Genomic DNA, 144,179 nt, shown 5'->3' with positions numbered 1-144,179 from the left:
CTGCATCTGCCCCTTTTTTTCTTAGATATCAATGTTTTATTATTCGAGGGAAATATTTCCTAGGACTTAAGTAAAAATAAGAGTGAGGAAGATAGCTGGTAAATCATGACTAGAGAGTATTTTAGTTAAAACTACTACCATTCTGACAATTGTAAATCTTTTACTTCTTGATCTCAGTCTGTAGGGTCACTTAATGTGGTATAACTTATTTCTGGGTGTGGTTGCATATGCTTAATTCCCAGCACTTCAGAGACCAAGTCAGTAATATTAAGAATTTCAGGCCAGCCTAGGCTACATAGCCAGACCTCATCTCAAAGAAACAAAATAAAACAAGAAAACTTGTATACTTAACTTATTGAGGTAATATGGCAAGGAAAGTACCAATATTAACTTGGAATGGGTGTTGTAGAGTAGGTGCTTTGTTTCTGGCTTCATAGATATGTTCCTACGTTGTCCTGCATTGTCAGCAAATTGATTTCCTCATTATGTGAGTTCAAGTATGATAGATCACACTGTTTTTCACAAATACTTCTTTTCTTGATAGAAATGAGGAGAAAATATCCCAATTTTGAACTGATTATATGGGTATTATTTGCATGTTGTTTCTTTGGGATTTTACAGCTATGTCTAGGTAAAAAAATTCCTAATTTTTATTGTACCTAGTGTAGAAGTGCAGTTTTCCACATGTATAATCAGAAGTGCATTTAAATGGCTTACTTCACACGGCAGGGATACTGTTTTAGCCTGGCTATTTACGCTTGCTGAGTTTGTTCATAAAACGCAGCATGCTTGCTGTGTGCTGTTGTGCTCCTGCATATACAACTGATGTCACAACTCAAGCAGACAGGAAAGGAAAAAACTTGAATCACTTCCCTCTTCCACTCCCGGTGGACAGTTTGCAGAGCTCTATGTGTCTCTTAACATTAGAAAGAAAATAATTTCTGTTCTTCCTCTCTCTCTCTATCTCTCTGTCTCTCTGTCTGTCTGTTTTTCATGTTTTGGTGGTGAGTATTGAATCAAGTCTTCAGGTACTTGCTTGCCAAGTACTTTCCCACTGAGTTATATATATACTCCTACTCTCCGTCCTCCTTGTTTTTTTTCTCTCTCATTCTTCCTTCCTTTTTCTCTCTCTCTCTTTCTTTTTGAGACAGGGTTTCTCTGTGTATCAGCTCTAGCTGCCCTGGAACTTGCTCTGTAGACCAGGTTGGCCTCGAACTCAAAGAGACCCACCTGCTTCTGTCTCCCGAGTGTTGGGATTAAGGGCTTTCTTTTTTTTTTTAATAAGAATTTAAATTTTATTTACTTATGTGTGTATATATTTATTTACATGTATGTAGTGCTAGGAATTGCACATCCTACACAAAAGCCCTACCACTGAGCTATATCCCCAGCCCTACTTTGTTATTTTTGAGACAGTCTCACTATGTAACCTCAGCTGGCTTGACAGTCACTATACAGCCCTGACTGGCCGTGAACGTCTAATCCTTTTTCCTCAGCTTCCCACATACTAAGATAAAAGGCCTGAGTCACCAAGAAAGCCAAGTTCTGCTTTCTTGGGCTTTTGTCCTATATGTGCTACATCCCGCTCGGGAGAAAGAAAAATGGAAAGGGCTTCTATTAAGGCCTGAAAAACCATCAAAAAAGGTCAGAACAGAGAAAAATAACTGAAAAGTCAACAACCCCCTCTAAAATACAGAACTCTGTAGGAGAAATTTGTAGTCACTGGTGTGATAAAGTTTCTTAAAAGTGGCTGCTCAGGGGTTTGGATGTAGGTCAGTCATAGAGCATGTGCCTAACATGTGAGAATCCCAGCTTTCAATCCTTGGCACATGGAAGCGTTGGCCTTACAGCTAACCAATAGTTACAAAGAGCTCGGTTGTTAAGAGTTGCAAGTGTCTGTGATCTCCTTTGAGGTGGCATAATGAAAGGTATCTAACATCGTTTTGAGACAGGATCTCATTAACTGGTCTGGATGGTCCTGCAGCTCACTGTGTAACCCTGGCTGACCTCTAATTTGAGATCCTCCTGTACTTGCCTCCTGATTGCTGGAATTATGGGCACGCACCACCACTACAATGCCTGGCTTGTCTAACTTTTCTGTTGATAAAATCATTTGCTCTAAAGATTATGGCAATGTTGATTCTTTTTCTTCTTTTTTGTGAAGCTAATATATAGCCTACTTTATGCTAGACAAACACTCTTCCTCTGAACTCCAACTCTAATAGAACTCCTATTAATAATAATTAGAATTGATTCAATTCTATATTAATATTAATTATTTTTAGTGTATTAGTAAACATAATAGCAAGTTTAGGGTATAATTATTAATAAATATAGTACTAAAATATTAATATTAGTGTCATTTGAATTGACACTAATATTAATATTAGTTTAGCTTGTTTAAAATTAAATTAAACAATTAAAATTAGCTTGTTTCATTTTTACAAAAATGTTCTTTCCTTTCTTTCATGTTTTGGTGGTGAGTATTGTATTCTTTGTTTTTTTGATTTTTCGAGATAGGATTTCTCTGTGTAACAGCCTAGCTGTCCTGGAACAATCTCTGTAGTCCAGGCTGGCCTCAAACTCACAGAGATCCGCCTGCCTCTGCCTCCCAAGTACTGGGATTAAAGGTGTGTGCACCACCACTGCCTGGCTATTTCACTTTTCTTTAAAATTATTTTTGGTTTAATTTATGTGTTTGTGTGTTTTCGCACACATGTGTGTACGCTGTATGTGTTTAGATAGTTGTGAAGTCTAGAGGGCATAGGATTCCCTGGAACTGGAGTTATGGAGAGTTCAAAGCTTGCTGATATGAATACTTGGGACCAAATTTTGGTCCTCTGCAAGAGTTACCGGTACTTTTAATTGCCGAGCTATCTCTTTTGGCATCTCTTTAAAATATATATATATATATATATTTGCCAGGTGGTGGTGGCTCACACCTTTAATTCCAACATTTGGAAGGCAAAGGCAGGCAGATCTCTGTGAGTTTGATGCCAGCCTGGTCTACAGAGCAAGTTCCAGGACAACCTAGGCTTTATAGAGAAACTGTCTCAAAAAATGTAAAGAAATCATTTTATTTTTATGTCTGTGTATATGTACACATGTATGCAGGTTCCTGAGGAGGTTCAGAGAAGGCATGGGATCCTATGGAGCTAGATTTACAGGCGGTTGTGAGCCTCCAGATTTGGGTGCTGGGAACTGAGCCTTGGGCCTCTGTAAGAGCTGTATAAGCTCTGAACTACGTAGCTCTTTTTTCCCCTTTTGAGAAAGGGTTTTATTCCAAACCAATGTTTTCTGGAACTTACTATGTAGCCTGTTTCAGCTCCCAAGTGTTGGGACTGCAGGTGTGAGTTGCCATGCCTAAATTTTGTTTCTAGATTGGTTCTCTTGTAGTCCAAGCTGGTTTGAGTTCAGTGGTAACCAAGGATGACTTTGAACTCCTAATCCTCCTGCCCCTACCTCCCAACGCTGGGATTACAGGCCTGAATCATCACTCCTAGCTTCCTATTTTTTTTTCTTTTTTTGGTTTTTCGAGACAGGGTTTCTCTGTGGTTTTGGAGCCTGTCCTGGAACTAGCTCTTGTAGACCAGGGTGGTCTCGAACTCACAGAGATCTGCCTGCCTCTGCCTCCCAAGTGCTGGGATTAAAGCCGTGCGCCACCACTGCCTGGCTTTCCTAGCATCCTATTTTAAAGTTAATTCAGCTATTAAGTTTTAGTTTCAATTTATAGCCACAATATCTTTTTTTCCCCAGAGGCAGGGTTACTCTGTGTACATCTGGCTATAGCCACAATATCTTGATAGTAGTTTTAAATCACAAGTATAAATACCTTATGTATCAATCCTATATCTTCAAATATTGTGTCTTTTGAGCACATATATTTCTAGCTGGGTCTTTTAATTTGGGCTATGGGAACCATGTAGTCTTCAGGTATTTTTTCTTTTTGATTTTTTGATAATGAGTTTCCCTTTGTAGTCCATGGTGCTTAGAACTCACTGTGTACTCAGAATGGCCTTGAATTCAGTGGCATCTTCCTGCTTTTGTGCTTTCATTATACTTAGACTTAGCTTTTTTTTCTTTACAAATTTATTTATTTATTTATTTATTTATTTAATATTTATTTATTTATTATGTATACAATATTCTTTCTGTGTGTATGTCTGCAGGCCAGAAGAGGGCACCAGACCTCATTACAGATGGTTGTGAGCCACCATGTGGTTGCTGGGAATTGAACTCAGGACCTTTGGTAGAGCAGGCAATGCTCTTAACCACTGAGCCATCTCTCCAGCCCCAAATTTATTTATTTTTATTTTATATGCATTGGTGTTTTGTCATGGGTGTCAGGTCCCCTGGAACTGAAGTTGCAGACAGTTGTGAGCTGCCATGTGGGTGCTAGGAATTGAACCTGGATCCTCTGGAAGAGCAGTCAGTGCTCTTAACCACTGAGCCATCGCTCCAGCCCAGATCTAGCTTTTTAAATGTTTTTAAATCTTTAATCTACTGAGTGATGATTGCTAACAGATTATTTTTTTCTAAAGCATTTATTTATTTATTTATTTAATGCACATTGAGCTTTTGTCTGCCTGCATGTTTGTGTGAGCATTTTGGATCCACCAGAACTGGAGTTACAGGCATTTGCTTGTTGCCATGTGGGTGCTGGTAATCAAACCTGGGTTCTCTGGAAGGACAGTCAGTGCTCTTAACAGCTGAGCCATCTCTCCAGCCCCCATAGATTTATTTTCTACATTGTATAATTTGACATTTAGTGCAAAAGTCTGATTAGAATTGTCTTAAGAGTTTGTCCACGGTGATTATTAAAAATATAACCCACAAATTCCCATATCTTAACTCTAGAACATGTGCTAAGGCACAGGATCTTAAATCTTTTTATGTAGGTTTGGAGACAGAGTTTCAGTGTGTAGGCTGGGTTGGCCTTGAACTTGGAATTCTGCTACCTTAACCTCCCCAGTGCTGCAATCATAGGCATGTGCCCCCATGCCCTTGCAGTGCTGCAATCATAGGCATGTGCCCCCATGCCCTTGCAGTGCTGCAATCATAGGCATGTGCCCCATGCCCTTGCAGTGCTGCAATCATAGGCATGTGCCCCCATGCCCTTGCAGTGCTGCAATCATAGGCGTGTGCCCCCATGCCCTTGCAGTGCTGCAATCATAGGCATGTGCCCCCATGCCCTTGCAGTGCTGCAATCATAGGCATGTGCCCCCATGCCCTTGCAGTACTTATTTTTATGCATATAAATGATAGGGACCAGAACAGTTTGGTCCAAAAAAGAAATCTCACACTTTGTCTATTGTTTGTACTTTGGTAGGGGTAATATTTTTAGGTTCTGAGGATGAATCGTGGGCTTTGTACATGCCAGGCAAGCTCTGTGCCCTGGACTGAATCTCCAGCCCAAGACTAGCTATATGTCATAAGAGCAGATTCTGTTCCCAGACATAGTATGTGGATAAATTAGGGTTTCAAAACACTCAATCTTGGCTTCAAAGTCTATGCCCTTATTTAACATAGGGGAATTGTAATTTTGTTGTCATTGTTATTTTGAGACAATAGTTTTGCTGTGTTGCTTTGGCTTGTCCCAAACTTCTCAGTTCAAGCAATTTTCCCACTTTAGCCTCTCAAGTAATTGTGATGGTACCCTCCACCGTGCCCAGTTAAGATGTATCTATCTATAGTCTGTCTGTCTGTCTGTCTGTCTGTCTGTCTGTCTGTCTATCTATCTATCTGTGCATATATAGTCTTACTATATAGGCTAGGCAGATTTACAGGCAGGAAGTATGATTTGAAAGCACACAGGTAAACCAAGAGTGCTTGCGCATTACTATAATACTAGCATTGGGAGGTAGAAGCAAGAGGATCAAGAGTTCAGTTCCATGTTGTAGGAAGTTGGAGGTCAGTGTATGTATGGATATGAGAGTCTATCTCAAAAAAAAACAAAACAGAGATAAAAAATCCCAAGCAAAAAACTCCACATAGACAAGAACTGGACGTGGCAGCTCACATTTATAATCCTAGCATTTAGAGAGCCAAAGCAGGAGAATTGCCTGAATTTGGGGCAAGCAAACTTGGACTAAATAATGAATTCCAGGCTTCCCTAAGCTACAGTGAAAGACTGTGCAGGAAAAATTGTAATAGCTCATTTCCTTGTTACCTTCATCTAATTTCAAAAGAAAGGACCCGGAGTTTCCTTTTTCTTTTCTTTTTCTTTTTTTTGTCAGAATCTCACAGTGTCTATAAGGCTGGCCTTGAATTCACAGATATCCTCTTGACTCTGCAGGGATTAAAGGAGTGTGCCAGTACTGCTGACATGTTTTCCTATCTTTATAGTAAACTTGGCCACACTTCACTATTATCATATAATAATGTATAGAATTGAACTGTTCTGAAAGAAAGTACAGTAGAACTTAATAAGCAAGTACAGGTCATAACATTCCCAGTTACATTTCTTGGATCCAGTGGATATATTCTCTTGCTACTTTAAGCCCCTTAAGTCACTATTGTATTACAATGTTGTGTTGTTAGAGGGAGACACTATAACATCATGTTAGAAGTGGGGACTCTGGCCTCAAACTTTCTGGGTTGGAATCCTTGTTCCTCTGCTCACTGTAAAGTGGGGACAATAACAGTACTTACCTCTTAGGATTGGTAATGAGTTAACACTTAGAATGCTTTAAGAACAGTGCCAGGTGGCGGTGGCGCACACCTTTAATCCCAGCACTCAGGAGACAGAGGCAGACGGATCTCTGAGTTTGAGACCATCCTGGTCTGCAGGATTCCAGGACATAGCCAGGGCTACATAGAAACCCTGTCTCAGAAAAACCAAAACCAAAATAAAAAAAGTGTTCGGCAAATAGTAAAAACATGCAATAAATTTCAGTTACCACTATTATTATTTTAATGTGTTATTCATTGTAAAAGTAATTTTAGCAACTTATGTAATAAAATTATAAATTATAGTTCTTCTCCACTATCAATTTAGTAGACTGTAAGAGCTATATTAATCAATACCCACAAGCAATAATTAGTTTCTACATTATGCCACAGAAAAGGGAAAACTGGACTTGGGAGGGTCCAGAAGCCACCAGTACACCTACTATTTGAACATGTGACGTGCATCCTGGAACTCTTGCTAACCAGCAGATAAATCACCATGATGCAGTCATTCTAGTTCCCTACCATGAAAACCTGGAACAATTGCTTATGTAATCAGCAAGCCACAAACTCCAGGGCATCGAGATTTTCCAGATACTTTCCTAAATTGCCAAATGCTCGATCACAGTTCTGCTAAATGAGTTTTGAAATGGAAAATGTCAGCAAGCAAAGAGGCCTGGACATCTCTAACATGGTGAACAAAAATAACTTGTCTCATGAAGTTGGTGTAGATGGGATTCTCATGCAGTTCATCTGTATGCTAGGAAGTGTTTATGGTGCGCTTCCTGTGTATCCAATTTTTCTTATACCTTGTGAGATACGCAGAGATTTGCAAGGTGTCTGGTCTCTGGTGGAGCCTTGCCAGGGAAAGAAGTCAAATGCAGGGAAATTAGGTATTAGGCTGTAATACTGGTTCCAAGGTTTTTGACATTACAAAAGAAAGTGAGTAGGAGTGTTTGGCATTCCTGTTCATAGTGGAGGTGGGACTTCAGTTCCTTTACTTACTCAATAGTGATTTACTAAGTTGCCACCCTGCTCACAAGGGATATATGCTAGTGAACACAGTGGATAGTCCTATCTATCTGAATTAGTCAGTGATAGGATTTAAATATGAGAAAGACAACATTCTAGATGAAGGGATAGAAAAGAATGAAATCAAGTAGTGTGTGGCTTTCAATGAAGGACTTGCCAGCCTTGTAATAGAGATTTTATGTCGATGCAAAACATTGAAAGTGAAGGCTTTGGGGACTGTTTAAGTCTGTGAGTCTGGTGGTTCAGAGGGGGCAAGAAGTGTGGGCTTTGGAGTCATATTGCTTTGGTTTGGTTCTTTTTTTTTTAAACATTTTATTTATTTATTATGTATACAATATTCTGTCTGTGTGTATGTCTGCAGGCCAGAAGAGGGCACCAGACCTCATTACGGATGGTTGTGAGCCACCATGTGGTTGCTGGGAATTGAACTCAGAACCTTTGGAAGAGCAGGCAATGCTCTTAACCACTGAGCCATCTCTCCAGCCCCTTTGGTTTGGTTCTTATCTCTGAGTTTTTCCAGTTTAGAATTTTGTTGTAAGATTTCTCAAGAATACAACTTCATAGACATGATACTTGTATCAAATGACTGGGGTCATTAACCCTAGGAACAAGTGGCAATAGAAAGGCTAATTAATATGTACATGGAGTGCCAGTGAGGTGTCTTAGAGATCAGGATAAACAGAAGGAAGTTAGTCATGGAAAGAGAAAGATCTGTACCGTGTGATAGTTGTTAGGGTGCCCAACCTCTTCAAGCAAAACAGTACATTTAATTAGTCTGTTTGCCTGCCTTCTTTCTTTCCTTTCTCTTTTTGGAGACAGGGTGTCCTAAATTCATGCTGCTTTCAAACTAGCTTTGTACTTGAAGATGACAGTGAACTCTTGGTCCTTCCGCCTCCACTACCTGAGTGCGGAAGAGCAGATGTGTATCACCATGTCTGGCTTATACACTGGTAGAAATTAAACCCAGGGCTAGGCAAGGACAATACCAAGTCTGTATTGCTAGCCCTAGCTTTTTTTTCTTTTTTCTGAGGCAGGATCTCTTTATATAGCTGAGGCTGACCTCATATTCCCTGTATAGTTTAGGGTGGCCTCAAACTTTACTTGTAGCCCAATCTGGCCTTGAATTTGCTCTGCTCTGGTCTCAGCCTCCTAAATGCTAGGATTGCAGGTGTGTGTCACTGTACCCAGCCCTAGCTTTTGTTTCTGACTGTGATTCTGCAATAGTGTTTCCCCTTCCCAAATATGAAGACAATCAACTACAACTACTACTTGACCCATCCGTTTGAGACTTACCAGTAGTTGTTTTAGCTTGTACATTTTTTGTGAGTCCAGGATGGAGCCCAGACACTCCCTCAAGCTAGAGCAGCTGTCTGCCACTGAGATGCACCCACAGCTCTGGAAATGCAGATTATGTTCTGCATCTGAAGCATGTGCTCAGATTTAGATTATCTTTCATAATTGAAGCAACTGGCCAGACCAGTTGTGTCTTGGTTTTCTGTTGTTCCTAAGCACAGCTTGGGTAGAGGTTTCTGAAGCAAGAACTACTTGTAACATAGGTTTGTTTCCCCTTAGGTTAGCTTGCAGCCTGGGTGGATTGCCACATGAATGCCTGCTATGACCTGTCTTTTCTCTCTTTTTGCCTTTGGATTTGATGTGTTATCGTGTTCTAGAAAGGTTTGATATTACTGTCCTGGCATTTTTCAGTTCTTTTCCTCCCTCACTAAACAGGCAGAAATAATCACATAAGATCACCTTGTCACATCCAATCTTTTGTTATGATGATCTCTATGTTTAACATTTTGCTTCTTTGATATGTAGACCAGACTAACCAAGAACTCATAGCAATCTTCCTGCCTCAGTCTCCTGAGTGCTGGGATCATAGTTGTCATCCCCCTATAATATAAGGAGGAGCTACTTCTTTGTTTATATTTCTTAAAAGCAGAATAAGCATAGGTTTATTAAGAAAACGTAAGGAAGCCCTTCTGAAAGGAGGAGGGATTACCAGGAAGAAAAGCTCAATTTATTTAAAAAATTTTTTAAAAATATTTGTGTGTGTATACACCATGTTGTGTATGTGAAGGTCAGAGAATAGCTGAGAATTGGTTCTGACCTGTGGGATGGCGGGATCAAATTCAGGTCATGAGGCTTGGTGAGAAGTGCTTTTACTTGAGAACCTTCTTGGTAGCCCAGCCTAGCTTCTTTTAATTTTGACATCCTGAGGTCAGGGCAGGTTCAGCTAGTGTAGTCCTGAGACGGACTTGCTTGCTTCCCTATTTTATCTCACTGAGAATCTCATCTTGGCCATATGACAGGAAGGGGTAGATGCATGAAGAGGAGAAGACATTCTGAAACTAGTTTGGGGTGTCAGGGAGTAGAGCTTTCTAGATGTGCCTGTAGATCCTGATCTGCAAGTTTGAGACACCCTACTTCATTTCATCTCAGGTTGTTGTGCTACATGAACTCACAGGCCATGGGATTATGCAATGGGGGACCTGAACACTGCCCAAGCCATTCTTCTCCCTTCAGTCAGTTTACCTACTGTGTACAGACAATGAGTCCTGCCAAGTTCGCAGTTTGAATCTTTTCGTTTCCCATCTTAAGGTTTTATTTATTTATTTATTTATTTTTTATTGAGACAGTGTTTCTCTGTTTAACAGTCCTGGTTGCCCTAGAACCAAATTTGTAGTTCAGATTCCTTTTTAACCCAACAAATAAACTTTAGGTGTTTCCGTATTTCAGGAAATTATGCCAATATTTTTCTCTATTTAGTGTGTACTCATTAGTAAAATGACAGTGCCTGCTCTGTCTAACATATAGGCTATGAATAGTAAGTAAAATAATTGTATGTGAGACCCTTTGTAGATGGATGACTGTGTGGTGCAAGCGTGAACTAATGTACACTTTGGATATGTTGTGTAGTAGTGCAAAGTGCACTGAAGTTCAACTGAGTCTGGAGTTTGTCAGTTCTGCTACTAACACCCCGTGGCCTTGGGCAAATTAGGTGGCATTTCCTAGCCTTTGCTTATCTGTAAGTTAAAGTTAATAACGCCACCTCACCTGTCTAGAAAGTCGCAGGGTTTATAAAAATTACTTATTCTTCTCTCATACAATATATCCCCACCCGAAGCTTCCCTCCCTCCACTCCTTGCAGTTTCCTGACTCCTCTCCGGCAGCTCCACCTCCTCTTCCATTTCCCTTCAGAAAAGGACAGGCCTCCCAGTGATATCAGCCAAACACAGTAGCATAACAGGGTACAATAAAGACCAGGCACAGACCCTCATATCAAGGCTAGATGAGGCAACCCAGTAGGAGGCAAGGGGTCCCCAAAGCATCAAAGACTCAGAGACACCCTCACGCCCACTGTTAGACCCACGAGAACAACCAGCTATGAAAACCACAGCATGTAAGCAGAGGGCCTTGTGCAAACCCATGCATGCTTCGCTATTGCCGCTCAGCATCTGTGAACCTCTGTGAGCTCTACTTTGTTGATTCTGTGGACCATGATCTCCCACATCCTCGGACCCTCTGGCTCCTACAATTCCTCCTTCCCCTCTTCCTTGGGGTTTCCTGAGAGTTCCAAGGGGAGGGACCTGATGGAGCTCTCCAGCCTGGGCTTTCTCTCCACCTAATATTTGGCTGTGGGTCTCTTTATCTGCTTCAATTAGCTGCTGGAGGTAGCCTCTCTAGTGACATCGAGACTAGGCACCTATCTATAATTATAGCAGAACCTCGTTCGGAAACATTTCATTGGTTTTTTTTTTTTATGCTTCTACCCTAGGACTCTGTATTTTGGTTTTATTTTTTGTTTTTCTAGACCAGGTTTTTGTATATATTCCTGGCTGTCCTGGAACTTGTTTTGTAGACCAGGCTGGTCTAGAACAGAGAGATTCTCCTGCCTCTGACTACTAAATCTTGAGATTAAAGGCACACACCATTACTACCTGGCAAAAACCCCATTTTTATTATATTTGCATGTGTGTGTGTGAGAGAGGTGTATATATACTTAAATAGAGCAAGAAAATTGATAGAACTTTTTAAAATACTCATGCCCACATTCAGTCAATCACCAAGTCTGTTGTCTAGTCCTTACCGTTTCTCAGATCTATCTACTTTTCCTTATCTTCATTTAGTCCATGATCTGTTTTTTATTTTCTGAGCAATAGCAGTTTTTTTTGTTTTATTTTTTGATATCTGAGACAGGGTTTCTCTGTGTGGCCTTGGCTGTCCTGGAACTCACTCTGTACACCAGGCTGGAGATCCACCTGCCTCTGCCTCACGAATACTAGGATTAAAGGCATGTGCCACCACCCCCCAGCCTGAGCAAAATAGCATTTTAAGAAAAAACTGGCATGTGTGTGCGTGTGTGAGTGTGCATATATGTGTGAAAGTGAAATGTACTCTTATAACCATTGCTTGAATCTTTAATCTTTGAGACCGGACCTCTCACTCTTTGCATTCTGCCCTCCACCTCTGTGTGGGTTGGGGCATTGAACTCTGGTGTTCAGGCTTGTGCAGTAAGCACTTTACCTGGGAGCCATCAAGCAGTCCTTATTTTACATAAATAAGAACCCAAAGTTCAAGAGTGGCAAATGTGTTTGTGCTGAGAGAAAGCTGTAAGTGCATTCTTTAATAGGAAAGGTGAAAACTCAGCTTGTCAAGGAAAAGAAAATAATGAGCTTGTTGAAAGCTATATTGAGGGGCTGAAGAAGAGTGCTCAGTGGTTCACAGTACTGGCTGTTCCTTTGAAGGATCTGAGTTTGATTCCCAGCACCTGCACAGTAACTCATAACCATCTGTAGCACCAGCTCTAGGGGATCTGATGCTCATATAAAGAAAAATAAATAAAATTCTTAACATTAAAAGTACATTAGGAGATTTTTTTTGGTCTGTGAAACTGTAAAGACAAAAAACCCAGCTCCTTTTCCTGTTACATTTTATTTAGTTTTTAAAGAATAAATTGTGTATTTTATTTATATAAATGCTTTGTCTGCATGCATCTCTGCACACCAGAAAGAGGGCATTAGATCTCATGAGACTACAGTTATAGATGGTTGTGAGCCACCTTGTGGGTGCTGGTTATTGAACTCAGGACCTCTGGAAGAGCAGCCTGTACACTTAACCATGAAGCCATCTCCCCCACAGTGCATGATAAATGTTTACTTAAGCTGGGAAAGCCATTAAATTTGTGTCTGTATGAAAAAAAAGCATGGTATACTCAGGGTTCATTATGGTCTTTGCCTTCAGGCATCCACAGGCGATTTTGAGATGAGAGACTCTTGGGTGTGGAGGGCGGCTAATTTTATACTTACTCATTCTATGTTTGGATTGGTTTATCTTTCTCTGTGCCTATATGTCCGAATTGAATTTCTTTTTGTTTTTTTTTAATGTTTTTTTTTTGAGACTGAATTTCTTTGTTTAAGTGGCTGGATAGAAGATTAACTTGAAAAGATCAGTAGTAGCCCTCCTATATATAAGCGACAAATGGATTGAGGAAGAAATCACCCTTCACAATAGCCACAAATAATATAAAATATCTTGTGGTAATTCTAATCAAACAAATGGAAGACCTGTATGACAATAATTTTACATCACTTTCAAAGTGAAATGTTAGCAATGAGAAAACATTATACAGAATTAGTTTTTAATAGTAAGTTGTTAGTTTAGCCTGTCTATATGTGTATATTTGTCTCTGTCTACATATGCATGTACATGTGTTGTAGTATTCATGAAAGATGGAAATAAAAGTCACAGTACTTTATTTATTTATTTATTTCAATCCAGGCTTTGTAGGACATGTCCTATGTAGTGTCCCAGCACTATGAAGGCTGAGGTGGGGGAATTATGACTTCTAGTCCTATCTGGGCTACAGAATGTGACCAGTCTCAAATCAAAACAAATACTTCAAATATTTTTTATGATTTATTTTTATTTTATGCGCATTGGTGTATATTGCCTGTATGTATGTCTGTGTGAGGGTGTCAGATTCCCTGGAACAGACAGTTGTGAGCGACCATGTAGGGAATTGAAACCTGGTCCTCTGGAAGAACAGCCAGTGCTCTTCACTGCTTAACCATCTCTCTAGCCCCAATACTTCAGATATTCAACATTTGAAATTTAGTTGTAGCTTTATTCCCCACAGGGTTTTAGAATTCAGAATGTCCATACTAGGGCAGGCTCTGGATCAGATTGCCTGCACAACAAAAAGGTGGTTTTTAAAAGGTGACAACTCATCCTTTAAAGCGTACTGACTACAGGCAGGAAATGACCTTGTGAAAGCTGCTTCTCCAACAGGGGGGCACAGTTTTCTTGTAGGCCAGGCACATCTTTACTCTACCAAGGCTACTGTAAGAAAGATGTCAGCTGATTTAAGTAGAAGTAGTTTTGTGAGATGATAAAATTCATGCTGGTACTTTCTGAATGGAAATAAATCAAAAGAAAAAGAAAGAACATGACTGCTACGTGACTGCACCTAGGTATGGTGTAGGAGGTTAATTGTAGATAAAAGGCAGAGCGCAGGGTAGAGGCAGGGATGTCTGGGAGAGTCCAGAGTGGTCATGACCTTCTGAGGATGGGGGTGGGGGCTGGGAACGATAGGGAGAAGGTGGAGCGGGGAACCAGGTGCAGCAGCCAGGAGGCCCAAAATACAAAGAGAGTGGGTAACTGAAATGTCTGGATTATATAGGGAAGAGCCCAACCTCCTGGGCTTGAGAGTTTGAGATAGGGGTTGGGGTATGCCCGCCAGGAGGGTCCTGTTACAGGTAGTGGCTGAGGTGTGCAGGGAGAACCTGGTGGCCAGTTCTGCTTTGATATACTAAATAGGCATCTTAGCCATTTGACGCAGGTTTAAAGCCAAGCTAATACTTTCAATATGCCAAACCACGGAATTTAGTAGTACATTCTGGATAGAACATTCTCTCTGTAAATCATGATGAATTTGTACTTTATTCTGTTTTCAGTGTTAGAGGTTGGATACCATGCACATACTGGGCTTTTCCACCCTGAATATGCATTTGAAATACCCAAAATATTAAACACTATTGTCCTTGACAATTTGGCTTGATTCATCCCACCCAGGGTTTCTCTAACTGTCCTGGAACTTCTAGACCAGGCTAGCGTTGAACACAAAGGTTGTCCTGCCTCTGTCTACCAAGTGCTGGCTTATTTCACTTGATAAGTCCTCCTACCTCATGAATGGCATGGAAAATGGTGAGCTCTTTTTTTTAAATAAAGCTTAATCTTCCATTGTATACATATTCTATATATTATTTTTTGCCTTTTATGTTTATTAGCATATATTTATTATACATAAGGGTTTCATTATGACAATTTCAAACTGTATTGTAGTGCATTTGATTAGATCCTCTCCCATTATTCCTTTTTGTCCCCTTCACACTATTGCAGATCCCTTTCCCCTTTCCAATTAGTTCCCTCCCTACTTTCATGTTATGTGATCCAATGAGTTTCATTAGTGTTTACTTATGGGAAGGGAGGAGTTGTTTATAGGATCATGTGCATGTTGTCCCTGTAATCACAACTGAAGATAGTCTCTCTATATAGGCATATTTGCCTTGAGTTCTCTTTAGCAAGTATACATTTGAGGTATTGCAGAATTTATTTTGTTCTTAGCAGTTCAGTAAATTTTAGATGGCTGTATTAGCACTTCTGCTTGTTTGTGATAACAAATCACTTAAAACTTGCTAATTAAAAGCCATAAAGGGGGGAAGGCTGAGAGAGATGGCTTAGAAGTTAAGAGCACTGCCTACTCTTGTAGAGGACCCAGGTTTGATTCCCAGCATCCACATCACCGCTCACAACCCTCAGGAACTCCAATTCTAGGGGATCTATCGCCCTTCTGGGGCATCTTTGGGCACTACATGCACATGGTGCACAAGCATACATGCAGACAAAATATCAAATGCAAAGGAAAAATAAATAGATTGCCAGACAGTGGTGGCACATATCTTTAATACTAGCACTCAGGAAGCAAAGGCAGGAGGATCTCTGTGAGTTTGAGGCCATGCTGGTCTACAAAGCAAGTTTCAGAACACCAGAGCTGTTACACAGATAAACCCTGTCTCTAAAAAACATATGCAACATAGATATTAAGAAAATAATGGGGCTGGAGAGATGACTCAGGGGTTAAGAGCACTAATTGCTCTTCCAGAGAACCCAGGTTCAATTCCTAGCACCCACATGGCAGCTCACAACTGTCTGTAATTCCAGTTCCAGTAACCTGACACCATGGCAAAAATATCAACACACATAAAATACAAATAAATAAATTAAAAAAGGAAAATAAAACCATAATGGTAGTTGATAATGGGAGAGATTATATATATGATAGGAGGCAAATGGGAAATTTCTGTATTCTCTGGTCAGTTTTATTATGGCCCTAAAAATATCCTAAGAATAAAGTTCCTTTAAAAAACACAAGTTACATTATTAGATTGTGTAAAATGCGAAACAAAATTGGCAGTGATGCAGAACTACTAGAACATTCATTGCTGGTGGGTTGGAGAGAAAAAGCAAGATTTCCACTGAGCAGAACACCTTTTGGCAGTTTCTTATGCACTTACCTGCATATGTGACTCATCAGTCTTTCTTCTAGGTATCTGCCAAGAGAAATGACAGCTTAGGCTCACCAAAAGGCTATACTTGGTTGCTAGGACTGTAGCTCATAGTAAACACACTTATCCATGCTTTTGAGCCCCTGCTTTAGAAACTTAATAAAACAACCCAGTACACAAATGTTGATAGCACCATTATTTAGCAGTAGTCACTAAAATTGGAAAGAAGCCACTTCTTTCAGCTGGAACTAGATAAGTGGATTGTTGTACTCCATGTCATGGTATGCTACTCTTTGATAAAAAAAGGAGCTACCTGTTGATTGTGCAATTATGTCATTGATTTCTAACATCGCAGTTTCCTGAATGAGCGGAGCCAGCTTCAAAAGGCTATGTTGTACAAAATTTCATTTATATGACAATCCCAGAAAAGCAAAACTAAGGAGGAAATCACTGGGTGCTGTGGTTTCAGGGTATTGGTTATAAAGTAAAGGAATAACATGGGGAAATTTTGGTGGTCCCCCTCCCTCCTCTTCCTGGTTTCCCTCCTTTTCTCCCTGTCTCCTATCCCCTTCTTAGTCTTACACCCTTTTTCCCTCTTGTCTCTCATTAGAAAACAAGATGACATCTAAAGGATAATAATAAAAATATAATAAAAGATAAAACAAATGCTATCATATAGAGTTGAACAAGGCAAACCAATAGAAGGAAAAAATCCTAAGAGAAGGCACAAGAATCAGAGACCCACTCGTTTCCACACTTTGGAATCCCGTAAAAGCACTAAACTGGAAGCCATGATATATATACAGATGACCTGGTGCAGACCCGAGCAGGCTCTGTGCATGCTGTTTCAGTCTCTGTCTCATAATAACTTTGATCATGTTGACTTGGAGGGTTTTGTTTTCTTGGTGTCCTCCATCTCTTCTGACTCTTACATTCTTTTTTTAAAATATTTATTTATTTATTATGTATACAATATTCTGTCTGTGTGTATGTCTGCAGGCCAGAAGAGAGCACCAGACCTCATTTCAGATGGTTGTGAGCCACCATGTGGTTGCTGGGAATTGAACTCAGGACCTTTGGAAGAGCAGGCAATGCTCTTAACCACTGAACCATCTCTCCAGCCCCTCTTACATTCTTTATTATTATTATTATTATTATTATTATTATTATTATTATTATTAGTTTTTTTGAGACAGGGTTTCTCTGTAGCTTTGGAGCCTGTCCTGGAACTAGCTCTTGTAGACCAGGCTGACCTCGAACTCACAGAGATCCTCCCACCTCTGCTTCCAGAGAGAGAGAGAGAGAGAGAGAGAGAGAGAGAGAGAGAGAGGTAAACTGAACATGACCAGCAGACTTGACTTAGCTATGAGAGGAGGGAAGAAGAGAAAAGTGGAAAACAGACAGGAGAGAAGCCCAAGAGAGCATGTGGTCAAAATGGCAGGGGAATCTAGGGGAAGGGAAGTCCAAGAGCTGGTGAAGATCAGGTTAGGCTGAGAAGAGCTAGGCGCATGGGCTCTGTAATAGGCATTTGTGATGGTGAGAGAGCTTGGAGGCCAGCCTGCACTTTGGTTTGCTAGTAGGTACCACAGATTTGTCCCTAGTCATTTTGTCATTTGTCCCTAGTTTTTTGGGGCCTGATACTCTGGAACTAGAGTTGCAGGCTGTTGAGAGCCACTTGATGTGGGTGCTGGGAATTGAACCCTGGTGTACTGGAAGGCTAATATATGTTCTTAACCACTGAGCCATCTGTCCAGCTGCAAAGACACAGCCAAATAGACCTCATTATAAATGAGAATTTAGCATATATGCAATAGTGAAATCATTTCAGATAGGGAGAAAAAAACCTATTTCACTTAGCAAATGACTGGGATAACCAATTAATGATGTGAAATGGGAAAAGTTACCTATGTTATGTACCTAAACTAAATCAAATTTTAGACAAGTTTAGTATTTAAGTGTAAAGTACAAAAGGAACTAGAAGAAAATATAAGCAAATTATTAATATAGGTTTAGGGTAGGAACAACCTTTCTAATTACACCAGAGTCATGATATAACTTAAAAGCTGCATAAGAGAAAAGAACCCAGAACGAGATAAAAAGATAAACAACAAACTGTTCAGAGCATGAGGAATATATGTGACAAAGGCATTTTCCATATGTATATCAGGCAAACATAAGAACAGTGTAGCAGGGGCTGGAGAGAGGGCTTGGTAGTTAAGAGCACTAACTGCTCATCCAAAGGATCCAGGTTCAATTCCCAGAACCCAAATAGCAGCTCAAAACTGTCTTTAACTCCAGTTCCAAGGGATTTGATGCCCTCATACAGATATACTTGCAGGCAAAAAAAACCAGTGCAGATGAAATAAAAATAAATAATTTATTTTAAAAAAAAGAACAGTGTAGCAGTAAACATGGATGAGCAAGTATCTCTGGTAGGATTTAGAGTCCTTTGGATATTTGCGCAAGAATGCTGTAACTGGCTCATATGGTAGCTCTATTTTTAATTTTCGAGAACCTTTCACTGATAGGAACTAGAATTAGCCTAGATGTCCATCAACAGATGAATATGGGACATATGCACAATAGAAGTCTATTCAGTTAGAAAAAGAATTGAAATCACGAAGCTTGCAGCAAAATGGACGGATCTGGAAATTGTATTATTCAGTGAGGTTATGTAGGTTCCAAAAGACAAACACCACATGTGCCCTCATACAGTCTCTAATTTTAAGTATTTATGTGATGTGATATACACGGGGTGTATGTGAGTATGGGTCATGGGACTAGAAAAGGGAAAGAGAGAGGCAATAACAGCATCCATGTGACATGAAAGTGGAGAGACTCCTCTCAGTGGAAGTGGGAGCAAGGGGAATGGTGGGGGAGGGGTACAAGGGAGGAGGCTCAACAACAAAGTGTATATAAAAATTCTAGAATGAAATCCATTGCTTTGTATGCTAATTTTACAAAAGGGCTAAAAGTTCATGGTGGAGGACAGATATGGTGGAATACACCTTTAATTATAGTACTTAGGGCCGGGCGATGGTGGCGCACGCCTTTAATCCCAGCACTCGGGAGGCAGAGGCAGGCAGATCTCTGTGAGTTCGAGACCAGCCTGGTCTACAGAGCTAGTTCCAGGACAGGCTCCAAAGCCACAGAGAAACCCTGTCTCGAAAAATCAAAAAAAAAAAAATTATAGTACTTAGGGCAGAGGCAAGTGAGAGCTCTGTGAATTTCAGGCTAGCTTGGTCATGTAGCAAGTTCTAAAACAACAAAAAGTGCATAATGGTAATAACCAGGCAGTGCATAGCAGAAATTGAGATTGTCAGAAAGTCTTATTACCAGAGGTAAAGATCACTAGGTGGACATTTTTCATATAACAGACTGACAAGCCTTAAAAATAATTAAATAAAAACATATTTTGCCTTGTCCATAATAGTCGTGATACAGTACTAGGTTTCTTCTATTTTTCCTCCCGAGACAGGGTTTCTCTGTGTAACAGCTCTAGCTGTCCTGGAACTCGCTTTGTAGATCAGGCTGTCTTTGAACTCACAGAGATCTGCCGAAGCCTGACTTCCAAGTGCTGGGAGTCACCAGGCCAAAACATTGATATTAATGTGAGAAAATAGGTACTGTTCCTAAACTGCTAGCGGCTGTGATGCCTCTTTCTGGAGGATGGTTTGGTAGCAGTAACAAAAGCTTTAAAAAGTACTAATCTGGGCTGGGTATAGTGGCACACAGCTTTAAACCCGGTACCAGGGCCACAGAGGGAGGTAAATCTCAGTGAGTTCAAGGCCAGCATGGTCTATACAGTAAGACCTTGTCTTAAAAACAACAAAAACCTCTGTGTGTGTGTGTGTGTGTGTGTGTGTGTGTGTGTGTGTGTAAGTGTAATGATCACTGTTTTTGAGGCAGGATCTCATTATGTTGCTGCAGCTGCTTTCAGACTTGTGATCGTCCTTCCTTGCTCTCCCATTGTTAGGATTATGGGCATGCTTCCCTGCCTGAATTCCATCCTCTTGTTTTTAAGACCGGGTGTTACTGTGTAGCTCAGACTGCCAGTTAATTTGCACTAATCCTCAGGCTTCAACCTCTCAAGTGCTAGGATTCTAGGCATGTACCACATCTGGCTCTAACCACTTTTATGAGAGGTTAGTGGGAATATAAATTGGTATACTTTTTCTAAGGTCAGTTGGACACTGTTTATCAACATTTGTATTGTAGGTACTCTGTGGCCTAGCAGTTCTACTTCTAGAATTTTTATCTAAAATAAAGACTGTATACAAGGATATTCTCTGAAACAATGTTTGGAATAGGACTGAGCTGAAAATAACCTAAATGTAAGTCAAAAAGGAATATAAAATATGGCATACACAATGGACTACCATGATGTAATAATTCTTTTCAGTACTGGAAATTGAACTCTGGGCCTTGCACATGCTAGCCCAGTGCTCTAACTTTGAGCTGTGTTCCCAGCCTTCATATAAGAACTTTATAAAATGGTAGGTCAGTATTTCTTCTTTTGAGACAAAGTTGTTTTGTTTTTGTGGTATTGGAGATGAAACCTGAGGCCTTACTAGATAGGCACTCCTCTACTGAGCTGCATCTCTATTCCTCCTTTGGTTTGATACTTGTTGCCAAGTCTGATGACCTGAGTTTTGTCCCAGAACTGACTTGGCACACCTATGCCATGTCATGCTTGCTCACAGGCCCATTCACATAAAATAAGTAAATAAAAATATAAAAGAATTTTTAAAATTCATTTATATCTTTAGAATACACTTTAGGAATGGATTCTTTTCTGTCTTTTTCTTGTATTCAAGTTCTTTTGAATGATAAAACATGCTAAGTAGGCTACATATAAAATATCTTTATAATGAGGATGAGGATATAGCTATGTTTATTTTGTTTACTAAAAAGAATACTCTCCCAACTCCAAACCATCATATTCTAATTCATATATTCATTTAACATATGAGCCTCCATGATTGCTAATGTGCAGGGTTTCATATAACTTTTTTTTAAAACAAACTGGGTACTGGTGGTGCATACCTATTTTGAAAAGAATTTATTTAACTTTATTTTGTGTGCATTGGTGTGAAGATCCTCTGGAACAGACAGCTGTGAGCTGCCGTGTGGGTACTGGGAATTGTACCCAGGTCCTCTGGAAGAGCAGCCAGTGCTGTTAACCACCGATTCATCTCCCTAGCCCTCATATAACTTCTTTATGCTTTGTTTTCCATTTTATAGATTGTATGCATTCCTTGTTTGGGAGATTATTTAACTCTTAGTTACACGTTTCTTTGCCAAAGTCAAAGTAGAATATGAGGTATGTTCTGATCTGTAAGATTCTCAATCAGACATCTGATAATCTGGCTTCTTCTTGCTTCTCATTACAGCTGGATTTTCATTGGCTTTGAAAAGTAATTGTAATCTTTGTTGCATCTTCTTATTTTAAATTTTCCTATAATTAAAGAAAACAACTCTTCAATTTTTCTTTTGTTCTTGTGTTAGAAATTGAAGGTTAAAGAACCTTACATAGGGTGGGGATGTAGCTCAGTTGGTAGTGTGCTTGCCTAGGTTGATGTATTAGGCCCTAGGTTGACTCCGTGGCAGCACAGAAACTGGAGTTGTAGAGGACTTTGTAATCACAGCACTATGAAGGTAGAGAAAGAAAGATCAGGATGTTCTCAGATGTGTAGGTCATTTGTAGTCTGCTTGGGCTACATCAGATCCTGCTTCTAAAAATGTTATACATTTAAAGATTATTAAGTAACTTTCTGTTCATTATTTTAGTGCTCAGCACTGTTTAGTCTAGCACTATTAGAATTTTTTTTATTAGCCCTCTCTCTCTTTTTAAAAGATTTTTGATTTTTAATTATATATACTTGAATCTGTATGGGTATGCATGTGAGTACAGGTACCCATAGAGGTGAGAAAAGGATATCAGATCCTCTGGACTGTGGGCCTCCTGACAGGTGTTGTGAACTGAACTTGGGTCCTCTGAAAATGCAGTGTGTACCCTTTTAAATTGCTGAGTCATCTCCAGCCCTAATCAGTCCTCTCCCCTCTTTCTTTTTCCTTTTATGTGTGTGCATGTATCCCTATGTGCACAAAGAGACTAGAATTGATGTAGATTATTATCTTCAGTTCTCCTTTTTATTTTTATTTTTTGACAGAATCTCTCTGGAGCTCCCCAAAGTAGTGAGTCCCACAATCCTTTGTTTCTGTCTCCTTAGCACTGAATTACAGATACATGCTGCTGTTGGGTGTGACTTTTTAATGTAGGTGCTGGGCATCAGACTCAGACATTCATGCTTGTGTGGTAAGCACTTTACTGACTGAACCATCTCCTCATCCCTCTTTGGTTTCCTTGAAACAAGGTTTCATGTAGCTTAGGCTGCCCTTGAGCCGCTGTTTAGAGAACTGGTTTTCTTGTTAGCTTTTTTTTTTAAAGACAGAGTTTCTCTGTGTTTCTGCCCTGGCTCTCCTAGAACTTACTCTGTAGACCAGGCTGGCCTCAAACTCACAAAGATCTGCTTGTCACTGTCTCTCAAGTGCTGGGATTATATGTGTGTACCACCACACATGGCTTTCTCTGCCTCTGTGTGTGTGAGTGTGCATGTGTGCGTGCTTAATGATCAACGTTCAAAGAGCCTGCAGCTCACTCTTCTCTTCTCTTCTGAGACAGGGTCTCCCTATATAGTCCACGGTGGGTTAAAGTTGTGATCTTCATGCCTGGAATTACAAGTGTGGGCTACCATGCCTAACTACTTTCCAAGTTTTAACTATCTTAAATGCGCTTATCCCTATTGCTTTTATACATCTACGGAAGTAGTTTTGTATGTTAGATTCTTTTTAGTAAAGTTGCTGAGTCATGTACATATCCTGTGTTTGTCTTACAAAATTCCCTTGTCAAAAAGGCCATAGTGATTTAGACTTGGTTAACAGTATGATAAAATATTTTTCTATATCCTAACATTAGTGTTCTTTTAATTTCTTGCTAATGCAGTAAGCAAAGAAACATGATATCTGCAGTGGTTTGAATAAGAACGGCTCCCATGGGCTCATAGATTTGAATGCTTAGTCATCAGTGAGTGGCACTTTTTGAAAAGGATTAGGAAATGTGACTTTACTGGAGGGAGTGTATCATTAATGGTGTGCTTTGGGGTTTCAAATGTGCCTGCCAGGCCCGGTCTCTCTATGTCCCTCTGTCTCTGTCTGTCTCTTTCTCTCTCTGCTTGCAAGTTGGGATGTAGCTCTCAGTTACTGTTCCAACATCATGGCTTGCCACCATGCTTCTTGCCATAATGATAATGGATTGACCCTCTGAAAGTGTAAGCAAGTCCTCAGTTAAATACTTTCTTTTATAGTGTTGCCATGGTCATGGTGTCTCTGCATAGCAATGGAACAGTGATTAAGTCAATGTCATTGTTTTAGTTTATAGTTTGTTTACATAGTCTATTTAAAAAATCTCACTATGCAATTAACATTACCTTGAAATTATGATTCCTCTGTATTATCCTGTTACATGCTGGGATTACAGCAGGGTTTTTTTTTTTTTTGATCTATTACCTGTCTGTTGGTGGAAGCGGGACATTGAAGTCACACACTTTACTGTGTTGTGGTCAATCTGTGCATTTTTATCTAGTAGCGTTTGTTTTTATGAAATTGGGTGTGCCAGTATTTGATGTGAATATATTTAGAATCATTACCTCCTCTTGGTAAATTGTCTTCTTGATAATATGACCTTTTAAATTTAATTTATTTCTTACTAATTTTGGTTTGAGGTCTTCCTTGACAGATTTAGTGTAGTTGTTGGAACTCGATTTGTTTGGAGTATCATTTCAGTCTTTTTTTTAAAAAACTATTTTATTTATTTATTATTTTTGTGTGTATTTGTGTTTTGTCTGTATGTATGTTTGTGTGAGGGTGTCAGATGTGAGTGCTGGGAATTGAACCCAAGTCCTCTGGAAGAGCAGTCTTGTTTATCATGAAGCTGTTTCTCCAGACAGTGTTTCTCTGTGAAGTCCTGGTAGTCCTGGAATTTGTTTTGTTATGTAGCCCTGGCTGTCCTGGAGCTCTCTACGTAGACCAGACTGTCCTATAACTTCTGCCTCTAGTGCTGGGATTAAAGGCGTGTGCTACCACACCTAGCCAATCATGAAAGCTTTTTAGTTCTCCTTCATTAGGATACTTCTGCTAAGTATAATAATCTGCTTTTCTTTCTGAGCTATTCCTGGATTTTAGTTTCTGTTAATAAACCTGCTGTTATTCTAATGGGTTTGGCTTCGTTTGTGCATTGCTGCTTGTAGCAGAGAGCAGGTTGCTAAGGGTGCTAAGTTAATTGTTTGTAGATTCTAGATATTGTCCATATCATCTTAACTAGTCTGTCTACATTGCTGTACTCACAGTCAATATGGCTTCATTATTACTTCACTATTAGTTCCTAGTGCTGAAAGCACAATATTGTATTTACTACTTTGTGTTACTTTTAGAAGAAATTTTAGAGAAATGCTTTTATCTAAATGCAAGCCAGACATTTGAAGAACTAGTAGAAAGAATATTCACAACATTTCTGTTTCTTATATCCACTGATAATAAGTACAAAGCTGGAGCCAGTCACTAATGGCCATTGGTTTGTCTTTTTATCCTGATCCTCTTGACCTCATTCCAAATTATTGGACTAATTCATTAAACTAATCATTTATGAACTAGAGTTCAAGGCTATTATTATATTTCATGTTTAACCTATAATAAGGTGTTTGTGGTGGTACACACCTATAATTCCAGCTTTATAGAGGCTGAGGCAGGAGGATTACAAATTTAAGGCTATTTTGGGACTATGTAACAAGTTCCAGATTAGCCCAAGCTATATAGTCCATATTTCAGATAAACCAAAAATTATCAAGAAAAATTATAAACTATATTATAAATGAAGTAATGTTTATATTTATGTTATATAAGCAAGGAAATGACTGATAATCAAATATTCTTTTGTGTTTTATTCATATTTTAGTTATTTTTTTAACACAGGGTTTCTCTGTATCGACCTGGCTGGCCTGGAACTCACTGTGTAAACTAGGCTAGACTAGCTTTGAACTCAGAGTTCCAGAGTGTTAGGATTAAAGGCATGCACCACCACACCTGGTCATATTTTAGTTTTTATTATTCATTTTTCTTTGACATTTCAGGAATGTAAAACCAAAGCATGTTACATGGCATCCAGGATATAATAAGCATGGATGAGGATATGGAGATGCCAGAACCCCTGTGCATTTTTGGTAACTTGTAATATGGCCCAGTCATGGTGGAAAACAGTGTGGGAGATCCTTAAAAACTAAACACAGTTACCACAAGAGTCACCAGTTCTCATCTGGACATACCCCAGACAGTGGAAAAACAGACTTGAGCAGATATTTATATGCAACTATCTATTACAGCATTATTCACAATAGTTTAAAGGTGGGAGGAGCACACGGTTTTGACTCATTCAACCCAATTAGTTTTGACTCACCAGAATTTATTGGTAGGCTATTAGATTGCTTATAGAACTTGCAGGAAGTATCGTCAGCCAGATTTAGAAAATGAGCAATAACCCAAAGAAGATAAAACAGAGCAAACAAGGTCACACCTTAAATAATTTGATGAGGACTTCAGTGGTACAGACTTTCTCAGATTAATGGATAATGTAGTGTGTATATACAGTGGAGTGGTGTACATGTGCATGAACTGTGTGCGTGTGTGTGTGTGTGTGTGTGTGTGTGTGTGTGTGTGTATTTTCAGTTCTAAAAAGAAACTACTTTTTTTGGTTTTTCAAGACAGGGTTTTTCTGTGTAGCTTTGGAGCCTGTCCTGGAACTCACTCTGTAGAACATACTGGCCTCAGACTCACAGAGATCCTCCTGTCTCTGCCTCCTGAGTACTGGATTAAAGGCCTGTCCTACCAGTACCCGGCATGGGAAATAGAATTTTTACTACAACTTATAAATATTTTTAGAGAAAGATCAGATATCATTGAAACCTGTATTTGAGGAAAGTCATTTTACTTTTGAGTATTTTGAATGACTACAACTTGAAAATCAGTAGTATAACATACTGATTGTTGTTGTTCATAGGAGGCTATTTCAGTTCATGACTTTATAGAACAAAAATGAAGTGAAATTCTATGATGAGAAGAACAAAATGAAAAGTTGTTTATTTGTATTTATGTGTGAATCTGTATGACATTTTGTGCACCATGTGTGTGCAGGAGCCCTTGGAGATTAAGAAGAAGGCATAAGATGCCCAGGAACTAGAGTTACAGATGGTTTTGAGCAATCATGTGGGTGCTGAGAACTGAACCAGGGTTCTCTGCAAGAGCAGTAGTAAATGCTTTTAACTGCTGAGTTGTCTCTCTAGCACCAAGATTTTCTTATTTTGAAATATAATGTAGCCAAGACTGGCTTGGAACATACTGTATAGCTCTGATTAACCTTGGATTCTTGATCCTTCTTCTTTTACCTTTCAAGTGTAGGAATTATAGGCATATGCCAAAATGCCTAGCTAAGTCTAGTCATTTTTTTAAAAACCTAAAACATTCATTCATTTATTTAACAATATTTATGTATAGGTCCAAGTTCCTTTCTTTGTATATGGATACTTTAGAAATTTAATTTATCTTTTAAAAATATTTTAGTTATTTTAATTTTACTTATTTTATTTTTTGTGTTTTGCCTGCATATATGTCTATGTGCCATGTTTGTCCCTGGTGTCTAAGCAAGCCAGAAGAGGGCATCATATCTCTTAGGTCTGGAGCTATTGAAGTTTATGAGCCATCATGTAGGTGCTGGAACTGACCGTGGATCCTCTAGAAGAGCACCACTCTGTGGTGTGGGGCAGTTGTCTATATTTTGTCAATTATGTTTTAAATAAATGCTGATTGGCCAGTAGTCAGGCAGGAAGTATAGGCAGGACAAGCAGACAGGAAGCAGAGGCGGATCAATGAGAACAGGAGGATTCTGGGAGAAGGGAAGCTCCCTTTGCAGTCCTGTCCAGATACCAAAGAAGCAAGATAGGACTCACCACTGAAAAAGGTACTGAGCCATGTGGCTAACACAGATAAGAATTAATATAAGTTGTAAGAGTTAATAAGAAGCCTCAGCTAATGGGCCAATCAGTTTATCATTAATGTAGACCTCTGTGTGATTTCTTTGGGACTTAACAACTGCAGGAACTGGGCAGGACGGAAAACACCACCAACAACTCTGAGCCATCTCTGCAGCACCCATCTTTTTCTTTTTTGTATAAACCATACTGATTGTTTCATTCCAGACTGTCTGTTTTTAGTTTGATTGTATTAAAACAGTGGTTGGCAACCTTCCTAATGTCGTGACTCTTCAATACAGTTCATCATGTTATGGTGACCCCAACCATAACATTTTTTTCATTGCTGTTTCATACCTGTAATTTTGCTACTGTTATGAATCAAAATATAAATATTTTTGGAGATAGAGGTTTGCCTAAGGGGTCAAAAACCACAGGTTGAGAACTGCTGTATTAAAAGGAAGCAAATTAAAGATGTCAGACTTATTTCAGATTGTAAAGTTTGTCTTTATACAGATATTTAGGCAGTAACTTTACGCTTCACCTTTATGAACTGATTCTAAAGCATTCACCTTTATTTTCATAGGGAAAAATCTTTTATGTTCTTATTTTAACAGTTTACATAATATTTAATTAAATTGTACAATTATGAGATCAGTGGACACAAAGAGCTTGAAGGTCAAGCACAACTGATTGTTAGCATGCTGACAGTTGTGATAGAGTGAGGACTGTGCGTTCAAGTGACAGCTTCTAGAAGTTAAGCACACTATGGGAGCCTGCAATGATGGAAGCCAGACCATGCACTAAACTGCTAGAGGTTGCTTAAGAGAACTTTTAACAGAGTGAAATTTGCTTTTTCTCGTTTTAATTTTCCTTGCATGAGAGTAGACCTACATCCTTGTGTGTAATGGCCACCTGCTATTTATTGCTTGTGTATTAGGCTTGGTTCTTGTTTGCAGCAACATAAAGTAGTGCTCACTCACCTAACCAGAAAAGGAATGTATTGGTGGGTGATTAGATTGCTTACAAAATAAACATAGAGGATAGTCATCTTACCTTGCTTGAGAACCCAATGAAGCTAGAAGAGAACAAAGTCATACCCTGGGAAGAGAGTGGTAAGGACCCTTTCACTAGCATTGGATTTCTTGGGACTTCTGCCACTGCTGCTGCTGGAGTGTTATAACATTAGTTATAATTGGGAAATTTTGTGGTTGTTATAACAAAAGTTATATTTTTTCTCTTCTTAAGGCAGGTTCATGTAGTTCAGGCTGGCCTCAAATTCATTATGTACTCAAGGATGACCTTGGGCTTCCACTTCCCTAGTGCTGGAGTTAAGGGCATGCTTCACCATGCCTGGTTGGTCTATGCACTGCTAGGAATCCAGTGCTTCATGTGGAGTGCTTTCTGTTTTGTTTCATTTTTAAGACAGGGTTTCTCTGTGTAGCCCAGATTGTCCTGGAATTCACTCTGTAGACCATGCTGGCCTCAAACTCAGAGATCTCTGTAACTGGGAGGTTTCTCTCCTGCCTGCCAGTTCCCAAATAACAACTCAGAGGCTTAATATTAATTATAAACCCTTTGGCCTATTAGCTCAGACTTAGTATTAACTAGCTCTTAAATCTTAAATTAACCCATTTCTGTTATTCTATATTTTACCATGATGCCTGTGGCTTGTTATCTCACATCTTGCTTCCCCAGTGGCTGCTGGCATCTCCCCTGACTCCACTTTCTTTCTCCCTGGGTTTAGCTTGGCTTTCCCACCTAGCTATATCCAGCTCTCCCATAAGCCAAAGCAGCTTTATTAATCAACCAATAAAAGCAGCACTTATTTGCAGTGGACAGAAAGGCATCCCACATCAGATCTCTGCCTCCTGAGTGCTAGGATTAAAGGCATATGCACCACTACCGCCCAGCTAGGTAGAGTGCTTTCTGTACATATAAAAGCCAGGCAGTATGTTTTGTAATCCCAGTGCTATGGGGCAGAAACAGGTATATCCCTGGAACTCATTGGCTAGACAGCCTACCTAGCTGAATCATTGAACTTTCTGGTCAAGTGAAAAACCCTGTCACAAAAATATAAGGTGCAAAGAGATTGAGGAAGACAAGTGATGCCAGCCTCTGTTCTCCACACATACACATACATGTACTCACCCACACCGACACAATACCTCTCTTTCCCTCACACACCCACATATCCATATCTCCCTAATTCTAGAAAAAAATGCAATCATGCCAAGAGCAGACAAGAGGGCTATCACAGGCTGTGATACACCAAAGAGATGAGAAGTAAAATTGATTTTATACTGTATGTGTTTAAGTAGGGAATTTTTTTTGGTAAGCTAAGCATACCAGTCTACAGGTGTCTTAAGAACTCTCTAAGGCTACTTTATGTTCCATGTAACTTTTGGTTTTTCATTTCTCCTTTGTTTCAGGTCCCCATCTAGTTCTCTTTCTGTCTGTCTGTCTGTTTTCCTCCTTCTACCCCTTCTCCTCCCCCTCCTCCTCTTCCTCCTCCTTCTTCTCTTCCTCCTCCCCCTCCTCCTCCCCCTCCTCCTCTTCCTCCTCTTTTTCTCTTCCTCCTCTTCCCTCCTCCTCCTCCTTCTCCTTTTTTGAATTTGAACTTCCATCTTGGTTGTTAAAAAGTGTGGCAAGTTGGTTTGAGTTCCACTTTGCAGCCTGTCCTGTCCTCTTTTGAAGGCCTGACTTAACAATATTTTTTGGTTAAACAACATGTAAATCTATCATTTTCTTCAAAATATTGAATTAGCTCTTTCCACCAACTTTCATAAATGAGTACTGCACACTATTAGATTGGTCTTCATTCTTCAGTTCATCTTTTGTAGAATTTATTTTTCTTCATTTTGACTATCAATGTTTAGTTTTTTGTTAAAATGTTTTTTATGCAGTTCTAGGGGCTGGAGCAGTGACTCAGTGAGTAAACTATTTGCGTGGAAGCATAAAGACCTGAATTTGGATCCCAGGAACCCACAGAAATGCCAGCCATGGGGTCTTGTTCCTGTAACTTCAGTTCTGGGATGCAGAAGAGAGGATCCTGAAAGCTTGCTGACCAACTAGTCTAGCCAAGGTAGTGGTGATCAGGTTCAACAAGAGATCTTGTCTTCGAAAATTATGGTGGAGAGTGAAAGATAGTAACAAAAGTAGATTTCAGGCCTCCACTGTGCACCTACAAGAGAACACACCCATATACCTCCTACAAATATTTTATGGAATTGTTGAAATTACTCCATCTATTTAAGGGAATTCCAGAGCGGCTTGATATATAGGTATTTGCATCATCCTCTTCAGTTTTTGGTCTGTATTTTGGGAAAAAGCAAGGGTTCTGGCCTCCTACTGGTCCTAGACTTTTCATTGTCCTCTAAATTAAGGAAACAGCCAAAGTTTTTTTTTTTTTTGAGATAGGGTCTGATTATGGAGGTAAAGTTGCCTTCAAGCTCAGCATTCTCTTGCCTCAACCTCTAGAATACTAGGAAGAACATCTTTGTACATATTTATTTATCCTGTGTATATCTTTTTTTAAGGACATTGGCCCAGTTTTTTTATGTATGTCTGTGCCACCCTGTTACATGTGAGATATGGAGGTCAGACTAACTTCAACTTAGAGTGCTGTTTCTTAGGCTCCTTCTACCAGTGTCTCACTGGAACTTGGGCCTTGCTGACAAGATTAAGCTATTTGGCTAGTGAGCGTCCTCAGTGATAGGTTTATGAGTTAAATTCACTGTGCTTGTCTTCCTCCCCTATCCATTTATTTTTTGAGATGGGATCTTACAGTGTAGTCCCTAGCTGGCCTGAAACTCTATGTAGACTAGCTCTATGTAGCTGGCTTTGAATTTGCAGAGATCAGCTTGTCTCTGCCTCTGGAATCACTAGGATTAAAGGAGTGGGTTACTATGATGGCCATGCTTGCCATTTTAGCTTGGATAATCTGGATTGAATTTAGGTCTTTAAGCTTCTGCAACCAAGCACTTTACCTACTGAATCATCATCTCTCCAGTCCTATTTACCTATTTTTAAATTGTTTTTGTTTTAGTACAATACTTATCTGTTGGTTGTTTTGTTATTGTTTTAAGATAGTGTCTCAGTATGTAGACCAGGCTGTCCTCAAATTCACAGAGATTCACTTGCCTCTGCCTCCCAAGTGCTGGGATTAGATGTGTGCTGTCTGTCTGTCTGTCTGTCTGTCTGTCTGTCACTCTATCTATATGCACACTACTTGCATGTCTTGTGCCTGTGGATGCCAGAAAAGATCATCAGATTCTCTGGAACTGGACTTACAGATGGTTATCAGACGCCATGTAGATGCTGGGAATTAAACCCAGTTTCTTTGGAAGAAGAGCCATTCTCTTAACTGTTGAATCATTTCTTCAGCTCAAGACTTTTAAATAATTAGCACCATTAAGGCTGGGGCGATAGCTCAGTTGTAGAATAACACTTGCCTATCATGCACAAAGCCCTGGGTTCAAAAATGCTCTAAAATGTTTTTTATTATTTGAGATTATAATATAATTAATTACATCACTCCTCTTTCTTTTTATTCCTTCTAGTCCTTTCCATGTGCCCCTTTGTTCTCATTTAAATCATGGCCTCTTTGATTTTTTTTGTGTTACTAGTTATATAAATACAACCTGCTCAGTCTATATAATGTTACTTGTATGTATGTTTTCAGGGCCGACTATTTGGTGTTGCATAACCAACTGGTGTGTTCTTCCCTGGGATGATGATTTCCCCCACTCTCAGCATTCTTTAGTTGCCTGGAATTCTTTGTATAGGCTTGAGACCTCCTGGGCCTTCCCCTCTTCACTTTGGCATGTTGATTGGTGTCATCCTTTTTCAGTTGTTTAAGCAGTCATGTTGGTGAGACTTGGGTATAGCTTCTCTGACACTTCTAGGAGATACAATTTCACTGCAAACTTCCTGTTCCTCTGGCCTTTACAGTCTTTCCATTACCATCTTCTGCAATCATCTCTGAGCCTTAGGACCAAAAAAACTCCTTTTTTTTTCTTTTGGTTTTTTTGAGACAGGGTTCCCTGGCTGTCCTAGAACTTGCTCTATAGAATGGGCTGTCCTTGAACTCAGAGATCCACCTGCCTCTGCTTCCCAAGTGCTGGGATTAAAGGTATACACCACCACACTTGGCTCTATTATATTTTTATACTTTACTTTTTGCCAACCAACCAACAAATATGAAATAGGTTTTTTCAACTTTATATGGATAGTTAAATTTGACAGTATTAATTTTCATATGTATTTAATTTTTTGCATGTATGATTTGGAATACTTTCTTGCCTTAGAACTAAAGTTTTAAAGTAGATGTTTCCCCCTTGAAGAAATCTATATTGGGGACTAGTTGTGTTGATTAATGATGAGGTACTCAGAACTGAAAAACAATGAAAAAAAATCTATTATTATAGGAAGTCTTTATAATTTGCCAGCAAGTTGTATTTGGCAAGCTTGACTCTGATGATTATTTTGATAGGGGCATACATTCCAACCACCTCTTTTCTTAGAATCTAAGACTGCTGCATTAAGTCCACATTTAAGGGTTGGAAAGTGATTGATTCTTTCATGTTGTTAAGCAGTTCAATCTGATTTCCTCCACCTTTGAGGATGATAGCTGCCCTGGCTAAAGCCCTGTCACACTCACTGGAAACATTCACTCTCCTTCTAGTCTTATGGCATGGCAGCAGTTGTTTAGCTTGTGATAGAAATGTTCTTGGAGACCTGAAGAATGCTTATCAATTTCTGGGGAACCTGTCTTCGTCTGTTTTCTTTGCAGGGTACTAATGTTTTTCAAGCATTCTTCCATATTGCTTCATTTTTGTCTGGCTTTGCTTTATGGCTTTTGCAAACATTGCCCTATTAAGTTAATCATTTTCATGCTATGATTAACCCTGGATTCCTTCCTGATCTGGTCTGTGTGAGTACATCTGAGCTTTAGCTCCTTTATTCTAAAGGAGTTTGCCACTTTGCTTATTATATATTAGGATTGTTGAGATATGTATGTGAAAGTTTTCAGCTATGAGGAACTATAGGAATCTGAGGTACACATATTGCTGTTGTATGACTGATTATTTGCAGATGCTCTGACTAGTGTAAGAGTCATAAAATAGGCAGTAAAGCAAATGTTCTATGCTGTTTCGACGTTACTAATATTTCTTTTAGTATTGACTCCTAATCTTGTAAGAATGGCCACATGAAAAGAACAATTATGTATTAAAGCACACTCCTTACATACTCCACCTGTTTCATCCGGATCCTAGTCCTTCTTAATGATAGTTGTCTGATGAAAGAAAGTTAGCACTCATTATTTTGAAAACAGATTATATAGTAGGATTAATTTTCCTTTTGAAAGCATTCACAATTTAAAGTAAAGGGATGTTATATATAATAACAGAGGGTAGGGCCTTTTCTGTCTGTTTACATTGCAGTGGTAGTGATTTCCAGTGAAAGCAAATGGGTAGGAAAAATTAAGTCGATTTGGAAATATTGTGTTGCTACCCTGGAGGCAACTAGTTCAGTGTTGTTTGCACAGCTAGAAATTATCCACATGTTTAACTAAACAGACTTTTTAAAATTTAACAAAACAGGCATGTTTGTATAGCTCTGCTGTTATAGAAATGGGTTATTTGGGCTACTTATATGTTTGAATTATTTGTTAATTATCTCAATATAATTTTCAGTCTAACTAAATTATATTTCAGTTTTTGTAACTTCTAATTTCTCTACATTCCCTACATCTTCTTCAACTGTTTTCTTTTAAAATGGCCCTTTGTCTGTAAAAATTATTATAGAGCCAGGTATAGTGGTTCACCCCTTAATCCCAGCACTCAGGAGGCAGAAGCGGTAGGATCTCTGAGTTCTAGGCAGCTGGTACTATATGAAACCCTATCTTAAAAATTCATTATATTGATAGTCTGAGGCAGGAGGATCATGAGTTTGAGATCAGCCTAGGCTAAATAATAAGAGCCTGTCTCAAGAAAAAAAAATACAGTAAGGAGTCAGGCATGCTATTGCATGCTTACACCTCTAGTACTTGGGAGACAGAGACCACCTGGGAGTTGAGGCCAGCCTGGAATACATGAGACTCTGTCTCAAGAGAAAAAAAAACAGTTGGGAGTCAGGCAGAGTGCTGCATGCTTCTAGTCCCAGCATAAAGAAGAGGATATTTCTGCCGGGCAGTGGTGGTGCATGCCTTTAATCCCAGCACTTGGGAGGCAGAGGCAGGCGTATCTCTGTGAGTTCAAGGCCAGCCTGGTCTACAAGAGCTAGTTCCAGGACAGGCTCTAGAAACTACAGGGAAACCCTGTCTCGAAAAACCAAAAAAAAAAAGAGGATATTTCTCTGAATTTGAAGCCAGCCTGGGCTACATAGTGAATTTGAGGTCAGTCTGATATACATAGCAAGATCTTGTCAAAAGAAAACCACAGGAAACTATAATGAGAGGCCTGTAGAAAGAGGAGATCTTATACCATACTTACGTGTCCACTATCCAGCCTAAGAAGTCGATCATCTAAGTAGTTGAACTGCTCTTTTGCTTTCCTTTACAGTTACGCTCCTTCTCTTTTCCACCCCATTTCTTCTTATATATATGTACATGTAAACAGAACAGAAAATGTTTTATGGTTTTACATTTTTGTGTCCTAAAACATTTCTCTCTCAATTCTGGGTTTCACCTTGTTGCTCATGGCTCTAGTTCAGAGTTTTTCAGCCTGTCCTGCTGATATTTGTGGCCAGATAAATTTTTATGAGGGGCTTCCTTCTCCATCACAGGTTGCTTGATGGTATTCCTGGTCTATATTTGCTAGAGGCCAGTAATCCTCTCCCTTGACCTCAATGTCTCTAGGCACTGCAAAATGTCCCATTGTTGGTGACGTCACTTGCACTTAGAATCACTTTTCTAGTTGATTCATTTTAACTGCTGTATCATGTTCCAGCATGACATTGTAACAAATCTCTATTTCATTTATCCACTGATGGATGTTTAGGTTATTTCCAAAATGTTAATAATTAGGAAGACTTCTTCAGTGAGACTTTTTGTTCATATTCATTCTCTTTCTCAATCCCCCTTTTTATTCTTTCTGATAGGGTCTCACTAAATAGCACTAAATGTTCTGAAACTCTCTGTTTATACAGACCAGATTGGTCTCAAATTTAAGGCAGCCCTGTGTCTGCCTCCCAAGTGCTGAGATTACAGGTGTGAGCCACCTTCTTTATGCTTCCTCAGGCACATCTGTGAGACTCTCCCTGGGAGAGGGATAGAAGCAGAGGGATAGAAGAGATTGACTTCTGTTATATTCATATTTTTAACTCTACCAGATATTGCCACTTAATCTCTGTATTTGTAGAAATTTATATTAGTCAGATGAATAAAAAAAGATACTGTCGCTGGACAGTGGTGGTGCACACCTTTAATCCCAGCACTTGTGAGACAGGTGATGTGGGATTTCCCTCTGTATGCTGTGAATATGATTGGTTAATTAATAAATAAAACTGCCTTGGCCTATTGATAGGGTAGGCGGGGAAAACTAAGTGCTGGGAGGAAGAAAGGCAGAGTCAGAGAGAAGCCGTGGAGCTGCTGTGGGCGACAGACATGTTGAAACCTTGCCAGTAGGTCACGACCTTGTGGTGATGCACAGATTAATGGAGATGGGTTAAATTAAGATGTAAGAGCTAGCAAATAAGAAGAGCTAGCTAATGGGCCAAGCAGTGATTTAAATGGTATGGTTTCTGTGTGATTATCTTGGGACTGAACAGCTGGGAACCAACAAGTGGCCTCCTTGCATCACAGAGGCAGGCAGATCTCTGTGAGTTTTAGGCCAGTCTGGTCTACAAAGCAAGTTCCAGCCAGAGCTAAAACAGTGAAACCCTGTCTTGAAAAACTAAAATAAATAAACGAAAAAATACTGTCATTCTATATCAGTACCTTGTATGGTCAGATTTTGAAATTTTTGTTAGATAAATGATATTCAATTATGATTTTAGTTTATTTCCTTGATTGTCACAGGGATTTAAAAAACCTATCTGGATATAACTGTATTAAAAAAAGAATTAAATTTTTACTGTATGATAATTTATTAAGAATCCAGAAACTTTCTCCAAATTATTAGGCCTTATCTTACAGGAGTTTAAAACTATTTGCGTTTCTATGATTAACTTTAAGAAGGGGTTCTGGCCAGGCAGTGGTAGCATACGCCTTTAATCCCAGCGCTTGGGAGGCAGAAGCAGGCAGGTAGCTATGAGTTCAAGGCCAGACTAGTCTACAGAAAAATTCTAGGACAGCCAGGACTGTTACACAGAGAAACCCTGTCTCAAAAAACCAAAAAAGAAAAAAAAGGAAAGAAAGGGGAAAAAAACAGAAAAAAGAAGTGGTTCTGGACTGTGTACATTTTGGGGTTTGTATCAGAGATGATGATCTAGTTGTAATGCTACTCTTCTTGTAGGAATGGCATTACTGTCTGTTTAGGGAGTGACTAAACTATTTTAATAACTAGAAATTATTTCCCTTAGTGTTGTTGAATGCTTTTGTCTCAGAGTCACTTGCTATTAATAGCCGTGTACCAAATTTGTCTCTTTGATATTATGATCCAAAGCCTGCATTTTTTCATACCATATGAAATTTGAAATTGCTTATGCACTGTTTCCTAAGTCATTTTACTAAATGCAGTGCAAGTTTACAATACATAGTCACAGTTTTATACTTACTTTAAAGACATTTAAAAATTTTTAGATGGATATGACACAAAGTCATATTTGATATGTATTATGTCCATATGTATGTGTTATCTATCAGTAAGTGGATGATGAAATCCTCTGAAGTTTTATGTGTGTGATCTAGTTGAAATAGAATTTTGAAAAACAAATCAAAAGAAAAATATATGTATTCATAGTTTATTTGCCATACTTAAATTAAGATGTTGTGGGAAATCCAACTGTATTACTGTAATTTTCATTTATGTTCAGACATTGTATTCTGATCTCCTTAATATGTGAATCCCAAGAGAATTTTTTTATTAAAGAGGCTGTGTCAAAATACCTGACAAGAAGCAACTTGAGCCCTTGAAAAGATTCTTAATATTATGAGTAATTAGGAAATCGGGATCAAAACCATGAGATACCTTTTCCTATCTACTAGTATGGTATGAGAAAAGTCAGAGCCAGGGCATGGTGGTCCCCATCTGTAATTCCAGCTCTTAGGATGATGAAGTGGTAAGATTAAAAGTTTCAAGCCATCCAGTAAGGAAGAATAAGACCTTGTCTCAAATCACAAAGCTAACCTCACTGTACACACACAGTAAAAAGCAGATAGCAGCAAGCATCTCTGAGGAGGTAAGGAAACTGAAGTTCTCATATACTATTGGTGGGGGTTCTGCTATGGAATACCCTGGCAGTTACGCAGGCAGTTAGTTAAGCGGAGTTATGACACAGCACTCTTCAGTTTTACCTAAAGAAAATGAAAGCACAAAATTTCTACCAACATTTATAACATCAGTATTTATAAGAAGCAAAAGTGGAAATAACTCAAATGTCCATCAGCTAACAAGTAGATAGTCAAAATGTTCATTTATTCTACTGTAAGAGGAATGTGTATTAGTATGTACTACAATATACATCAAAGCTACAAACAAACAAAATGAGGCCAGGTCACAAGAGATAGCATATTATATTATTCCAGTAATATGAAATAACTAGAAGAGGAATACTATGTATACAGAAAGATTAGTGGTTGCCTGGCACTGAGGGCAGATGACCTTAGGAGTAGTGAGGGGATAAGGTTTCATTATGAGGTGATAAAAATGTTCTAAATTTAACTGTGGTTATGGCTACATTTGTGGATGCATGTGTTAAGAACCATTGAATTTTATACTTTAAATAGGTGAGATAAATGTCAACCATGTCTCAATAAAACTTTAAAATGCTTCTGAGAGAATTGCATATCTGCATGTACAAGAATGTCACCTGAAGATCAGTTGTCCTCTGAACTCTGTCATATACATGCGTACACATAAACAAACATACATTCCCCTCCCCATTTACTTATTTGACACTGAGTATTACTATATAAGTTGAACTTGGATTGAACTATTTTAAAAAATATTTTATTTTATATGAATGAGTGTTTTGCATTCATGTATATATCTGTGTACCACATGTGTGCCTGGTGTTCAAAGAGGGCAGAAGTGGGTGTAGGATCCCCTGAAACTTGAATCAAAGATGGTTGTGAGCACTATGTGAATGCTGGGAGTTAAACCCAGGCCCTCAAGAAGAGCAGCCGATGCCTAGCCTTGAATTCTTTATGATATCCTCCTGCCATAGCCTTCCAAGTCCTGAGATTACAGGTAGACACCACCACACTCATAGTCTCCAATGCCTTTAATGAGCTACTCTTAGAAATTAGCATATTGTCATGACCATCATAATTATTTATTGGAAGCATCACCAAGTCTAAGTCATACTCAGGGTGAAAAGGGTTACATTCCATTTTTGAAGGGAGCAGCAGAGTCTGTGAATGTGCTGTAAACTCACTACAGCAGTGGTCCTCAACCTTCCTGGTGCTGCGTCCTTTAATGCAGTTCCTCATGTCGTGGTGACCCCCAGCCATACAGTTATTTTCATTGCTACTCCATATCTGTAATTTTGCTACTGTTCTGAAATTGTAATATAAATATCTGTGTTTTCTGATGGTCTTAGGCGACCCCTGTGCAAGGGTCATTTGACCCCCAGAATGGTCACAACTCACAGGTTAAGAACCGCTGCACTAGAAGAAGACAGAACTTTAGTAAGCAATGAACAGAATAAATAAGCAAATTGTGGAGCTGCATGTTAGAAGATGGGGAGTTCTATAGAAAAATAGACGTAAGGGGAATAGGGATATGTTTGTATTGAAGGGCTATATAGGTTGCCATTTTAAACATGGTATCAATGTAGGCCCCATGACAAAGGTTAAAGACTTCAAATGGATGAGAAAATTAGCTAAGCAGATTTCTGAAAGTGAGGAGTCCCAAACCAAGAGAATAGCTAAACCAAAGCCCTTGAGTGACAGTCACCCAGTAGGCAGTGTGACAGGCACAAAGTCAGGTGTGCTGGGTGATTGGAGACCAGAGAGGTCAGTTTGAGGTGGGCAGACAGGGGAAATCATGTAGAACTCTATGAATAGCCTAAGGACTATTGACTGTTTTGGTTCTTCGGTCTACATCCAAATATTACATGAGATTATATGCTAAACATGTTTCATAATCAGGAAAGTAGTTTCTAAAGGCAAGTTACATTTTAAAATTTTCTTTTATTTTGCTTATTTTTATGTGTGTGCCTATATGTGGATGTCGGAAAACAACTTTAGGGATTTGTTTCTCTTCTATCATGTAGGTCCAGGGGCTTGAACTCAGGTCATTGACTAAGCCATCTTGTTGGTCCCAAAAATTTATTACTTGGAGTGTTGTATGTTTTTAAATTAGCTTAGCCATAGAAATCTACTTTCCTTTACTTCATCAAAGATTAGTTGAAAGGTTTTCCTCAGCAAGTATGAAAGAATGGTGATCACATTTTCTATTGGAGGTGTGGAGAAAAGGTGATAAAGATTATTTCCGTGGCTGAATTAATGATTTTATATTCTCTAACAGGAACATAAAGACATCAAAAAATGGAACCAAGTATGGATGTGAATTCAGTCACTATCTCTGTTGAGGGAATGACATGTATTTCCTGTGTCCGGACCATTGAACAGCAGATCGGGAAAGCGAATGGTGTCCATCACATTAAAGTAAGTTTCTCTTTGTAGATCAGTAAGATGCCATCAACAATAATTCTGGTAAGAATTACTTCTGTTACTGGGATTGAAGCCATAAAACCAACACATTGACTGAAAAATAAAATACACTGCTAAGCTGATACTAAATAATCTGTATAATAATATATAATAATAATAACTATATAATAGTTGTATAATAATAACTTATCTAGTTAATTCTGTTTTAAGAAAGAAAGTCAGGTATAATTGAGGCAGGAGGATCAGTTGAGTTCAGGAGTCTAAAGATCAGTGTGGATAACACAATCAGTCCTAGTCTTAAAAAACAGCAAAGAAAAAGAACAGTGTTCAAATATGGACTCTATTGTGGTTGCATATGTGTGCTTTTTACTACTCCTAATTTCTGTCTTTTTATTTGAAACAAGGTTTGGACGTGTAACCCCAAATGGCCTCAAACTCAGGATCCTCCTGCTTCAAGCTCCCAAATGCTAGAATTCTAAGTATATAGGGTCATGATGAGATTGAATTTACTTTTAACTTCATGCTGGGTGAAAATATATGATCTCAGAGAATGAGCTAGGAATTTTTTTTCTCTTTTTATAGCATTAGTGATTATTTTGTGATCACAGTTTATATGACATAGCTAAAGCATTATTATTATTATTTAACATTCTTTAAGCATTAGCAGATTTCTCAGTGTGCTGTGGTTGCGATTGAAGCTCAGGTCATTTACCTTTTGGGGGGTAGTACTGCAGTTTGAACTTAGGGCTTTGCCAATGTTAGGCAAGAGCTTTATCACTAAGCTATATCCCTAGCAGGTTATTTTACACTTATTTATTTTGGAGGTTTTGAAGCAAAAGTGTGCTAGGCTGGCCTGGCACTGTATGGCCTCTTCCTGTCTCAGACTACCAGTCTTCTGTCCTCAGTTTCCAGAATGCTGGTTTATAGGCTTGGGCTCTTTGTCTGCTGAAGTCCAGGCTGTTTAACATGGGCTGTTAAGCCTCCCCAACACTATAGGGGACACCTGTGGCTGTCTTTTTGGTATTATTTCTCTTTCTGGGGGTAGCTAATGGGGCAGGATCTATTTGTGTAGCTAGGCTTGCCTTGGTCTCACTATCTAGCTCAAGCTAGACTCAAATTTGTGATTCATTTGTCTCAGCCTCCTGAGTGCTAGGAGTATAGATGGGGGCCACCCTACCTGCCAGTTGCTTGAGGTTTTGTTGAATCTTTTTTCTTTGTTTTGTTTGCTTGTTTGAAACATGGTGTATATAGCTCAGATTGACCATGAATTTAATATTTAGCCAAGGCTATCCTTGAATTCCTGTTCCTCTCACTTCCAATCTCCCAAGTAATAGGATTACTTGTCTAGTAAAATATATTGAGTATTTTTTTCTGTTAAAACATCTCTATATATAACTATAAGGCTAGATTCCACTTAATAAGATATTTATGTATTTATTTTGTTTTATGTATATATGTACCTGAGCTGAGTATATGTATGCACAACACATATGAGCAGGTAATGGAAGAGAGTGAAAGAGGATGTTGGATTGACTGGAACTGGAGTTACAGACAGTTGTGAGCTACCCATGTGGGTTTTGGGCACTGCATTTGGGTCCTCTGAAAGAACAGCAAGTGCTCTTAACTTAGCTCTTCAGTCCTCTCCACACTTTTCTTAAGGCAGGGTCTCAAGTATACCAGGTCAGTCTCAAACTCACTGTGTAGCTGAGGATGTCCTTGATCTTACTCTTTCTCTCTGAAGTGCTAAAATTACAGACCACATTGTCAGGCAGCCTTTTTTTGTGGTGCTGGGGATTAAAAGTAGGACCTTGTGTATGCTGAAAATCTCTATATCCCCAGCTAGATTCTATTTTAATATTTTCAAATACATTCCTATTTTTCAAAGCACTCTACTTGTGCCCCACTTAGATATAAAACTGCTATCTCCGCTTCTAATAAAGTCTGTTTAAAGTTAGACAAATGCAATTGCCTTCTGATTAAATAGTAAAGGAAGAAGAGCAGGGCTGTAATATAAAAGCACTTTGGGTTACCAACAATGATTTATATGAATCCTAGTGATAGATACTGAAGGCTGTACTTTCCAGTGCACATTGGTAATTTGATTGCTGAGCTTGAAAGGAAACATGTCAGCTTTTTCCAGCTCTGCCTCTCCATCAAACACTTTTATGAAAGAGGATCCATTATGACCTTTCTCTTAAAAATTTTACTATTAGGCCTTTAGACTCAGAGATTTATTATGAAGTTAATAAAACTTAAGTTTCAGAGCCTCTCTATGCACTAACTTACCTCTGTGACTCTGGAAAGAATCTCAGATGTGCTCACATGGATCGGTGCTTGGTTTGCTTGCTTTGAGATTGGATCAAGCTGACTTTGAACTCACGCCCTTCTGTATGCTTGCTTTACTATGCCTGGTTTGTTTTGTTTTTATGTTGGAATTTAGCCAAAATGCTAAGAAGTGATATAGGACCTCATTGAGTAGCCAAGGCAGGATTTGAGCCTGCCTTTGTCTCCCAAGGGTGGGGATTGCAAATATCTTCTACAATGCCCACAGTCATATTTTGTACAATTTGCAAAAGCAAGATTTGAACAGTCTTTTAGTGGACTACTGTTCTTTTCATTTCACCTCTACCTCTTAACAGAGGTTCTCTTTGTGTTGAATGGTTGGAGAATATATGAGCATTTAGAAAATCTAAGTGGGAGAGTAACATTGGAGCTATGCTTACTTTAGGATTACTGGGCTATATGGCTTTGTGTGGTTGGTTCTTGATTATATCTAGTTTAGTGAAGTTTTTGCCAAGAACTATGGTATAAGAATGGCTCACAAAGTCCCTACCATTTATTGTGCTGCCTCCCCCAGGATCTTAACATGAAGATGTCAGGCCTGATAGAAAACTGGTAAAAGAATAACACCAATGTAGTGTAACTAATGTAAGACTAGTTACTGCACAGGGAATTACAAAACTCCCTGATTTTTTTTTTCAAGACAGGGTTTCTCTGTAGCTTTTGGTTCCTGTCCTGGAACTAGCTCTTGTAGACCAGGCTGGCCTCAAACTCACAGAGATCCGCCTGTCTCTGCCTCCCGAGTGCTGGGATTTAAGGCGTGAGCCACCACTGCCCGGCATCCCCTGAATTCTTATAGCTTATATATGAAAGAAATTCAGGACTTTCCTCAAATTTGCCAGCACCTATAACCCCCAGTGTTCAATTGTAATGCTGGAAGAACCGTTCTAAACTATGACTGAACAAATACTTTAGGGCTGCTGCTGCTGCTCAGGGTTACAGTATTCTAGCACCAACACTGTAGACCAGACAGACAGAGGAAGCTAGCATTCAGTCTGCAGGAAAAACTGAGTTAGCTTTTTGTACAAAAATGCTTTTATAAAATCATTAGCACTAAATAACTGTATGGTTGAAAGTATACGTAAAAACTTAGATATAGAGATAGAGAGATGTTTGGGATATCATTAAGAAAAATATAAGTTATGGGGGTTTATGACATTTATCTTTGTGTGTTTATGTGTAAGAGGGGGGAGGGAGACAGAGACAGACAAGCAGACAGATAGACAGACAGACAGACAGACACACACACAGAAAGAGAGACTCAATATAGCCTTAGCTGTTCTGGAACTCTCAATATATTCTGGCCTTCAAGTCATAGAGATCCACCTGCTTCTTCCTTCCTAGTGCTAGGATTAAAGACATGTGCCGCCATGTCTGGCTAAACATTTGTCTTTTACAAGTTTATAATTTGTGCTCTTTCTCACTCTCACTCTCTGTCACTCCCTCTCCTCTCTATCCCCCCCCCCACAGGTAGTAAAGAAAAGATTTAAAAGAAGTCTGTAACTTGTGATTTATTTGTATATGTATGTGTGTGACAGTCTTGCTTTTTAGTTCAGGCTGACCTTCAATTCTTGATGCCTCTGCTTGCAGAGTGTTGAGATTACAGACTTGTACCATAATGCCCAGACATAACTTAGAATGTTTGTTTTATATTCAGAGTACTTACTTTGTGTAGAATTTTGCTATTTGTAGTTTTATATTATTTTACTTAAATAAGCACCCTCCAATTGTCTCAGAGGCTCTAAAAGAGATTTGTCTCTAGACATCATTTATAAAATTGCTTTTGTTCAAACATTTGTAGTCAGAATGTATTTCTACTTGGAAATCTACAAATATTGATCACTTTACAAAGAATTTTAAGTTTTAATTTTCTGGGTCATAATTTTTGAAGTTATACTATGTTGTCAGTGTGTGTGTGTGTGTGTGTGTGTGTGTGTGTGTGTGTGTGATACAGGGCCTAATAACTATTGGACAAACTCTATCACTGACCTACATCCACAGCCTCTGTGAAGGCAATTTTAAAAACAGGTTTGGGAAGAACCAATATATGGCCTAAGTCAAGGCCCCTTGGTAGTGTTTGGAATGAAGTAATAAAATTGAGATATTAAAATGAGTGAGCCTACTTTATTGAATAATGCAGCAGTAGAAGAGATTAGAGCTTTAACTCAACGAGAGTGGAAAGTCAGGAAGTCTCTAAGTCTAAATAAATGCAATGTGATTATTTGCCTTTTCAGCTTTAGCAATTAAATGACTTTTGGGGATTTTGTCTGGAACTGCATTGTTATTGAGTGTAGTATTCTTATTTGTCCTGCTAGTGCTATCACAGTAGACTTTAAAGGAATTAACCTGAAGTTTAATTGAATCACCCCAGTGATCTGCTCAGAGAAAAAAATAACATGGGAAGATAATGTGAAGATCTTTCTCTGCAATTGATTGGCTCTTTTGAAGTGGGAATGTAAAATCAAATTTCATTAGATACGAGAACTGAAGGACTACAAAGGTTAATGCCTCATTAATCTGAAACTTACAATGCTTACATTTGGAGCACTTTCCCCGTTTACTCGTAAGTGCTGTAGTTTACTCTCTTTGTATAGAGTATCCTTTAACAGTCATCTCTCAGGAGTCTGGGGAGATGGCTCAGTGGATAAATTCTTTGCTGTACAATCAGGAGAACCAGAGGACCAGAGTTTGGATGCCTTGCACCCATGTAAATGCCAGGTGACCATAAAATAAAGTGGAGAGTGATTGAGGAAGGCAATGCCTGCAGCTGCCATCCACACATATGAGTACATGTACCTGCAAATGTATGCTCTCATTACTGTGGAACACACGAATACATATGAATACCCACCATGCACATAAGCATATGTCTTTCTCTCTCCTCTTAAGATTACTTAAGGTTTTGTTAAAAGGGAACACATACACAGATAGTCTTTCAAACTGATGTCCTATTACCAACACTGTATTAGGATAAAAGAGAATTTTGATTATTATAACTATTAGTGACTAGGGACTATTGTTATTCTTTTTTAAAGATAGGAAGGGTGGAGCAGCAGTGGGTCGCCAGAGGTCTCAGCAGGTCCCCTTGGCGGGTGGGAGACTGTGGTAGGTGGGAGACAGACATATATGCCATACAGAGAATTTGGGTATAGAGTTTATTTAGTGGGTTATGGAGGGGAAAGGGAAGGGGAAAGGGGAAAAGTGGGGAGAAGAGAAGAAGGGAGAGAGAGAGAGAGAGAGAGAGAGAGAGAGAAGGAGGAAGGAGGAGGGAGGGAGGGAAAGAGGGAAAGAGAAAGAGGCAGTAGCCACCTCTTCCGAAGAGGGTCTGAAAGAGAGAGAGCTCAGGCTGGAGGAGGTGAGAGATAGCTTGTCTCCTCAGAACAGGAGGGCTGAGAGTTGTCTCTTAAAGGGACAAGTTACCCAGGTGACAGGCCAGGCCAGTAGATCATAACAGCTATAGAAATAGCTCAGCAGTTAAAGAGTACCTGCTACCCAGGTGACAGGCCAGGCCAGTAGATCATAACAGCTATAGAAATAGCTCAGCAGTTAAAGAGTACCTGCTGTTCTTGTAGAGGACCAGGATTCAGTTCCCAGCGCCCACATGGCAGATCACAGTCATCTGTAATTCCAGGGGCAGGGGGTCTGATGCTGTCTTCTGGCCTCTGTAGGCATCAGACATACATATAAAGCACACACATATAATACAGGCCAACAGCCACATAAAATAAAAAATAAATAAATCTTAAAAAATAAATACTAATGAGCAAGCACACGTCATGAAGACACTGTTAGTTATTCAAAGAAGATTAGGTTTCTGAACTGTATTTCAAGGATCAAAGAAAGATGAAATCCAAGATAAAAACCTAGCAGTGGAGAAATAGTATAGAGAGGTATTTTAGTATTTCCCTTTTATACTGCTGCATTTGAATTTTATATGAATAATTATATATTGCTTGTACATTTCTGAAGCAGTTGAAATCTGTTAGAATGGGATTTGACAAAGCACTCAATTTAAAAGTAGCTTAGTTTGTGAAAAGTACTGTTAATATTTTTTTTATAAATCTATGAAATCTCTGTCTCTTTCATCTTAAACTATTTGAATATTTATACATCTTTTGGATTATTGTTGTAGTTTTAAGAACTGTCTTTTACAGTCTCATAATTGACTGAATAGTTGTAAATGGTAACCTTTCTTTTGATTGGTCTAATAGGCAAGCTGGGGATTGAATTTAGGGACTTTCATATGCTAAATATACATATACACTTCATCACAGAACTACAGCTCTGTCCCCTGGATAAATATTACTAGAGCTTTAATCTTGTTATATTTCAGTTTTCAGTGTCATATATTAAAGGACAAGCATCCAGCATTACTCTTAAATAATATACATGCTTTTCAGCAAGTCATAATATAGATTATATTGATAAATGACATTTTTTAAAAATCTATTTTTCTAAAAAAGAAAGCAAACTATCTTTTTTCATTATATATACCAATCCAAGTTTCCACTTCCTCCTCTCCTCCCTTTCTATACACCTACCCGCAACTGCATTCCCTATCCAATCCTCAGAGAGGCAAGGCACATTGCTTTGGGGAAACTCCTATTATATCAAGGCTGAGCAAGGTATCCATCCAAAGAGAATAAGTTCCCAAAAAGCCAGTATAAGCAGTAGGAATAAATCCTAGTGCCACTGCCAGTGGCCCCCTCAGTTTGCCCCAGCCATGCAACTGTCAACCACATTCAGAGGGACTAGTGTGGTCCTATGCTGTTTCCTTCCCTGTCTGTCTGGTGTTGGTGAGCTTCTATTAGCTTAGGTAGACTGTTTCAGTGGGTATATTCATCATGGTCTTGACCTTTTGCTCATATTCTCACTCCTCCCACTCGTCAAATGGACTTTGGGGACTCAGTCCAGTGCTCTGATGCAGGTCTCTGCCTCTGTTTCCATCAGTTGCTGGATGAAGGTTCTATGATGAATGATATTTAAGATATTCAGCAATCTGACTATAGGGCAAGGCCAGTTTGGGCATCCTCTCATGTTGACTGAGGTTTCTGCCCCACCCAGTCCCACAGTCGTTGAGTCCCAAAGAAATACACAGAGGCCTACATTAGTTAAAAACTGTTTGGCCTATTAGTTCAGGCTTCTTATTAACTCTTATAACTTATATTAGCCCATAATTCTTGTCTGTGTTAGCCATGTGGCTTGGTACCTTTTTTGGCGAGGCAGTCTCATCTTGCTTCTTCTATGTCTGGGTTCCTCTGTGTTGACTGCAGACTGAGTCTCTCCTCTTCCCAGAATTCTCCTGTTCTTGTTGCCCTGCCTCTCCTTCCTTCCTGGCCAATCAGTGTTTTATTAAAAATAATACAAGTGACAGGATAAAAGACCTGTGTACCACAAACAACAACAACAACAACAACAACAACAAGAACTCTGAATCGAATCTCCTTTGGTTAGCTTTTCTCCTGACCATTATCCATAGCAACTTGTAACCAACATTCTAAACAAAGGCAAACATCCTTAATCCACTTTTTGAGAATGTGGGCATAGTTTTCCAAGCTACTTCCTGCTGATTGGGGGCACTGATAATCTTATGGTGGCCTAAAGAAAATTTTCAATTATGGTCAAGTCCTGAATGGAATATTCTGTGAGGCTTGATCCTTGCAGCCAGCAGTCTTGAAACTGTTCTGGATGCAGAACTCAGAGGAAACTCCAACAGAGGTCCTCTGAAATGTTGGATCATCTAGACCATTTGCTCCTATTGGAGATTCTTCAGGGGGTCTTCCTTGATCAAACCTGATTTTTCTTAGCTCGGAATGGTTCCAAAGCCTCTCATTTTCTATGGAAACAAAAGAAAAACCTCTCCTCCAAAGTAATATACCTTTTGACTTAAATTTTGAAGTCACGGCATTTTCAAAATATATATTTTGGATTAATTCAGCAGCATTTATAATCAAATATCTTTTAGCAGCTTTTGCTTTTTCCTCAGCCATCAAACAACTTAAAGACAATACAATAACATACAGTATCCAGACTCTCTGTGTTTTTCATTTGTGCATGGCTTTATTTTAAATTCTATATCTTTTATTTTCATTTTTAATTTCTGACTTTTTGAGACTAGGTTTCTCTGTGTGTCTTTGGCTCTCCTAGCACTCACTCTGTAGACCAGGGTTGACCTTGAACTCACAGAGATCTTCCTGCCTCTGCCTTCAAAGTGCTGGGATTAAAGGTGTGTGCCACCTGCACTTTGAACTCACAGAGATCTGTCTGCCTCTGCCTCCCAAGAATTGGGATTAAAAGTGTGTGCCACCACACTCAACCACTCTCTTTCTTTTTTTATTTTAAGGACTTTATCCTTTTTTTCTTTTCTCTCCCAAGCCTACATATATTTTTAAACACACTGTAAACCATTTAGAGGTTCTCTTTGTCTTTGAATCTATCTCCAGCACTAGGAAGTAGAGGGCGGAGAATCAGGAGTTCAAGGTATCCTTAGCCACAAAGTGAGTTTAGGAACTGGTTTGGAGCTGGATGGTGGTAGCACACACCTTTAAGGGCAGCACTCTGGAGGCAGAGGGAGGCAGATCCCTGTGAGTTCGATGCCAGCCTGGTCTACAAGAGCTAGTTCCAGGACAGATTCTAAAGCTACAGAGAAACCCTGTCTCAAAAAACAAAACAAAACAAAATAACAACAACAAAAAACAAATAAACAAAAAAAAGAAAGAAAAACTGGTCTGTGCTCCATGAAACACTGTCTCAAAAACGTGATGATGTGAAATGTGAGGAGGAAAAATAGACATGTAACTAAACTTTTATTCTAACACTAGAAATATTTCATGTTTTTCAGTTGTTTATATATATAAGCCATATGTTGCTACAAATTACAAGCATAGAATTTTAGTTTTCATTAAGATGGAGCTTATGTATCTTAACCATTTGTAGATTATGGAATTATATACATTTGCATTTGAAACCTCTTTCATTTTCCCCCTAAGCATCCTGGGTGGTTGATTTAGCTTTCATGGTACTGGAACACCTTTGCCTTAGTCTGTTCAAGCTTCTATAGGAAAATACCACAAAGTGACTTATGTATAAGAAAATTATTTCATGTATCTATTCATTTTTAGACAGGGTCTCATTCTATATGCATATAGCTATATAACCCAGGTTGAACTAGAACTCAGAATCTTCCTGCCTGAGCTTCTCAGGTACTGAATTTACAGGCATGTGCCACCATGTCTTGCTGCTATTATTATTGTTGTTGTTGTTGTTTACAGGATTTCCGTATGTAGCCTAGTCTCACCACAAACTTACTATATCCTCACATGACTGACTCTTCATATGAGTTCTCTGGGTCCTTGTTTATAAGGATCCTAATCTTAATTATGATGGCTCTGCTTTTACAAACTAGTTACCTAGGACCCTTCAATTCTGGATTATTTGTTTACACTGTGAAGATGTGTTTTTGCCAAGGCACCTTCTGATTGGTTTAATAAAGAGCTGAATGGTCAATAGCTAGGCAGGACTTCCGGGAACAGAGAGGACTCTGTGAAGAAGAAAGGCAGAGTCGCCTGCCAGATGCAGAGGAAACAACATTGCCAATGTAAAGAGAACAGAATGTACATGAAAATAAATGGGTTTATGTAAGTTATAAGAGCTAGTGGAACAAGCCTAAGCTAAGGCCAAACTTTCATAGCTAACAATAAATCTCCACATATTTGTGAGCCTAAAGGAAAGTCCAACTACATCCTCCTTGTTGGCTTTGAAACATTGGAATTTTGTGGGAACACTTTTATTTATTTTATGTGATTGGGTGATTTGTCTATGTGTGCATATGCACCACATGCTTGTCTGGTGCCCAGTGAAGCCAGAAAAGAGCATCAGATCACTTGAAACTGGAGTTACAAAGAGTTGTAAGCCACCACTTGGGTTCTGGGAATCAAACCTGAGTCCTTTGCAAGAGCAGACAGTGCTCTCAACCGCTCAACCCTCTGGTCCCAGTTTTAAAGCTTTTTTAAAAATTATTTTTATTTGTATTGGTGTTTTGTCTACATGTATTTCTATGTTAGGGTATCAAGACTTTGGACTTATAGACAGTTATGAGCTGCCAGGTAAGTGCTAGGAATTGAACCCAGGTCCTTTGGAAGAGCAGCCAGTCTTCTTAACTGCTGAGCCATCTCTCCAGCTCAAATTTTTAGCTTCTTAAAGCTAGCCAGCCATCCAGTCTGCCTGCCTGGCTGCCTTCCTTCCATCCTGTGTGTGAGCGAGTGTGTGTGTGTGTGTGTGTGTGTGTGTGTGACACACATGCAAGGATATTATAGAAGATAACTTGTTGGATTTGGTTCTCTCCTTTCATAATATGGATCCTGAGACTGAAACTCAGGTTGTTAGACTTGGTGGTAAGAGCCTTTATCCACTAATCCATCTTGCTGGCACAATTTTAAACTCTTACAGAAAAGTAGAGCTAAAAAGGAATATTTTCTCTGGTCTTCTCAGGAAACTGAGAGGTGGGATGATTCTTCCAAGGTTTTCACATTTTATATTGTCTAAGAATAGAAGATACAAACCACATATTTATACATTTTACATAGATGTTTTATGTAGAGAAATATGCTACATCTGGGTTGTCTCCTCCCTTTTTGAATGGAGTTTCACTGTGTAAAACCGAGATTGACCTGGACCTGGGACTCACTGTGTATTCCAGGTTAGACTCAAACCTGCATTGATCCTTCTTCTTTAGCCTCTCAAGTGTCTGGATTTCATGTTTAACATTTCAAGAGACACAGAAAATTATAAGCACTAATATAAATTATGTGAACAGCTAGCAACCTCTCTACATTATGGTTGTGGTGGTGGAGGTGTGTTTGTGTAGCATGTATTTTAAGATGGCCTTGGAGCTCTGACCTTCCTGTTGGCAAACACTTCCTGAGTGCTCAGATTATAGGTGGGCGCTGGCACACCTGCTGTTGCTAAGATCACAGGGTGCCATTAGTTTACTTCCTGTTCTTCTCTCCCACTGCCGTCTTCTGCTAACTAGTTTATACTCTTCTGTCTTCAGTGCTTCCTGCGCTCATGATCTGTAGGCTGTTCTGATTACGTTCAGAGGGACTCTTGAAATAATGGAAAATGGTTTCTCTAAGAATAAAATGACAGCATTGATTCCTAATGAAAAATGATGTAGAAACGTTGGAACAGTGTGGGGAGTTGGAGGTGATGATTTAGGGATGAGGGGAGCATGTGAAAGGAGAGCTGCTCAGACAAAGAATCACACTGCTACCAGCAATTTCCATCTCTGCACAGCCTTGCCTGGCTTGCCTCACTATTGTATCTCTAACAGCCAGTACAATGCCAGGCACATAATGGACACTCAGTAAATATTTGTTAGGTAAATAAATACCAGCTTAGCTTCCTACCCAAGGTTTTGGCACTCAGTACTGTCCTTGATGATTCTGAGCTCCACGTGGCTTTCTTCTTAAAAGAAAATAAGGGGTTGTGAGTTTTGTTTCCTTTGATACTTGAGGTTTCTAAAGTCTTTTCATTATAAGTTGAGTGCTCATACCCCAAAGTGATTTGTGCTAAGCATGCTCATCTAGCTTTAAAATATAGAAATAGAAGTAACTAAATAAGAGCATGTCTTCCTCATCTGCAGAATGAATAATATGGGGAAATACCACTTTTTTGAAATACTACTTTTTATTTATTATTGTTATTTGAGACACGGTTTTATGAAGTCCAGGGTGGCCTCAAACTCACTATTTAGACCCCCTGACCCATAAGCAAAAAATGTAACAAAACATTTAAAAGGATATATTAGCTATGATGTAATGAAACTTATATGCAGTAGTCCCCACAATAGGGCTGTGCCAGAATCTTCATCAGTGATAGAAATGTTTTATATATGATATCATAGGCACTACCCATTGTAAGCATTTCAGTTATAGGGAGGGAAGCTGAGTTACTGAATTTTTAACCTTATTTGAATTTTTGATTTTAAGAAATTTTCACGTAGAACCAGATGTGGAGGCACATACCTGTAATTCCTGCATTCAGAAGGCTGAGGAGGGAACATTTGGAGCTTGAAATGGGTGTGAGCCATAGATATACCCTGCCTAAAAAATTGTCATTTAACAACATTGGTCCTTTTTAGGTGTATAATAATTAGAATTTTTCTTATTTTTTGCATTAAAATCAGAGTTTTGCACTTGCTAGGCATTTTTACTTTTGTGAGTGTTATTGATTGTGAATGTTAAAACATGTTATTTTTGTAAATGTACATTTACATTTTGTGACTGTAATCAAATAGACTAGGTTCCCATTTGCTTGGGTACAAAAGCTAAAACAAGCACAGCTAAATATAAAGGAGTGAGGAAAGATTTATTACCTACAGCAGGGAAGGTGATGGGGTAATTATTTCCAAAGTAGTGCTTACCAAGGAAGCGTGAGGCTTTTTATTCAGGAAGCCTGCATATTTTCATTCAGGGGTTGGCCCATTGTTAAGCATGCTCAGCTAAGTAGTACAATCCTGATTATGATGAGTTTAAGGTCAATTTAAAAAGGATATATAATAGGCAAAGTTTGGGGCATGATTAGCCTAAAGTAGTGGAGCACATGTTCTAAAAATCAGGAGAAGGAATGCTTCTGGGCGTGTTCAATTTGTATCGTAAAGTTTTAGCTGAAAAGAACGAGAAAGAAAAAAAAAAAGAACGAGAAAGAACTGTTGGAAGGGGTGTTAATATAGCAGTTTACCCCTGAAGGTTTCTGCCCCATGTAGCAGCTAGCAGAAATACATGTGCAGATTCATTCACCACAACCACCCCCACCCCCCACCCCTGAAAACTACCTGTACTGCCTAAGGCTTTTGTATAGGCCCTGACAACCAGTGATCTATTTTCCCTCTTCTCCTTTAGCCTTTTCTTTGCAACACTCAGGATTATCCTAGGTCCTTGCAGACTAAGCAAATATACTACTATGGAACTGCAGTCACATCTGTTTCCTCAATCAGAATGCCATGGACCTCAGGCAAGTGAGATTAAAAGCAGCACAGACATTAAGGGCAACATTGAATAAATGGGACCTCCTGAAACTGAGAAGCTTCTGTAAAGCAAAGGACACTGTCACTAAGACAAAAAGGCAACCCACTGACTGGGAGAAGATCTTCACCAACCCCGCAACAGACAAAGGTCTGATCTCCAAAATATATAGAGAACTCAAGAAACTAGACTTTCTTTTAGATTTTTTTTTAATTGAGAAAAGGAGTAAAAAAAAAAAAACACAAGTTTCCACCTCCTCCCAGCCTCCCATTTCCCTCCCCCTCCTCCCACCCTTCTCCCCCTCCTCCCACCTTTCTCCCCCTCCCCCACTCCTTTCCCCCTCCCTCTCCAGTCCAAAGAGCAGTCAGGGTTTTCTGCCCTGTGGTAAGTCCTAGGTCCTCCCCCCTCCGTCCATATCTAGGAAGGTGAACCTCCAAACTGGCTAGGCTCCCACAAATCCAGCACATTAAGCAGGATCAAAACTCCGTGCCATTGTCCTTTGCGTCTCATCAGCCCTCATTGTTCGCCATGTTCAGAGAGTCCAGTTTTATCCGATGCTTTTTCAGTCACAGTCCAGCTGGCCTTGGTGAGCTCCCAATAGATCAGCTCCACTGTCTCAGTGGGTGGGTGCACCCCTCGTGGTCCCGACTTCTTTGCTCATGTTCTCCCTCCTTCTGCTCCTCATTGGGACCTTGGGAGCTCAGTCCAGTGCTCCAGTGTGGGTCTCTGTCTGATCTCCAAAATATATAGAGAACTCAAGAAACTAGACTTTAAAATGCTAATTAACCCAATTAAAAAATGGGGCACTGAACTGAACAGAGAATTCTCAACAGAAGAAGTTCAAGTGGCCAAAAGACACTTAAGGTCGTGCTCAACTTCCTTAGCAATCAGGGAAATGCAAATCAAAACAACTTTGAGATATCATCTTACACCTGTCAGAATGACTAAAGTCAAAAACACCAAGGATAGCCTTTGCTGGAGAGGCTGTGGAGGAAGGGGTACCCTCATCCATTGCTGGTGGGAATGCAATCTTGTGCAACCACTGTGGAAGTCAGTGTTTTGGTTTCTCAGGAAATTCGGGATCAACCTACCCCTGAACCCAGCAATACCACTCTTGGGAATATACCCAAGAGATGCCCTATCATATGACAAAAGCATTTGTTCAACTATGTTCATAGCAGTATTATTTGTAATAGCCAGAACCTGGAAACAACCTAGATGCCCTTCAATGGAAGAATGGATGAAGAAAGTATGGAATATATACACATTAGAGTACTACGCAGCGGTAAAAAACAATGACTTCTCGAATTTTGCATGCAAATGGATGGAAATAGAAAACACTATCCTGAGTGAGGTATCCCAGACCCAAAAAGATGAACATGGGATGTACTCACTCATAATTGGTTTCTAGCCATAAATAAGGGTCACGGAGTCTACAATAGGTGAATTCTTTTAGATTTTTATAAATGTGTATGGGTGTTTTGGCCATGTGAATGTTAGCTATCATTTTGGTTCTGGGTATCAAACCCAGATCTTCTGAGAGAGCAGACAGTGCTTTTAACCACTAAGATGCCCCCTTTTGCTTATTTTAATGAACTTCATTTTTTATTTCTTCCTTTAGCTTTGTAACTGACAACAATAAGTTTGATAAAAACTTGAAATATGATCATGGCATGGAGGTTTTAAGGCTCAGATAACTCTAGCCAGGTAGCTTTTTGTGGAAGAGAGCACTAGCATAAATGATCAACAGAAATGGGAAAATAATTTATATTGGTTTTAGATTATGCCATATAGTATTTTCCATGAGAAGAAGAAAAATTAAAGCCACACAACGAGATGCACTCCTATACTTCCTGCATTCAGGGTATGAGGTGGGAAGATTGTGAGGTCAAGGTCAGCCTATAGTCGTGTTATATTTCAAGGCATAGCACAAATTATAGTACAGCCTGGATGACATAATTCTCTTTCAGAGAACTAGGGTTCAATTCCCAGCACCTATACTATAGTTAACAGCCATCTATAACTTTAGTTCCAGGGGACCCAACATCATCTTCTGGCCTCCATGGACACTAAGCATACACATGGTGCACAGATATACATGTAGGAAAAAACACATATACACAAATAAAAATAAAGTGTGAAGCTGGAAAAATGAATCAGTAAGAGTATCTGCTACTCTTGTAGAGGACCCTGGTTCAATTTGTTGCTGGGTCTCCCTGTGATAAGCATGTCTTGGAGCAGCTTCTGTTCCCTTTTTTCTCATGCACATGCCTTAATTCAGAGCCTGTGTTATGTTGTTGTTGCAATTGGAGTAGTTTCTTAATTGGTATCTCTCCAACCAGCCCATCATCTTCTATGCACTGATTGTTTAAGATAGAGATCTCATGACGTTCCCCTGTGTAACTTTTTCATGACACTCTACTACCATTAAGGTAGATTATAAACTATTATTGACGTAAGACCCCATAATAGAGCAATCCTTTCATTTCTAGGCTTCATATTTTTCTACCTTTGTGCTTCCATTTGTTTGCAGTTTCTTCATATGTGATGAATCCCTTTGTCCTTTAATAGGCATTATTTTCTCCAAGGAGCCTTTTCTGAGATGTAATGTCAGGGACCAATGGTTAGCCACCTTCTATATTCTCTGTCCTAGTGTTGATCCATGTGAGTGTGGCATGTTCAGCTTTGTGACCTAAGAATCCCATTTCCTGGCACACATAACAAGTACTTAGTAAATGTTAGCTGTTCTTTGTTTACTTATACTTTGATAACTTTACTTTGATAACTTATTACTGCTACAAGGAACTTTCCTACTTCTGAAAACCCTGGAAGGCAATGGTGCTTATGCCCAGCCTCTGTGTATGTGTGTGTTTATTGAGAATTACATCTAGGGCATTATATCCAGGGTCTTGTGCATGCAAAGCATCCACTCTGTCACTGAGTTATACCTCCACCCTTTAATTAATATTTTTAAAGGAGTGGACTTTATATTAACTTGCATTTTATATTGTAAAAGGTTTTTTTTTCTTTATAGACATGGATGTGAGAGCTCATGGGTGCTTATCATCTCATCTACTACATTCTCCCCTTTCCTTTTGAGGCAAGTTCCTTCTTACATTTTTCTCAGCTATGGAAGCCAGCAAGCCCAACCATCCTCCTGTCTCTCCTCCACTCTTTGCTGAGCTAAAAGCTGTGTGCTGGATACCTAGATTGTTATACAGGTGCTGGGATATGAGCTCCAGTTGTCACGATTGTATAGCGGATGCCCTGAACTGCTGAGCCATCTCTCAACCCTACCTTTTATTTTCTGTAGTAGTACTATTTCTTGTAGAACCTTTTAAATCCGTATAATGTGACATGTTGCAGTAATTTATGAAAAGATATATTAGGAAAGTATAGTCTGTATTCTGTGGTGAGATTCTAGAGTGTGCTTGTCAATGCACATAGTTTGATTACCTGATTGGTACCACAGTTATGAAGGCCTACACATTGTTTTGGGTGGATAAAACATTTTATGTTTCTTTCCAGCAAGAGTAGTAAAGGTGAAAACATAGTTGAGTAAATACTAGTTTCTAGTGCTGTTATTTATTTCATCCTTCTTGTATGTGGTGTGATTGATATCCTTTTCCTAACATATTTTACTTTTAAATTTATTTTGTTGAAAATTTTGCACATGAGTACAGGTATTTACCTCATTTCTTCCCCTTTGTCCCCCTCTTCAGTTCCTCCTATGTTCCCCCACCACTCACTCTCAAATTTATGACCTCTTATTTCTTTAATTATTATTGCTACATGTTTACACACACACACACACACACACACACACACACCACTGAGTCTGTTTACTATTACTCATGTTTAGGGATGACCACCATTTGGAGAAGACTGTTTCTCTATCTCTCAGCAACCATTATTGGACTTTATCTCTGCATCTAGGGGTGGGACTATGTGAGATTTTTTTTTCCACTGATACTATCATTGTGCAGGTCTTGTTTAGACAATCATTTTGTTGTGGTTTCATGGATTCATCTTCTTTGTCATACATAGAAGACACTATGTCTTAGCAGATATCCTGGTCTTTTGGCTCTTATGGTCTTTCTGCCCTCTCTTGCAATATTCCTTGAGCTTCAGGTGTAGGATTTGTGTTGCAGATGTATCAATTGGGGATGAGTATGTATTGGTACTCTGCATTTTTGACCAGTTGTGGACATTCTATAATAGTCTTGATCTGCTGCAGAAAAGAGGTCTTTGATGAGGTCTTTATCAGGGAAGGCCAGTGTGTGAACTAAGTGTCCTGGAGCTAGTCTTGGAATATGAGATGGCTCAGGAAGGCTTGGTTCTTGATCATTGATATTCTTCTTCCTTTTCTTCTTCCTTTTTTTTTAAAAAAAAAAAACAAAAACAAAACCAAGAGTCTTACTATATATCCTTGACTGTCCTGGAACTCGTTTTGTAGACCAGGCTGGCCTTGAACTCACAGAGATCTGCCTGCCTCTGCCTCCCAAATGCTGGAATTAAAGGCCTATGCCACCACTGCCCCTTCTCAATTCCTGTTATTCTTAATTCCTAGGTCATATAGTTGAGCTAAACTAACTTCTGAAATTTCTTTCCAAAAGGTTTCACTGGAAGAAAAAAATGCAACTATTATTTTTGACCCTAAACTTCAGACTCCAAAGACCCTCCAAGAAGCTATCGATGACATGGGCTTTGATGCTCTTCTCCACAATGCCAGCCCTCTCCCTGTTTTAACCAATACTGTGTTTCTGACTGTCACTGCTCCACTGGCTCTGCCATGGGACCATATCCAAAGCACATTGCTGAAGACCAAGGGTGTGACTGGTGTTACGATTTCCCCTCAGCAAAGAACTGCAGTAGTAACCATAATCCCTTCTCTAGTGAGTGCCAGTCAGATTGTGGAGCTGGTCCCAGACCTCAGTTTAGACGTGGGAAGTCAGGAGAAAAAGTCAGGAGCATGTGACGAACACAGCACGCCTCAGGGCGGAGAAGTCATGCTGAAGATGAAAGTGGAAGGGATGACCTGCCATTCCTGCACTAGCACCATTGAAGGCAAAGTTGGGAAGCTGCAAGGTGTTCAGCGAATTAAAGGTAATTTATCTGCTCTCTCCTCTTTTTTTTGCTTGTTTTGTAAAGCTCTTTTCTGTTTTGATCTTTATACTTTTTGCTTTCTTCCCAAGCATGAGCTTCGATCCGTGGGCCTGCAATTGCTTTCTGCTTCATTGAAGTTGGAGGCGTAGCATATTCTCAGGATTAATGTTAGTGAAGTTAATGATTATAATGAAAGGTTATGAGAGTCTTGAACTTTAGTAGAAGAGGCAGCTGCAGTAACAATTTATGGTGTTTAGGCTTCCTCAACAGGCTGCCTGGGGTGTTCTTTACCTCTAATGTATTGCTACTGGGATGATCCAGAAATATGGAGACCATAGGAGCAGTGATCATGTCTTTTGCTTGTTTCCAATGTATGTCAGTCCCTTTTTCTGAAAACCACAAAAGTATTTAAGAAAAAGCATTGAGAAGAGTGAGGGAGAAACAGCAATTGATTGTGAAGTGGCCCAGGAATAACTAAGTTAAGTATGTTTCTATTTATTATTTAGTGTCCCTAGACAACCAAGAAGCTACTATTGTTTATCAGCCTCATCTGATCACAGCAGAGGAAATAAAGAAGCAGATTGAAGCTGTGGGCTTCCCAGCCTTCATAAAAAAGCAGCCCAAGTACCTCAAATTGGGAACCATTGATGTCGAGCGCCTGAAGAATACATCAGTCAAATCCCCAGAAGGATCACAGCAGAAGAGCCCATCTTATCCCAGTGATTCAACAGCCACATTCATCATAGAGGGCATGCACTGTAAATCATGTGTGTCAAATATCGAAAGTGCTTTATCTACACTCCAGTATGTAAGCAGTATAGTCGTTTCTTTAGAGAATAGGTCAGCCATTATAAAGTACAATGCAAGCTCAGTCACTCCAGAAACGCTGAGAAAAGCAATAGAGGCTGTTTCGCCAGGGCAATACAGAGTTAGTATTGCAAATGAAGTTGAAAATACCTACAGCTTTCCCTCCAGTTCATCTCTTCAAAAGATGCCTTCGAACATAGTGAGCCAGCCTCTGACCCAAGAAACTGTGATTAACATTAATGGCATGACTTGTAATTCTTGTGTCCAGTCTATAGAGGGTGTCATATCAAAAAAGCCAGGTGTAAAATCCATCCGTGTTTCCCTTGCAAATAGTACTGGGACTGTTGAATATGATCCTCTACTAACTTCTCCAGAAACCTTGCGAGAAGCAATTGAAGACATGGGATTTGATGCTATCTTGCCAGGTAATTATATTTTTTTCTTTGATATCCCTAATATTTTTATATTCCTATTTTGTTTCTTTATTTGGCATTTAGCAACAAAAAAATATTCACAGTTACTGAAATTCCACCTTTTTTGAGATAGGGATTTACTGTGTAGCCCTTGCTGATATGAAACTAACTAAATCAACCTGACTGGCCTTGAACTCGCAGAGATTCCTTAGTCTCTACCTGCTTAATGCTAGGATTAAGGGCATGCACCACCACACCAGGCTGAAATTCCGCTTCTTACAAATGAGTCCTGTGGCAGTTGTATAAAATGCGTAAGGATATCATGAGCCTAAAAAGCTAAAGGCTGACCAAACATGGTGGTTTATACCTGGATGTGGTACACTGTACAAAAAGCCATGTGAGAAGGTTAGAGAGATGTCTCAATGATTAACAGTGCATTTATTGTTATAATTATTCTGTTTTATTGTCAATTGTTAAGCCCCTACTATGCCTCATTTGTAAATTAAACTGTATCACATATATATGTGTATACACACACATCATAGGGTGACGGTACTATTGATACTTTCATGCACCCACTGAAAAATATATCCCATAGATAAGGAAGAAGTTTTTTAATGTCAATGTACAAATTGCCAGCATGATAATTCCACTTAGACACAAGCATAAGAACTGTCTGGTAACCAATTAGTCTCTACTTGGGGATGGGTTTGGAGATAATGGCTAGAAGAATCTGACATGACTAAAGGGTTTTGTTTTTGTTTTTTTTTTTCTTTAAAAAAATTATGATTAAAATTTTATATATTCACTTGGGTCAGATTTTCTTGGTACCTGGGTGGTCAGTAAAGAAATTCAAAGTCATTGCTGAGAAAGGGTAATAACAATGTATTTGTTGAGGGCTTTTAGGAATTTACTGATTTTAAAGAATGGATTGCCAGGTCTGGAGGCATGAACTGTGACATATGTGACAATGACAGCGTGGCAGCCGGAGAGTAATTAATACCACAAATGAAAAGAACCTTTTTTTTCCCACCAGACACAAACGAGCCATTGGTAGTGATAGCTCAGCCCTCATTGGAAACACCACTTTTGCCCTCAACTAATGAGCCAGATAGTGTGATGACACCAGTCCATAGCAAGTGTTACATACAGGTCTCTGGAATGACTTGTGCTTCTTGTGTAGCAAACATTGAGCGGAATCTAAGACGAGAAGAAGGTAAGACACTTTTAAGTGTTGTAATTTTATGGACTTATTTCCAGATTGTTTCCCATTTGTATTTTGTATCCATACTTATAATTCTTCCCAAGACTTTGTAAAGAAAATCCTCGATGCACAGAACAACTCTGAATTTCTGGTAGTTTTTGTTAGTGTTATTTCCTTTATCTTATGGTCACATTTTAGCGCCAATGAAATTTACTGAAAACTTTATAGCCAAAAGAAATGCAAAGCATTACTTTTATGAACCATGGCTATAATGGACTATGAGAAACTACATTTTTTGTTAAAGTTTTCCTTAAAAGTGATAATGATATGAGTTAGCTATTGTCTTACCTATATAAAGTACCAGAGCCCAGCCATATTTGTCTCTTGAAACAGTTTGACCTCTGATCTTCCCTTGTCGTAGGAAGTCCATGTTGCTTAGTAGCGTGTCTTTTCACTTCAGGTTACAGAATCTTCAAAAATCAGCACCACAGTTTTTCTTCAGTCACTCAGCTGTTTTAGCTCAAATTTACATTCATATTTATAGACGTTTCAGGATAGCACAGTAGCTTAGTTAACCGCATAGATATGTGATTATGTTTAATGAGACCAAAGTCTTACGTTTGGTGCTGACCTAACCCTTGATGTCTTGACGATAGATGTTACTCACAAGGGCTAGTTAAGGAAGTAAGGTTTAATGTGGCAAGCATGTCTTGGAAATTGAGGAAATTATTTCAAGTGTAATTAGCACATCATCTTTTATAATAAGACTAGAAGATTATTTTGTGAAATGTAAGACATATATCTTTGGTTCATTGTGCCTTCATTTGGTTATTTGTGCAATATTCATTTCAGCCCCCACTTTTCCTGACTGCAGTCAAGGCTTTGTGTGATTCATTAAAAAGGAAAAGAATGGCAGAAGCACACAGATCTCTGTGAATTTGAGGTCAGCCTGGTCTGCATAGCCAGGTCCAGGACACCTAGCACTACATAGTGAGATCCTATTTCAAAAAAGAAAAGGAAAGAAGGAAAGGAGGGAGGGAACAAATGAATGTTGACAGGCAAATGAATGCAGAGGAAGTTTGAACAGTTCCTGTTTGAAAAGTACTACAGAAATTTTCTTTTCAAGAGATAATGTCAGTGCTAGTTTCTCGGGGCCTCGAGAAAGCTAAATACATACTTGGATATTAAGTGACAATACCAGCCCCCATTTTAAAATTTGTTAAGCTAATTCTCTTGGCTAACCCCTGTTGTCCTTTTTACCACCTCTTAACTGTTGGCCTTAGCCTGTGGAACTAAGGAGTACTAGGCTCCTCATTAAGGCTGTGTTGCATTACTTAAAAAGCCCAGAGGTTCTAAGAGTGAAAGTTCACGGTACAGCACAGCTCATTGGCAGTGTGTGGGCTGTGTCTAGCCTCTGAGACGTTTGTGTTCAATTGTCCAGTACCACCCCCGAGGTGGAAAAGATTAGAACGAGCTCTTGTTATGCTTCAGAGATTTGTTAAAATTAAAATAACTGCTATTTGAAATTTGAAAAGTTATACTCTGTTTTCACCAGGCTACTAAGTATATTCAACAGAAGCACAAAGATTTATTCTGCATCATCTATATTACTCTTCTCTGTCATTTTTTTAAAGACAGGATCTTACTATGTAGACCTTGCTAGCCTAGAATTCACTCTGTAGACCAGGCCAGGTCCGACTCACAGAGAGCCGCCTGCGTCTGCCTCCTGAGTGCTGGGATTAAGGACATGCACCACACCACTTCTCTTCAGACAGACATTTTCTCTGATCATCTGAATAATTTTGTACCTATAAAACTAAAAATGTAAGCCCAGTTTTATGGGCTACAACTCAGAGTCTCATGTGTTCTAGGCTAGCACTTTACCAACTGAGCTGCATCCCCAGCCCCGGTTTTATTAGTTTCTAAAAGTATTTTTTATAAGATATAAATTTATCTCATTGTAATATATCTTTCTTATTTGGATCCTAATTTGGACACAAAACTGTTAAATTAATAGGTTTAAGAATATTGTTTTACATGTGAAGATGTTGTTTATGTGAGGTGTGATTGAAACTCACACACACTAAGCAGCTGTTCTACCACTACATTCCCTGTCCTATTGTGGTTGTTTGTAAGGAGATTTTAGAGATTCATATTTAAATATTTGTATGCAAAGTAATGGGTGTTTGGGATTTGCTTCAACATAATCTGGATAGAAGGCTAGGAGTACAATCAGTAAGAATATAGATAAACAAGACCCAGTTGTTGTGGCTCCTATGCTCCTGGCCATCTGATAGGCTGGGACAGGAAGACAGCTTGTGTCTAGGACTTGTATGTTAGCTTGAGTGACAGTAAGATTCTGTCTGTAAAAAATAAAATAGAGCTGGGCGGTGGTGGTGCACACCTTTAATCCCAGCACTTGGGAGGCAGAGGATAGCTTGATCTACAAGAGCTAGTTCCAGGATGGACTCCAAAGCATCAGAGAAACCCTGTTTCAGAAAAAACAGGATGATCCAGGGGGTAGTGGTACATATCTTTAATCCTAGCACTTGGGGCACAGAGGAAGGCAGGTTTCTGTGGGTTCTAATTCAAGGCTAACCTGGTCTGTATAGCAGGTTCCAGGCCAGTTAGGGTTGCATAGTGAGACCCTTCCTTGAACAAAAACAGGTGAGCCAAATGTTATTGATAATAGTTTAATCTCAGTGAGGGTGAAACATGTTGCTGTCCCTTCTACATATATATGTATATATAAATATATATATTTTAAACTTTGTAGAATAAGTTTAAGAAACTAAGGCCTCCTTTGAAAACAGTTTGAAATTGTTTCGGTTTAAGACTTGTATAAAAAATTAAGTAGTAAATTTATTCAAATTTTCTTTAATACTTTTGCAGTCAACTAAAATATATGAAAAGTAGTTTTAGCATCATTATGTTTTTGGTAAAACTTATTACCTGCATTGTTTTTCTTACTAATGTTTCCAGGAATATATTCTGTACTTGTGGCCCTGATGGCCGGCAAAGCAGAAGTAAGATATAACCCAGCTGTTATTCAACCCCCAATGATAGCAGAGTTTATCCGAGAACTTGGATTTGGAGCCATGGTGATGGAAAATGCTGATGAAGGGGATGGCGTTTTGGAACTTGTTGTAAGTAGGAACTTTTGTATGTTTAACAGATTTCTAACAGAAACTTGGAGAGGCTTTCAGAGAAAAATTGTTATAGATATAGGTAACTAAAACCTTGGAAAATAGGGCACATAATAAAAATGAAGGAAACTTAAAAATAGAAGGCTTTGACTTAATGGCAGTCTTCAAGCATGGAATGGAATTATTATCTTTTTAAAAACCAAAAAAATAGGTGTGGCTCCTGGCAAGATGACTCAGCCAGTAAAGGTGCTTGCCAATTAGTCTGATGACCAGAGGTTTGTCTTTGTGACCTACATGGTGAAAGGAGACAGCTGACTCTGGAAAGTCATCCTCGTACATTATATGTAAATAAATGCATTAAAAATAGTGGGGTGCGGTTGTGGATGCTCATAATTTCAGCATTTGGGAAGCAGAGAGAGGAGGATTCCTGGAAGTTTGAGGTCAGCCTGCACTACATAGTGAAACATTGTCTCAAGGAAAGGGAAAGGAGGGAAATGAAAGAAAAAGATAAACCAACTTTGTATAAAGTAACTCTAGTGTAAAGAAAAAAAATTGAACCTGATGGGTTTAAAAAAATTAAACAAGAGGACACAAAAAGTTGGGTAGGGTAGGGGGTGTGGATATAGGAAGAATTGTGGGAGATGAGGTTGATATTATCAAAATACATTGTACGAAATTCCCAAAGAACTAATGAAGTAAATAAAAATAAAAATTGAAAAACAAAAGTATATTTATTTTTATTGAAATTAAAGTTATCTGTATACATTATATTCTGATTATGGTTTTCCCTCCCTTGTTTGCTTCCAGATCCTTCCTACCCTTCCAACTCCTTTTTCTCTTAAGAAAACAGACAAGCAAATAGAAAAGGCAAGAATAAAACAAAATGAATGAAAGAACAAAAAACTAATAAAGAGCATGAAAAGGGCATAAACTTGTACACACAGAAACAGACACGCATACATACACACACAAACCCATAAAAACACAAAGTACTAAACCATAATATACTAGAAAAAGATCAGCAAAGTTAAAAAGAAAGTCTAAACAAAGCAATATGAGACAACAAATCTCCAAAACTACTTTTGAGTTTGTTTTGTCTTGGCCATCTACTGCTGGGCATGGGGCCTGCACTTAAGTGGGGTTTGGATACTCGGAGACTCTTGAAGAATCTAGTTTTTTTCTTTGTGAATGGTTGTTAATTGGAAATAGCTTCTTGATTGGGAATGGGAGCTTGTGTCTATTTCCCCTAAATAATGAGACCATTGCATGCTAAGAAATATTTTCCAGGAAGGAGTTTTTTTGCGCTCAGTGAATTCCAGCCATCCAGTCAGGGCAGACATTTTTGCAGGGGCTATTTCCAAGGTCCATCTGATAGGTGAAATGCTCAGTTCTCTGGAAAGGAGGCTCTGAATGAGCTCTTTGTTCTGTGGTGTCCAGTGGATACACTGTTGTTTTTCGTCATCGTTGTGGACTCTTAGTTCCCTCCCACAGAATGGAGAGGAAGAGAAGAGAATACAAGAGATTGTAATGCCACACAGTTTGCTGGTTTTTATCAAAATTCGTGATTTGGTTTTGAATAAATGCTTCCTGGAGATCTATAAGTTGAAAAACAAATTGGTTAAGACAATTTAAAAACCTTTTCTTGCTTTTATGGAGGAATTTTAGAGGCATTTACTTAACTTTTTACTTACTTAAAATATTTTTATTTATACATATGTGTGTGTTTCTGTATATATTGAACATGCCTGCAGGTATCTTCACGAGGCCATTAGAGGATGTCATATTCTTTGGAACTGGAATTACAGGCAGTTGTGTTAACCCATTTGGGTCTTTGGTAAGATCAGCAAGTGCTCTTAACTGTTGAACCATCTCTCTAGCCCTTATTTAGTCAGAAGTTTCTAAGTGGGCTGGCCAGATAGCTTAGCAGGTAAGAACACTGGCTGCTCTTCTAGAGGACCCAGGTTTAAACCTCAGCACCTACATAGGGCTCACAACCATCTGTAACTCTAATCACAGGGTATTTGGCACCTTCTTCTGGCTTGCAAGGGCATCATACACACGTGATGCAAAGATATATGTTGGCAAAACACACCCATACACATAACATAATTTTTAAGTTTTATTTGTATTTGTGTGTGCATGCACTTTAATATATGCCACATGTATTAGGGTGTCCTTGGAAGCCAGAAAAGAGTGAATTTTGTGTTCAACTAGAGATGCTGCTTCATTAATCCCAGTGAATAAAGTAGAGTAATAAAGTAAGATATCCAGTTTGACCCTCTGGCCTTCATCCATGTGTATGTATTTAGACATATACAGACACACACATACACGCTCGTGCGCATGCACAACTTTCCACACATAAACACATACACATGCACACCGTATACGTACACAACAAAAATAGAATTCTTTTTTCTTTATTAAGTTTTTATCAAGATAAGCTATGACTCACATATACTGAATAACCTACTCTGACAATGTAGCATGTCTTTTAGTATATGTGTAGCTTAGTACAGTTGTCTTCAGACCCAGTTCTTTTTATTAGCCCTGAGAATGCATCAGAGGTAGGGCTAGAGAGATGGCTCAGTGGTTAAGAGCATTGCCTGCTCTTCCAAAGGTCCTGAGTTCAATTCCTGGCAACCACATGGTGGCTCACAACCATCTGTAATGAGGTCTGGTGCCCTCTTCTGGCCTGCAGACACACACACAGACAGATTATTGTAGACATAATAAATAATTTTAAAAAAGAGGTGGCAGAGAGGCTGGCGGAGTTCGAGGCCAGCTTGGTCTACAAGAGCTAGTTCCAGGACAGGAACCAAAAAGCTACGGAGAAACCCTGTCTTGAAAATAAAAAAAAAAAAGAGGTGGCAGTCCCTCAGAAAAACAAAATTCAAGATTCTAATGATCAAATCAAAATATATTAATTGTACAGATATCCTGTGTTATGATAGTCCTTTTAGTTAGAAGTGCTATCTCCTTTGGAACTGAAGAAAAGGGATAGTTCCAATAACAAAGACTTTGTTTTTAAACAGGTAAGAGGAATGACATGTGCCTCGTGTGTCCATAAAATCGAGTCTACTCTCACAAAACACAAAGGGATCTTCTACTGCTCTGTGGCCTTGGCAACCAACAAAGCACATATTAAATATGATCCAGAAATTATGGGTCCCAGAGATATTATCCATACCATTGAAGTAAGTGCCGTGACTTTGCTTTTCTGTCTTACCTTTCCAGCCAATACTTCCTGGAATCACATCTGGTTTATATTTATATTAGATATAGACAATGAAAAGACTCTGACCCCTTTGACTATTTCACATTAGAACATTAGTGTAAGTGTGTCTGATTTTGTCCCCCACCCACACCATGGCCTTCATCAGGGAAATTTAGACAAAGATACATTTGCATCATTAAATTGTGAGCAGACTTAAGCTGAAACTATCAAAGTATTTAGGAAATGGACATAAAGTATGTTATAATATAAGGAAGACTTAATCACAATGAAATTAGAGCATATGCTAGATGTGTTATGATTTGTTGTTAAAGCAAAACAAAACAAAATAAAACAAAGACACTTTCAAGTTAAAGTTCAACTGCCAAACCCTTTTATTTGTACTAAATTCATCTTGTGTTCTTCAGTATGTCTTAAGCATATGTGTGTGTGTGTGTATAATGCAAAGTTTTAGCGTGCTACGAAGTTGGTGTTCTGATGATTGAAAGCATATTATACTTCAGTTAACACCCTATTCATTTAGGCAGCAATACCATTGACACCTGTGAAGCAGGCATTACTGATTTCCTACCCTAGCCACTCTCAGAAGGTATTCAATAGTGCTACCAAGCTTCAGTTCTGGATTCTCACAGCAGGGCTACCATCTTATTTCAGAAGTGAAACAACTTGAGAACTTACTTGTTGAATCCCATCAACTTGATCCTGATCACTCTGCCCCCAGACTCATTTGCTCTTTTTTAACGTGTTACACTGTTAACAGCTAAAAGATGGCAGCTGTCTCCCTAGCAATTGAAAATGTGGTGTCTATAACTGTCTGTGTGTGCGTCTTGGGTGTAGTTCTCTTTTTATACTAGTTGCATTGGGGAAAATGATTTTTATTCATGTTCTTTTTATGATGAAACAAGAATGAAAACTATGTAGGCAAGGCCTTGGTCAATGTATGTAATGTAGTGCTAGCTTTTCTTGCACTGCCTGTGCAAACCTCTATTGCACTTGAGTGAAATTGCTAGTCTGGGAGGAGCAGAATAGACAGTAGCTAAAATCAATGAGCTATTAATTTAGAAACCAAAGTACTCACGGGCAGGAAGCTCTGGACAGCTTTATATTTCTGTTCCCCAGAATGACTTTTACTCAGGAATTGAACTGAATTGTTCTAAGTGGTAACAGCATGGCTTAGAGTATCTCTGCATTGAGTGAAATGACATTTTTCTTATGAATTTCCTTAGAGCTTAGGTTTTGAAGCTTCTTTGGTCAAGAAAGATCGGTCAGCCAGTCACTTAGATCATAAACGAGAAATAAAACAGTAAGTACTTTGGAATTGTTAATACAAAGCATTTCAACTTCTTTTAGAAATTTGACATCCTGTTAGCATGTCAGTTTTGCTATAGCATTTTTTAAGATTTACTTTTTTTAAAAAATATGTATATGTGTGAATGTACACCACATGTATGCAGGATTCTGTGCAGAGGCCAGAAGAGGGCATGGGGCCTGTTGGTACAGGAATTACAGGTGCTCGTGAGCTGACTTGGGTACTGGAAACTGAATTTTGGTCCTCTGCAAGAGCAATAGGAGCTCTTAACTGCTGAGCTGTTTCTGCAGCCCCATGATACCATTCTTACACTGGGTGAGATGGTTACAATCTGGGTTTCTCTGTAGTACATAGAATATTTAACTTTTAGGTACTCACCAAAATGTGCATTTTTTCTTTAAATGTTTCCCATATAAGATGGAAAAGGTCGTTCCTTGTGAGCCTGTTTTTCTGTATCCCTGTAATGGGGCTGATGATATATATGATGGTTGTGGATCACCACCCTGCAACTTTTCACCATAATCAGAATATGAGTAATGAAGAAAGGATCCATTCCCCTATGTTCCTGGAGCATCAGATCCTGCCAGGACTGTCCATTATGAATTTGCTGTCTCTTTTATTGTGTCTACCTGTACAGGTAAGTGACATTAGCAAGTATATTTGTTGATAAAGAAAAAAAAAAACCAAAATGTGGTAGGCACTGTTATTATCTGTGGTTAAATATATCATGGCCAGAAGTTGATCATTTTATGCTGGGTACTTTAAAATAATTAAGATAGCTAATATACTCCATTTAATCCCTGAGGATATTATTTCATAATAAAGTGGAGAAAATGTTTGATTTTTAAAAACTGGATATTCCTGTCTGCTGTCATATATAACTTTATAGTTCTTTCTGACTCTTTAGTTATTTGCTTTTTATACTTTTCTACTCATATTTTGAGATAAATTTTTACTATAAAAAGTTATACTACCATTTAATAAGTTCTTTCTCTTTATTTGATCCCCATTAAAGGTTTAAAAGTGAGGGATGGGGTGTAGTTCAGTGGTAGATTACAAAGAACCCCAGGTTCAATCTCAGCACCACCAAAAACCCCAAAGCAAAACAAAAGGCAATAGTGCTAGCAACTAATTAATACCAATTGCACTAATGAAAGACAAGCTCTCCTGTTATACTTCCCAGCAGAACCCACGGCTTGTGATTGACTTTTGGAAAGGGGCTAAGTGTTATATATTTACAAAAGCCATCTCCAAAGTCTATAAATTTGTTTCCTAGTTTACTTGTTTAGCCTCAGAAAGTAAATTCAATAGCTATTTGTCTTTCCTTATGGGAGGAAGTAGCCTCTGGTCTGTAGAGGATGTTCCTAGTGTCTTGCACAGCAATTTGAAGCTCTTCGTTTGCACATAACTCTGCTAAAATGCAAACTTGCTCCAGCTCAAAATTTCCCCTTTACAGCCAGGTGTGGTGGTACCTGCCTATAATCCTAGGAGTTGGGAAACAGACAAGGAAGTTCTTGTCAAGTTCCAGGCCAACCTGAGATACCTGTGAGGCTCTATAACAACAAACAAAAAAATTCTCCTAGTGTTTATGGATTAGTTGAAAGGCAAAGGATGTAAACATTGATGCTTTATGCTAAGTTTATTTAGGTATACATATGTCTTTCAGTGTCTAAGGAAATCACTCTTCTATTACAGTTTTGTGGAGGCTGGTACTTCTACATTCAGGCTTACAAAGCGCTGAAGCATAAGACAGCAAATATGGATGTGTTGATTGTGCTGGCAACTACCATCGCATTTGCCTACTCTCTGGTTATTCTTCTAGTCGCAATGTATGAGAGAGCTGAAGTGAACCCTATTACCTTCTTTGATACGCCTCCTATGCTGTTTGTGTTTATTGCCCTAGGTCGGTGGTTGGAACATATAGCAAAGGTAAAGTAAGGAAGCTGTCATTTGTGAAAATATTGGATCAGTCAAAGACCTTAATATTGTCTAGACAGCTTATTAGAAATATGTATTGACTTATACAGTTAATGATTTTTGTTTTATCAGTATCTTCAGGAAACATATCAAATTTATATTACTGCCAAGAATAGTATACCCATAGTACTTTATGAGAGACATTTGAGAAGTACTTATATATCATATCAGATTATTAACTGAGAATTGATTTGGTCATGTGGCTTAAACTGATGTCAAAGTCTATCTGTGCTCCCATGCTGAGATAAAAGTCAGTTTTAACCCTGTTCCCTGGAACTTTATGTTTAGTAGAATATAAAGCACTGTACGCTTTTTCCCTGACTACAGTCTAGGCAATCACTTTCTATTTCTGTCAAGTCACTGTGCTCTCATTTACTAAACCATTCTAGTTTTCTTTTCAATTACGTTTTTTCCTTAAATTTTTGTTTTAGATAATCCTACACTGAACATATTCATGTCTAATAGTCATCTCTTCTGAGCTGATTATCTTAGGAGTAAAAAAAGGGTATGATTGAGGTATTAAAGGGCATATATCTTTTTCATGGTCTCATGCTATAAGCTGTGGGATATTTTGCCAGAGAGAGTTTGTCAGCACAGTGGTTTTGACCACAGCATCCTCAGCATTGCATCTTATCTAAGTCCTTCTAAGATACTAGATGTTAATTATAAGGTGGCTTTAGTTTGTGTTTCTGACTAAACATTCCCCCTATATTGAGTATATTCCCTCTTGAAGGATCTTTTGCTCATGTATGAATTAGATTCCTAATATTTTTCTAATAATTGTATTTCTTCATAAAATATAGTTAGTACTTTTTAAATGCTTTTTGTAAGATATTCATATTCCAGTGTAAACTTTTTTCTGATCAAATGTTTTCTTAAGCTGATGTTTGAATGAATGTTAAAGATTATAACTTTATGGTTTGAGCATTTTCTTTCTTAGTATCATTATTGTGTTTTAACTTATAGGGCAAAACCTCAGAAGCTCTTGCAAAGCTAATTTCACTACAAGCAACAGAAGCAACTATTGTAACTCTTAACTCTGAAAATCTCCTCCTGAGGTATTTATCTTCATTTCCTTTTGTAAATTGTTTTAAACATTTTATTCATTAATTTTACTGTGGTGAGTACACACATGCCATGGCACATGTGTGGAAGTCAGAGAACAGCTTGTGGGAGTTTCCTCCTTCCATGTGGACCCTAGGGATAGCACTCTGGTTGTTAGGCTTGGCAGCAAGCACTCTTACCTGCTGAGCTAGCCTACTGTATTTTGAGCTGTATCCAGAAGTAAGGAATGTTATAACCCCACATAATCTACCTCTTAGATTTAGCAGTTATCCCCATTTTATTTTTTCCCCCATTTTATTATACTTTACTTCTGGCTGTTTCAACTTTCTTTCTGTAGTCGCAATAGGAAATAAATCCCACTGATGTAGTTTTAGTGGTAAATTTTCTACACTATTTCTTTATAAAAGGACATATTCAGGCAATGTGTGTTGGTATATACCTGTAATCCCAACATTCTGGAAGATGAAGCAGGGAGAACAGGGGGAATCATGTCTTCTTCTTTTTTGTTTTTTGTTTTTTTGTTTTGCTGAGACAGGTTTTCTCTGTAAAACGGTCTGGGCTGTCCTAGAACTTACTCTGTAGACCAGGCTGGCCTTGAATTCACAGAGCTCTATCTGCCTCTGCCTCCCAAGTGCTGGGATTAAAGGCATGCACAACCACCACATGGCCTATTTTTTTCTTTTAGGATTTATTTATTTTTAAGTGCATTGGTGTTTTGCCTGCATGTATGTCTGTATGAAGGTGTCAGGTTCCCTGGAACTGAAGTTACAGACAGTTGTGAGCTGCCATGTGGGTGCTGGGAATTGAACCCAGGTCCTCTGGAAGAACAGCCAGTGCTCTTAACCACTGAGCCACATCTTCATCCCCCTGATCATAGCTTTGAGAGTACTTAGGCCAATCTCTTAGCATCCCTATATTTTGATCTAAGGTCTTGCTTTGTGGCTCTGGCTCCAGGATTTTTTCTGGTATTAGGAAACAGCATGAGGTCATTTAGTATGCCAAGTAAGTGCTCTGCTACTGAGTACTTACTTTATTTTTTTTCTCTTAGTAATTCCTCCTTTGATTGAAGGAGGAAGTAAGTAAATAAGGAATGAAGGAGCTGTTCTATTTAAAAAGAAACATAAGATACCTGACGGCAGTTATGTATAACTACTGAGGGTCTCAACTAACACAGACTGCTCTTGAACTTACTGTATATAGCCCAGGATGACTTTGAACTCATAAATCCTCCTGCCTTCACTTCCCAAAAGCTAGATTACTTATTCAATGACTATAGAATAAATATTTAGAATGTCTGCTTTGAGCCAAGACTTTGTTCATTAGTACCAGTGAGCAAAACTAATACAGATAGTTATTGCTAGTATAAATATTGGTTCTAGGTTCTGTTGATAGTAATTATGGAGCTATAAGCTTCGCTGATCTCCAAATTGTATGTGTGGCAGTTAGACCAAGAAACAGATGCCATGACGCTTTTTGTTTTAATTTGTATGCAGTGAAGAACAAGTAGATGTGGAACTTGTACAGCGTGGAGATATAATTAAGGTGGTTCCAGGAGGCAAATTTCCAGTGGATAGCCGTGTTATTGAAGGACATTCTATGGTAGATGAGTCCCTCATCACAGGTACGTTCTGTCAGAGGATCATGGCATGAAAACAATGTGAATCCAAAGTGATCATGAAAAGCAGACACTAAAGCAGAACCAATACATGTATAAATCATGAGCAAAGAATATGAGTTCTTTAAAGAATGCCTTCAATTTCCTCAGGTTTACTATATTTTTAGGTACATTGTTGAAAACTAAACATTGAAGTTTTTTTTTTAAATTTTCAAAACTTAAAATGGCAAGGCGTTGAAGTGATACAATTATGATGGCTTAAAAATGAATGGACATGAATTTACAAACAGAATATAAATATTGTGCATTTGAAAATTGCAAAACACTAATGAAAGAAATTTAAAAACTATATAAGCAAGCATTCTGCTGTAGTATATCCCTATTATTCCAGACACTTAAGACATAAAAGCAGAAAGATCATGTGACCCCAGAAGTTGGAAGCTAGCCTTGGCAACAGAGAAAGTCTAATCTCAATAAACAAAACTGATTTTTTTTAAAAAGTAGAGAAATAGGTAGTATTATTGATTTGTAGTTTCTATACAAAAATACAACAGTCATCTTCAAATTGATCTATAAATTTAACACCATTTCAACCATTATCACAATGGGATCTTAATAGTTGTACAAATGGTGATTTTATCATTTACAAGGCAAACAGAAGACTTAAAATTGTTTTTAAAATATCAATTTTAAAAATAATTATGAGCCTGTCATCAGAGATAGGCTCATAATTCCAACACTTGGGTAGCAGAGGCAGGAGAAACAAAAGAAGAAAATTATTGTGCTTCTTAGCTAGGAAATTAACCAACTGCCTGGGAATAGGAAACTAAAAAAAATGTCAATACCCAGATTTAAGGGGATGTGAGAAATCAGTGGGTAGAATAAAAACAAAATATAATGAAAATAGCACAACTAAACCCATTTATTTATGTGCTAGGCAAAATACAATTTAAAGGAAAAAAGAATATGATATTTTGCAATTGCAAGTAGTATAATTTATCTAAATTGATATTTTAAAAATAATTTGAAGATTCTTTTTTTTAAAGATGTATTGATTTTTATTTTATTCATAAGAGTATTCAGTTTGCTGGTAATTGGACTGCTGAGCCATCATTCTATCACCCACACTGAAGATTCCTAAGAACTATAGTGCACAAGGATAAAGTTATTCAGTGTCTTGTAGAACCAGGTTGATTTGGGCAAATTTCCCAGGGCAGATAAATATTCTGTTTTCATGCCTTAGCAGCTGATGTAGTCACAGGTAGGCCAGAGCCCTAAGTTTTCCACATCAGGGCAGCTTGAAGAAAGCAGGACTGTGAAGATGTTTAGAAATCTTGGCCAACAGAGTCCAGTGTGGATCTGAATCAAAATAACAGCTCTCCTGCATCTGGTAGTCCTAGCAGAGGCTGAGTTTATTAATTCCTGACTCTGTTTCACAGTGGTATGCTATTGCAGTTTGGATGAGAAGTTTTAATTCTATATCTTAGGCTATGTACCATAATTTAGTGACACTAACCCTGGCCTACTAAGCAGTAGTAGCAGCACCCTACTCCCATCCGCTGTTACAGAGAACAACATGCTCCCACATTTTGAAATGCCCTTTGAGAACTTCTGATCTAGCAGTAGAATGAAGCGCCTAAAGTATTTGTCAACAAGTGCTAACATGGTCAGCCTTTCCAGTTCAAAGTCTATATACCTATGTTTGACCTAAAACTGACATGAGGAAGAAGGAAGGATGACTTTTACCTTTGCAAGTGTCCAGATTCTAGTTCTAGAGGAATGTGTTTTCTAGGTGTTTGTTGACAGTGAATGAACAAGCGTCTTTCAAGGATAGTAATCATTTTTGTTCTCTGATTTTTTTCTTCCTTCAGGGGAGGCAATGCCTGTGGCTAAGAAACCTGGCAGCACGGTGATCGCAGGTTCCATTAACCAGAATGGATCCCTCCTTATCCAAGCTACCCATGTTGGAGCAGACACAACCCTTTCTCAGATTGTCAAACTTGTAGAGGAGGCACAAACATCAAAGGTAACCTAGTCCTTAGGAGAAGCAGAAGGTGTTTTCTTTAAAGCTTTCTAGTATGAATCTTGATGTGTATTTTCTTTTGACCTAGTTATATTCATGTGGAATTTATTAAAATATTTCTGTTTATGTTAACTCCCAAATCTATCCTGTATTCAGTATTAGAAAAAAGACTTCAAGATACTTATTATTATTATTCTGAATTCTAGGCCCCTATCCAGCAGTTTGCAGACCAACTCAGTGGCTACTTTGTTCCTTTTATCGTCTTGATTTCCATTGCTACCCTCTTGGTATGGATTATAATTGGATTTCAAAATTTTGAAATTGTGGAAACCTACTTTCCCGTAAGTGACTTGCAACAACTCTTGACTACGTACAAAACACTTTGTGAATCTTTTGTAGAGTTAATTAAAAATAATTTTGAGAAGCTGGAGAAATGGCTTAGTGGTAAATACTGCTCTTGCAGAAGGCCCAAGTTATATTCCCAGCAGCTATGTTGAGCAAATCACACCCATCTGTAACTCCAGCTACAGCAGAATGTGAGGCCTCTGGCTTCTGAAAATACCTGCACTCATCCTCACATAACCAGACACAGATACAGATACATAAGAAAAATAAAAAAAATGATTTTTGAGCCAGGTGTAATGGTGCATGCCTTAAATCTTAGTATTCAGGAGGCAGGGTTGGGTAGATCTCTGTGAGTACCAACCCAGTCAGGTATGAACAATGAAAACTTGTCTCAAAACAAACACACAAACTTTGGAAATGAGCAGTATTGGCTGAGAGTGTAGGTGTAGAATTCTGCCCAGCATTTGTTAAGCCCTGAGTTTATCCTCAGTATTAAAAGCAAGGAGGGAGGGAAGAAGGGAAGAAAGGAAGAAAGAAAAAGAAATGAAGAAGAGAATGGAAAAGAAAATACAAACCTAAAGAAGAAATTCCCAGTGTAACAGTCACTCCTTGTACTTTGGGAATTTATTTTAAGAGCCCCAGTGGAGGTCAGAAACCACCGCTACTACCTAACATTGTTTGTGCCACCATTGGCCCCCTATATAAACACTTAAATACAGATTGAATGCTTTTTCTTAGCTAAGCGTTGTCATGACCTGTGTAGTTTTGAGGTATGACAGCAAAACCAGGACAATTTTCCGTTTTGTCCTTTACATTGTTGTGAATAAAAGATTTGTTGTTATTGTAGATCTTAGTAAGCTTAGCATATTTTTTTCTATCTGTGTAATCAAGAACTTTCTTCCTTTTCCTTAGAAGCAGCATGTATGTCATCTCTCTGTCATAGCTGAATTGCCATCATGACACTTTTACACTTTGGGAACCCAATTTAATAAAACAGGTTCTACACAAGTGCTATAGTGTTTCAGTAACTATTCAATAACCAGGAGACAGCTAGTAGGTTTGCCAATGGCAGATACTATTTATATAATGTGGGTATGCTGTTCACGTAGGACAGAATAAATCTTCAGTGTGCTTATTAGAATTTTGTGTGTGTGTGTGTGTGTGTGTGTGTGTGTGTGTTTAGCATTTTTTGGGACAGGCTCTCAATCTTGTAGCCCTTGACTGGTTTGAATTTCTCTGTGTAGACCAGCTAGCCTTGAACTTCGGCCTGTCTCTATGTCCTCAGTGCTGGAACTAAAAGTGTAAGCCAACATACCTAGCTGGTAGTGACATTTTATAATGCTCATTTTGGGTAGATTGTGAAGGTTAAGTAAAATAACATACATTTGTGTGTATATGACACAGAGTCTCAAGGCCTTGAACTTGTGATACCAGGGATAACCTTGAACTCCTGCTTCTCCTGCCCCCACCTCCCAGTGTTGATATTACAGGTGTATACTATCTCACTCACCTAAGATAATGTATTTTAATTAATTAACTAAGTTTTTTGCCTGTGTATATGTCTATAGACCATGTGTGTGATCAGTGCCTGTGGAAGCCAGAAGAGGGTGTTGAATCACTGGAACTGTACTTATAGATGGCTGTGAGCCACTATGTGTGTGCTGGGAGTCTGAGTCAACATGTGGGTGCAGTGACTTGAACATAGGGCCTTTTGAAGAACAGCCAGCACTCTTTTTTTTAACTGAACAAGCACTCATAAAAATATATTTTGAACAGCAAAGAGAAGTTAATAAAGAAAGTGAATTGCATTAGCTTCTTCATTTAAGTCATTTTATACATATAATTATCAAAAAGGTAGTAGGAGGGTTTTTTTTTTGCCTTGCTGGCACAGGTCTATTTTTATTATTATTTCCTCTCAAATAATTTTAATTAGGATTTTATTTCATTGAGCTGTACATTTTTCTCTTCTTCTCTCCCTACCTCTCCCCTCCCCTTAAACCCTCTCCCATGGTCCCTATGCTTCCAATTTTTACTCAGGAGATCTTGTATTTTTCTACTTCCCATGTAGATTAGATCCATGGATGTCTCTTTGAGGGTCCTCATTGTTGTTTAGGTTCTCTGGGATTGTGATTTGTAGGCTGGGTTTTTTTTTTTGCTTTATATTTAAAAACTACTTATGAGGGAGGACATGTGATAATTGTCTTTCTGGGTCTGGATTACGGATTACCTCACTCAGTATGATGTTTTCTAGCTACATCCATTTGCCTGCAAATTTCAAGATGTCGTTATTTTTTCTGCTGTGTAGTACTCCATTGTGTAAATGTACCACATTTTCCTTATCCATTCTTCAGTCGAGAGGCATTTAGGTTGTTTACAGGTTCTGGCTATGATAAACAATGCAGCTATGAACATAGTTGAGCACATGTTATTGTGGTACGATTGAGCATCCTTTGGGTATATACCCAAAAGTGGTATTGCTGGGTCTTGAGGAAGGTTGTTTCCTAATTTTCTGAGAAATCGCCACACTGACATCCAAAGGGACTGTAACAGCTTGCATTCCACCAACAATGCAGAAGTGTTCCCTTTACCCCACAACCTCTCCAGTGTAAGTTGTCATCAGTGTTTTTTATCTTGGCCATTCTTACAGGTGTAAGATGGAGTCTCAGAGTTGTTTTGATTTGCATTTTTCTGAAGACTAAGGATGTTGAACATTTCCTTAAGTGTCTTTCAGCCATTTTAGATTCCTCTGTTGAGAGTTCTCTGTTTAGGTCTGCACTCCATTTTTTTTTATTGAATTATGGTTCTTTTGATGACCAATTTCTTGAGTTCTTTGTATATTTTGGAGGTCAGGCCTCTGTATGAAGTGGGGCTAGTGAAGATCTTTTTCCCATTTTGTAGGCTGTTGTTTTGTCTTGTTGACCATGTCCTTTGCTTTACAGAAGCTTTTCAGTTTCAGGAGGTCCCACTTATTGTTTCTCTTAGTGTCTGTGCTGCTGGGTTATAGTTAGGAAGTAGTCTTTTATGCTGATGTGTTCAAGTGAACTTCCCACTTTCTCTTCTATGAGGTTCAGTGTGGCTCAGCCAGCACTCTTAACTACTCCAGTCCCCAGAGAATAAGGCAGCTGAGTGAAACCATGGTGTTAGTGCCTACTCAGCAAGTTATCTGATGCTTTCTAAAGCACTGCTCTGTAACGTAGGAAAGTAGATCTGTGGTGTACCTCACTTTATTTATTTTACTTAGGCAGTCTTTAATGAAAGTTGTACATGAGATTCCTCTACTGTATCTTCTCAGTGGCTTCTTCCTTTCTCCTTTCTTACTTGTCGAGACTTGGCCCTCCTTTCCCAGGATTTTTTTTTATATACTCTTTGTCCAGCTTTAGCCTGGTGATAACCACTTTACTGAGGTGTGTGCCCACGTGGATGACCAGTTGTGTCATTAGCCTTTTCTCACTGCACTCATTCATTGTAGATGACATATTTCTTCCTGTACACCTGGACTGCTTGGCCAGTCTGATGGGCTTTATAGTATCCTCAGAGCACAAACTTTGTCATCCTTTTGAATGGGCATAGACAGAACATTATACTTCTGTCTCAGCTTTTTGGAAAGAGGGAAAAACCCTGATGTTCCTCCAAATGTGAGAAAAGATGTGTTGAGATGCCATTTGCCATTGTTGGTCTGTCCTGAAGTCATAAAGGGATTGAATTTCATTTTGGTGGCTGTAGATAAAGTGATCCCTCACTTTAGATATATAAACTTCTGTTTTTGTCAGTTGCAAAGTAGGAATAATAATGCCTAAATTAAAAGATTTGGCCAGGCAGTGGTGGCGCATGCCTTTAATCCCAGCACTAGATAGGCAGAGGCAGGCTGATCTCTGTGAGTTCGAGACCATCCTGGTCTACAAGAGCTAGTTCCAGGACAGACTCCAAAGCTACAGAGAAACCCTGTCTCGAAAAACAAACAAACAAACAAACAAACAAACAAAAAAGATTTGGAGTCACATATGTGAGAGTACACAATATATGTGAAAACATTCATATTTGGTGTATATGAAAGTCTAAGGCTAGATATTTATAAAAATACCTTCTAACTTTCTCTTTTAAAATATTTTTAAAGACTTACCTTTTATTATGCATAAATGTATGTGTCTGTGTGTGGAAACATGCATGTGATTGCAAGTGGCCATGGAGACCAAAAGAGTGGTCAAAGCCCTTGAAGCTGGAGTTAGAGGCAGTTGTAAGTTACCACATATAGGTACTGGGAACTGAATTGGGTCTTCTTCAAGAGTAGTAAGTGCTCCTAACCACTAAGCCATCTCATCAGCCTCCTTAAACATTTTTAATCTTTATTTCACTTACTCTGTGTGTGTGTGTGGGGGGGGGTATGTGAATGTTGGAACATGTGTGCCCCTGTGTCTAGGAGGATAGAAAACAGCTTTGAAGAGCTTGTTTCCCCTCGAATTTCTTGGAATTGGACTGAAGTTGTGAAGCCTGCATAGCAAGCACTTTTGTCTGCTGAGCTCTCTTGCTGGCTCCAACCTTTGTTCCCTAAAATGAATATTTAAGTTATTGTCTTTAAAATTTTGTATTAACGTCCAAACTATGACCTCAGTATCAGAGAGTCAGAATTTGTTCAAGGCCAAATTTGTTGAGAATTATGTTGCTAATTAATGTTGCTTCTAGAAATGGAAAAAATTGTGGAGTTCTGTGTTCCTTATTTTTCTCCATAGTTAGTAACTCTGGAATTAAATTATGAGTTCAAGACTATGACTTGTTAAACAGTTTTCATGTTTATAAATGAAAAAGGTGTTCATTATTAATAAGAAAAATATATATTGGCAGCTAGGTAGGATGTGTGATTTTGACACTGTTTTTATTTAAACAGGGTTGAGCTTTGTTTCTTTTATTTTCACAGCTCTAACTGTAAATGAATAACCAAATTTCATGTCTTCTTCTAAAGGGCTACAATAGGAGCATCTCACGAACAGAAACCATAATACGCTTTGCTTTCCAAGCCTCTATCACAGTTCTGTGTATCGCATGTCCCTGCTCACTGGGACTAGCTACTCCAACTGCTGTAATGGTGGGCACAGGAGTAGGTGCTCAGAATGGGATACTTATCAAAGGTGGGGAGCCCCTGGAGATGGCTCATAAGGTAAGAGTCTCCAGAACTAAGAATTGCACTATCCAAATTTACACTCGCAGCCTTAGTTCTTTGCATGTGGTTCCTAGGCTGAGCTCTTCTGGGATTACCCTGAGGGTTGAAGTACAAAAGCTGTGATGTTGGTTCTTCTTCAGATTGGCCTTAGTTATTTAAGATCTCTACTAATACTCCCTCAGCCATTTCCTCACAGCATACTCGAATGGAGAACCTGTAGTTCAAACCCATCTCAGATTACACCCGTCTTCAGTACTTGTCTGGGAAAATTTGCCAGGGTTCTGACCTATTTGTATCTGACTCCACCTTATGGGTGCTGCACCTGCAATGGCAGTGCCTTTTCTGCCACCAGCTGGCAGTTTGCAGTTATGACTTCAATTAAAGATGTGCTCTCACTAATACAATCTTATTTCAGTGATATAAAACATATATAGATACATGGATACATAGTACATGGCTAAGAATAAATCTGAAACCTTGAATAGCTAACACACACACATATGTATTATATATTGGAACATTTTAAAATACTTATGGGTGTATTACCTGCATTGTGTTCATATACCACATGCATGCAGAGGTTAGAAGATGGTGCTGGATCCCCCTAGGACTGAAGTATTAAACAGTTGTGAGCTGCCATGTGGGTGTTTGGAACCAAACCTGGGTCCTCTGGAAGAGCAGCCAGTACTTTTAACCATTGAGCCCTCTCTTCAACCCTGAGGAACTTTTAAAAGATTAGTTTTTATTTTTATTCATGTGTATGGGTACCCGTGGGGCCAGAAGGTCAGATCCCCTAGAACTAGAGTTACAGGTTGTTGTGAGCTGCCCAGCATGGGTGCTGGGAACTGAACTGGGGCCCTCTGCAAGAACACAAGTGCTTTTAACCACTGAGTTACCTCTCCAGTTCCCAGGCTTGTAATATTTATGGAAATAAATTGGCATAATTTCAAACCTAAACATCAGGGTTCCCTTTTTGCAACTGTTGTGCACCTATCTGAAGAACAAGGACATTTCCTTATGTGAGCACAGTGCATTTATCAAAATCAAGAAAGGAATATTGACAATGCTACTGTCTAATCTGTAATTTCATGTTCTTTTTTCCTGTTGTTTCTATGATGACCATTATCGCAATTTTTCTCTTGTTTAGGATGATGCTTTGAATATTATTCTTATCTTTTTAAATCAGTTCATTGGGCTGCTCAGTCTTCAAGGTTCTCATTCTGAGTTTATAATGAAGTGAGCCTGCTCTCCAAATTCTTCCCTTTTCCTATGTGGTCTAACTTTCTCAAACTGCTTCCCTGAGCTTCCTCTTAACATCCCAAGTTCTTAACCAAAACCTAGTCAAGGCAAGCAACCCAGCTGGGTTACCTTCACCCTAACGTTTACATTTTCTGTTAGTCATCTGCTGTTTACCCAGATTTCTCTAATAGAACTATAATTCATTAGTATCGAAAGCCCTTGTGTTTTCCCCAGAGATGCCAGTGGTATTTCTTACCCATCAACAGCAACCCATAGCTCTAATTGTTTGACATAAATTCACAGATATTTAACAAGATTAAAACTGAACTGTTGGGTAGGGAAGTTGGTTGCTACAAGACCAACTTAGTGTGTTCACGCAAAGATGATCAGTTGATGAAGTTATGAAGCCAAAGGACAGTTTATTAAGAAATGAAGTAGCAGTCTGTTAAAAAAAATAAACCTGGGGGCTGGAGAGATGGCTCAGAGGTTAAGAGCATTGCCTGCTCTTCCAGGGGTCCTGAGTTCAGTTCCCAGCAACCACATGGTGGCTCACAACCATCTGTAATGAGGTCTAGTGCCCTCTTCTGGCCTGCAGGCATACACACAGACAGAATATTGTATACATAATAAATAAATATTTAAAAAAAAACAAAAAAATAAACCTGTTTCTCATTCCTGGGAGGATGATGTCATGTGGATGCATTGTATTTTTAACTTTTCTCCAGGTAAAGGTAGTGGTATTTGATAAGACTGGAACTATTACCCATGGAACCCCAGTAGTGAATCAAGTAAAGGTTCTAGTGGAAAGTAACAGAATACCACGCAATAAGATCCTGGCCATTGTGGGCACTGCGGAAAGTAACAGCGAACACCCTTTAGGAGCAGCTGTAACCAAGTACTGCAAGCAGGTACAATTTTATATTTCATATTCATGTTGGTATCTCATATAGAAATGATGCAGACCAAATCTGGACTGGCTTTTGACTATAATTTTTGTATATATTGAGTATGGGGATAAAGAGAATTGTATTTTCTTATTTAATTGAATATGTTGGGGCTGGAATATAGCTCAGCTGGTACAGTGCTTGCCTAGATGCTTGAGGTCCAGGGTTTGATCCCCAGCACCTATAAAGTGAGCATGTTGGCTCATGATTTTAATCTGAGAATTTAGGAGGTAGAGGCAAGAGGTCAGAAGTTCAAGGTCATCTTCATTACTGGTAAGTTTGAGACTAGCGTAGACTGTATAAGACTTTGTCTCAAACATTATTGATTATGCCCTAGTTTTTACACATAGACAACTGTAAACATAACAAAAGAAATGAACCCCTCTTTGATATAAAACATCAAAATATAAGTAATATGTATTAGTCGGACAGTTATGGCACACACCTTTAATCCCAGCACTGGGGAGGCAGACAGATGGATTTTTGTGATTTCCAGGCCAGTCTGATCTACTGAGCTCGTTCCAGGACAGCAAGCGCTACACAAAGAAACCCTGTCTCAACCCCCACCCCAATAAAATCTGTCAGTGCAATTTCTAGATCAAAGAGTGCTTAAAGTTTCATTTTTCATGGCTATTACTAACATCAGTTTGTACCTGCACCCAGAGTTTTGAGTGCCTGTCTTCTCATACACTTACCATCGCTATTCTTCTAATTAAAAGTTATTATACCATTTATTTATTTGTTTACTTATTTATTGTATTTTGTTTTTGTTAGGAGCTGAACACTGAAACTTTGGGTACCTGCACAGATTTCCAGGTTGTACCAGGCTGTGGTATTAGCTGTAAAGTTACCAATATTGAAGGTTTGCTACATAAGAATAACTTGAAGATAGAAGAAAATAACATTAAAAATGCATCCCTAGTTCAAATTGATGGAATTAATGAACAGTCATCAACTTCATCTTCTATGATTATTGATGCTCATCTTTCAAGTAAGCTAATTTATTTATAGTAGTTTGTAGTTTTTTTAGCTGGAAATTTTCTTATTCTTTTTTTTAAATAAAAATAGATTGTTCTTTCATGCAGTACATCCTGACCACAATTTCCCCTCCCTCCACTCATTCCATCTGCCCCTACCTCCCTTTTACCCTGGATTGACAACCCCTCCAACTCCCATCAAAAAGGAGCAGGCCTCGAGGAGCAACAACCAAACACAACAAAATAAAATACAATAAAACAAGGCAAAAATCCTCACACCAAAGCCAGACAAGGCTACCTAACAGGAGGAAGAGCCCTAAGAGCAGGCAAGAGTCAGAGACATGCCCACTCCCCTAGTGAGGAGTCCTACAAAAACACCAAGCTAACAGCCGTAACATAAACAGAGAACTTGGTACTGGCTCGTGCAAGCCCTGTGCTTGGTACTGCAGTTTCTGTAAGCCTATATGAGCCCTGCTTAGTTGATTTAGTGGGCAGTGTTCTCCTGGTATCTTCTATCCCCTCTGACTCCTACAGTCATTCTGCTGCATAACCCCCTCCCCACCATGGGATTCCCCAAGCTTTAAAGGAAGGGACCTAGTGAAGACCTCCAATTTAGACTCTGGCCCTGCATAATGTCTGGCTGTAGGTCTCTGCATCCACTCCCTTCTGCTGCTGGAGGAAACCTCTCTGACGGTCAGACAAGGCAATGATCTATGAGTATAACAGACTATTATTAGGAATTATTTTATTAATTTTTTAGATTAATCATGATGGGTTCTAGCCTAGGTCTCTGGGCTATCCAATTTCCTGTTCCTGGCCATCCAAGCAGTATTTTTTGTGGGTTCCTGCTCATGGAGTGGGCCTCAAGTTAAACAAGACATTAGCATATTATGCAAGCAGGATAGATTGTAGGTCAAAGGTTTTGTGTCTGGGTTGTTGTCCACATTTCTCTTTGGTAGCCTACAGAGTACCTTCCTGCATCAAAGAGACTGGGACATAGGAGTAAGGGCTCCATGCAGGCACCAGCTTGACTTCTATGTGTTCAGTGAGCTGTGTGGATATTGTCCTTGGCAATGGGGCCCTGCTGTCAGTTTGCAGAGAGCAACCCTCTGTCCTTGAATTTTACTGTGTTGTTTAGGGATCTCCAAGGCACCCATTTAGCCAACAACTCAATCAAATGGAACCCAGTCCAACCATTGGAAGCCTTGCCTAGCTACAAGAGATAGCTAGTTAAGATTCCATATCCTCTATTGCTAGAATTCTCACTAGAATCACTAAGATTCTGGAAGTTTCCACTACACTAGATTTCCACAGGACACTCCAGCTGCTCCCAAACTCTAGCCATCTCTCACCAGCACCTGATCCTTCCCACTCCCTTCCCCACCTGCTGCCAGCTCACCTGCAAAATCTATTCTATTTCCCTTTCCCAAGGAGATCCATGTGTTCTGCCTAGATGCCTCCCCCATACTAACCTCTCTGGGACTACGGATTGTAGCTTGATTATCATTTACTTAGCAGCTAATATCCACTTATAAGTGAATATGTATCATATTTGTCTTTCTGGGTCTGGGTTATCTCACTCAGGATGATTTTTTTCTAGTTTCATCCATTTGCAAATTTCATGGTATCATTTTTTAACAGCTAAGTAATAATGGTCCATTTTGTAAATGTAGCACATTTTGTTTATACATTCTTTTGTTGAGGAACATATAGGTTGGTTCCGGTTTCTGGCTATTATGAATAAAGAAAGCCATAATATAGTTGAACAAGTGTCCTTTGGGTATATTCCCAAGAGTTAGGTATAGCTGGGTCTTGAGGTAGATCGAATCCCAATTTTCTGAGGAACCGCCATATTGATTTCCATAGTGGCTGTACAAGTTTGCATGCCTACCAGCAATGGAGGAGTGTTCCCCTTGTTCCACATCCTTAACAACCTGTGCTGCCACTTGTGTTATTGATCTTAGCCATTCTAATAGGTTTAAGATGGAATCTCAAAGTAGTTTTTATTTACATTTCCCTGCCTAATGGCTAAGGATGTTGAACATTTCTTTAAGTGATTCTCAGCCATTTGAGATTCTCTATTGAAATTCTCTGTTTAAATCTGTTTCCCATCTTTTAATTGGATTATTATTTTTTTGATACTCAGTTTCTTGAGTTCTTTTTATATTTTGGGTATTAGTTCTCTGTCAGATGTGAAGTTGGCGAGAATCATTTCCCATTATTTATGCTGCCACTCGTGATGGTGTCCTTAGCCTTACAGAAGTTTTGCAGTTTCATGAGGTCCCATTTATTATTAATTGTTGATGTCAGTTCCTGTGCTATGTGCTATTGGTGTTCTGTTCAGGAAGTTGTTTCCTGTGCCAGTGTATTCAGGGCTATTCCTCACTTTTTCTTCTCTCAGGTTCAGTGTGTCTGATTTTATGTTGAGGTCTTTGATGCACTTGGACATGAATTTTGTGCAGGGTGATAATTGTGGATCTAATTGCATTCTTCTACATGCAGACACCAGTTTGAACAGCACCATTTGTTGAAGATGCTTTCTTTTTTTCAAGTCTATATTTCTGGCTTATTTACAAAAAAAAATCAGGTGTCCATAGGCATGTGCATTTATGTCTGGGTCTTAAGTTTGATTTCACTGATCAACGTGTTTCATGTCTTTTTGTTTTTTTGCTAATACCATGTGGTTTTTATTACTGTTGCTTTGTAGTACTGCTTGAAATCAGGAATGGTGACTCCTCCAGCAGTTCTTTTGTTGTTCAGGATTGTTTTAGCTATCCTGGGTTTCAGATGGCTAACTGTATATAACCTCAAGCTGTTGTATAAAAAACAAATAGACAGCATGATTGCATTTCATCCAATCCAGTTTTACCATAGGCCTCCTGATGACATCACTCAGAAACATTTGCTGACTGTGCTTATTGACTTCTGTCTTAGTTAGGGTTTTTATTGCTGTGAAGAGACACCATGACATGGCAACTCTTATAATGAAAACGTTTAATTGAGGGGGCTTACTCCTAGTTTCAGAGGTTCAATCTGTTATTGTCATTCATGGCGGGGAGCATGGGGATGTGCAGGCAGAATGGTGCTGGATGAGTAGCTGATAGTCCTATATCTTGCAGGCAAGAGCAAGTCAACTGAGACACTGGACAGTAGCCTGAGCATAGGAAACCTCAAAGGCCACCCCCACATAACATACTTCCACCAACAAGGCCATACTCACTCCAACAAAGCTACATCTCTTAATACTGCCACTTCCTATGAGATTATGGAGGGCAATTACATTCAAACTACCTCAGCAACTAACTAGTCTAGGGTTATGAAGATAAGTCTGAGCTGATTTTTTGTGATCTTTCTCTTATTTCTTTCCTTAGCTGATGAAAATCATACATGTTTTACAAGACCCTGTGGTCCTCCTCTTTCTCCCCTCTGCAAATTACCTATTTACTATAGAAATTAGAGTTCTCTGGCAGTGTTCTTTTGTTTGGTTGTTTTGGTTTGGTTTTTGTTATCCCAGATGGTCATTACTTTTTCATGAGAGGAGGAGGTACTCCTCATCTTGCTAAGAAGTATCTTCTTTAGATCCTATGTTCTCTGAATTCCTCAGGGCCTTTCTTCTCTGTTATGGCCCCTTGCTGCTTTGCATTCTATGTTTCTTCTTATAGCAGTGTCTCTAAAACATAAACACTTCTTCCATCAAAAATCACTCTATTTCCATGAAACATCAAGAAAGTATAGGCTTGTGGAATTTACGTTCTTACTGAAGAGGCAGGCATCAGCTTATTACAAACCTACCTACTCCTGTTCCGTTCAGAGCATGAAACCGTCTCTCTGACGGTGGACCCCCAAAGCCCACTCCAGTGCTTGCTCTTCACTCTGCATTCTGCATGACCTCACAAGGCAGTTGAAAATATTGGTTGAGTATTCCTCCAGAAACTCCTTTCTCCTCTGCGCATATGCCTTGGCTATCTCTGGATTCTTCTCTTCCCTCTTTGGACATTCTTTCTCATTCTTTTTTGATTCAAATATTAGCTATCCTCAATGATTTACTTGGTGTTTGACTTTCTTCTTATTTTTTATTCTCTCCTCTATACAATGTCATTCATACCTATCTCGTATTTCTTTTGTTGTTAATGTTTTTTTGTTTGTTTGTTTTTTGTTTTTTTGAGCCAGGGTTTCTCTGTGTAACAATCCCGGCTGTCCTGGAATCCCTCTGTAGACCAGGGTGGCCTTGTCCTCACAGAGATCCACCTGTCTCTGTCTCCCACACCTGGCTTCTCATCACTTTTTTCATCACCACTCCAAATTCTGTACCTCTTGTGGAGATGTATTTCTTAGGTGTCATGTTGGTGTGTCATCTGATCGCCAGCACAATCTACTTACCTACGTGTTCCAGAAGCTCCCCTACCATTTGTATGTAGTAATAGGAGCGGCGGGGCTGCGTCCCCAACACCCCAGCCACCTGCTCGGCTAGCTTATGCCCGAAATAACAACACACAAACTGTATTCATTTAAACACTGCTTGGCCCTTTAGCTCTAGCCCTTACTGGCTAATTCTGATATCCTGATCAACCCATCTCTAATAATCTGTGAGCACCGGTCCTACCGGGAAGATTCTAGGTCCATCTTGGGTCGGAGCTGAATCGCGTCTGCCCGGGAGAGCAGAGCATGGCCTCTCTCTGAGGCGTCTGCTCCCGAGAGGAGAGCTGTGGAGTCTGAGCTCACTTCCTCTTCCTCCCAGCGTTCTGTTCTGTTTACTCCTCCCACCTATCTTCTAACCAATGAGGACCAAGCAGTTTCTTTTTATTTAACCAATGACCTTCCTCCATCATTTGTACCCAAGTGATTTTGCTAAAATCAAATCTGATCATACTACCTTCTGACATATGACTTTATTTTAGTGGTTTATAGTCTATTTTATTGTTTGTGGGCTTTTGTGGGGAGTTTCAAGACATATTTTCCTCATGTAAAACTCGCAGACAGATTTCTCGTGTAAAAGTCCTTTCTGTCCTGCAACTCACTTTGTAGATCAGGCTGGCCTTGAACTCAGAGAGATTCATCTGCCTCCACTTCCCGAGTGCTGAGATTAAATGTGTATGCCACCATGTCTGGCTGCCTATTTTTGATTTATGGTTCTTTTGAAGCAATGTGCTGAAAATTGTGGATCACCCCCATAATAAGTAATTATTAGGTCTGGCTTAAAAGATTCACTTGTATCCTAGAGCCCTTCCATGGATCTTAACTAAGGATATGTGGGGTTTTTTTTGTTTGTTTGTTTGTTTTGAGATAAGTTCTCACTCTACCCATGGCTGTTCTGCAACAGTTCATTATATCTACGAGGCTAGCCTCAAACTCATAGAGATCCACTTACCTCTGCTTCCTGAGTGTTGGAAGGTGTATGCCACTGTGACCTGCTCAGAATCGTCATTTTAATTGTTCTCACTCATTCAGGACTTTGATTTCTGCTCTGCTCTGTTCAGTCTTTTGCCTCCCTTATTACTCATCTGTCTTTCCCTGATGTTCCACGTGTGCTCTATGTTCTTACAATATTAGTTGCCTATCTATAGTTTCTCCTCATAATCTACCATTTATTCTTTTACTTTGTTCTTGAAGATTTTTTCATACAATATATTTTGATCATATTTTCTCCTCCCACAACTCCTCCTATACCCTTCCCACCTCCCTTACCACTCAACTTCATCTTCTTTCTTTCTCCCATTCAAAAAACAAAACAAAAAAACCACAAAAAAGAAAAATCAGTAAGACAAAAAAATGCCCAAATGAAGAAAAATGAAACAAAAAGTCCACAAAAATACCACTGAGTTAATTTTGTGTTAGTTAACTACTCTTGGACACAGGGCCTACCCTAGAGTGTGGTTAATATTATATACCTGATGACACTCTGTTGGAGAAACCTGACTTCCCTTTGACAATGGGTATCAATTGCAGGTAGCTTCTTTGTTAGGGATAGAACCCCATCTAGCTTTAACCTATGCAGGCCTTGTGTATCCTGCCACAGCATGAGCTGATATGTGCAAAGGTCCTGTTGTGTATAGAAGACACTGTTTCCTTGGAATCATCCATCACCTCTGACTCTTAAATATTTCTGCTTCCTCTTCTTCATAGATCCCTGAGCCTTAAGGGAAGGGGTTTGATGAAGACATCCCATTTAGGCTGAGTATTCCAAAGTCTCTCGCTTTCTGTACATTGTCCAGTTGTAGGGCTCGGAGTTAATTTCCATATTCTGCAAGAAGCTTCTCTGATGTTGATTGAGTGAGGTATTGCAGTATGTCATTAGGAGTCATTTTATTCCTGATTCTTTAGTGAAATAATAACATTAGCTTTTACCCTATTTATGATCTATCTACTCTCAGGGTCTTGGCCACTTTAGTAGTACCAGGTATGGATTCCATTTCATGGGGTAGGCCTTAAACCTAATCAAAAAGTGGTTAAGTCACTCCCATAGAATTTGTACCACTGTTGCACTAGTATGTGCTGTAATAGGGGCGGCGGGCCGCTTCCTGCCACCCGGCTAGCTTTACCCGAAATAATTACACGGAAACTGTATTCTTTTAAACACTGCCTGGCCCATTAGTTCCAGCCTCTTATTGGCTAGCTCTTACATATTGATCTAACCCATTTCTAATAATCTGTGTAACACCACGAGGTGGCTTACCAGGGTAGATCTTAACCTGCATCTGTCTGGAGTGGGAGAATCATGGTGACTCTCTGATTCAGCTTCTTTCTCCCAGCATTTTGTTCTGTTTTCTCCGCCTACCTAAGGGTTGGCCTATCAAATGGGCCTAGGCAGTTTCTTTATTAACAAGAAATCACTCCCACATCAAGCATGTCTTACAGGCTGGTCACTGTTGTCGGTGGCAGGGTTTGTAGCTGAGTGGTGATATTGATGGCCTACCTTTCTCCTCCATTGGCATGCATAGTACCTTCTGGTACCCTGAACACTAGTCATTAGGAGTGAAGCTTCTAGTTAGGCACCTGCTGGACTTCTCCATGTTCTATGATGCAAGTAAATGTTGTCTTCAGCAATAGGACCTTACCAGTAGAGAACAACAAATAACCTTGGCAGTAGCCTGTGGTGTTTTTTGGGGGTGTGTTCCATGGGACCCCTTCATGGCCTGCCATTTCCTACTTGTTATTCCATTTACTGTTTTCTCCATGCAGTGGCCTCACCCACAAATAACATCTACCCTGTTGACATATGCTTGTCTTCCTAGACCTGACTCTTTTTAGTGACACCTTTGCTGATATGCATTGATAGAAATACTTGCTCTTCTTAAATGTTAGCTGTACTTCATTCCCATTATATTAGACACACTATGAAATGATTATTTTCTGGCCATTTCTATTTCTCTGTGACTTATTTTTATTTGTCTATGGATGTAATATCAAGTAAGTGACATGTCGGAAATCACTCAGCAGCTTTTTTGTTGAGAATCTGTTGTATTAGGGACTTTTCATAGCACTTTGAATGATCATCAGCAAGGGCAGAGGCAGAACTCAGTTCTCTTCTCCCCTTGTGATTAGCACGTGTGTGAGGCCCTGGATTTGATCTCCACTACCACTGAGAGGAGATGGGAGCTAGGAGCAAGGAAAGAAGTTGGGAGATGAGTTACTGGGCTGTTTTCGTAACCCAGGAAAACATATTAATGGCTCAGACCAGTGTGGTAACAGTAGAATTTGTAAGAAATGATCAAATTCCGGATGTGTCTTGAAGGGTAAGCTGGAAGATTTAATTACCAAATTAGATATATAAAATGTAAGTAAAACAAGAGTCAAGGAACTGAAGAGATGGCTCACCACTTAAGAACATTGACTGCTCTTCCAGAGGTAATAGGTTCAATTCCAAGCACCCACATGGCAGCTCATAACCAGCTGTTAACTCTAATGCCTGGGGATCTCATGCCTTCTTCTGATCTCCATGGGCACTGCATGCACATGATGCACAGACATTCATGCAGACAAAACACCTATATACATAAAAACTAATTAATTTTTAAAAATTAAAACACATGAGCCAAAGTAATATCAAATTTAGTAGCCTACCCATTTAGATAGATGAAGTTACCATTTAAATAGTATAAAGGAGATAAGAGGAACAATACGGGAGACAAGATTGTGAATCCAGTTTTATAGATATTACATTTGGCTGTCTGACAGTTATGTAAGTGGAAGTATCATAAATGGAAATATTAGGTAGGCAGTTGTCTACAGGGGCCTGAAAATCCAGGAAATAGGCTGAATTAGAGAAACAGAATTGGGAGTCATTTGCTTTGTAGATCTGTGGTATTGAGTACTATAGTCACTAGTTATATATGATTATTAATTTTGAGTTAATTAAAATTTTATTTCATGTAAAATCCAACTCTTTGATCATTTTGGCCCTCAATCGCCACATGTGTTGGCTAGTGGCCATAGGATCAAATAGCAGATGTAGAACATATCCATTATTGCTGGAACAGATGTTCAAACCGCACTAGGTTTACTAAAGTAAAGGTCACTGGTATATTGTGGGAATAGTTTATTGGAGTAGTGGAGACTAAAGCTTTATTTGAGTATGTTCACAAGAAAATGGGCAGTGGTGAATTAGAGACAACTAGTAGGGGAAATACTTCTCTTGTGCACAGCAGTAGAGAAGTGTGATAGCTAGAGCAGTGAGCTCAAGAGGCTCCTTCTGTTTTTAAAGATAAGATAATATGCAGCAGCGATGATAGAAAATTGATTATTCGGGAGGTAGAGAAGAGAGTAGTTGGGGATATGGTCTGGCATAGGCAAAGGAGTGTGTACTATCATACAGGTAGAGAGATGGTCTTTGGCAGGCACAGACTCTGTTTATAACAGAGGGAAAAGAAGCTGTGTGCACCTAGGATGCACAGGAGTGGGGAGATATGGCCATGAGAAGTCCTCTTATGATTGCAGGGAGCAATTGCATGTCAGATGAGAATGGGGGAGGAAAGTTAGATTTGAAAGTAGAGGAGATTTCAAATAGTCATCCTGAGAAAATAATGAATGGACTAGGGACATGCAGTCAAACATCTAAAGGCTCACTTAAAATTAGTGAGTACCAGTTTAAAACGAAACATCAACATAGTTGCATATTTCCATGTAGCCACATTAGCTATTGATGCACAGTTAAATGTTTGAATTGTGGTTTTCGAGTGTCAAAGGGAAAACCTCAGTAAGAAGGGAAGCTCTGAACTACTACCTTCTCATCCCCGTTCCCCATCTTGCTCGAGATTGAACTTAGAGCTCCCTTCACTCAGGCTAGGCAAGTGCTCAGCCACTGAGTTATATCCCTAGCGCATGAACTAGCACTTGAACAGTATAATGGCATTTTCTATTTGGAGCGAAAGGTTAAGGACCTTTAGTCATGGTAGCAACATGGGCTCAGAAGATATGGAAGAGCAGAATATATTCCTGGAAAACTTGAAAATCACTGTCAGACGTCATATTCTACCAAAAATGTATTAGAATGACTGCAAGGTTAGGCAAGAAGAACTTGCCTCAAGATGGATTTAAAAGTTAAACAAGCTGGGCTGGAGAGATGGCTCAGTGGTTAAGAGCATTGCCTGCTCTTCCAAAGGTCCTGAGTTCAATTCCCAGCAACCACATGGTGGCTCACAACCATCTGTAATGAGGTCTGGTGCCCTCTTCTGGCCTGCAGACATACACACAGACAGAATAAATAAATAAATAAACATTTAAAAAAAGTTAAATAAGCTCACTAAATGTTATTTCTGTATTTCTAGATGCTGTTGATACTCAGCAGTACAAAGTCCTCATTGGTAACCGGGAATGGATGATTAGAAATGGTCTTGTCATAAGTAATGAAGTAGACAGTTCCATGATTGAACATGAAAGAAAAGGTCGGACTGCTGTATTGGTGACAATTGATGGTAAAGTTTCTCTAAAATATTCTGTGACACAATTGTGATCTCAGTCATTATTTTATGTGTCTGTGGAACTTAAACTCTGAGGTTTATTCCAAAGAGGCTTGAATACAAAGTTATAATATTAGCAAAATATGATTATTGTTAATTAAGGATTTTTTTACCAGCTGTTATGACACAAGTATTTGGGAGCCTGAGATAGAATTATGACTATCAGGGCTACATAGAAAGCCCCTATCTCAAATAACCACCACCACAACAAAAACCTAAATCAGCTGGACATAGTGGTACATGCTTGTAATCCCAGCATTTAGGAGGTGGAAGCAGGAGGACCAATAGTTAGATGATGCTGTAGTGAGCTCACTGCAAACCTGGGCTACATGAGACCCTGTGTAAAACAAAAACAAAGCACTAAATTTAAAAAGGCCAAAATATTAGGCAGAGTTCAGAGAATCCTTAGGAAGAGGGGGTGGAAGGATTGTAGGAGCTAGAGGGATTAGGGAGACAAGAACATGGCCCACAGAATCAACTAAGCAGAGCTCACAGGGGCTCACGGAGAAGTCTCACACATCCCAAGAATCCCAAGATGGCCTTGAATTCACTATATAGCCACGAAAGACCTTGAACTTCTGATCATCTTGTCTCACCTCCCAAATGCTGGGACTATAGTTGTGCACCACTACGCCTGGTTTACATGGTACTGGAGATTGACCCTAGGGCATTGTAAATGCTAAGCAATCACTCTACCAACTGGATTGAATCTCCAACCTTGCACTATTTCTAATGCGTAGTACATTTTTCTATGTAAAAATTTGGGGGGAAGGGAGGTTCCGAGACAGGGCTTCTCTGTGTATCCCTGGAACTCACTGTGTAGACCAAATGGCCTTGAACTCAGAGATCCACCTGCCTCTGCCTCCTGTGTGCTGCAAAATTAAAGACATGTGCCACCACCACCTGGCTATATGTAAAATTTATGTCAATACAGTTCAATAAAAATTTAAAATCCTGTTTTGGGTGTGTGCTGAAAAGATAATTCTGTGATGAAAAGTACTTGCTACTCTTGCAGAAGACCAGATTTTGATTCCCAGAACCCATGTTGAGTGGTTCACAGTTGCCTGTAATATCAGCTCTAGAGGATATGCCCCCCTCTTCTGGTGTCTGTGGGCATTGACACAGATGTGTGCAAAATTACATACAGATACACACAACATATGCACAATTTAAATCTCAAAAAAACCCTTAAAAATCCTGTTGGAGATGCAGTTCAGCAGTAGAGTTTCATACCTGGGTTTCATACCTAGTACTAGGGGAAAAAATGGGGGGGGCAGTTATGGTGATGATCACCTTGGGAGGCTCAGGCAGGAAGCTTGTGTTTGACTATCTGGGACTACATAGTGAGACTGATAAATGATACAGTGTTTGCTTAGCATGGGCATGGCCCTGAGTTCAAACCATAGTACCACACATTAAAAATAACTAAGGTATACATATTTTATTGAGGTTTATTTTATTTGATGAAATATTTTCCATTATTGCCATATAATTGTACTATTTATTTCTGCATTCTGGAGATCAAACACAGGACTATATATTCTAGACAAGCACTTTACAAATGGGGCTACACCCTATAATTCTAGAATTTTATTTTAAGCTACATGCTGTATAATCATTTCTATATTGTTACAACTTTATTTTTTACTTGTATTTTGAATTTTACTTATATTTTTCTGTGTGTGTTTGTGTGTATGTATGTATCTGTCTTTCTGTCTATATGAGGGTATATATGTTCCACAGTGCACAGGTGAAGGTCAAAGTTTTCTCTTTTCAGCATGTGGATTCTGAGAATCAAACTTAGGCTGTCAGGCAAGCATCCTAACTCACTGAGGCATCCTGCTAGCCCTAGTCTTGATATTTCACCATTTACTGCAATAAGCATACACATAAAGTTTTACATGCTTCCTATTTGCTAGGGTAAATTTCCAGTTCTGAGACTGTTTATTCAACATTTACAGTCTGGTGTAGGAGTTCCTTCTGTTTGTGTGTTGCTTTCATTGGTTAATGAATAAAGAAACTGCCTTGGCCTAGTTGATAGGGCAGAACTTAGGTAGGCGGGAAAGACAGAACTGAATGCTGGGAGGAAAATAGGCAGAGAAAGGGAGAGACACCATGGAGCTTCCAGAATCAGACATGCCAAATCTTTCCTGGTAAGCCACTGCCACGTGGTGATACATAGATTAATAGAAATGGCCTAAATAAGGTGTAAGAGTTAGCCAATAAGATGTTAGAGCTAATAGGCCAAGCAGTGATTTAATGAACACAGTTTTTGTGTGGTTATTTTGGGGCTAAGCTAGCTGGGCAGCTGGGACAAACAAATGGCCCTCTCCTTGCAACAATAGTCCTTGCTAAGTATGAAGGTATTGGCTTTGTAATTTTAGTTAGGTACAGGATAAAGCATAGAATAACATTTTATTCTTTTGCATTGCTGTGTGCAGAATATGCACACAGTAGCCAGAGGAGGACAGTAGATGTCTTGTCCTATCACTTTCTCTACCTTACTCCCATAAGGCAGCGTCTCTCAATGAACCTGAAACTAGACTGACAACCAGCAAGCCCCAGTGATCCTTATGTCTCAACCCCACTGCCCAGTATTGGGGTTACAGAATTTTAATGAGTCTTCATGCTTATGTAACAAATATTTATATTCACTGAGCCATTTCTCCAGCCCTCTTACTTTTGTTTTTCAAACAAGAAAATTAGGGGCTGGAGAGATGGCTCAGAGGTTAAGAGCATTGCCTGCTCTTCCAAAGGTCCTGAGTTCAATTCCCGGCAACCACATGGTGGCTAACAACTATCTGTAATGAGGTCTGGTGCCCTCTTCTGGCCTGCAGACATACACACAGATAGAATATTATATACGTAATAAATAAATAAATGTTTAAAAAAATGAAAATTAGTACCTTTTGATAATTTTTTCTTAGCATCAAATACCAGTTTTATCTCCATTCACCTATTAGTTTTTCATTCTGTTTGCATTTTAATTAGATAAAAAGTATTTGTAGCTATAGTTTTAAAACCTAAGGGTGGGTGTCTTTTAGTTTTTAGTGACATCTTAATTTTCATTTTACTACTATTACCTTCATTAAATATACATACTTTATTGATTTTATTTTCCACAAATATGGAAGCTTATCACAGAGTGTGTGGTATAAAGTCTGTATGGATTAGGATGTTTTGAGTTAAACCAAGTCCTCAGTGGCTTAACAGAGTTCATTTCTGTCTGAAATTTTATTCTGATGTTTTGTTATTCTTCTTTCACCATAATCTGTTTTTCTGCTGCTCCTATATTAGATGAGCTGTGTGGCTTGATAGCCATTGCTGATACTGTGAAACCCGAGGCAGAGCTGGCTGTCCACATTCTGAAATCTATGGGCTTAGAAGTAGTTCTGATGACTGGAGACAACAGTAAAACGGCTCGATCTATTGCTTCTCAGGTAATTCATTGGTTTACTTAGTTATTGGGATGTGCTAACATCTCATTCTCCATACACATTTTCTTTCTTCCGTTCAAGTGCTGAGAAAGTCACCTTACCTATGGTTTGCATTATCATCATGTTGCTATCCTAACCGCTTAAAAACAATCAGTGTGGTATGGTAGAAAGACATTGTATGTTAGAGATGTGAAAAGGTATTTGCATAGCTTGCAGAATGTTTGAGTAGCATTGCTGAACACTAGTTTCTGTTGATGTTTCTGTTGAAATGATGCACATAGTTTTCAGCAGTGTGGCCAATCCTTCAGCATCTCCTGCTGTAAAAATGGCAGGAGCTGCATGCAGGTTCCTCTCTGGTCCATTCTGGATGCCACCAGTGGGACTCTTTTTTTGGACATACCATTTGGCTTAACCCTACATTTGTTTCACTTCCAGCATTTTTTTTATTAAAAAGCACTTAGAATGACTTCTCTCCTCTTCTAGTGTGTATGTATATAGGATGTGCATGTGTATGTGCGCGTGCATGTGCCACAGAATGTGTGCGTAGGTCAGAGGGTAAACTTGTGGAAGCTGGTCCTTTTCTTCATTGTGTGGGTTCTGGGGACTGAACTCTGGTTTTATTAAACTTGGTGGTAAATACCTTTACCTACTGAACCAACTTGATGGCCCTCTTCTAATAAGTAACAGAAGGAATATGTGAGTACATTCTTATGTAAGAATATGAAGGTTGTAAAGAATTTGTACCATTTTCCACATTCTCTGTCAAATTCTCCCACCTTACTTTCGTGTATGCATATACCTGTATCCAGGTATGTAGTTCTGCATTTCAGTACTAATTGGATCATTTTATAGTTTATTAAGTAGTTTTTATATATAACAATATTTCCTAGATCTTTTTTTTTGTTTTGGTTTTTCGAGACAGGGTTTGTCTGTAGCTTTGGTGCCTGTCCCGGAACTAGCTCTTGTAGACCAGGCTGGCCTCGAACTCACAGAGATCCGCTTGCCTCTGCCTCCCGAGTGCTGGGATTAAAGGCGTGCGCCACCAACGCCCGGCCCCTAGATCTTTGTTTATGTCTCTGTACATAAAATTATTTCATTCCTTCTAAACTGCTGCATCGAATTCTATAGTATGGATGAATTATAATTTATATTACTATTCCCCTACTAGTGGATGTTTAGGTGGTTTTGAATTTTTCATTTTTGAAAACTGGCAATAATAAATATTCTTGGTATCTTTGGACATGAAAGAGTGTGTCTATTTATAGTTGAAAGCTGATTTTCCAGAGCAGATGATGTGCACACTTTGAATGCTCTTACCATGAAGACAGTGTCATTCTGTTCATAATAACAGTACACAAGATTGCTTATTGGCTGGAAAGATGGCTCAGCCATTAAGAGAACTAGCTGCTCTTGCAGAGAACCTAGGTTTGGCTCTCAGGGTAGTGGCTCACAACCATATTTAACTCCAGTTTCAGGGCATCCAGTATCCTCTTCTGACATCTGTGAGCATCAGGCACATGTCTGGTATGTTTACAAACATGCAGGGAAAACATTAAGAATAAATAAGTCTATTAAAAAATAATGTTCACTTCTTCTCATTCTGAGTGAATATTTTCAGTCTTTTAAATGTAAGCATCTGGCAGGTTAAAAATGATGGCTCGTGATTCTAAGCTCAGCTTTGTTTGCAGTATTTAATATTACTTCCTGAAATGAATTGAGTTGATTTTTCTTCATATAGGTTGGCATTACTAAGGTGTTTGCTGAAGTTCTGCCTTCCCATAAAGTTGCTAAGGTGAAACAGCTTCAAGAGGAGGGAAAACGGGTAGCGATGGTAGGAGATGGAATCAATGATTCTCCAGCTCTGGCAATGGCAAATGTTGGAATTGCCATTGGCACGAGCACAGATGTAGCCATTGAAGCAGCCGATGTGGTTTTAATAAGGGTAAGTAAGTCCTGGAGCTCCAGTGGTACAGTCAGTTAGCAGGCAATACTCATACACTAGAGTAGGTCCTGTGGTCTGAGATCTGAGGAGTGAGCAATTGCCTGCCACGGTTAGTGGTAGTGCTGTAAAGCTCACTGTGTAGTGATCCTGCCCGGAGTCCCATGTTCCTTCCTAGCTATGAAGTCTGAGTTTGGAGTGGAGGTTACTGACATTCTCTCTCAGTCCAGCAACACAAATGAGAATCACAAGCTTCTGATGTTAAAACAAGATTTAACAATAATAAAACTGGAGCTGGAGAGATGGCTCAGAGGTTAAGAGCATTGCCTGCTCTTCCAAAGGTCCTGAGTTCAATTCCCAGCAACCACATGGTGGCTCACAACCATCTGGAATGAGATCTGGTGCCCTCTTCTGGCCTGCAGTCATACACACAGACAGAATATTGTATACAAAATAAATAAATATTTAAAAAAAACAATAATAAAACTGTCTACAACAATATTCACTGATGTTAGTTAAATATTCAGTCCGTATACTAGCACACAAACCTGAAAACATTTTCAGACCCTCAATTTTTTTTGAAAAACCTCTTCCAAACTTTACTCAAGGCTTAGCAGTATCTGAAATTTGTACTTAATTCACAGTATATTCCAAGACATACATAATCTCCATTGTACAGAGTGATGAGTAGAGGAGTTCCTAGTGACGATAGACTAGTCTCACTAATGTCACCGACCTCTCTCTTCTCAGAATGACCTTCTGGATGTTGTAGCAAGTATCGACTTGTCAAGGAAGACAGTCAAGAGGATTCGAATCAATTTTGTCTTTGCTCTAATTTATAATCTGATTGGAATTCCCATCGCTGCTGGTATGTGATTCTTAACAGCTTTTACTTTTGTGGTTAAAATCATTAGACACCTATCATATTGGAAGAATTAGGTTTAGTTTTGACCTTAGTTTTTGCATATATCTTGCTAATTTGGTGAGAGGTGATGTTAAAACCAGTAATATTCAATGAAGTTTATTACAGCCTAAGAATTTGTAAACATTTTGATACTTTAAAATTTTTTCCCTTCAATATTATAATTTGAAAAAATTCATACTTAAGTAAACATTGAAAAAGTAGTACAGAAAATCTGTACCTACACATCTGCACACACACACACAATTAAAAGGAAAATAAAAGGACTGTGCAGTGGTGGTACACTTTTTTAATCCCAGTACTCAGGAAGCAGAGACAGGTGGGTCTCTCTAAGTTCAAGGCCAGCCTTGTCTACAGAGTAAGTTTTAGTACTTCTAAGGTTACACAGAGAAACCCTGTTTCAAAAAAACCAACAAATTGACAAATAAATATATTGAAAACAAATGTGTCTTGGCATGGTGGCTCACATTTGTAATCCCAGCATTTGAGAGGCAAAGGCAGGAGGATAGCAGCAAGTTTAAGGCTAGCCTGGGCTATATATCATGTTCCAGGTGTCAGAACTACCATAGCAAGACATTGAAAAACATAGATTGATAGATGGGCAGATAGACAGAGAGACAAATAGATTTAAAATTTTAAGTTAAAAAAGTTGGGTCAGGTATGATGCTGCATACCGATTTAATCCCAGCACGTATGCAATTCTCTGTGAGTTGGGCCAGTTAGGGCTTCATAGTAAGATGCTATCTCACAAAAAAAAAGTATGCAGAAAAAGAAAAGAAAAGGCATGTGTTTGTGAATTAGTCGAGTATGAGCTCTGGTACACTAGAGAACCGAGGACTATCTACCTATAGCTAACAGAATGCACCCCTGGGAAATTGTGAAACATGAGTAAATGGGGACAAGAATATTCATGAGAGCACTCACTCTACTAAGAAAAAAATGACAGCAACACAAATCTCTACAACCAAGAGGATAAAATGCTGAAGAAGTAAGAACATAAATTGTGCATATGTTATAAATGTGTTGATAATTCAAATTTGTTTCCAGGAGTTTTTCTGCCCATTGGTTTGATTTTGCAACCATGGATGGGATCCGCAGCAATGGCTGCTTCATCTGTTTCTGTAGTACTTTCTTCCCTTTTTCTCAAACTGTAAGTATGGTGACTTGCTCATCATTTTCTCAATAGGTTTGATTCTTGTATTGATGAGTATTCCCAAGTAATTGTGTGTGTGTGTGTGCGCGCGCGCGCGTGCATGTACCTGTGTGCACAATGTGTGTGGCAGTCAGAGGTGGCCATCAGGTGTCTTATATTTTCTTTACGTTATATTTTGAGGCAGAGTCTCTGACTGGACCCAGGGTTCACCAGTTTAGCTAGACTGAGCTGAGCCCCCAGATTCTTCCTGCTTCACTTTCCTGGCACTAGATCACAGGTACAGGCACCACACCCAGCTTTGATATGAGTGCTGGGGATCCTAACTCAGGTTCTCATTCTTGAACAGCAATCACTTTATCTGCTGAGTCGTCTTCCCAGACTCCTAAACAAATCTTAAGAATTATTAGGGAATAATTAATAAATATAGTATGAGTGGTGTGTGTGTGGTGGTACACACTTGTATTCTCAGAACTCAGAGGAAGGGGCGAGAGAATCAAATTTTCCAGGCTTAGCTACATAGTAAAGACCCTGTCTCAAAACAAAAAGAAAAAGCTAAGTAGTTATCATTTTATGTAGTGTATGCATTACAGACATAAGCCCAAGTGGGACTTTGCATTATGTGACACCACGAAGTTCATTTCAGGCAACTTTCTTAGTGATAGCCACCTTTGTACATTTTCATAGTGGGCAAATATTTGTTTGTGCATACAACAAGCATCTAGTTAACATTTGGTTGCTTTTAATGTATGTTTAGTTACAGGAAACCAACTTATGACAATTATGAGTTCGGTGCCCGAAGACACACAGGACAGAGGAGTCCTTCAGAAATCAGCGTTCACGTTGGAATAGATGATGCTTCCAGAAATTCTCCAAGACTGGGCTTGCTGGACCGGATTGTCAATTACAGCAGAGCCTCCATAAACTCACTACTGTCTGACAAACGCTCCCTCAACAGTATTGTTACTAGTGAACCTGACAAGCACTCGCTTCTAGTGGGAGACTTCCGGGAAGATGATGACACCACACTGTAAAAGGTCTCGGGGGATGCTGCTAGTTGAAGTTCTTGTGCACTGATGGAGCACGTACATTGTCATGGAAGGATCTTATGTCAGTCTCATGCTCTTATGTGCAGGATTCTATCTGAGTTGTATTTGTTAATGGCAAAAATAGATTTCTCAGGGCAAGAGCTCTGAACCTGGCATTATCCAAAACAAATTCCCAGCAGTTTTGTTTTACTTGGGATAGAGGATAGAGCAGCAAGTTTAGAACTAACTCCACAGTTAGAGGTTGCTGACTTGCTGCTAATATGGCAAATCATTTTTATTTGACCAAAAAAGTGCCCAAAGAGAGGATGATTAAAAATGTGAAGATTTGAGAGCATGACCTTGAGGATATTCTTGAGCCTGTATCATTGCCTCAATGGGAAGCAATGGCTTTCAAAGCACTGTACAAAGCATCTAGTTTAGAAGGAAAACAGTTGCAACTGTTTCAAAATAGATGTGCCTTATTTATTGTGGGTTTGCTTTCACCTCATAATGCCTGCGTCCTTGTCCTTTAGTTTCTAAGAGCCCCAGGATGGCTTTTGTCACCTTTCAAGTAAACCAAGTTTAGGTGATTTTTCCTTGATTAAAATAACTGACTTGAGGCAGGAGGATTGCGAGTTCAAAACCAGCCTGGACTATATACACTAAGACCCTATCTCAAAACATTTTTGTAACTGACATTTTTCTGATATCTTCTCTTATTTTATTGTGTCACTCAGAAGACCTCAGAGAGTGCAGAGTTCTCTACCCTTCTGTTTCCCCACTGCTGTCAGAAATCACTGACTCTTCAGTTTGCCTAGCTCTGGGATAGCATTCAGCTCTCTCCTGATGAGTTCAGCTTTGTTCCTGGTGGAGCCTGTCCCTCAGTTCCAGGCTAGAAACTTACCATTTGAGCCTCTTTCACAGAAAAGTTCTTCAAAGATTGACACTAATATCTTAACATATATGGGCTATATAAAAGTACCTGAACTCACTAAATTCTTCTTTTGGGATACAATCACTTGGCTGGTATATTATAATTTAATAAAAATTTAGTTACCTCTTATTATTAGATAACTTATCAAAATGATTTTTAAATATACTATCATACAAAGCTGCTTTTATCAAAACACACAGAAAGCTGTAATATAGAAATAAGAAAGTCTCTGGTTTGTGATATCTTATAGTCAATATTTTTCTCTTGTTCAAAACATTTGCGCTTATAAACAAACTCCTAATCTTTTATTTGCATGCTATACTTTAAGCACATTGCCTATCTTATATGATTTGTGCTCCGAAAATGTTCATTTGTCTTTTTCAGGTCAATATTGAATATAAAAAAAATCATTTTTATAGAGCAGAGTATAAAGTGAAAAGGAGAATGGGATTCTTCCATTCCGTCTCTTTTCTCTCTTATTCCTTCACAACCCCCAGAAACGTTTACATTCTTCAGAGCTGTCTTTCCAGACTTGGGGAAGACCTAACTTCTCTCTTAGCTATCGTAAAGAGGTGAGACTTTTGATGAAGGTGCTATTAGTCTAGAAAGGCAAACCTGTTTTAATAAAGTGCGAATGAGCTTATGTGTTTAAACTCAATTTTAGACCAATCCCTATGCCATCTTAAGAATTTGAGTTTGAATATTTGTTTCTTAATTCTAGCAACCCATCATAATATAACTTGTTGACTCCTAGAAGAAACAGCTAATGCTAGAGATGTACAATAGACTTTTCTTGCTCTGGACCCAAACTGAGAATACAAGTCCTCCGGCTCTCAGCCAGTTAGCCTTCTGTTACACATGTATAATTGAGCCCTCCTCTTGCCTCCACATCATGTTGTAGGACTGTGAGAATAGCATTTCACTTCTCGCTACCAGAAAAATGTGTTTGAGAGAGGCTGTATTCCTAGAAGAGGAGATTCATTTAGAGAGGGATCAAGCACATTGCTTTCAGTTGGTCACTAACTTTAGATAATGTGTTACTGTTGAGAACAGGTTCTATAAGAGAATGTTCATATGTATATACACATATCATACACGGAGAGAGAGAGCGAGAGAGAGAGCGCACCTTCAGAAAGAAAATGGGTTTCTATTTGCATCTGTTCTGAGGTTCTTTACACTTTCTTTGCCACTCGTCTATACTCAATCAGCAACCATTCTCTTTGTCAGAAGGCACCGTGGACACTTTGTTGTCCAGTGCTTGATGTAGACTCAGCTAGGAGGCACCTTTAACCTAATTATCCAAAGATGCCTTTTGAATTTAAAGATTAAAACACAACTAGAGTATTTACTATTGTAGTTTTAAAAGTATAGTTGTCAGGTGTGAAATAGAAATGTTGCTTTTCCTACTTTAGTATCAACATTTTAGGAAGTTAAATTTGATGCCTTATGAACAAATAATTTTATATTATGCTTTAATTTTTTAAAAAATTATTCTTCATTTATATATACAGAATGTTTGAAATAGCACTATAGACAAGATGTTTCCAAAAATGTGAGCGTGCATATCTTTTCTGTAGACAGCTTAAAATGAAATAGATGTGTAGTAGAGGATTTTCCCATTACTTGTGGATTCTGTTTGAAAATTATTTTCTTAATATTTATTTTACTCTATCTTGTTATTTTCTTTGAATGAGGCATCTGGTTACAGGTTATTCTTTTTTAAAAAATATACATTCCTGATATCACTCCTTTGGATTATTTTGTTTTCTGTACTTAAAAACAATTTCTTTACCAAATATAAAAATACAGATCCATGCCAAATCATTACCAACTTTTATGCTGACTCTCTTGAGTCCTTTGATCTGGTAATGGGTAAAAAGATAAAACAAAAAGCATGAATTCTTATTTCTCAGTCACCTGAGCTTTTTAATGACATTGATAATAATAAATGCCTTTTGTAGCCAGAACCAGGTGTCTCAACCTTGTGTTTTTAAAGAAATGTTTAGTCATGTATTGTAAAACTTTGGTTAGTATCCAAAACAGGAGCGGACAACTTTGTGCAATATTTGTTTGCTGTAGTCTAGTTTGTTTTTCTCATGCGCATGTAAATTGATATTTCTGCCGAAGATGTGCCTTCAACTTTATAATTATAGTGTTGTAAAAAAAAGTGTTGTCAAGTGTCACTGTGTTAAATCTTATCCAGCCCCCTCCGCCAGCAGCTCCATACTACCCTCGTTGTGTTATTTGGGGTTTTTTGGATGCTGTTTCAGCTGTAAATCCATGATGCACCAAGATCAGAGGCAGCAGCACACGTTTAGGTGGGAGGACAAAATCTATTGACCTTCAGATCTTACTCACCCGCCACTATCACTTAATGAGAATGAGAAACAGGAATGTGCATGGCCTCTTCTTTGTAGTGTCTAATAAATTCTTGAATATGATATCTACCCTAAATGAGCTTTTCTTGATTTGGGGGAGCCCTGAGTGGTATGGAGATCCAATTTATGTCATGAACTTTTCCTGGGGAGATAGGAGTAAATGCCTACTCATCCCCAATAGGGCACCAAGAATAAACCAAAGTAATGAATCCACCCAAATCCAGTTTGGTGAACCAGTGAGTTTATTGGGCTTACTACAGGCGCGTAGGTGATCCCAAAACAGCTTCATTAATTAAAGTCTCAGACCACAGCTGCTTTATCACCTCCTGACACCACATGCAGCTGGGCAGAACATGCACAGCTGGGTGGGAGGTGCAGGAGCCAATGGCTGAAATCTAAGCAGAGGATCTTAGGACACTCCCCACCCCTTCTGGGAGAGAATGACTGGCCAGCTCTTGGGACTCTTGAATAGGCACAGCTGCTTGAAATGCTTGAAAGACAGCATTCAACACCACCCAGCATGCATTCCCACACTCCTCATGCCCTTGAATTTAATAGTGTGTTGTTTTTTTTTTTTTAATCTCACTTGTGAGAACTGATTTCTACCATCCACATCAAATACCTGGGATAATTTAGTCAGCAAAGGAAAGCTAACCAGCAGGATTAATATCTCGGATTTTACTTTTTTTTTTCCAGGACTGAGTTTCTCAAGAATAGCCTTGGCTCTTCTGGAACTCTCTCTTTAGACCACGCTGGCCTCAAACTTAGCGATCCACCTGCCTCTGCCTTTGAAGTACTAGAATTAAAGGCATGCCCCACCACCGCCCAGTTTTGGATTTTACTCACATTTCTTTTCCCATCCCTTTACTCCCTGATTCGGAAGTGAGAGCAGCAGTGCAATCAGTAAAGTTTCAAAACTTTCCAGATTTACCAAGCTGACCAAGCCTTTGTGCTGGAAACGCTAGGTTTTAAGACTCAAAGATCCTCATAGAATGAGGATAGAGACAAGTAAAGTTGTCTTTCTGCTTTCAGTAGAACCTACACGTCTTGCTGTGCATTTTTATCTCTCAGTTTGTGGACACAGATCATGAATTGCAAGGGAGTTAGAAAAGGGAAGGCACCTTTGTTTGTTGTTTTAAGACAGGGCTCTGCTACTAGCCTTAGCTGTCCTGGAACTCTCCACTTAGACCATGGTTGGCCTTGAACTCACAGCACTTCTCTCTGCTGGGTTTAAGGGTCTGTACTGACTGGAAAGGAAGGCTCTTGGCCAGGTTGAAAGAGCTAGGAAACAGCAGCAGTCATAAGCAGCTGAAAAACAACCATTTCTGTACAATTAGTATCTCCTTGGAAAAGTCTAAAATTGACTGAACAGCCTTTGGCATTCTGGACCTATTGCCCTCAAGTGATTTCATGATGGAGGAAGGTCATTGGCTAATAAAGGCACTGCCCTGGCCCATTTTATTGGTTAGAGGGTAGGTGGGAGGAGTAAACAGAACAAAATGCTAGGAGGAAGAGGAAGTGAGCTCAGAGACTCCACAGCTCTCTCCGGAGCAGATGCCTCAGGAGAGACGCCATGCCCTGCTCCCTGGCAGACACACACGATGAAGCTCCGACCCAGGATGGACATAGGCTAGAATCTTCCTGGTAAGCGCACCTTGGGGTGCCACACACAGATGATTAGAAATGGGTTGATCGGGATGTGAGAATTAGCCTGTAAGTGCTAGAGCTAAAGGGCCAAGCAGTGCTTAAAAGAATACAGTGTCTGTGTAATTATTTCGGGGCATAAGCTAGCCGAGCAGGCGGCCGGGGTGCTGGGGACGCAGCCCCGCCGCCCTTATTACTTCATATGGCGCCCACGTGGACAACTGCTTCCACATAAAGCCTGAGACAGCTTGGGAAGTAATTCTAGAACAAAATGAAAACATTGTGCCTGGTTTCTTGGTAGCAGCAATTTCTCGGGTCTACTCTGCTTGCCAGAGGCAAGCAAGCGCCTCATCTAAGAGAGGCTTCCTGACTCAGCTTTAGCTGCAAAGCCTGCAGCTCATTAAGAGGTCCTGCCACGAAACACTTAAACGGTGTTGACGAAAAGCTGAACGCATGCTTTTCGGTTTTCAGCCGTAGCAGGAAAAAAGCTGCGCCGTTTAAAAATGCTGGCTTTCTGGGCCATCCTGCCAGGGCAAACTGACTGTTTAAGGCAGGAGGGCCGGCCACCAAGAGAGGACGTGAGTGTTGTCTGTTGTAGCTCACTTGCTGGCAGGGACCTTGAAATGCCATTCAGTTGTTGCAGTAAACATGGCTACAGCCTGTATATCCGCCATGAGGCTGGAAAGCTAAGGAATGGACTGGATCTAGCTGGCAAAGCCACGCCTTTAATCCTACCCATATTGCTTGGTAAATTAAAGACTCGTGTGGTGGTCAGAAAAAGAAAGATATACAATAAAGAGAGATTCAAAGACAAAGAAAATTTTTAAATGGTTTAAAGTGTGTTAAAAATATATGCAGACTAAAAGTTAAAGTTCTTAAAGTAACAAAAAAAAAAGGAAGAGAGTTGTTGTGTGTGGTAGCACACGCCTTTAATCCCAGTGCCTAGAAGGCAGAGACAAACGGATCTCTGTGAGTTCAAGGTGTAGCAGTGTACACCTTTAATCCCGAATGCCTGGGAGGCAGAGACAGGCGGATCTCTGAGAGTTCAAAGACAGCCTGGTCTACAGAGTTACTTCAGGTCAAAGATACAGAGAACCTGTCTCAAAAAGCAAAGAGTTAAAAGTAAAAATAAACAAAATAGAGGTTAAAACAAAGCTGTACAAAGATGGAAAATACACAGAGAATCTTGATACTGTATGCTATTATGCTCTCTTTGAATTATTTAAATGCTGAGGAAGTAGCAACAGCTGCTAAAAGATATTTATTTATAAATGCTGCTGAACTAATCCAACATAGATATTTTGAATTTGAATCTAAGGATATGATACTTTGGAAAGGAGTTTCTTATTTTGTTTTCACAGAGGATGAGACACTGTTCATTTCTTCTATTCCGATTTGGTATGATGGACCACGCCCTCCTGAAGGGTTGGTGTGAACGCCTTCAAAAAATTGCTTCGCTCAACTGCCAACTGAGATGAAGCTAACACACAGGTTATACCGTGAAAGACCTAATTAACGACGCCCCCATTCAGCAGGAAGCAGTTTGGAGAGAAAAAACTGCGCCCATGTTCCCAAATATGGTTTATAAACGTTCTTTTACATTTAAAGGGGGATATGATATAGGTATGAATGATTTGCATTGGTATGGATTTTGCTTTATTGATAGAGATTTACGGTCAATTTTGTTATATGTATAAGTGTTTCTGATTTTGATTGAGGTATTGTGATTGTGTAATTCATTTAAATATGTACTGTATAATTAAGAAATATAGGTTGTTAATGGATAATCATCGATAATAGTAAAGCTTGTAGTCATGTTAGTTAGATTTTCTAGATATATAGAGATATATTTTAGATAGACATTCTTCATGTCTTTCAAAGATTACAGAATAGGACATTTAATGTTTTAATAACTGAGGACTTTTCATGACAATGAGACACTCTGCTCCTGGCAGCACCAATCTACTTCAAGAGGAAGATGGGCATCGAAGAGGCTCGTTATGGAGTTTTGATAGCCATTTGGGGAAGAAACTGCTCTTGCCTGGACTATTGCATAAACTGGACACAGAGAACCCGCAGAGAGAGGACTACTGAACTTGCCGAAGGTGAGATGATCTTTCGGGGTTCCTGATTCATTTTGAAAGAGTCTGCGAGACATTCTTCAGGACACAACAGATAGTGACTGAACTGACTTTGAATTTTCCTGCTTTATGGAGATGTCTGCTGGATACCATGGGCCTGAAGGCTGAAGATGGATGCCCCAATGGTACAGAAGAACTTTGGGTGACTGTCCAGGCAGCGAGATGTCTTTGTCATTTCTAGAGTTTGAAGTTTCTTAGTTCTTGTTTACTTAGGTAATGTATCTTTCTGGAGTCTTTGATGGAGTTAAGAATAGTTAGTTATAGTTATAGTTTTCCTTAGTTATGATAAAGATTATTGTAACTTTTGCTTGATAACTGTTTTGTTATATGTAATTTTGCTATGTTAAAGCCTTTTTTTTGGTTAAACCGAAAAAGGGGAAATGATGGAGGAAGGTCATTGGCTAATAAAGGCACTGCCCTGGCCCATTTTATTGGTTAGAGGGTAGGTGGGAGGAGTAAACAGAACAAAATGCTAGGAGGAAGAGGAAGTGAGCTCAGAGACTCCACAGCTCTCTCCGGAGCAGATGCCTCAGGAGAGACGCCATGCCCTGCTCCCTGGCAGACACACACGATGAAGCTCCGACCCAGGATGGACATAGGCTAGAATCTTCCTGGTAAGCGCACCTTGGGGTGCCACACACAGATGATTAGAAATGGGTTGATCGGGATGTGAGAATTAGCCTGTAAGTGCTAGAGCTAAAGGGCCAAGCAGTGCTTAAAAGAATACAGTGTCTGTGTAATTATTTCGGGGCATAAGCTAGCCGAGCAGGCGGCCGGGGTGCTGGGGACGCAGCCCCGCCGCCCTTATTACTTCAATTTCACACTTTTAATTGTCATCACCTTTGGTGCTCCGCAGAAGCCCAATACTAATCTGTAAACCAAAGTGCTGTCCTCACCCAGTCAAAACTCCCAATTTCTTCACTGCTAAGTATAATAACCAAGTATGACAGAAAGGTTGGGATGAACTCAATTCATTCGAAAGGACCAATGACTTTCAGAGCTTGCCAGAGGTGTTGGCAATTCATTTGAAAAGCATGCTCTACGATCCAAATGACTATCACTACTGAAATGACAAGCAGACCATGCATGTGGAAGAGATTATTTGGGGCTGGTATGATGATCTAGCTGGGCATGGTGGCTCACACCTGTTATTTCAGCACTCCAGAAGCAGGCAGGAGAATGCCATGTGCTTGAGTAGCTGTACTTACATACTGAGTTAAGCCAGCTTGGGCTACAGAGTGAGAGCGTGTTGTGATATCCCGTTAATATCTTACAATCTACAAAATGAGAACAATGCTGTCTACCTTGTGGAATTGTGATACTTACCAAGAACGGAAGTTCATTTTTTATGAGACAGAGTTGGTGTTTATTAAAGGTAATTTAAAATAGATTTTAAGCCTGAGAGTTATGAGAAAAGGGGGTACTGTAGAAGAAAGTAGGACACACCCTAGAGCATGGGTGTGGACTTCTCTAAGAAAGAAAGGAAAGGGTATAGCAAAAACGGTGGTTTCTCTTCCTTTCCCTGAGCATAAGGAAAGAGAAACTGGTCTTGCTTCTTGGCCTGTAGGTCCTTTGTTGGTATAGAGCTGTTAGAGTTGTTAATTCTGTACACCACAAAGTTTCCCTTGCCTTTAAGAAACCTTCCTATAGTGTGACTTAAAGGACACCAAAATGGCAGTCAGTCTCCTTGCCCCACATACTCCCAGCATCAGTCATTCGCTTTGGGGTGCTTAAATTTAACATTGTTAGCTTTCCCTTTTCTTCCACAGTTTTTGTTCTTCATGTATATGCCAGTTCCACTAAAATAACACTGCTATGTTGCACTGTGACAGAGTACATTTCTATATCTAATACCATAATTCTTAATAGACTAACAACCTCTGTTTAAAATGAATGTGTTTGTTCCTTTGGAAGTTGAACCACTGCAATAAGTAAAAGAGAATACGGGTGCATAGAAAGAACACCTATTAGGAAAGAGACCACCCCAGCCATAGGCAGCGTTGATGGCATCCCAAAGGGAATGAGATTGACCCTTCTGTTTCAAGAATGTTAGAAGAGTTATAGCATCATATCATAGGCAGCACGATGGGATCTTGAAGAGAGAAAGCACTTCTGATTCCAAAGAGCAAAGGCGCATGTCTTGTTCTTACCAGTTTTCAGAGTGGGGTGGGCAATTAAGTTCCATGCTATATGACCTTGGCTTCATGCTACAAGTCAGGAAATCACTGATAAGGTCTGACTATGACCCAAGTCTGTCTTGGGTCTGAGCAGTAGGGAAAGCTGTCTGTTCTTAGGGTGGACCCAAGCTATACTCAAGATATCGCCCCACCCCAGACTGAATGAACCAGAGCCTGCCTGTTGACAGAGTCCCAGATGGTGTGTATAAGCATGAATTTTAGCAGCCACAAGGTCAATCCAAGGAAGATCAGAAATTCAAGGCTAGCCTTGAGTGCAGATTTTGCTGGGACTACGTTACTGTCAAAGAAATGAAGGAAGGAAAGAGGAAAAGGAAAACGCTGCCCAGCACTTAGAAGGAAGAGGCAGAAGCCATCCTAAGATCCTCTTCCTTTCTCCAAAAGAAAACACCCACATTGTACATTACAACAGTGACTCTCACTGTGTCTTGGGATGAAGTAGAAATATTTATAAATCTGCCGAGGACCCGCCTTCAGTAGTAGCTATTCGTTGTTCTCCCTTTCTCCTAGGAGCTCTGGATAGAATCTACATTTAAAATTTTCCCAGATAGTTCTGTTAAAATGAAGGCTTTTTATTCTTTCATTTATTCAATAAATATTGGATATCATTGTGTAGGAGGCACTGTTCCAAATGCTGATCATACACTAGAGCATAAAACATTAAAAACAAAAACCATAGCATTGCCCCCAGGGATCTTAGATTTTGGTGTAGTAAGACAAATAAATGATTAACAAAATATTTACTATGATAAATGACAATAATTTGTATTAATTTTCTGTCACTGTGCTAAAATATGTGGCAGGGAATCTATTCATTTATGGAGGGGGAATAGACAGACCTCTCTGGTGAGTGGAAACCATCTTTGATGTTTTTGTGAGCTCTTTCCCACCCTCCTCCAACTGTAGGTGGAATGGTTTAGATTTGGGGACAGAAGAGAAAGAGAGGTGTAATTTTGATGTATCCATAGGTATCCCAGAGGAGATATTAAATAAGCAATTGGCTATATACAGTTCAAATTGTTTGATATATAGAATACAAGTTCAGTATATGACCAGGCAAGCACATGGTACGCAGACATCATGCAGACAAAACGCCCATACACATTTAAGAAAAACAACAAAATCTTACATTTTCCCCCAATTTAAATGAATAAGATTCATTTTACATACCATACTACTTTTCTTTGTGGTGATGAGGATTGAACTCTGGGCCTTGTGTGTCCTAGGAAAGCACCCTGTCACTGAGCAACATCCCTGACCCTTTGGTTCTGATCTGAGGTTGACCTTAATTTGAGGTCCTCCTGTTTCAGTTAACAGAGACCCAGGTGAGTTGTGTATGAGTGAATTCCAAGCAGCTGCAATTAGAGGTGTGAGCCACTGGGCTTGGCTGCCATACTTCTGTCCCCTTCCTCCACATAATCCAAGTAGTTTGTAGTTTATAGCTGAAGGAAACCAAGTTCTCAGTTCATAATTGTGATGACCTCTTACCAAAGCACCAACTTTGGTAAACTTGAACTATAGTTCTTAGAACCATGTCCCGTCGTATGCCAGAAAACTCATTTTGCAAGAGGTTCGAAAAGCAGAAGTGAAACAAGCTCTCCACTGTGCTCTATTTAGTTATTCTGGGAAAGTGACTTGCCTAGAGCACCAAGGTGGACTGCACACGCTGTTGCTGGCCCCTGGGGCTCACCGTGGTGTAGGTGGCACCTGGGCCCACAGTTCATTAGCCACCACTAAAGCCCCTCTAACCAATTGTGCAGCCGCAGACCTGTGATGAAGGCACCACCTTCTCTCTCTGCCACCCACAGCACCTGGCAGACTGTACCAGTCACATTTCTCCTTAGCATCCTGCCGTGAAACGTGTTTCTGTGCAAGGAAGAAGGCCAATCTCAAGAGAGAAAAATTGGAAGAGAAAAATGCTTCCATTGGGAGATTTTCATATTTCAATGTGCCATTTCAATAAGCAATGCTTTTTGTTGTTTTTCTTTTCCTAAATGAAATCTGTAATTCTCCACTTAGGGGCAATTTATGGTAATGTTGTGGTAGAGGCCTGTGGTGGTTTGAAAGAGAATGACCCCCCCCCCAGGCTCCTAGGGAGTGGCACTATCAGGAGCCCTGGCTTTGTTGGAGTAGGTGTGGCTTTGTTGGAAAAGTGAGTCACTGGGGGTGGGGTTTGAAGTGTCAGGTGCTCAAACCAGACCTGTTGGGGGATATTTGGTCACACTGTGAACCTCGAGTTTTCATTTGCATTAAGTTAATAAAATTAACCTTGGGTCAGGAAGCTATATTAGCAACTAGTTGACAGAAAGTAATCATAGAACATTAAGAGGGCATCTGGGAGAGATAAAGAGACGTAGGAATTAGTAGGGTGGGGTTTGGAGTGGTGCAGCTTTTTCTGGTGTGGCAGAGCAGAAGCATGGGTTTTTCAGAGATGGCAGCAAGGAGGGAAGGTTAGCTAATTGCAACCCAGCCTTTCTGAGCTTACAGGTTCTCACCACAGCCTTTGAATCTCAAGTCTTATTTATAAACAGAACGGTAGAGATTTAGTGAACGCTACCTTTAGCAGCAGCGACAGGGCCGGGGCCTGCAGGAACAGCATTCTTGCCAGGCTGCGAGACCACTGCTAGAGAAGCAGTCTGGTAACTGCAGAATTGTAATTGGCTGCCTGAGATAGCAGCAGATTAAGGTGCAGCCATTGTGCCAAAGTTAAAACGACACAGACCCAGTATGGCAGTCTCTATCTGTTGCTGCAGATTCAGATGGAGTGCTCTCCGATTCCTCTCCAGCACCATGGTTACCTGCACGATGTCATGTTTCGTGCCACGACAATAATGAACTATACCTCTAAACTGTTAGCCAGGCCCAATGAAATGTTTTCCTTTATAAAAGTTGCCATAGGCATGGTGTCTCCTCACAGCAATAGAAACCCTAACTAAGATAGTACCCTTTGAGATTTTTCTTTTACACACAATCAAAGCTCAGCAGAAAGTGTTTTTTCCCCTGTGGCTGAGTGACTGAGGTCATGAAATTTAGCCGACACTGATTTTTCACTCTGGAGACAGTCCCCACTCACAGATCACCACCCTCTGAAAGGCATCGGCTTGGCTGTCTACAGCATTTGCGTTAGGGAAGTAGCGCATGTTGGGGTGGGGAGTATAGCTAAGGAAGAGCACATACTTAACCTGATGAGGCCTTGATTCACAGAGCCATAAAAGTCCAACTCTGTCCACAACAATATTTTAAAAGGAACTGTGTTTTTCTGTACAAGCCAGCTCTCCTGAAGGAAAGAAATTGGGCAGCCAGCAAGTTGTATAGGTGCAGAGTCAGAAGCAATATCCTTTCTCCATGCTTTGGGACCGTGTGGGAGATATGGTTGAGATGAGTATAACGTGAGTCACAGAACTTCCTGTCAAATGCTTCGTGGGAAGAAAGTCGCATTTGCTCCAGCTACAGGCTTACCCTGTCATCTCCACCACACTTGCTTATCAGCAGATGGATGCCTTTGCAGCAGGCTGCTCTTGGATGTGTTGTCCTTCCTGCTTGCTGCTCCAAGGTCACCATCTGCAGGGGCTGTGTGAAAGTGACCTTTAGAAGCTCCCTTCTTCTGGCTCATCTAAGATCTAAGAGCCTGCCCATTGGGGTCTGTTTCTCATCATTAGATATAGCTTTTTACCTAGATATAGCCAGGGAACAGGGAAGTGAGACAAGAAATGAGGAACGCAGAATCTTATCCTTTGATAAGGCAGAATAATAAAATATGTATTAAGGATTGTCATCAGAGAGGCTTCCCCTGGCTGCTGATGGGAGCAGATATAGAGACCCACAGCCAGATATTAGGTGGAGCTTGGGAACCCAGCAGAAGGGGTGGGGATTGTAGGATCCAGAGTGGTGGAGGACACCAGAAGAACATAGCCCACAGATCAACTAAGCAAGGTTCATAGGGGCTCATCTATTTCCTCTGCATGTATGCTATGGTTATTTAGCTTGGAGCTTTTGTGGAACTCCTAATAGTGGGAGTAGGTGTATCTCTAACTCTTTTGCCTGCTCTTGGGATTATTTTCCTCCTTCTGGGTTGCCTTATCCAGGCTTGATATGAGGGTATGTGCCTAGTCTTACTGTGTCTTGTTAGGCTAGGTTTGGTGGATATCAATCACTGTGAGGCCTGCTTTTTTCTGAAGGGAAATGGAGGAAGAGTAGATCTGGTAGATCTGGGGGAGAGAGAATGTGGTAGCGGGGCGGGGGTGGGAGGAATGGATGGAGGAAAACTGCAGTTGAGATGTGTTGTATGATAGAAGAATAAATAAAAATAAAATAATAAAAATAGTGATAATATATACATATTATGTACTGGATGGATATATATGTATATTTTATACTGGGGAAATGGCAGAGACCTAAAGTCTTCTGGGCTCTTAATATATGATTTGATTGTCATTTTTACTCACAAGGTGTGGTTGAGGTCATGGAAAATACCAGTGGAACTCACTCTTGTTCCAATGACTGTCCTAGTTAAAGATAAAATTAAAGTTACTTTCATCTTGCTCCACCTCTTTCCTATATCTCTGACTTTGTTGAGTAGCCTAATCTCTGAGCAGAGTCTGAAAGGTGCCCAACACTAGCCAGCTAGCCTAGTCAACGTGGTGAAATGTCAGGTCAGTGAGCAGCACTCCCTCAAACAGAGGGCCAGAGAAGCAACCACACGCCCCATGAGATTGTCCTCTTAATAAACAAGTTCTCTCACATGGCAACCCATTTGAAACTACATTTTTCTTTCTGCCCCATTTCCCAGATCTCTTGAAAGGTACACACTATTCACCCGGGCCCTCCCTCTTTAGGTAATGTGACTGCCATATCCTCTTAACATCCTGACTTTATGTAAAACCAACTTTGATAAAGTTCATTTTAAAATGTGATCCTGCAGCTGGGCGGATAGCCCAGTGGGTAAGAGTGCTTGCTGCACAATCATGAGAACCTGAGTTCAAATCCTTAGCACATACATAAAAAGCTGGGTGTGGCCATGCATGTCTGTAACCCCAGTGCTGGGTGCTAGGCTTCCTTGAGCCTCCTTATTTCCCAGGGAAAAGGTGAGTGCCCTATCCACACATTCCAGCAGCCTCAAGATGCGGGACAATCAAACATGTTAGGGAGCTGAGTCAAAGCAGGAACTCAGTTTATTACTGTGAGCGTCCACTTATCATGGGTAAGCAACAACCTGTGATGTGAGGGTACCTTCAGCCAATGAGAGGCAGCTACACCCTCCCTCTAGCTGGAGGGGAGTTTACTTAGTTTTTGCTGTCTCATCCTCACTCAAACTTGAGCCAGACTTTTCTCTGTCCTACAGGCCTCGAAGCATAGGCCGTGAACTCGAGCCAGGCTTTTTTCTGTCCTATAGGCCTTGAGGTATAGGCCCTGAGATAATTTTTGTCCAACACTAGGGAGGCAGAGACAGGAGGATTGCTGGGGCCACCAGCCTAGGTCCAGGCTAGTGAGAGATTCTCTCTTAAGGGGACAAGATAGTCAGTGATAGAGCAGGACACCAAACATCCTCCTCCAGTACACCTGTACACATGCGTGCGTATGGCAAATACAAATATAAAGAAATTAAAAATAAAATAAAATACTAAAACTGTGGTGTTTGCTAGGGATATATCTTGGTGGAAGGATGCTAGTTTGATATGTACAAGGCCCTAAATTCATGCCCCGTATCTCTCTCCTCCCTTCCTCTTTCGTTGTCCTTAAAACTGTCACAGGTTTACCACTGCCAAAAACCGAGTGAGCCCATTGATGTTAAATTTTGAGGGAAACATTGCTGGTGCATAGTTCATGTTGATTTCCTGATCAACTAAACTTACTAAATATTCTGTAGTTGGTACTTGTGAACAGGATTTCCATTATACTTGGGGAAATAATCTGATTATTAACAAATCATTTGGCAAATAGTTATGGTCTATGACCTTTAGAAGACAGAGACTAATTCCTGTTCATCTCCAACAGAGCTGACACATAGAAGTTCATGAAATGAGAAGGTTCACGCCTTTATATTTGCCCTGATTAAACTATGCAATGTCTTTACTGCATTTTCCAGACTTATATAAGCAAAGTAGATGGACAAAGTGTTCAGAGTCTTCAAACTCACCATAATGTTCATTTAGAGTCCATGTAGTGCATTGGTGGACCCCCAGCTTCTTTAGTATGGCCCAGGCCCTAGTCTCCATCACCAGCACTTCCAGCAGTTGCTTAGGGAAGAGCAGAGAGTGAAGATGTGTAGCTAACAGGGGCTTTGCAGAGTAAACCACTGTGAGGACATCTTGATGAACTGCTCACTTCAAGCCTACCTTTAAATGATCCACTCTGAATTTTGCCAGACACTGCTTCAAATCAACACTTTGCACATTGTTCCTTTGATTGCCAGGACAGTCTCTGTCTTCACTGCAAATTACTGCAGATTCATGTTTCTATTCCCTTGAGAAATCTGTTTGTTTTGACAGAAAAAGCAGAAACAAAGTAGAAATGAGGCACATCTTTTTTTTCTCTGTTGTGGAAACAGTGTACCATCTATGTTCTTTTCCTGGTGTCTCCCATTCCAGAGGAAAGCGCCTTGTTATTTTGTTTTGTTTTCTGTAAATAAACCATACTTACAATCCCCTGTAACTTCAGCTCCAGGGAATCTAATGCTCTATTCTGCCTCCTAGGGCACTTGCATATTTATGTATATACACAGGCATACACACACACACACACACACACACACACACACACACACACACACCCTAAAATGAATCTTTAAAAGATAAGGTAGATTTAATAAAGCAAAAATGCCTTCTCCAGCAGAGCATCGTGTCTGACTGCACACCACCATGTTCCCCACCATGATGATAATGGGCCAAATGGACTGAACCTCTGAACTGTAAGCAAGCCATCCCAATTTAATGATTTCATTTATAAGAGTTGCCGTGGTCACAGTGTCTATTCACAGCAGTAGAAAACCTAACTAAGCCAGTGAGCAACCTTGCATTGATACTGAGAACTGAACTCAAGTTCGCTGAAGGAACAGAAAGTGCTTTTAACCATGAAACCATCTCTTCAGCACCTCTAATCTTTTTTCACTCTGACCCACTGCATTTGATTAATGTTGTTTTCATGGGCTTGGGTAGGGGGTTGTCTGCTTGAGCAAGGACAACTTACCAGTGCCTACACCGGGGAGGAAGGAGGAATACGACTCCTTTCTCCCAGCAACCATTAATCACCTCTCAAGGGTGTGTGTGGAGGCTTTTGAGCCATAGCATTGTTTTAATTGGTCTTTCTGATTGCAATCATCCTACTTTGTTTTCTGATGCTGTGGTAAACACCAAGACTAAAAGCGCCTTGGGGTGGGGAGGAAAAGGGTTTGATTAATTCTACACTTCCAGGCCACAATTCACCATTGAGGAAGTCAGGACAGGAATTCAACTCAGGAATTTAAAAACAGAAGCCGTGGCTGAACGTGGTCACGCACTCCTTTAATCCCAGTGCTCAGGAGGCAGAGGCAGGCAGATCTCTCCTAGTTTGAGGCCAGCCTGTTCTACATAGAGAGTTCCAGGACAGCCAGGTCTACACAGAGAAACCCTGTCTCAAAAAACAAAACATAGCAAAATTAATTAGAATAAAAATCAAATTAAAAAAGTGGTGATTTGAAGCAACTAACTGCATAAAGTTGTCACAGAGGCACACTAAGTGCTAAAGAGGGGGAGACCTGGAGGACCAGAAGTTGAAGGTCTTCCTTACTACATAGCACTTTGAGACCAACCCGGGCTAGGAAGCTGGTGAGATGGTGCAGCTGGAAAAGGCACTTACTGCTTCATTTCCTGCTGGAATGAGAAAAGTGACTTCTGCAAGATCCCCCGCCTCGTACACAAATAAATTGATACATTTTTTTTAATTTGGAAAAAATCTACTGACTTTAAAATGTTCTGTCCTCCTATCACATTACAGCCCAATCTAACGTTAAGCAAGACGGCTCTGCCTTTGAACTATATTAAGAAGCTTCCAACTTGCTGCTCCCACCGTTCTGCTAAGGTCCAGTCAATCTGATGTCACAGCTGTCCATCTGGACACATAATCCAAGATGTACCCTCTGGTGTGCTGTGGCGGTTTGAGTGGGAATGGCCTCCCATGGGTTCATATGCTTGAATAGGTCCTCAGTTGTTAGAACTGTTTGTGAAAGATTAGGCAGGGTGACTTCGCGGAGGAGGTGTGTCCCTGGGGCCAGGCTTTGACGTGTACCAATCTCTGCTTCATGGTAGTGTCTCAAGATGCGAGCTATCAACTCCTGTTCCAGCACCATTCCTTCCTGCCTGCTGCCCATGCTCCCTTCCGTGGCAGGTGTGTACTCTAACCCTCTGAAACAGTAAGCCACAATTAAACTTTTTCTTTCCAAAGTTGCCTTGGTCATGGTGTGCTATCATGGTAATAGACAAGTAACTAAGACATCTATCTACTCTCAGCCCAACGGCCAGAGGGAGGCTTTGGGTAAGATCTGTCATTTCCTTCAGATGCTTTCATCTCACTCAGAAATAAGGAAATCAATGAACGTGGCAGGTACCGTGACTGATCAGTGCCACCAACCACTGCTCGTTTCTATTGGTTCATAGATAGTAACACAAGATCAAAGAGAATGGGAGACCGTGAGGAGGAGATCTATTATAACCATAACATCAATTATATGTTCACGTTCTCCCAGGTTTTGAAATAGAGTTCTGGTCTTAGAAGTAAATAATTGATACATAACATACAGGACTTTCTACTGGGCAGTGGTGGCGCACGCCTTTAATCCCAGCACTCGGGAGGCAGAGGTAGGTGGTTCTCTGTGAGTTTGAGGCCAGCCTGGTCTACAGAGCTAGTTCCAGGATAGCCAAAGATGTTAGACAAAGAAACTCTATCTCAAAATAAGTAAGTAAATAAATACATAAATAAATAAATCAAGATTTAATCTCAATATCGCTGATCACCAGGGAATTGAAAATCAAAACTATACTGAGATGCTATATCGGAGCTGTCATAAGGTTTTTAAATGACAGTAAATAATGACTATTGGTGAGGATTCAGAGGCAATGTCTATAGTGCCTTGTCTATAGTAGTGGAAATGTGAAAAGGTAAAGCCTTTATGGAAAACAGCATGGCTTCTTCTCAAATGATTACAACTGGACTATGAACCATCAATTCTATTTATATATTATTATTATTTAATTTTTATTTTATGTATATGAGTGTTTTGTCTGCATGTATGTCTGTGCATCGTGAGTGTGCATGGTGCCCTAAGAGGTCGGAAGAGGGTTTCTGATCTCCTGGAATTAGAGTTAGAGATGATTGTAAGCCAAGACGTGGTTTCTGGAAATCCAATCTGGGACGTCTGGAAGAGCTGCCAGTGCTATTAACCACTTGAGCCATTTATCCATCCCCTTTTATTTTTTGTTTTTTCAGAATTTCATACATGAATACTGTATTTACATCATTTCTACCCCTTCCCTTTACAACTTGACCTGTGTGTGCCCCTTTCCCTCCATATCTGGATCCACAGGCAGCAAGCAGTAAGAGTACAACACTACCTGACTGGAGCTTTTGAAAGCATAAAGCCCACCCTGAATGACACACTTCCTCCAACAAGGCCACACCTACTCCTCAACTAGTGCCACTCCCTGATGACTAAGCATTCAAATATATGAGCCTATGCTGGCCATTTTATTCAAACCACTACAATATACAACCTGTCTCATCTATTGCTCATATGTAAATATGTTTAGGACTGACCACTTGAAACTGGACAACCTATGCGGAGCTTACCCCTGAGAAGACTTATCCTCCCTCTCTCAAACCGGTTCTTGATAATGTGGATTTGCTCTTTGTACTGGATGGTTTTTGTCAACCTGACACAACCTAAACATACCTAGGAAGAAGGAATCTCAATTGAGAATTTTCTTCCCTTAACTCGACCTATTCACACAGGTCTGTTGCACATTTTCTTGATTGCTAATTGAGAAAGCCCACCATGGATGGTGCCATCCCTGGACAAGTGGGCCTGGATGTGAAATATTCCTTCATAGTCTCTGCTTCAGGTCCTACCTCCAGGTCCCTGCCTTTGAATATCTTGCCTTGGTGTTCTGTAACCTGTAACATGAACTCCCACTCCCGAGTCCCTTCTCATTAATGTTTTATCAGAGCAACAAAAAGCAAACTAAGGCAGTCTCACAAGCTTCTCATGGCCACAGTTTTAGGAGAAAAGTCAAACTGTGTTCCCCCCCAAATGAAGTAAATACAGAATAGAATTGCATCAATTAGGCAACAAAATGTGTGGTGGGATGATGAGTCATGGGTCAGGAAACAGAGTCAGACATCCTGATCCCGTGATTTAGTTACCACAGGTACCTTGATGTACAGGTCTAAGTTCAGGGCAGGATGGTTCTCAATACCAGGGCTTAATCCAGCTGAACATCCCCAAAAGAGATTGATTACACAGGAAGAAACTCGGGGGAAAGTAGAGTAGGCAGAAGGTAAAATCTCCTTAGAAGATTGTTTGGTTTTGCCATACACATCAGGCAAGGTTTTGGTCTATATAAAGCACACATCCTTATCCCCCTCCTCCACCATGTCTGGATAAAAAAAAAGAAGAAGAGGTTTGAAGAAGAAGGAAGTGTCTCATGTTTTAAGAGTTTGGAACAATCATCACGAGGTTTCTAAGAGTCCAGAGACAGAATGTCATTGTTTAGAGAAGATGAAGCACTGCTGCACGGGCCAGGAGCTTCTCCGAGGTATGTTGTTTTCCTTGACTTGATGCTGTTTCAGCAATATATAGAAAATGGGGATATGGCCATGTACCCCAAGTTTGCCTGGAGCTCTCTAAAAGCCAAGGATGCTCTTCTGCCACTGATCTTCTGCTTCAGGGTACTGGGATTGCAAAAATGCATCACCACTTCTGACCCAGACTTTTTTTTTAATTCAACATACCTCACTTCATCACTCCCACCATTGGTAGTAGTAACACTTACTGCACACAGGGGGAGTGACATTTACTTTCTTATTACAGTAACGTCCTTGCTCCCTGGTGCTTATACTTTTTGCTCATTATTATTACTATTATTATTATTATTATTATTGACGCAAGGTCTTATGAAGTCCAAGTGGGCTTCAAACTAGCTAGGTGTTGAAGATCACCTTGAACTTCTGCTCTTCCTATGTCCTGAGTCCTGAGTGCTGGTCTTACAACTATGCTCTACCATACTCGGTCTATGCAGTACTTGGGATCAAAGGCAGAGCTTTGTGCTTGCTTGTCAAATACTCCACTAAATAAACTACATCCCCTAACCCATTAATCAGCAACTAAAAATTTGGCAGGCCTTGCAGTACCTACTGGGCAGAATCTGCTATGCAAATTACTGTTGAGTTTGAAGTGTACTTCTATGCTTTGGATAATAAACTTTCCCAAGCACCATATGCAAATTTATCTTTTTTTATTTTAATAAGCTTTAATTTTTTTAAACTTTCCTTTGCTTTTTTGTGTGTTTAAGACAGGGTCTCACTATATATCCCTGGCTGGCCTGGAAATGAGTACATAGACATAAACCCACCTACCTCTCTGCCTTCAATGCCTTCAAAGTGCGAAGATTAAAGGAATGGGCCACTGTGCCACAATAGCCCTGATCGACCAGAATTGGCTTCCTGTCCTAGTGTCCTGTGCGCCTTGGTGCTAGGATGATTACAAGTTCTCTCCCTCTCTCCCTCCCTCTCTCTCCTTATCTCTTCCTTTCCCCCTCCTTCTCTCCCTCTCTCCTTTATTTCTTTTTTCCTCTCTCTCCTTTTTCTTTTCTTTTTTTAAAATATTTTTATTATGCATACTATATTCTGTCTGTGTGTATGCCTGCAGGCCAGAAGAAGGCACCAGACCCCATTACAGATGGCTGTGAGCCACCATATGGTTGCTGGGAATTGAACTCAGGACCTTTGGAAGAGCAGGCAATGCTCTTAACCTCTGAGCCATCTCTCCAGCCCCTCTCTCTCCTTTTTCTCCTCCTCACTCCCTTCCTCCATCTCACCAATTTTCTCTTTCTCATTCTGATAGGATGCCAGGCTGGACTCAAACTTAATGTTTAGCTCAGGGTAATTTTTAACTTCTGATGCTCCTGGTGATAGAAATAAAAGTGTGAGCCACTAAGCCTGGTTTATTTGGTGCTGAGAATGGAACCCAGAACTTCACACATGCTAAGCAAACAAGCACTCTATGTTGACAGGGTTTTGCTGCATTTCAGAGATGCCCAGCACCTCTGCTATGTGAATGGGGTAGAACAAGTATGCGTAGATCTGTTTGCACACTCTTTTCTGAAGTGGTAAGAGTTCTGGATTGAGGTCAGGAGGCCTGGATTTGAAAGGTAATCTTGCATATCATTTACTAGCTGAGTGCCAACTCATGCTACTTCTATGGACTGGACATCCTTTCCTTTTCTTCTTTTTCTTTTCTTTCTTTTTTCTTTTTCACTTATTCTTTTCTCCTCTTTTATTCTTTTCTTTTTTGGGTTTTATGAGACAGGATTTCTCTGTGTAGCTTTGGAGCCTCTCCTGGAACTTGCTTTTTATACCAGGCTGGTCTCAGCCTCACAGAAATCTGCCTGCCTCTGCTCCCAAGTGCTGGGAATAAAGATGTGTGCCCTGTCGCCCAGTGGACATCCCTTTTCTATAAAACTTTATGGAGGGGTTGGACAGACAGCTCAGTAGCTGAGAACATTGATTGCCATTCCAGAGGTCCTGAGTTCAATTCCCAGCAAACATGTGGTGGTTCACAACCATCTATAATGGAAACTGATGTCCTCTTCTGTTGTTCAGGTATACACAGAGGGAGAGCACAATATCCACAAAATAAATGAAAAAAAAAACTTTATGGAGAATTATGTGGTAGGACTGTAAGCTATGAAATTCTAAGTAATTATGAGACTTTTTTCTCTGGTCAGCAAGTTGCACAGACCCACTAGATTAGAGCCCGGACTCTGGTGTACTTCCTGTAAAAATGGAGGCTCTCCTCCATTCTTACACTGATGGTCAAATAATAACATTGCCAATCAATTTCCAGGTCCATAGAGTAGTATATCCCTGAGATTCCGACCTTGGAATTTGAGTCAAGAGGATTCTTGAATCCAAGAGTTTGTAGTCAGCCTGGGCCACACAGAGAGAAAAGGTGAGAGAAGGTTTAGGTGAGGGTGGGAGGAAAGGAAGCAGGGATGGGAGGAGGGAGAGACAGATAGACAGAACACTCCAAGGGCAGCAATAGAAGCATCTTTTTTTTTAAAAAAAGTATTTTATTTATATAATTTCATGTGTATTCGTGATTTGCTTCCATGTATGCCTGTACGGGGGCGTCAGATCTCCTGGAAATGGAGTTGCAGACAGTTATGAGCTGCCATATGGATATTGGGGATTGAACCAGGGTCCTCTGGAAGAGCAGCCGGTGCTCTTAACCACTGAGCCGTCTCTCCAGCCCCTAGATGTATCTTCTTAACTCCACAGAAAAAGATTAGAATTATTATAAAAGTAATAAAGTCTTTATAGTTTCAAAGTCATATTTTATTTTTTTTATTTATTTTTTATTTATTTTTTATTTTTTTTGGTTTTTCGAGACAGGGTTTCTCTGTGGTTTTGGAGCCTGTCCTGGAACTAGCTCTTGTAGACCAGGCTGGTCTCGAACTCACAGAGATCCGCCTGCCTCTGCCTCCCGAGAAAGTCATATTTTATTAAAGACTAACAGGGCACTTCAAAGACACTGGGGGCCTTACTTCAAGGCACATAATACTGATTGTGAGTGTGTGTTGGAAGTTTGGAAAAGAGTCAAGAAGTTCTGCTTCTTACATAATATTCCTCAGGACTCCTTCAGACATCTTTAGCTTCACACAGCTCCTAAGCCCCCGCCCATTTCAGGAATGCCTTTGATGAATGCTAGGAAAACCAATAGGGTCATGGACCTACTCAGAAAAGAAGCTCAAGAATGCTCCAGAGACAGGTTAAGCCTTGCGAAGGGAACACCAGTAGGCTTCTCTTCTGAGTTCAGCTTATCTCTTGCCTGTTTTGATGTGACTGCTGACAGGTCAAAGGCTGTTGTTACCTGTGGGGCCAGTCCTGCCTCTCAAACTTCAGTGCTATGAAGGGTTCAGTGTTGAGGGAAAAACTGTATTTATAAGCCTGTTGCCTGAAGGGTGTGTGTGTGTGTGTGTGTGTGTGTAAGTGTGTGTGTGTGTGAGAGAGAGAGAGAGACAGAGACATAGACACAGAAAGAGACAGAGAGAGAGGAGAGAAAGGGAAACAGAGAGAGACAGAGACTCTGCTTAGCTGTGGTGAGGTTGGAAGCTTTGTGAACATATTTTTTATCTGTAGTGAGAATGGGGTAGAGATTGAACTGACCATGGGGGCCACTCCTGTTTCCTCTCCAGTGATTTGGTTCAGGGGAAAACTGAGGAGGAGGCTGTGGGGATTGTTGTTCAGAATGTGGTCTCTGGAGGCATCAATTTGACATGGAAACAGGAGGAAAATGCAAATCTTGGGCCCTCTCCAGATCAAGAGACTCTAAAATTGTCAAGGGGTGGGGCCTAGCAACCCTTGGCTTTAGAGAAGCTCCCAGGTGAATCTGAGTCATGCTAATCGGAGAATTTCTTCCTCCGATCTTAGTTTCAATCTTGTCCTCATATTCAGACATTTGTTTTGAATCTAGACTGCAGTGGGACCAAAGGTCCCTGGAGGATTCTGCTTCTCAGGCAGGACTGAGAACCACACATGTGTTCTGTCCTTGAGGGCAAGTGTCCTGGTTTGCTTTCTACTGCTGTGCTAAAACACCATGACCAAAAGGAACTTGGGTTGAAAAAGGTTTGTTTCAGTTTGTGGATTACAGTTCATCAAGACTGAAGTCAGGGTAGGAACTCAAGGCAGAAAGTAAAGCAGAGGTCATGGAGGGGTGCTGCTTACTGGCTTGCTCCCCATAGCTTCCTCAGTGTGCTTTCTTATACCATCTAGGACCCAATGTCCGGGAGTGGCACCACCCACACTAGTCTGGGTCCTTCCATATCAATCATTAATCAATAATATGCCTTAGAGTTTTGCCTAAAGGCCAATCTGATGGATGCATCAATTTTCTTAAATGAGTAACCCCCCCCCTTCCCAGATGACCTTAGTTTCTGTCAAGTAGAAAAAAAAACACAGCAAGTTACTTGGGACCGCATTTTTGTCGTGGACTTTCTATCCCCTTGCAGTTCGAGATTGGAGTTTTAGGATTAGAAAGTTTCCTAGCTCAGGGCCTGCTTCTACACTGGATCAGAGACTAGGTAGGGTGAGCCTACGCTTAACAGAGAAGCTCAAGGATTTCTGGACATCTTCTCTTTCTTCTCCCTTTAAAGGTCTAAAAACAGCAGTTGACTAGATAAAATCCCAATACATGTACGTGCTATGGTTTGGGAATTTTATTCAGCTACAAAGAAGAATACAAGTATTGTTTGCAAGAAATGGAAGTGATCGGATATTATCATATTTAATGAATTAAGTCAGTCGGACTGAGAAAGACATATACCATAGTTTCCCTAATTCATGGGCCTTAATCAACAACAAAAATAACTGGGACAAAACACTAACAAGAAGCAACAATAAACAGAGAACGCTGTTACTATAGCCTCTGACCTTCCTTATTGCAAATTAGGCATTGCTAATATGTAGACAATTATCTTAGCATTCTGAATTAAAACATTTCCTTCCACCTGAGTGTAAACACAGGGCTGGAGAGACGAGTCCATGATTAAGAGCACCAGTTGCTCTTTCAGAGGATTTTGGGTTCAGTTCTCACATGGGTGTACACCTCACTGCAACTCCAGTTCCAGGAGATCCAATGCCCTCTTCTGGTCTTTGGGGGCACTGCATACATATAGTGCACATGATCACACATGCACATGCATACACAAATAAGATATTTTTATGGAACCCTAGAAATATTATATACAAAAAACTTTGTATTTACTGTGCCTAATGGGAATTCAGTCCTAGTTCTTGTCTTTATGAGTTTGAGATCAACAATTAAACACTCAGAAATCCTCTTCCTTCTCTGCCTTGTCCTTCTCCTTCTTTTGAGAAAGGGTCTTATTATATAGCCCTGGATGGCCTGGAACTGTTGACCGAGGTTTCTGTCCCACCAGTTCCCACACCCGTTTAGTCCCAAATAAGCACACAGAGGTCTACGTTAATTATAAACTGGTTGGCCTATTAGCTCAGGCTTCTTATTAACTCTTATAACTTATATTATCTTATAATTCTTGTCTGTGCTAGCCACGTGGCTTGGTACCTTTTATCAGCAAGGCAGTCTCATCTTGCTTGCTCTGCGTCTGGCTTCCTCTGTGTCTGGATGATGACTGCAGACTGATCTTTCCTCTTCCTAGCATTCTCCTGTTCTTATCCCACCTCTACTTCCTGCCTGGTTGACCTGCCTATACTTCCTGCCTGGCTACTGGCCAATTAGTGTTTTATTAAAAATAATACAAGTGCCAGGATAAAAGATCATTGTCCCACAGCATGGAACTCAGGATTTCTCCCAGAGATCCACCTTCCTTTATCTCTGGAGTGCTGAGACTAAAAACATGTGCCACCATGCCCAGTCTATATTCTTTTTTATTCCCACACTTAAAACAGATTTTTTTTCGATTTATGTGTGTATGCACATGCATGAATGCCTGTGTATGTGCATGCCACGGTTCATGTGTAGAAGTCAGAGTACAACATGTAGAGCCAGGTCTCTCTTTCCACCCTGTGATCCAGGAATCACATTTCTCAGGCTCAACAGCAAATTTAACTGCTGAGACCTCTCATTGGCTCAAGGTTTAGTTTTTGAAAGAATGGATTAAGAGAAAAAGCCAGAGGGCACAGAAGAGTGGGATAAAAAACAAACACAGTGCTGAACATGACAGCATATGCCTGCAATTCCAGTTTTTGGGGAGGCAGAGGCAGGAGGATTAGGTGTTTAAAGCATTCTCTGTTACATAGTGAGTCTGAGGCTAGCCGGGGCTACATGAGACTTTTGTCTTTCTCCAATCATGGGTAGCATACTCCACCAAAGCATGTCACATTTCTTCCAAAATTTTTGCATTTAACAACTCTTATATTTATTTAATTCTATATGTATGTGTGTTTTGCCTACATGTATGTCTGTGTACTACACGAATGTCCATTTCCTGTGGAGGTCAAAAGAGGACATCGGATCCCCTGGAACTGAAGTTATAGATAGTTGTGAGCCAAACCCAGGTCCTCTGAAAGAGCAGCAAATGCTTTTGGCCATTGAGCCATCTCTCCAGCCCCCATTTCTGCACTTTTTATTACTGCTTTCCAGTAATACAAGTTACTATAAAGTAGGGTTGGCCCACTGCAGCACTCAGGGAGATACTGGCATGGCTATGGCCACATTCAGATTCTTTGTCTAGAAAAGGAGGATAAGGGTATGACACCTGTATCGTAGGGTTGGAATAACAATTGAGATCTTTCATGACGAGCACTAGTGCACAATATATGACAGTAATAGCTGTTACCTGCATGTGAAGAGCAGCTATATAACTCATCATGCAAGGCAGCATGTTGTTGCGAGCCAAAGGAGGAGCTCATTAAATGGCACTACTGAGCTGTAGGCATAAATCTAGATACAATATCACTCTCTATATTTCTTCCTTTCCAGAACTTTCCCTTGCGAAATACCTCATGAGGAGTTCATGCTCTAGTGAAAGGAATGTTTCTTACACATCCCCTAAAAGAGTAACTGAGGTGGGCACTGGACATGTGTGTAGAATGAGTTCACAGATGAATGCATGGGTCCAAGACAGCTTTATATTCTCATACTAGTACCTCAACTGTCCTGACACTTAGTTCCCTTAAAGCCACCTTTGTTCTATCCTCTCCAAGTAGAGAATCATGTTGTTCCTGTTTTGACTCATAGACTGTCTTGTCTTTCGGCCTCATGTGTGGGGGTGACCAGGATGTTGCAATCCGCTGGATCTCTGTTAGTTCCTGTTATTTTTGTTGGCCTTCTCATAATCAGGGTCTCAATTTCTTTATTAAATTGTGCATAGTCATCCTTCGTATGGCATCTTTCTTCTTCTTTTGTTTGAAACATAATAGTCTGTGGGTGTCATACTGGAGCTTGCCCATTCCAGACCAAGCGCTCTACCACTGAGTTTTATCACGGACCTTCTTGTTTTTAAGACTGGTCTAACTAAATTGCCCAGGCTGGCCTTGAACCTACTCTGTAGCAGGCCTTAAGCTTGTGGTCCTCCTATGTCAACCTCCTAGTAGTTGTGATTGCAGGGCTATAAAATCAGATCCAGCTAAGATGTTCTTGCATTATCCTTAGCTTGTCTCAGGACTATGAGCTGTATTAATGGTACTGTGTTTACTGGCATTTATCATTTGTACATTTATCCTATATAATGTGTGCCAATTCCTATTTGTAGAAAGAATATCCAGGTCAGACGTAACGGCTAGCAAGTGTGCCTACCACCACAGGGTGTTATGAGCTCTCAGGCCTTGCCACGTAGTCTCAGCATTCCTCTGCTTATAGTAGTCCAGGGCTTGCAGCAAGATTTTCATAAGATTTGAAAGTCTCTTCTAGATTTGAGATTCTCTAGTTACTTTTTGTTTGTTTGTTGTTTGTTTAAAGACAGGATGTCACTCATAGCCCAAATTGGCCTGAAACTCACTCTGAGGACTGGCTTTGGATTTAATAATGCTCCTGCCTCAGCCTCCTGAGTGCTGCCAGGATTACAGGCCTGCATCATCATGCCTGGCTCTCTGTTGGATTTCAAGGCCAGATTGGCAGTATAGCTCAGTGGTTATACTAAGGGTTAAGGTCAGCAGGTGGCGGATCCCAGGATGGAGTAAACCACAGAACCAAGAACTCTCCATCTCTGTTAGGAAAGGAGCTGATGGCGGCAGGCATGTTGGGCACCCCTTTGTTGAAACGTCACAATCCATCTTTCTCAAGCTGGGTTTTCCAAGATCACCAAGGTGAGTCAAGGGCAGTGGTGGATTATGCTGCCTGAATCCTACTTGCACTCTTTACTTTCCCACATAAAAGCAGCTGACCCAGCCAGCTTCTAGCATGGGAAAGACACCATGCCACAAACGACATCTGCTCTGGAAGTCCCTAGTGGCTGGAATGAAGGGAATGGCTGTTTTCTAGCTCCGCTGCTATGTTGTACCACTTCTGAAAGACAAATATTCCTGGCCTTGGTGAGATTCAGCTCTACTGCCCAGTCTACACCAGCCCTCACATCCACTGCCCAGTCTGTACTCATCCTCAGCTCTCATAATGGGAGCAAAACTTCCTTGGTGAAGTGAACAGCGACTTCTAGCTCTGCCCCCTGGGTTTTGCTACAATGGCCTAGGAATTTGGAGATGGCTCTCACTCCAGAGCAGTGTAAAGAGGACCTCTCAGCTCCTCTACCACACAGAACAGTGCCTCCCCTGCTGCTCTTGCCTTGGTTCACTTTCAGTTTTCTGTGGGAAACTCTTTTTAGCATTAACATGTGTGACAGCCGTTGGCCTGTCCAGGACCTGGGTGGATCCATGCTCATGGCGAACTTTTCCACTGAGTTAAAAGTTGTTAGTTATTGAGTCACTATTTTTCTTGACTCCATTTATCTATCTGTCTGTCTGTTTATTGTGTGTGTCTCTGTGTGTATATGCTCATGTTCATGCATCACAGCTCACGTGTGGAGGTCAGAGAGCAACCTGCCGGCGTTAATTCCCTCTTTCTACCACGTAGGTCCAGGGACTGAATGCAGGCCGTCAGACCTGGCAGTGAGCATTGTTAACCCATTTAGCCACCTTGCTGGCTCTATGGTTTTGGATATTTGAGATGGGTCTTCACGGAGCTCAGAGTGACCTTGATCTCAATAGGTCACTGAAAGTGGTGTGAGATCCTTATCTTCCCACCTCCACCTCCCCAAGAGCTAGGATTGCAGGTGTGTGCCACTAAGCCCAGAAAGGTCATCAGTTGAGTTCCAAATGAACAGAAACAAGTGATAAAAGCATGGAACTTGAGCACATGTGGTAAATCACAAAGTAGGTATATGAAATAAACTTGTGCTGACCTCGAAGCTAAGCCTTTGTCAGGGTATGTCGGCCTAAGAATCTGCCACTGCTCTTCCTTGTTTCCAAGGGAATGGATGGACTGCAAAGTTCAGGTGCTCTCTCTGGGGTGTCCGAGAGTTTAGAGAGTGCGAGGGCCTGTGGATTTTTAGAATCTAGACAGTGCTGCCGAGGCATGGCAATGGGACACACCCTATGTAGGTCCACATGAACTTAAAAGGTCAGTCCTCTAGTGGATCTCTGTAGGGAAAGTCAAGGGGAAAAGCCAATGTTAACATTTTGTTTTGAAAAGGATGTGCCCACGTTTTTCAGGGGTGGTGTCTTGCATCTTTAATCCTAGCAGTTCACAGGCAGAAGCAGACAGATCTCAGTGAGTTATAGGCTACATAAACCCCATCTGAAAGTGTGTGAAGGGGGGTGGCTTTTCTGCAGGTTTTCCATTTTCCTCTTTCTCTCTCTACCTCTGTCCATGTCCCTCCTTCCTTCTTTCTCTCTTATGTACAGGTTTAGGCAGACTACCATTGAGTGACATTTACAGCCTGTTGGTTTTTCTTAAAGGTGCAGTGTAGGACTTTTTTAAAAAATTAATTAATTTATTTATTTATTAAAGATTTCTGCCTCCTCCCCGCCACCGCCTCCCATTTCCCTCCCCCTCCCCCTCCTCCACTCAACTTCCCCTCCCTCATCAGCCCGAAGAGCAGTCAGGCTTCCCTGCCCTGTGGGAAGTCCAAGGACCTCCCACCTCCTTCCAGGTCTAGTAAGGTGAGCATCCAAACAGCCAGTGTAGGACTTTATACAACATATCTGTAGGCAGAGACTGCTTGCTTGTTTCCTGGCCGCTTTGTCCTGAATATCACACAGAAACTATATTAATTGCAACACTTAGGCTTCTTATTAACTAACTCCTATTTCTTAAATTAGCCCATTTCTATTATTCTGTGATCGCCACAAGACTGTGGCCCACCCTGTAAGGTTCTGTTCTGGCGTCTTTCTTCTTTGGCAGCTACATGCCATCTCCTTGACTCCTACTCTCTCTGTATATCTCTGTTCGAATTTCCTGCCTGGCAGAAGGACATCCCAAATCACATGTCCAACAATAAAGCTGGGCTGTGAATGTGCTCACTGTCTCCCATGTGTGAGAACCGGGTTCCATCTCCAGAATCAAAACAAAACAGTAAAGCGTAGTAAGCTTGTCTGCTTTGTCTATCTCCTTAGTCTCCACAACCATCTAGGCCTCAAACCTGTCTCTTCCTGCTCACCATTCCCCTATCCTTTTATTCTCAGCCTACCCCAGATCTAGTATCTCACTCTGGCTGGTTTTCCCCTGTAGGGAGAAGACTCCCCCAGGATTCTGATGCATTGCGGTTTATCTGTGATACTGTGTGTCTTAGAAGCAATCACCTGGTCACACAGGCCCTGAAAAACTGACAACTGACAATGTTATCAATGAACATGATGTTTTGGTCATTTTGGAACATACTTAAATAGCTGAAAGTTGTCTTTCTTGGTCTTGTAGGGACACTGCCTGTTATAGCCCCAGTTCCTGCCGAACAAGGACTGACACTCATTGAGAACCTACATATCAAACCCCATGCTGAACAATATCATTAATGCTATTTAATTCTTTTAAAAATTTAATGTTGTATTAATTCTCTGATATTTTATATAACGTATTTTGATCATATCCACCTCCACTCCTCCCAGATCCATTACACCTCCCTGAACTCCTTCCCAACTTCATATCCTCCTTTTTTCTAATAAAAGAGTTATTTATTTATTAAATATACAGTGTTCTGTCTGTATGCATGCCTGCAGGCCAGAAGAGAGCACCAGTTCTCATTACAGGTAGTTGTGAGCCACCATGTGGCTGCTGGGAATTGAACTCAGGACCTTTGGAAGAACAGGTAGTGGTCTTAACCACTGAGCCATCTCTCCCAGCCTCCTTCTTTTTTAAATAACTCAACAAATCCAATTTGGGCTGGCCATATATGTCTGAGAGTGGTAATTTGTTGGATTGCTGTCAACCAACCAGGAGCCATAACCCTAAGGAAAATTGACCCTCCCTTCCCCAGATACAATCAACTGGGAATAGCTTCATGCTAGAGTGTTAACTGGCTTCATCTTGTGTTGGTCTTACACTGGCAGCCACAGTTGCTGAGATGATGAAAGCAGTGGTCATGTCATAGCCAGAAGATAATTTTCACTCTGGTCCTTCCTCACCTCTGGCTCTTATACTCTTTCCATTCATCTTTCAGATGGGTTCCTGAGCCCTGTGAGGGTGTGTGTGTGTGTGTGTGTGTGTGTGTGTGTGTGTGTGATGTACATGTCCCATTTGTCTTAAACATATTTTTAAGGTTATGTATGTTGAGTCATAATGGAGATTAATTAATCTTTCACATTATTCAATAGTGTGGGAGGATATTTGGAATATGTCCTAAATCTAAACTACAGAATTTGGGAGTTTGAAAGGACATTAATAGTTATATGGGAAATTAAGATGTACGCTTTGAAAAAAGGCCATGTACATAAATGTTCATTCTAACTTCAGTCAAAACAGCCAAAGGTAGAAACAATTCAGATGTCCATCAACTGATGTGGATAAACGAGCTGTGGCATATCCACAACATGGACTCCTACACAGAAATGAAAAGACTACAATTTGGGTCAATCTTTAAGGAATTATGTGCAATTTAAAAAACCGGCTGTTGCATGATTTTGTTTGTCCTGGCTGCCCAACTAGCTTACACCCGAAATAACTACACAGAAATTGTATTAATTAAATCACTGCCTGGCCCATTATCTCTAGCCTCTAATTGGCTAACTCTCACATCTTGATTTAACCCATTTCTATTAATCTGTATATCACCACGAGGTTGTGGCTTACCGGGAAAGATTCAGCTATCTTTTTCTGGTGGCTCCATGGTGATTCTCTGACTCTGCTTTCTTTCTCCCAGAATTCAGTTCTGTCTTCTCCGCTTACCTAAGTTCCGCCCTATCAACTAGGCCAAGGCAGTTTCTTTATTCATTATCCTATGAAAGCAACACACAAACAGAAGGAACTCCTACACCAATCAACCTCTATATATCATATATTGCCTAATTCCATTTGTATAGCATTCTTAAAATTACTAGCATGGAGAAGCAGAGACCAAGTTAGAAGTTATTTGTGGAATTATAACCATCTTGTGTTTTAAAATGTGATGCTGGATATACAAACATATCTGTGTGCAATAAAATTGTATAGATCTGAGTTCATACACACAATTACAAGACCAGGGAGAGCTAATATAATCAGGGGATTACATCAGTGTCAATCTCCTGGTTGTGATACTGCACTATAAGTTTGCTTGACAGAATCATGAAAGAAAACAGGGCCAAATGTACAAACATCTGCATTAGTCCATTCCCATTACTGTAATTCAGGTGAGGGGCTTTCAGGTTTGATCTATTGGTACTGAGGCAGCACACTGTAAGAATGGATATGTGGTACAAAAAAAAGCTGTTTTCTTGTGGTTGAAGAAAAAAAGAGAGAAAGAAAGAGGACCTGAGTTCCACTAGTCCCTTCCAGCACATGCTTCAGTGGCCTGAAGACTACCTGCTAGGCTCTATTTGAAAAAGGTCCCACCACCTCTCCTGCAGTGCCACAACTGGGGACTCAATCTTTCTTATATGGGCTTCTGAGGGACGTTCAAGATTCAAGGTATAGTGGCATTTTTTTGTATTGTTTCCTAAGGTTGCATGGGAATCCCTATTATCTCAAAATAAAACATGTAACAAAAGGAAAAACTAAGCTAGGGTACTGGAGAGATGGCTCAGCAGTTGAGAGCAGTGGCTGCTCTTCCAGAGGACACAAGTTCAATTCCTAGTAGCCACACCGTAGCTCACAACCTTCTGTAGCTCCCATTGCAAGCACTTACATGGTGCACACATACATGCAAGCGAAACACTCATACACATAAAAATAAAACCCTTTTTTAAAAAAATAAGAAGTAGGCTAGGGGGCTAGGGAGGTGACAAGTCATGAGGTCCTGAGTTCAGATCTCCAGAGCTCACATGAAATGCTGGGCACAGTTAGGGGACAAAGACAGAAGGATCCCTGAAACTGGAAAGACACCAGAGATCAACCTCTGGCCTCCACACACACATACGTATATGTGCACAGGCACATACTCATGTACACACACTCACACAAACAAGTACATACACCACACACACAAAACACATACAAAATAACAACAAAAACTCAGAATAACAAGTTATTGGGGTTTCTTTGCCACTCAATTAAAATTTCCTAACTTGAGAGGAGATTTTGAGGCTTTAAGAGAAACAGAGTCCAAATAACTGAAATGTGGTTACAGATTGTAGGTTCAGTCTCTTCTCTGCTAACAGTGCAGTGAATATTTTTTAAAGCCTTGGTTGAGCCTCTGAAAGGCTCCCTTGGCTTTGCAGTTTCTGCAGTGGGAGCTCTCCTCATCAGAGCTGCAGTTTCCTTAGCTGGCCTCTGGAGCCTGGAGAAGCAAGCTCCTCCCTTTCCTGTGTTGATTTGACAAGCAGGTTCAGAAGCTTATTGAATCTAAAAGTAGTTGCATCTCAGTGGGGAGCAGGAAAGACTGGCTGTCTAAAGGCCAGTGCATAGCAAAGACAGAAACAGTAGCTTGGCAAGCTGATAAGGACTGAGCAGAATCAAGAATAGAATCTGCAGGCTGAGACACAAGACACCTGCCTATCTGTTTCCCCTGTGAATGAGCTCGTACATATGTTCTGTATTTGCTCATTCTTCCCCATTTCTCATGTATTTATTTTGCTCCTTAATTGACTAGTGGGGACCAAATCCCAAGTGTTTAGAGAATTGAAACTTTAACTTTCTGCAGTAGCTTTGTACTGGCTTGCATCCACTCATTTAAAGACACACACACACACACAATTTCTTTATTTTGTGTGTGAAGGGGTGGAGATGTTGAGTGTGTGCATGCCATGCTGTGTCCGTGAAGGTGAGGACAGCTTGGAGGTGACAATTGTCTTACCATGTAGGTCCCAGGCTATCAGGCTTTGTGGAAAGCACCTCTACCCACTGAGACGTATTAGCACCCATTTTTCAGGGGGTTTCTAATTTCTCTCTGTAGCTCTGGTTGTCACGGAACTCGATATGTAGACCAGACTGGCCTCGAACTCACAGAGATCTGCCTGTCTCTGCCTCCTGAGTGCTGGGATTAAAGGCGTGTGCCATCACCACCTGGCACAACGCGACCAGGCTGGCCTTAACCTCATCATTTTCTTGCTTCCATCTCCTCAGTGCTGGGATTATACATGTGTGTCACTATTTCCAACTTCACAGTTTTTGTTTGCTTGGTTTTTGAAAAGGGGGCTCATGTAGCCCAGGCTCTCAAACTTGACATATTGCTGAAAGATTAACCTTCAACTCCCAATCTTCCAGCCTCTACCTTCCAAGTGCTGGGATTCTAGGCATAGTTACCACATCCTGCACATCCACTTTCTCTTCCAGCTACTTGAGTTTTTGTTTGTTTTACTTGGGTCCAGGTACGTTTAGTGCAGCATGTAGTCCTAGCTGAAAGATAAGTGTTAGGCTTGGGGATTTGTAAACAAAGACGTACAACATTATAAACCATTGACTTTTGTTTCTCAGATCTTTCTTGAGGTCTCCCTAGTGTTCAGATTACAGGCGTGTATGACTGCACTAAGCATCCTTGCCTTATTAATATCACAACTGGAAGGGGTTAGTTCTCTGCCTTGTTCTTTCAAAAGTCCCTGGCATCAAACCATTGTGGTGAGTGAGCCTGTAAAATGCAGCTGCAAGGGAGTCAGCAAATAAAGACACTTGCTGCCAAACCTGAGACAACTGGAGTTTAAATTAATCCCTGGGACCCAAATGATGAGAAGAGAGAAACAAACCCCCACATTGTCTTCTGACCTCGACATTCGAGCTATTGTGCACTTGTCCACACAAAACACAAACACACACACACACACAATCAAATGTAATGTTATTTTTAAAATCCAGCTGAAAGAGCAGTGCCTTTGAAGGTTGGCTTGCTCTCTGCCTCTCCCTTCTGTGTGCTGGGGTCTCACCTGCCAAGCCTGCTGAAGGCAGTTCCACACCTTTAAAAATTCTCTTTGTATGGCTGTCAGGCCTCGGCTTCCTGTTCTGACTTTTGCTCCTTGTCTGCTCCTTGTCTCTTCCACCAGCCCTGCCCCAGAACAAGTTCACTGATGATGTTCCCCTATCTGTCCCTTGAAGCATGGGATATTTACATGTTTAGAACATTTTTTATGTTTGCCTTCAGACTTCTTCATGGCTAGTGCCCTTCATTTACTGTATTTTTGTAGCAAACTCTGGTAGATTTGAAAGCATATATCACTGTCCTTCATCTTCTCTGAGAACAAAGAGCACATTAATCTAGCAATGTCATCTTGCCCCACCCAGTTTCCTCTAGCCACATTATGCAATGTGGATTTACTATTTCTTCCTCTTCTTACTCCATTTCTCCCACTTCTCCTCCCTCCCCTCTCCTCTATTGCCCTCTCTGCTTCTTTCCTATCTTTTCTTCTTTCCCTTTTTTATTCTTTCTGAGTTGCACAGTTGGGTCTCAGGTTCCTCAGCCAAGTTGTTATCCCACCTCAGCTCCCGAGTGCTGGGACTATATGCATGGATACCATGCCCAGAAAGTTCTTTTGCTTTAGGAGAATCTTGGGACCCAAACTCGGGGTCTTGTGCTCTAACACCTGTCTCCATCTCCATCTTTCCTTTTCTTGTATTAACTTTTATAGATCTCTCTTCTCTGTTTCATTCTTGGGCATAGAGATGGAGTAATAAAAAACATGCTGTGGCTCCCTGAGTGGCTGCAGGGGGCAGAGGGCCATGAGACCACGCTGCAGTTCTCTGAGCGGGAGCAGGCAGCAGGTCCCAGAGCAGCCAGTCCCAGGCAAGGCACATATGGCACAGGTCCCACTCTGCAGGTGGCTGGTCCCAGGCAGGAAACCATGCGGTGGGGAAAGAGACAAAGACATGGATTGCCACGCCATGCAGAGTGAGGTTGGATATTTATTTAGTGGGTTATGGAGGGGGGAAAGAAGGGAGAAGAACAGAGAGAGAGAAAAAGAGAGAGAAAGAGAGAGAGAGGAGAGAGAGAAAGGAGAGACATAAGCTGCCTTTTCTTTTTTCTTTTTTTTTTTTGGTTTTTTTCGAGACAAGGTTTCTCTGTGGTTTTGGAGCCTGTCCTGGAACTAGCTCTTGTAGAATAAGCTGCCTTTTCGAGAGGGAGATGGGGAGATGGAATAAAAAGAGACCCAGACTGAAGCAGGAAGATCTGCCTGTCTCAGTGGATGGGGGGTGGGGGTGGGAGTGGGAGGGTGTGGCATGGCTTGTCTCTTAAAGGGACAGAACAGATCATTACAGGCATAGTGGTGCATGCCTTTAATTCCATCACTCAGAAGACTGAGAGAACTACCACAGTGCAGCCTGGGGTGCATAGTGAGCTCCAGAGGGGGGCACTTTTCTCAACAACTACAATGACAAAAAGCCATAAACCTCTGCTCCCTGTCACTGAGTTAATTTATTCATCTCAGTTGTAGGGCCTACTCTGTAGTCCAAGGATTCTGGCACCCTTTCGATGTAAACAGCCATCCTCCCCTCCCCCATCTTAGAAATTGAGGAATAAAAAGGCATTTTCTTGTCTTGACATTTGTCACGAACTGTGACAAATAATAATTAATAGGAAGCTTATAGATGTCATCTCACTGACAAGAGGACGGGCTCCGTCAGTACTGTAACTTAATACGGTATTTGAAGCTGTGATCACATCTGAAAATCAAATAGAAAGACATAGAAAATGAGTGAACTCAAAACAGAAAGGTATAATTTCAATTACTTGCAGAAGGCATATTAACAAATAAAACTACGCTGGTTATAGTGGAGAGCACCTTTAACCCCAGCCCTTGGGAGGCAGAGGTAGGCAGACCCCTGTGAGCTCGAGTTTAAGGCTGAGCTGGCCTACATAGTGAGTCCTAGGACAACTAGAGCTACCTAGTAAGACCTTGTCTTAGAAAAAAACAAAAATAAACAAACAATGACAACAAAAACTAAACTAACTAACGAAAACCCCTAATATAACAAACACTCCCATTTTAAAAACAAATAAGGGAATTCAGCTTGTTATCTTTGTGATCAACATCAACAAAAATTTTGATACCCTTGCTGTATCAAACTAGAAAATAAGAAGAAATCGAGTCCTCAAAATAACATGACCTAAACACTTCCAGGAGACAGGCAGAAAACAGCATCTCACAGAGCCTATTTTCATGTTGTCCAGGAAAATGTGGAAATGGTGCCACCCACTTTTAGGCCAGATTTTCCCACATCAATTAATATACTTAAATCAACCCCTACAGACATGCTCCCAGATTAATCTCATCAAGACAATCCTTCCCCAAGACTTAACTTACTCGATTCTATATTCTTTCAGGTTGATAATTAAAACTAACCACCATACCATATGATTACTGATTTTTTTCTGTCAACAAAGGAGTTCGTAGACAATGTTAAATTATAGATGGCAAGGAGATATTGATATTAACAAAGGACTGATATACAAAGACTATACAAGAGTGCTCACAAAACATCAAAAAGAAAAGAAAAAAGAAAGAAACTGAAGAATGGAGATAAACAAGTAAGTCACTGGGAAAAAAGCTACCAAATATATAGACAGAGTCTCCAAATCATAAATACTCAGATATCGTGTTCCTGCCCTTCACTAGTCAGGGCATCTTGCTCAAATTATATCAAGTTATCTCAGTGTTCTTCTTCCTCATGCCCAAGGTTTCTGTCCACCTCCATCCCTCCCCTCCTTTTGACCTTCAGTTCAGCTCAAGTACAAAGCTTTACCAACTCACCTCTCCCTCTATCAAATGCAAATTGTGGTGAAATCATTGATCATGTGGCCTCATTCACATTAAGGCAGAAAGTGACTTGTGTCATATATGGCATTCCGTTTTCCCAGCCCATCTAATGCATCAGTAGTGATGGCATTTCAGGTATCAGCCTACAAATGGGGGGGCTTCTTGATTAACATAAATTAAATAACACATAATGTTGCCTCCTTTGGTTCTTGTTATACCCAAATCCGCAAAGTCCCCCAAAAGCCAACAAGGAGACTGAGTCCTGTATGTAAAAGTAAAGAGACATTATTTTATGTAAGTTTGCAAACTCTGCCTCTCTGCATGTCCAACATATTGGAATAAATGGAGAGCCCCAAGCTCAGTTAGAGTTGGGTTTTTATAGTAGTAAAGGTGGGGTTGAGGGGTTTCTGAGGTTCAGGACCCCTGTTGGCTGCATTTGTCTAGGGGTGTCCTGGTGAGTGTGTGCTGGCAGGTGATCCTATCTACAGTGATTGGAACGTTAGGCATTTCCTTTGAATGGTCTGTTCTTGGGTGGTACTTGGGTAATCTCAGTTTGTGGTTCTTCCAGCAACCAGAATTGCTTCAGGGTAAACTACTTATTGGTGGTTAAGTCCTATACTGGCAGGTGATAATGGTTGGAAGTAAAGAACTTCCTTTGTGCGATCTGTTCATATTTAGCGTAACATGGCTGGCTCCTACAGTTCTGTGTCCTGAAATTTTTGCTTGCTAAGAGCAGTAACCTTTTTTGATAACAGACAGGGTTCTGGAAGGGAGTTTTGAAAGTTGGTGTTGGGCCGGGTGATGGTAGCACATGACTTTAATCTCAGCACTCAGGCAGAGGCAGACAGATCTCCAAAGCAAATTCCAATGCAGCCAGAGCTGTTACACAGAGAACCCCTATCTCAGAAAAAAGAAAAAGTTGATGCTGTTATTGAACTTTTTGTTTCCTTGATGCAAACTATAAAATACTTATTAGGGAAGAGAAATTTAAACTAAAATCCTTTGTTTTTCTTTTCAGGAAAGTTCCTATGTAAAGAGCATGCCTTCTAACATGAGAATCGCCTATGTGACGGGATTTTTTTGTTTCTGTTGTAACCTGGATGCCTGGGGCAGTCAAGATGAGTTGGGGCAGCTACTCACTTTCTCTCCAACTTCTGGTCATGTTAATAGGGCTTTCTCTGCTGTCTCTGGTAGAGACATATGGGTTCAATAAGTGCACACAGTATGAATTTGATATTCACCATGTGTTCTGCATTCGGAAGAAGATCACTAACTTGACAGATGCCATTAGTGACATACCTAGATATACTACTCACCTCAACCTTACAGAGAACTACATTCAAGTCCTTCTTCCCCAGAGCTTCACTAATCTGCCTGCTCTGGTGGACCTGAGACTAGAGTGGAATTTAATTTGGAAAATCGACGAAGGTGCCTTTAGGGGACTTGAAAATTTGACCATTCTAAATTTAGTGGAAAATAAGATTCAAAGTGTGAATAAGTCCTTTGAGGGCCTGTCCAATCTGGAGACCTTGCTCCTGAGCCACAATCAGATTACCCATATTCACAAAAGAGCCTTTACTCCTCTTGTCAAGTTGAAATATTTGAGCCTCTCGCGAAACAGCATTACCGATCTTTCTGTTATTCTTGAAGCAGTCCAGTATCTTCCGTGCCTGGAGTATCTTGATCTTACTAACAACAGCATCATCTACTTGGACCACAGCCCTAAGGCACTGACTTCTCTGATCCACCTGAGTTTTCAGGGGAACAAACTAATGGAGTTAAATTTCTCTGCTTTGTCATTGCCTAACCTAACCACGCTAAGTGCTTCCCAGAATGGCCACGGAGTCATTCAGAATGTGTATCTGGAAACTCTGCCCCAGCTTAGGAGCTTGAATCTGAGTGGAACATTGGTGAAACTGGAGATGCTTTCAGCCAAACACCTGCAGAATGTAAGGGTTATGGACCTCAGTAACCGGGAGCTTAGACATGGTCACTTAAATGTGGAAACTGTTTGTCACCTCCTCAAAAACCTACCCAGGTTAGAGGCCCTGGTTTTTCAAAAGAATGCCACCAATGCAGAGGGCATTAAGCATCTGGCGAAGTGTACCAGGCTTTTGTTTCTTGACCTGGGCCAAAACAGTGACTTGGTTCATCTCAATGACAGTGAGTTTGATGCCCTGCCCAGTCTCCAAAGACTGAATCTAAACAAGTGCCAGCTTTCCTTCATCAGCAACAGGACCTGGGGTTCCCTGCAGAACTTAAGCATCCTAGATCTGAGCCACAATAAGCTTAAAGGTTTTCCAGATTTTGCCTTTTCACCCTTGAAGGGCTTGAAGTCTCTCTTTCTCGGAAAAAAACCCCATCACAGAACTCAATAACCTGGCCTTCAGTGGGCTATTTTCACTGAAGGAGCTCAATTTAGCTAGGTGCTGGATAGTAACAATTGACAGGCATTCCTTTACTCAGCTTCCAAATCTAGAGTTCCTAGATCTCGAGGCCAACAATATCCGGACTCTCAACCATGGAACCTTCCAATGTTTGAAAAAACTCAATGTTTTGATTCTCTCCCACAACCGCCTGGAAATTATAGAGCCGCGTGCATTCTCTGGTCTCACTTGTCTCCATCACCTTGACCTAATGTACAATAGCTTGTCATATTTTCAGGAACACGTTTTCTCCGGCCTGGAAAATCTTCAGGTTTTAAAACTCGGTTTTAATAACATCAAATATGAAACTACTATGACCCTTCAACATCCTCCATTTATGAAGCTCAAATCTTTGAAAGAGCTCAACCTAGAAGGACAAAGAAATGGGATTCAGGTTGTTCCGAAGAACCTTTTCCAAGGGCTGAGTAGCTTGCAGGAGTTACTCCTAGGAAAAAACCCCTCCGTATTCCTGGACCACTACCAATTTGACCCTCTGATTAATCTCACAAAGCTGGATATCTCAGGAACAAAAGGTGGAGATCGAAGTCTCTATTTAAATGCCTCCTTATTCAAAAAACTCAAAAGGCTAAAGCTCCTGCGCCTTGAAAATAACAACTTAGATTCATTGATTCCTGGCCTGTTCTCCAGTTTACAGAGCCTACAGATCTTATCTTTAAGATTCAACAACTTGAAGGTCATTAATCAAAGTCATCTGGAGAATCTGACATCATTGGTGTTTTTTGATGTCTATGGGAACAAACTTCAGTGCAACTGTGACAACATGTGGTTCAAGAACTGGTCAATGAACACAGGGGAGGTCCACATCCCCTTCCTCCGGAGCTACCCTTGTCAGCAGCCAGACAGCCAGAGTTTGCTTATAGATTTTGATGATGCCATGTGTAATTTTGACTTTGTAAAGGTCTATTTTTTCTGTTCCTTCACGA

General features: G+C 40.0%; 2 protein-coding genes across 2 annotated transcripts in view; both read left to right on the top strand.

Annotated features, from left to right (window-relative positions):
* The first annotated feature begins 40,013 nt into the window (after positions 1-40,013).
* On the top strand, positions 40,014-102,854 carry LOC121442722 (copper-transporting ATPase 1). The gene is made up of 22 exons (XM_041644327.1): positions 40,014-40,121; positions 58,108-58,597; positions 59,104-59,829; positions 60,854-61,033; positions 64,004-64,167; positions 67,203-67,364; positions 68,629-68,705; positions 69,129-69,348; positions 70,407-70,640; positions 71,655-71,746; positions 73,247-73,374; positions 75,240-75,394; positions 75,598-75,732; positions 80,694-80,888; positions 82,856-83,038; positions 83,849-84,065; positions 93,816-93,962; positions 97,305-97,447; positions 99,183-99,386; positions 100,134-100,251; positions 101,353-101,455; positions 102,213-102,854. Exons 1-22 carry the CDS (start codon positions 40,014-40,016, stop codon positions 102,487-102,489), a joined length of 4,458 nt encoding a protein of 1,485 aa, XP_041500261.1. The 3' UTR covers positions 102,490-102,854.
* Positions 102,855-140,932: 38,078 nt separating this feature from the next.
* LOC121442721 (toll-like receptor 13) overlaps positions 140,933-144,179 on the top strand; it is a 3,849-nt gene continuing 602 nt past the window's right edge. Inside the window, 4 exon segments of the mRNA XM_041644326.1 lie at positions 140,933-140,944; positions 141,828-141,878; positions 141,880-143,157; positions 143,159-144,179. The exon segment at positions 143,159-144,179 is cut by the window's right edge and continues 602 nt beyond it. Coding sequence (XP_041500260.1) covers positions 140,933-140,944; positions 141,828-141,878; positions 141,880-143,157; positions 143,159-144,179 — 2,362 coding nt within the window.

This window comes from Microtus oregoni, unplaced genomic scaffold (assembly GCF_018167655.1).
Source record: "Microtus oregoni isolate MIOR12 unplaced genomic scaffold, Mior012 000094F_ref0000399, whole genome shotgun sequence".
In the NCBI taxonomy this organism is placed as follows: Eukaryota; Metazoa; Chordata; class Mammalia; order Rodentia; family Cricetidae; genus Microtus; species Microtus oregoni.
The sequence above is the reverse complement of the archived record's forward strand: the minus strand, read 5'-3'. Positions and strand labels throughout refer to the sequence as shown.

What these genes read in the sequence shown, in the direction of transcription:
- LOC121442722 (XM_041644327.1), top strand. Translation starts at nt 40,014, where the DNA reads ATGGATGTGAATTCAGTCACTATCTCTGTTGAGGGAATGACATGTATT. An exon ending in CATAAACGAGAAATAAAACA is followed by an intron (nt 68,706 to 69,128) that starts GTAAGTACTTTG and finishes TTCCCATATAAG; the next exon opens with ATGGAAAAGGTCGTTCCTTG. An exon ending in TGTATTGGTGACAATTGATG is followed by an intron (nt 93,963 to 97,304) that starts GTAAAGTTTCTC and finishes CTCCTATATTAG; the next exon opens with ATGAGCTGTGTGGCTTGATA.